The following is a 142,235-nucleotide window of genomic DNA, read 5'->3' on the forward strand; positions in this document are numbered from 1 at the left end:
ATTCTTCGGGACTTGGCTTTCTTTATGGTCCAACTTGCACATCCATACATGACTACTGGAAAAACCATAGCTTTGACTAGACGGACCTTTGTTGGCAAAGTAATATCTCTGCTTTTTTTTTTTCTTCAGTAAAAAACTTAGTCTTTTATTTGCCCAAGGCCAGTTGTTGCAGGCACTGGGGCCCGAAGACTTCCAGGAGGGATGGGGCAGGGGCGAGCCAGCCTGCCTCCCAGGTGCTGCCTGCCCCATCCTGCTTCCTGCAGGAGATGGGAGAGTAGATTAAGTGTACCCTTGCACCATCAAGTATCTCCTCAACTTTGTGTATGTGTCAGCCATTCAGTTGTGTCTGACTCTGTGACCCCATGGACTGTAGCCCACCAGGCTCCTCTGTCCAAGGGATTCTCCAGCCAAGAGTACTGGAGTGGGTTGCCATTTCCTTCTCCAATGTCTCTGCTTTTTAATATGCTATCCAGGTTTGTCATAGCTTTTCTTCCAAGGAGCAAGCGTCTTTTAATTTCACGGCTGTGGTCACCATCTGCAGTGATTTCAGAGCCCAAGAAAATAAAGTCTCTCTCTTCCAGTGTTTCCCTGTCTATTTGCCATGAAGTGATGTGACCTGATGTCATGATCTTAGTTTTTTGAATGTTGAGTTTCAAGCCAGTTTTTTCCACTCTCCTCTTTCACTTTCATCAAGAGATTCTTCAGTTCCTCTTCGCTTTCTGCCATAAGGGTGGTATCATCTGAATATCTGAGGTTATTCATATTTCTCCTGCCAACCCTGATTCAAGCTTGTCCTTCATCCAGCCGGCATTTCGCATGATGTATTCTGCATATAAGTTAAATAATCAGGGTGACAATATACAGCCTTGACTACTCCTCTCCCAATTTGGAAACAGTCTGTGGGAGGGCCTCTTGGAAGAGGGGACATCTGAACTAGTATCTGAAAGAGGATTAGAGTTAGTTATAAAACAAGGATTGTGTCTTGGCTATCATGCCCTCAGTGCCAGCCATCATTCCCTTTGTTCACCATTGGATTCATTCATTTATTCATTAGCAAGTATTTAGTGTGGGTCATTTTTCAGACTGAGGATCTAGCCAGAGTTCCTGGCTTCTAAGGGTTCCCATATAATATGGTGATGCCAATACAGAACTTCAACCCCTGATGGAGTGCTATGAAAAAGAACCAAGTGAAAAAAAAAAAAAAAAGAACCAAGTGTGTGACTATCTGACCCCTGTTGTCTGAGTTTAAATCTCACATTTGCCACTCACTAGCTGTGTAACCTCTCTGTGCCTAAGTTTAGTAGAATAATAACAACCCCAACCTACTTGTAAGGTGTGAGGATTAAGTGAGTTAATATGTTTGAAGTGCTTTAGAATGTTGCCAACATAAAGTGCCCATTTTTATAAAGTATGAGGGGTCAGGTCAAATCTGGGAGGCCACCCAGAGGAAGTGACCTCAAGCGAGACTTGAATAAGGCAAAGTTGATGGGCTCCAAAAGAAGGGGAGAGGAGCATCTGGATCCAGAGTGAGCCCAGGCTTCTCTGTTACCTAGGTGCTGCCAGTTCAAACATTTCCCAATATTCAAAGGACCTAGAACACTGCATTGGAGTTATAAACACATATTAATTTGAGGTAGGGGAATCCAATGTCCCTTCTCCCCAGGTTTTTCTGGTGTTCTCAAGTGATAGATCTCAAAATCTCTTACAAATCAGGGCTTGCAGTAACATGTAAAGACAATCTGGCCCAGACACTGGATTTGTTTTGCCCACAATGCTAAAAAACAAACTTTCAATAATCAGAAAATCTTTATTTAGTGGGATGCTTTAAAATTTGAGCGCATCTAGCACAACACTGTAAATCAACTATACTTCAATTTTTAAAAAGCAGTAAGACCTCCAAAAAAAAAAAAAACCCCACCAAAAAACAAAATTTGAACGCATGTAATTTTATTTATCAGCGTTTATAGAGCAAGGCATGATTTTCAGCGCTTTACAAATAGAATTCATTTAATTCTCCCAACAAATCTTACTAGCAGATAAGATTATCATTCTACTTTTAAGTTGAAGAGACTGAGTAAAGAAACGAAAAATGCAATAAGAAACATAGCTTTTCTTCATGCATTCCTTAAATATTGACTGGGTTCCCAGAACACTCATCTTCCACGATCCGTACTTCCGGAGGGCTCCCAGAGGAACCCCTCTTCAGTTCAGAGGAAGGAACTCAGGGGTTACAGCGGTGCCCCTTCCCATCATTACTATTTCCCCTCTGGGCGCCCAAACTGACATTTGATTTGCAGTCATTGGCACAATGCTGACTTGGAGGCCAGGGCTGTATGCGGGACCAGGCCCTCTCCCGTCTCCCGAGATTTGGCGATCACGGAACCCAAAGCAATTTGTAATAATGCGCGCGTTGCCTGCAGATTTTCTTCGCTGCCAGGGAAAAGAGCACGCGCTTCGCAGCCCCGCCCCTTCTTCCGGAACGACGAATTTCGAGGCTCCTATTGGGCTGAGGCGGGCCACGCCTCCCCGTGTCCCCCAATCAACTCCCCACTGGGTGCGCTCCCTCCTCCTCGGCCCCGCCCTACCGCCCCACCGCCCCACGTTACGTCGCTCCTTCTCTCCTCCTCCGTTATCCCGGGGGCTGCGCTCGCGCGGCAAACCCACCTCCCCTTGCCTCTCATTGGTTGGTCAGGTCCCGCGCGAGCGGGATCGCGCCCTTCGCCCCCGCCCCCAAAGCCCGGCCATGCCTCTCCCCTCCCGCTTTCTCCAAGAGCCGGCGCGAGAAGGGTTTTGGCTGCTTCTCCTGCGCGCAGGGGTGCGCGCGCCTCCTGAGGACCACTCCCTCCGCCTCGCGCGAATAGCCGCAGCGGCTAGCAGCCCCTCCCGCGCACGCGCGCTTGCCCACCCCAGGCCTCTGCCCCGTCGCGGGTCTTCTCGGGCTCTGTCTGGCGCTGCAGCCACCGCATTAGCGGCAATTTTTTTTTTTTTTTTTTGTGGTGGCGGGGTTGGGGGAGAGCGCACGCGCACTGCGCCCTCCGCGCCCGTTCCCTGGACGCGGCCGCTGCGGTGGCAGTGAGTCCCTTGGGCGCGCACGCGCTCTTGCTTCTCTCCGCCACGCGCCGGTTAGATCCTCGCGGCGCGCGTTACAGGGGCCGTTATCCCCCTGCAACGGTCCCCGCGCCACGCACGCGCAGTAGCGAGGGGGAGCGCGCGCGGGAGCGGCGGCCGCAGGAAGGAGGCGCCGCCGCCGCCGCCGCCGCCATTGCGAGGGAGGGAGGGAGCGAGCGAGCGAGCGAGGCTGGTCCGCCCTCCCCCTGGTTCCCGCCCCTCCCCCCTTCCCCTCCCCGCCCCCCCGCCCCGAGGGAGAGCAGCGGAGCGGCGGGAGGAGGAGGTGGAGGAGGCGGAGGAGGGAGCCCGCGAGGGAGGGTCCGCCCGGCCCCCCGCCGCCGGAGCTGCCGCCGCCGCCGCCGCCGCCACCGCCTCAGCCGCCGCCGGACTAGGAGCAGCAGAACATGGCGCCGGGGCCGCCGTCGCCCCTGCCGGGATCCCGAAGGCCAGGGCCGCGCTGAGGGCCCCCGGCTGGTGAGTGCGCGAGCTCGCGGGCCCGGGCGGCGAGGCCGGGCGCCGCCCCGCTGCGGGGTCCAGGGGGAGGCGGAGACGGCGGGGCCCGGAGCCTGCGAACAATGGAGGAGCCGGAGGGGGAGGGGAGGGAGCGGCCCCCCAGCCCCCCGGGCCCCGCCGGCCCCACCGCCTCGCGCTGCGGCCCGGCCCGCCGGGGCCCGCCTGCCCTTCGGACTTGCCCCTGCCCGCCGCAGCCCTGCTGTCGCCGCTTCTGCCGCCACCCTCCAATCCATTGAGATCTCCGTGTCTGCCTCGGCTCCCCCCACCCCCCGACTTCAGCCACTCTGCTCCCACTTCTGCGCCTCCACCTTCTTTCTTCCGCCCCTCAGTAATGCCCTTCGCCCCCCACCCCCACCCCTAGACTCTGCAGTGCTCTTGGGACCCTTTCGCATCCCTGAATTCTGGACCCCCACGTTCAGATTCGTGACCCTTCTGCCTTCTCTCCGCTTTCACCAGCCTGGGTCCGTCCCTTTCTTTGACCATGTCCTGTTTCCCTCCGCTGCTGCACCCCCAGGAGCTGTCCGTCTAGGACCCCCGGTTCCACCTCCTCGGTGATTCATCCGAGACCCTCTTCGTCTTGACACTACTGCTCCTAGGTCTTCTCCTTTTAATTCCACGTCCTTCTTGGGCCCTACTGCCCACTGACAAAACCTGCCGCCTCCCTCCGGCCCCACTCCCCACGGGATACCCCTGGACTCTGACCCCTGCCGATCTCGATGCAGTCCCCTGCCCCCTCTTGGACTCCGACGCGCCATGCTAGCCTCCTCCCCTCCGATCTTGCTTCATTTCTTGCCGTTCAGATCCTTGCCTCTCTTCCAGACCCTTCTGCCTCCCCACACTGCCCCTCGTCTAGTCTCCGATCTTGCGGTGCCCTCCTTGCTTTCTGACTTGGCCTTCCTTGAAGCAGCCTCCACCGTCTTCTCTGACCCTGCAGCTCTCTCGTTCCTGCCGTCAGGTTCTCTGACCTTTCTCCCTCACTCAGCCTTGCCGCAGCCTGGCGCCCTGCAGTCCCCGTTGAGGTTTCTTCTCTCCCCCACCTCCTTATTGGCCCTCTCTTTAGCCTTTGCATTCATTTGTTCACGCTTCCTTTGCCCTGTCTCCCCTTCATTTCTTCTTTGCTGAAGACCTGTTTGCAGCCTGTTTCTCCAAGACCTGTCCTCTCCATTTTGGCCCTTACTGAAAGACTGGGAATTTCTCTTTGATCCATCACCCCCCTTCCCATTCTGCACCCCACACCTGCCCCAGATCCTTTTTGCACCTGCTGTTGGCACTTGTTCAATTCCACCCCATCCTCTCTAATGTTTTCCTCCCAGCTTTGCCCCTTTGGGAGCTGTCCACACTTGTCCACCTATGTTTTGGACCCATTTTAATTTTCCTACTGCTGTCTCCTCTTGGAGTGGTCCTCTTTAACTCTGGTCATCTTGTGACTGCCTCGCCTCTCTGTTGCCTCTCAATTCTAAGTTTTCCCCCGATCTTCTTCCCCCACCCCATTTTGATTCAGCCCTCAATATCCTCTCTCCTTTCTTGAATGGGTCCTCCCCCTTTTGCCTTGCCTCTTACCTCCTTTTTGAGTCTCCTTCCTCCGGGTCTGCTCAGTGTAGAGATGTTTCCCTAAGCCTTCCTACCTGTCACTCCCCGCAGCCCAGCTTCCTCTTGAAGCTTGGCTAGAGTCTCCATCCCTTTTGTGATCCCTCTCGCAGTTCTGGTCTTCATTGCCTGGTTTTCTCCCTCATCTTTTCTTTCCTGTTGTATCTTGCTAGACTGCTGCTCTTCCCTTGTAGTTCCTATCAGATTTGCTTCTCCCAACTCCCCTCTTGACCTGCCTATTCCTCACTGGGTTACTTCACTTCTTCAGGTATGCCTTTCTCTAGTCTCCATCTCACAGCTTTGGGGAGGAAGGGACTGGGTTGGGCCTAGGCTGCTTATGTTCACATTTAGATGACAGATTTGCTCAGCACTCTGACTCTGAGGGTTTTATCTCCAGGGATCCTGTGAGATCTGGGTAAATAGCTGGGGTTGGTTGATTTAACTACTGCTCTCTCAAGTCGGGGAGTGTTGCCTCTATTTCCCCCCCTTTTACCAAGCATAGTGATGGTGGAGGTAGTTCTCTTTCCATTGCCCCACTTTTCTTTCCCCCTCCCATTTTGCTTCCACACCTTTGAGTCCTGAGGCTTTGCAGTTTTGTGTCCTTTGGAAAAGGAGAAGGCAGCTGCTCACAGGTCTGTCTTCTCTTTCTCACTTTCCCTCCCTCCTCTCAGCTGTCATAAAGAGATAGTTGTACCCTCTCCCCCTTTCACCTCCAAGCCAGCATCTTTTGGGAGAACTTAGGAGTGTGTTTGTTTGTTTGTGTTTTCCAGCTGACAAGTCCTATTTTTGTTTCACCTTTAGCTGGGGAAATGCCAGTTCTCAACTTCTCCCCAGCCCCATAGGGGTTATGGCCACACTTGGTGTTTACTGTTCTGGGTCTGCAGAAGCTGCCAGTCTTGCTTGGCTTCATTGATGGCCTCTGGTTTGCTCTGTGACCTTTGGAAAGGGTTGGAGGAAGGTGGGCTTGTTTCTTTTTCACCTCTGCCCCAGGAAGGATTCAGCTTCCTGGTCTTCAAAATGGTGAGGGCCTGGCTTTGGAAAGCTCTTTGCGGTTGTTTGTTGAAACAGAGAGTGCCAAGTGTCACTCAGATTTCTGCCCTCTGGTATTGCAGGCGCTTCCAGCCGCAGAAGCTGAATTCCTCTAGGTAGCTCCATGCTTGGGAGAAGGAGGGAACTCATTGGTGAACCAGGAGTACGTGGGTGGGCCCTGACCCTCCCAGGCCTTTTGACTGCCCTGATTTGGTAGAGAAATGAGTGCCAGGAACGGGCCGATGTGATTGGGTTTTTGGTTTATTACCTGAAAAATGTACCGTTGCTACCTTTCCCTGAGCTGTTCTCGCCAGTGATGATCTGTTGGAGGTGGAATATAGGAAATTCATTCAGAGGAAGCAGTGGTTTTACAGAAAACCGTCCAAGCCTTTTCCTTCCTTAACTTGGGAGAGGGAACCTTTGGCATGTTCTAGGTTTATTTATTTTATTTCTTAAGTAGATCGAAAGCCTGATTTTTTTTCCCCCTGTGGCCTAGGGCAATTGCATATTAAAGCAGCCATCCAGCTGTGAAGGAGCATTTACTGGAAGGACTTTCTTAACTGAGCTATGATCAAGCTTCGTTTACTTCACCACTTAAATTTAGAAATAGTTCTGTATGAATACATGTGAAATAAAAAACATTCGTTGTCATCTACAGAATTAGACCACTGACTCATCAAACGTTAGGGCATTTGTATATGAGACAGTGAGAGGGAATGACTAGTAGATCCTTATGGCTCCTTTAGCGCCTAAGTTCTCAGGACTTTAAATTTTGTGACAAGCAGAATCTGGTAAATTATCCTTGACATTTGTCTTCACCATTATTGAATTCAAGGGTTTTGGTTCATTTTTCTTCATTTCTGTTCATTTGATGAAAAGAATTCTGATGAATTCTCTGAATTTATTTGAGTTTTTATGTTGCCTATGTTGGTATAAATAGTTGTTTTGGTTTTTATTCTTAATGTGCAAGTGACAGCTAATTAAGAACAAAAACAACTGTGTATGCAGTACTGCTTAAATTTGTGTTCCAGGGTTTTCACATCACTGGCAGCATAGGAAGTTTCTGCGTGCCCAAAGCCTAAGTTTACATAATAGGAGGAGAGGAGACAGAAGAACAAAGAGCTGTTTTTCTTCTGAGACTGGTAACTGATGTTCCAGAGATTGTCAGATTTCTTTGACGGTGACAGTGGCTCCAACCCCTGTATCAACATTTGTTTTCATGATGGAATTGGGTGCTGCAGAAATCTGAGGTGGTAGCCTTGGCCTTCTGGAACATTTAATGTGCCAGTTGGGGGTGGGGTGTGGAGTAGGGGAAGGCAGTAGATGACTGTTTTCAACCTAGTAATGTGTCTTCAAGGGCTCTTGCCCTCCTTAGAAAATCTTTGTATTACTGGCCTGATTAGAATTCTATCTTCATTTTTTATACTAGCCTTTACTTTTGGCTACGTCCCCCCTCCCTTATCTATTGCCTCTTTTTTCTTGCCATGAAAGGCCAAAGATTTAGGACAATAAAAGGATCAGAAAATAGTCATTTCTGGGATTCCCTGGCAGTCCAGGGGTTGGGATTCCGCACTTCCACTGCAGAGGGGTGCAGATCCCTGGTTGGGGAAATAAGATTTCATATGCTGTGAGGCATGTGGCCACACACACAAAAAGTCATTCTTCTTGATACTGGACACATAGAAAGAGTTGTCCATGTGCATATCCATGAACCTGATGGTGACTTTCTGACAAAGGACAGTCTTGGGAGAGTGAGGGTTGTATAGGTGACTGTGAACTATAGCCTCATAGGTGTGGTCAGGCTTTATGTAATGAGGAAATGCATTGGGCCAGTACAGTTGGCGATTGAAAGGTGAGCTTGGTTGTTTCCCTCTAGTCTTGTCTGCTTTCCCCTCCTCCATCTGCTGTGGTGTTCTGAGAGGTGTTAGGCCTCTTTCTTATAGGGCCTCTCGGTGGTGATGTGCTCTGACTATTGTCATTCACCCACTGACAGTCTAAACTGTGTTAATATACCGAGTCCCTGTGACAGTTCATTGACCATCTAGTTCAGTCACTTAAAATTTCTCTTTCACACTATGTGAAATAAACTTGGAGAGTCTCCGTTTGAAGAGGGAAAGTGACCAGCAGAAATCCTTTGGCTTTGAAACAGCAGTTTAAAGATCAGTGCCTAGTCTAACCTCCTCAGTTATAGTTGGGGAAATGGAAAGTTTGCAAGGGGCATGATAAGGCTTCCTGTCATAGCTGAAAGAGTATTGGGCATACAGGTAGGAGACCTGGTCTAGGCTCTAACCTAATTAGATGGACTCTTGGACAAAATGCTTCACCTTTCTGGGCTTCTCATTCCCAGCCTGAAGTCTTGTGTGCCATCTGGCTCTAATTGTAGATTCTTGTTCTGATCACAGACGACAGGACACTGGGATTGGCCTCTTGGTACTACTGTTAACCCCCTACCACCACCCACCCCATCCTGCCCCCATCAAATCCTGTAACCCAGAATGGGCCAGGCAGTGGTGGGGCAGGGGGGCTCTTTCCCCGTGGGATGCAGTAAAAAGAATTGGATTATCTCTGTTGTGTGCTTTTTCAGATATAAAATAAACACTTGCATCTTTTTCAGCCATTCACATGAAGATAGTTTATAATTTGGGGAGAAAGGAACATTCAGATTGTATTAACTACATAACTAAAACCATATACCTCCTAAAAAACAGTATGAAATTTTTCAAGCTGAGTCATTGTTGACCTAGGCTCTCAAATAGCAGTGGTTTGAATAGCACTTGGATTGCTGGTATTAAGAAATGTAAACAAATCTTTCATGTTCATCTTCCCCAAAACTTATTTCTATTTAATTTTTGATACAATGCTTTATCAGACTGCATCTATGAAGAGTTCTTGAAAATAGTATTTGGTATCTGTCAGTATCATCTTCATTTCTTTGCTTTGTTGGTGTTAAGAGACGCCATTAATTTGATATACTAGCAGAGAACCAACCATGAAGCATCCTCACAGGAAAGTAATATTTGTTTTAGTCAAAAGTAGCCAGACTTGCTTGTCTGCTTTATCTTCCTTTATTGAAATGGACACATTGTCATTTTATGAAATTTGCAGCAGTTGTGGTGTTTGATCATGCATCTATAGGTACTTCAGACTGTTTCTGCTTTCCTAGTGCCTGCATTCTTTTTTGGAAACTCTTCTCTTGCTAGTCACTATTGTAATATTTGTGCTTGGTAATCAGACTTGAATAATTGAGAGACAGCTTCCTATGGTAAAGAATGTTGAATTGATGATGAAGAAACCTAGGTCCTAGCCCTGGCTCTGCCGCTTACCAGCTGTGTGACTTTGGCCAAGTCATTTCACTTCTGGGCTGCAGTTTCTTCATGAGAAAAATGAAGGGATTATACTAGTTGGTTTCCATTATTTCCCATCATACCTAAATGTCTTGTATGTAGTAGGCCCTCAGTACTGCTGACTGAAACCACGCTGGTGCCAAAGACTTTTTTGCCGGGTGGGGAGGGGCATGCCTGCCACTGAAGAGTTTCAAGCCTAAAAATGGCCATTATGGATAGTGTACACATCTCCCCGACATTTTTGACATGCCTTCCTGGTCAGCATTTAATCTCTATACACACACACATGCACACGTATCATAAATGTCTTGACCAGGGCTACACAACTAATATATGAGCTAATATATGGTAAGGTCATGTTATGAATCCATATCTGTCTGACTCTAAAATCTGTTTTTATTTTATTAGACTGCCTTGCCTCTCTGGTCTATAAGAATAAGCTGTAGTTCAATTCCTTGAGGAATTGTAGTCAGTTATAAACAATTAACTATATATGTAATATGGGGTGGGGTGAGGGAAGTAAATGTTGAATAGACTATTCTTACTAATTTCTAGCTGTTCCGGAGGTGGTCCCATAGTAATCTGAAAGATTCTCATATTCAGAGACTGAGCACACATCAGGTTCCATATCCCAATATTTTAAAAGAAATCCACAGCCACAAGTACCAGCTTGTCTTTGTAGTCAGTGTATTGAAGAAGTTGAGCTTTTTATTTCTGACCTGGATTCACACCTGAGGTAGCAAAACTGTAAGTAAATTTATCTAACAGAAATAAGGTAGAAATGTTTGGTTATGGAGTGGCCTTAAATCTGTCTTTTCTTTGGCAAATAGAAACGTGTCTGAATAGCTCCTAATTGAGAGATTTTATTCTGAGAAAATTCTCTAGGCAGCTAGAAATGTATAGATAAAATATGCTTTGCCCCTTGACCTATTTGTATGGAGCTCCCTATAATATATTATTTTAAAAATTGCAATTCAAAAAGTTCTTAAACAATGTTGGGGTGCAAGAATGTTTCCCAGCTACAGTTAGTAGCCTCCTGAGGTGTAAAATACTTTTGTTGCATGGTACTTCTTCCTATGTCCATTTAGAGATAGAAAGGTCAAAACCAAGCCTTATCTATTTCGGCCTGCACTACTTAAGAATAAGATAAAGGAAAATGATTACTGTTAATTGCCATGGGCAATTAAAAAGGATTCTTTGTTCAGTAACAAATTGATTGTGTACAAATGAAAGTCAGCACTGCATTAATACAAGATTATTAGATTCTTGAAATCAGCATCTTCAGCCAGAGTGGCTTTCACTTCAAGGGAATTGTTTCACTGGGAATAGTGTACCTAAATGCTTGGTGATTGAAAGTATCACTAGAAAAAATAATAATAATAAGAGTATCACTAGGTCTTTATTTTTCAAAAATGCTTATTAAGTTTGTAGGTGGAAGACTGGTGGGTACCTCTTTTGTAATACTATTTTTAATGGACTGATATCATTGAATACTTTAATGCTGCTGACATAAAGGAAATTTATTCCACTGATTGGTCAGTCAGTTGAAGAATGTGGATGAAACCTTTGATAAATGAGGAAAAGGGCCTCTGACTGCTGTGGGAGTGGGCTGTTGGCATATGCCTAGTGTTAGTCAGTAGCCACAAAGGCTTAAAAATGGCCTCTTTAGCTAAAGTAGTTATAATTTGATGTGTATACAAGGAAGATGTATTTTCTCACATACATGTTGTACAGACCGCTTTTTCATATGCTAGGGCATAATTTTCTTTTTCACATATTTTTTTTTCCCTACTCAGTTCTCCTTTTTTAATTTTATTTTCTCCCACACAGTTCTTCATAAATTGAAAACTGTTTGAGAGTCTCTATCTATAAGGTACTTCTCAAGACTTTAATACACAAATGTGAATGTGTGGGATCATATTTTTAACTTTTACAGGTTTGTTCAAAGTCGCATACCTGATGATGAATGGGTTAATAGTGATCTCGTACAAATTACAAGTGTCAGAAGCATCTAGTGCTTACAGATCTTTTCTATTTTCTATTTGTGTTATAATTTCAGATTTTTGGGGTCTCTGTTTACTTGGAATTAAAATAGGTATGGTCACTGCTCTGACTTCACGATGGGACTGTCAGACAGGCAGACTGGGGCAAACTTTCTGGAAAGCAGTTTGGCAAGAGATACAGTCCTTGGTCTGGTTATAGGTATCTATATGGACCAAGAACTGGAGATGAGGACCAAAATTTGATATGAATGTGTTAATTATAGTGATGTGTATTGGGAAAAAAAAGAAACAATCTAAATGTTATAACTTTATGGAAAAGTCTGGAGTCATAAAGATGATTTTGGAGAATTCTTGACATGGGAAAGTACACACAAAATAAAGTTAAGTATGAGAAAAAAGCAGGATATAGAACTATAAACAGTATGATTCCAGTTATTTTAAAATATATATGGGAAAAAGTGGAAGAAATATGCCCACATGCTATTAGTATTTTTCTCTGCTGCAGAAATTTGAGTGATTGATTTTTTTCTGAGTTTTCCCAAGTTTTCCAAAATGATTTGCTATTTTTGATTCAGAGAAAAAAGATTAAAAATATTTCTTTTGCAGTGTGGTTGTATTATGTTTGATTTTTCTTGAAAACATGAAGGAAAAATTGAGCTGAAAAGCAGGAAATTAGTAATCATGAGTTCTGTTGGAGTTCAGTACCTTTGAAGGTGAAGGCAGTTACACTTCTTAGAGCAGTGATTGAATTAATGATAGCAGTATAGCCTTCCTGGGTGGCGCTAGTGTTGAAAGAACCCACCTGCCAATGCAGGAGATGCAGGTTCAATCCCTGGGTCGGGAAGATCCCCTGGGGGAGGAAATGGCAACCCACTCCAGTATTCTTGCCTGGGAAATCCTGTGAACAGAGGAGCCTGGTGGGCTACAGTCCATAGGGTTACAAAGAGCTGGACAGGGCTGCAGCAACTTAGCAGGCGTGCATGCATAGCAGTTATTACCACGTAATAGCAACAGTTGCTTCTTGAGTACCAGGAGATTCCTGTGTGTTCTCTCACATCTTTCTCACCATAATCCTCTGCTCTGAGGTGGGTGGTACAACAGTGTGGGAACTGAGACTCCCTAATGGCACTTACCCAAGGCCACCAGGCTGACAGGTCAGCAGTCTGGATCAGAGCCTTTGCTTGGAGCCCCTACTTTCTAGCACTTTCTCTGGTGTGCCATATACTTCACAGAGCTGATTTCACCCCAGAGATGAGAATAAAAGTCTTACTTCCTTACTGATAGCTATACCCTAGTCACTCAGTCATGTTCACCTCTTTGCAACCCCATGAACCTCCTCTGTCCATGGAATTCCCCAGGTAAGAATACTGGAATGGGTTGCCATTTCCTCCTCCAGGGGATCTTCTCGACCCAAGGATCTAATCCAGGTCTCCTCCATTGCAGGCAGACTCTTAACCATCTGAGCCATCAGGGAAGCTCCATTCTCTTCAGCATGATATCCCCTGCCCTCAACCATGCTTGTTTTAAAGGGGCCATTAGTGTATCACTTTTTTCTTTTCTCAGTCACAATCAGGAATGGACATGGAACTAGTTATGTCCTCCCTTTTATGGGCCAAAAATCTTTAAGAGTTAAATTATTTTACATTTGATTAATTTTACTATTAAAGTAAATTAAGGACTGTAGAGAAGAAGAGGAAAAGAAGAGGGAACACACTAATTCTTTGTAGCTCTAGAGGATAGAGGTGTAGGGAGACAAGTCTTTTTCCCTTTTCTTGTCCGTTCAACCAGCGTTTAGGGGAGGGTCTCTACCATGTAGAGCACCAGTTGTACAGAGGATGCCTTCTCTCTGAGAGTTGACACACCGTTTCTAAAACAAAAGCAGTTCTTCCCTTAGAGGTAACACAAGGAGCACCCTGTTTCTGTACCAGAAAGTAAAAAATTTAGAAGACCAGTGGCCTGATTTTAAGGAATTAAGTGTGACTAAACATTCAAACACAATGCATTGACCAGGGAGGTAGATTTCATTTTGCTATGAGAAGGAACGTGGTCTAAGTTCATATTTTGTTTTGAATAAGGAACAATGTGGAAATTTACATTTTCACCTTCTTTGTATTGTTGTTACCAGCAGGACATTTGCACACATATGTACCTATTCTTTTACTCCTCATTCTTTGTTTCACCAGGGAGAGTACTGAAGACCTGATGTGTGTTTGTAGTGGCGGGGGTTGACAGATATCAGAAAGAAATTGGAAAACAGCTCGGAAGCTCCACAGGACTTTTCGTTTTGTTCTCCCATTTATCCTGTGAACCCATTGCTTTTATCCTAGAACAAACACGTCAATAGGAGCACGGTATTTGTTGAATTAAAGATAGGACTTTTGAGAGAAACCAGGAAAAATAAAGCCTCTGAAGTCTTTCAGTCCTTAGACTCTTGGGTTTCCTCTAGTGACGTAAAGAACCCTTTCTGTTGTTAGTGTTCATTTTGCTTCTTACCAGCTTTTGACCTTGGATGTCATTTATCTCGAGTTCTTAAATGTAAAATGGGCCTCAGTACTATTCTGCCTGCTGCAGAGACTTTTTGTGTCCAGATTTTTTTTTTTTTTTTTGAGAACTAAATGTCAGCAGTGGATGTGGAAATTCTGTCGCATTGGACTGACTTTCAGTTTTCTGGGAGGATGAAAAGGAACAGTTTGATTAATGAAGCTGTTTAGGTAAGCCAGCGTGTTAGAGTACCTCAAGAGGAGCCTGGAGACTTTGAATCAGTGGAGCATCAGTGCTGTTGACTGGTCGCCTTGTAATTACGGCAGCAGCAGCCAGTTTTAGGGTCTTCCCAGGGTCTCACACATATAAATGTTGTAGGTCACAGGCCACAGAGCAGTGTTAGGACTGAGGCCCCAGTTACTCCTTCCCCCATGGTGACACATGACATCAGGTTGCATCCTAGTCCTACTTCCTGGCAACTCTGCACCCTCACATTGGTGCCTTCAAGCCCCTCATCCATAAAAAAGGGGAACAGTGTCCACTCATAGGTTCACTGTGCAAATTAAAACAGTGCATTTAAGAAGCTTAAGATCACGCCTGGGTCACAGTAAGTGCTTTGTAATGTCATTATTTGTGCAGTGGTCTTGACTTTTACAGGTCAGTTGACAATATGGTGGTGGGGCCAAAAAGTATTAATTTACCAATTTTTAGTTTCGCCAAGGAGGACATTAAAAAAATGGGGTGGGGGGAACTACTCACTATATTTTGTTAAAAGAAAAGGATCCACTATCAGAGTAAAAGATTGCCATTTTCCTTTTTTGGCGGGAAGTGGGGGAGGCACACTTGTGGTTTGCAGGCTCTTAGTTCCCCGAACAGGAATCAAAGCCTGGTCCCCCTGCAGTGGAAGCGCGGACCTCTCTCCACTGGACCACCAAGAATTGCCAAAAGGTAGCCTTTTTCAAGGAAGTTGGCAGCTTTACGCAGACATACATAGGTGTATGTTTCTAATTCTCATTTTTACATAGACTGGGGAAAACTGCCACAGACCAGCACCAGTTGTGTGTAGACAGTCATTAAACAGATTCCTGTCCTAGTTCCTCCATTTACTGTCACCTTAAATAAGCTCTTTGACTTCTCTGAGCCTTCTTTTTCTGTGTAAAATAAAGATACTAATTGCTATCTCACAGGGCTGTGAGAAGCCAGGGTGACTTATGAAAAATGTTTGGCCTATGGTAAGTGTTCAGTTGACAGAGATCGTCACTCTCAGATGGTTAGTGAAGTATTAAGCCGGGTAAGCAAAATCCCCCGTGCGTTGTGCGGTTGGGAGTTCCAAGCAGTAGGGCATCGGGCTCGACTGCAGAAACGTCCTGCAGAGGGGTCCTTCTCTCCATTCTTGCCTCTCGTTTGTTCTCAGCAAGCCGCTGGAGGCGCTGAGCAGAACCTGACTGTTGCTCCCCGTCTTTAAAACCTTGACTGCTTTTCTGTGGCTGCAGGGTTAAGTCCAGATCACTAGTGTGGTCTTGTGTATTCCTCTACGGTTTGGCCCATCCTGCCTTCCCAGCCTGGTCACTCCTGGTCTCCAGAACACGCTCTGTTCTTTCTCTGCCTCTGTTTTTGGTGAAGCTGGTTCCTTTTGAGAGTTCCTTTACCTTTCCTCCGATTGGTGAATTTCCTGCTCACCCTTCCACATCCTCTCAAGTGTCCACTATTCTGAGGCCTTTCTTCCAGGGGGTTTTCCTCAAGTCTGTTCCAATAGCACTTTGCTGGTGACGTTAGACACATCCCTTGTTTCATGTAGTGATAATGTTTGTGCAGTTGTGAGTCAGCAGTCACAGAACACCTCTGTTGTTTCCTTATCTCTGCCCCCCGGCCCAGCCATACAGTTGTTCTCTTTGGAGATCAGTTTTCTACCAGGGATTTTTTTTTTTCCTTCCAGGGTTGCTTTTTGCACACATGAACAAGCAAATAGAAATGATATTTGCGTTCCAATAGAAGCATACTGTATGATTACTGTTCTGCGTCTTCCTTTTTCTCACTTAATATTTTGGGATAGTCAGTGTTAACACAAAGGAAGCTTCCTTGTTCTTTTTCAACAGCTTCATGGTATTCTACCATACAGATACACTGGAATTAGCCAATCTCCTAGTGATGGACATTGGATGTGTTTCCAGTTCTTTGCTTTTGCAATCAGTGCCGTAGGGGAAACTTGAAAATAATTTGCACAAGTGAGATTATTCTTGGAGGTGAAATTCCTGGAAGTAGAAAAGTTGTCTTCTTTTTTGGCCGAATGGCTTGTGGGATCTTAGTTCCCTGACCAGTGATTGAACCCGGGCCACCGCAGTGAAAGTGCTGAGTCCTAACCACTAGACCGCCAGGGAATTCCCGTCTCCTACTTCTTCTTTTTTTAAAAAATATCTATTTTTGGCTGTATCGGGTCTTTGTTGCTGCACGGGCTTTTCTCTAATTGCGGTGAGTGGGGGACCTCTCATTACGGTTGCTTCTCTTGTGGAGCACGGTCTCTAGGGCACACAGGCTTCAGTAGTTGATGGTAAGCCAAGATGGATTTTTGAAAAACATTTTGATAGCCTGAGTCCTGATATTGGGGGTCTGCGGCTAGATCCTAAAGCTTGCTGAAGTTCTGGCAGCTGTCCCCCCATGGCTTTGAGTATTCTGATGGCCCATAGGACTTGGTTGGAAGATGTCTGTGTAGCTCATTCAGTTGGGGACAGATTGGACTTTTCAAAAGCCCTCTCCCAACATGACAGTCAATACAACTTCCCTTTCCCCTGTGAGCTCACTCCTGGGGAAATCCTTTTACCCTTCACCAAGTGAAACTAGGTCCTCAGAGACTCACGCAGTAATAATAGCCATTACTTCCTTAGTCTTCTGTATCCTAGGCACTGTCTTATGCATTTTACATGTATTAACTCAGGGAATCCACCTGACAACTCTCAGAAATAGGTGCCGGTACTATCCCTGTGCCCGTTTTACAGATGAGGGAACTGCGGCATCTTGTGTTTAGGTAACGTGGGTAGATTGAGAGAAAAGAGAGTGAAAAAACACCTGTCCTTGAGAAAGTACCCAGTTGTACTTCAGTTTTACCAGACTGGTTTTATGTGTGTGCTGTTTTCTGTGTCTCTGCAGTTTCACCTTAATTGTTGACCTTGATTATTGGGAAATGTTTCTCCCACTGAAGGGTATTTGGATGAGCATAGTGCGTTCTTTTGTTTGTCCCCTTGATCCCTAGTTTAGCTTACCTGTTAAAGATTTCCAGAATGATCTAGCAGTTAATTCCACTTCTGTTTCCCACTCCTTTTTAGTGAGGTTCTAATTGGACTTTATAATCCAGTTTTTTCATCAAAGCTTATCTTAGCAAACTACAGCCAAAGCTTGTTATTACTCAGTTCTTTCTGTAATGCCATCTTGAAACACTTTGTTTTGGTTTTGGGGGAAGAGCCCTGGAAATTCTGATATTGCGTGATACTCAAGGGGAGGGCCAGGGGCGTGTGTTGTGTTATCAGCCTGGAATGCTCACTTCAGTAACCAAGTCAGATGCCTGTCTCCCCAGAAACCTTCCCCCGATCCTTCCTCTGCGTCCAAGATCTGGATTAGCATCACGGCTTCTTTTAGATCAGCCCTGTCTAGTCAGCTCTGTCCTTTACAACAGCTACTAGCCACTTGTTTCTACTTGACATGTAACTAGGGGACCAAGAAACTGAATTTTTAATTTTACTTAATTTTGATTGAACTTTAAATAGACAAAGTATCAGGAGTGCAGATGTAGACAGTATCCTCCACAAGGGAGAGGTTTTTCTTTTTTCTACTTTTAATTCTGACACAGGGCCATGCTTATGTGTTTGACCAACGTTTGATCAATAGCCCTCAGTGGCTGAAATACACAGGGGAAGTTAAAATATTCTTTAAATTCCACTTCCTAGGGATAGCCATTTTTACGAATTATGTTTTAGTTGTATAAAACATTGCCAGTTTTCATTGACATTTCAGTGATTTTTGCACAGGATTCATCCTTGATTTTAGGAATTGACATTAATCAGGGTTGTTGTAGGTTTGGGAATTTTAGGAGATGGAGGCTTAGAATAAATAGAATGGGTCATAAGTTTAATAGAAGTATGACTAATATTGGTCAGATAGCTTTATGAAGATTGTTGTGACATAATGGAATTCTGTCCTCATGATTCAGGTCCTCAGTGAAAGTCTTAAGAGGATAAATCACCATTCATCTTTCCACTTCCACTTTCCACATGATTTTGCTGGCATTTTGTTTTAAGGATAAATTGGGTGTTCAGGTATTTTGGCTTGACTACTTGGTGTGGTTGGACTCTTTAGAGAGAGGTTAAAGGATTCATGACTTGGTAGCAAGACTAAAGAAGCAGAAATGGATCTGCTAGAATTTCTTTTGCCTTTCCTAGTGGAAGCAGCACCGTAGGCCAAGTTCTTTTTGTAAAGGGGAGGATGGGATGTGTGTGTGTGCACGCGCATGCTTATGTACATACGCCTCTTGCCCGTGTAAAGCTGTCACTGATTTATTTTTTATTACATTTCTTTGAATCCCTAATAGTTTTCTCTAAATCATTTGTTTTTGGGAACTTCTGTTCTGAAATGATGTTGTATTTACATTCTAAGTGGGCTGATGATGTTCAGGCATAGCAAGGCATAGATAAAAAAGAGTGATGAAAAATGGCAAACTGTGGTGCTCAGAAGTAAAGGAAGGAATTTTATAAAAGTCTTTGAATTAATGGAATATGGCATTGAATCCTGGAACAGAAAAGAGAATTAATGGAAAACTGAAATCCAAATAAAGTCTGCAGTTTAATTTTTTTGTACCAAAGATAATTTCTTTGTTTTGACACGTGTACCATGGTTATATTAACATGGGGGGAAGCTGGGTAAGGACATATGAGAACTCTCTGTAATATCTACAGCTTTTCTGTAAGTCTAAAATTATTCCAGACTAAGTTTTTTTTTTTTTTTAAAGAAGCCAGGAAGAGCATGAGCATTTAGGGCTGTGACTTCATTAAGGGGGCGGGGTCTTTATAAATTTAGATTATATAAGGGCCCTCTGGGAGCTCTGCTGCTCTCCCCACTTCCCTCCTTAAACTCAATGTTGCAGCCATGTTGGATGACTGCAGCTCTCCCAGAGATCCTTGCTTCTGACTCTTTATGTACTGTTTTCTTTTTTATGGTATGTTTTCCTGCTATCCCCAATCCAACCAAAAATAAAATAATAAAAACAACTCCTAAAAACAACCCCCCTCCCCCAAAACAACCCACTTAACTAATTCCTGTTAATTCTTTAGGTCTGCCTTAGATTTTATTTTCCTCAGAAAGCCACCCCTGACCTGCAGTGTTCAGCCTCTTGCCTGAGTTTATTCCTAATGTGGTATTTACCACTCCGTGTTCTAACTGCCTGTTTCCTTTACTCTTTATCCAGCTACATTTTAAACACCTTAAAAAGACAGGGGCTGTGCTTTCCTTCATTTTATCTCTAAGCATATGACCCAGGAATATAGGCATCATTGATGTTGAGGAAATATTTCTTGAGTAAATATCTTTACGACGAGAAGCAAGACACCTGCTCATACCCCTCAGACCTTCAGTGAGGCAGCCTCCCTCGCTCCCTTAGGGAACGGTGGCTGTAGCTGGCTGTGTGCTGGCGTGTATACCATGGATGGCCAGATCCCTGCCGGAAAATCAGGACTATGGAGATGAGGAAGTCCTTTTTTAACAAACTTAGTCTTTTATTTCAAGCTCCCAGGAGTCCAATTTAGGAAAATATTTTGTTTTAAAATCTGCTAGTTATGTACCAAGTTATCTTTTCCTGTACTACGTTAATTTATATCTCACTTTACAATAAGAAATAATGTTAGGTTATTTTAAATCTGTTCTTTAAGTAAACCATTATCTAGATAATTAAGACTGTCAGATTTGGCCCCTGCTTTTGAATTTCTTACATTCTATTTGGAGGAGAATAAGCGTGCTTCCCTCACAGTTTCTTACTCTGGCGTAATAACATGACTCAGGTAGTGCGGTGAGCAGGGCCCTTCACCATGGTGGCCGTGAGACAGTGCCAGTGTAAGCTGGTGCCTGTGTCTTAATTTCCCTTATGTTGGTATGACCGCTAATGAACAGAAAGGTTGATGAATTTGGGTTGCCTCTAGCAGAGCTTCCCTGGTGGCTTCCTTGGTGGCTCAGATGGTAAAGCATCTGCCTGCAATTCGGAAAACCTGGGATGGATCCCTGGGTTGGGAAGATCCCCTGGAGGAGGAAATGGCAACCCACTCCAGTACTCTTGCCTGGAAAACCCCATGGATGGAGGAGTCTGGTAGGCTACAGTCCATGGGGTCGCAAAGAGTCGGACACAACTGAGCGACTTCACTTTTCTAGCACAACAGGGATTAGACATGCAGATTCTAAGGAAAAGTTATGAATTCAAGGGTCTGTGGACCCTTAAGTGATTGAAATGGGGGAATGTCCATGATACTGTCAAGAGTATGTGCTGAATTTGGTTCTGTTTATTTTCTGTGAAGAGAGGATCTGTAGCTTTCATTTAATTCTCAAAGGAATCCATGACCCAAAAAAGATTGGAACCCTCACTGGTTTAGAGTAACACTGAGACCCATGACCTCATTTTGTCTCCCTTTATTTGACCGTTTTAGATGGAACACTGCATTTTGTTTTTCCCTGATACTTATTTGGAGGAGTCAACTGTTGAACATCTAAGGGAGGCGTGTGTAAATTTTCTTTTCCGAAGCTGAGCTTAGGGCTCTTAAGTCTTCATCTGTTCTCTCATTGTTTAGTAAAAATGGCTTTGTATTTGAAATATGAGCACTACTTTTCCTGGGTCTGAGTAGCTGAGCACTGGTCACATAAAGATGAAAATGACTAGGTTCTGACCTTAACTAGGCTTTCAGTGATGTACAGTGTAAGTGCTCTGAAATGGTAGCTAATAGTCTCACGGGAACAACTATCACGTAGTGTCATGGCTACAATCTTGGAAGATGTACAGGGTAGAATAGGAACATGTGGGAAAGGTTATCTTGACTTTGTTTCATTGAAATTTCACTGTTGATTTATTTCATTACCTCACTGGTATTTTGCAAACCTTTGCATGCGAGGCTGTAACATAGGTGAGGTGCGTAGGGTCATTGACAAGCCAAAGAGGCCCAGTTGGAAATAAAACAGTGACTGAGGTCCCCACTGTAACACATGCATTCATGTGGCACTCAAACTACTGACGCTATTCCCCCTTCTGTGGACAGGTTCTCATTGCCCTGAGTCACTTGGCAGGTGTTTATTGGCCAGCCATAGGGTGTGTAATACTGGACTGGAACCTTGGACCGGACTGTTTACTTACTAGGAGATGGCAGTGTCTTCTGGTTGCTCCCCATAATCAATATGGTGACAAGGTCCTTTTTGCTGGGAGGCAATATAGATGGACTTTGGAAGTCAAAATGCCAGAGTTCTAAACCTGACTTCGCCATTTTCCAGTTAAGTAGCCTTGAATCAGGTCAGTTGACCCCTCTGAGCTTCTGTTTCCTCTTGTGTATACAGAGATATAATTGTTACATAGGACTTTTTATTATATACTGCATATCAACTGTTTTACAGAGGACCTGTCATATAGCTGGGCCCAATAAGTGGAAGATATATTGTTGTTGGCTGATGGGCATTGTAAAACTGGAGAAATTCTCTCATTTTATTTAGTCACTAAGGATAATTACTATGTCATTTGAAAGAAAGATTCCGCATATGTGAATGGGGACAATTGGGTACTCCTGGTTAGAAACAGTGGTGATGTCTTTTTTTATTTTTTTGGTTGGTCTTGTTTATTCCATTATTTTTACTAGGGAAAGGTTTTGGGTTCCTGAATTTTTTTAAGTGTATTTTTCTGAGACAGGGTCCATATTTTCATCAGATTGTCAAAGAGATCCTTAACTGTCAAATGATTAAGAATTAGTTAATTGACCTAAGTCACAGTTAATACCCTTGATCTGAAGTTATCCATTTAAGTAAGAATGAGAGAGAGACCTTTTCCACAGAAGAAGAATGTAATGAGGCTATATAGTGAATATACAGAAGCTTTTATTGCTGCTCTTTTTTGTTTATTTTTTAGCCTGGGAGGAAGTGGGACAGGTAGGGAGGGAAGAGAAGGAGCAGTAAGGAGCCCCCTGAAGAATTCAGTGCCAGCTTCTTGCCCGTGTATTCCACAGACTGATTCTAGGTTATCGCTCAGCCTCCTCTCCTGTCCTCTAACTTCCAGTCACACTGGATCATTTGTTTTCTTCTGAACACGCTTTAAAGTTTAATTATCTCATGCTGGTCCCTCTGTCTAGACTCTCCCTTCTCCTATAATTCGCCGGTCCAGTTCTCGTGTGCTTCAGAGCCTCTTTCTAATGCTGCCTTTCTTAACTGTCACCATTTTATAAATCCCTTAAAAGCACTCACTCATTCATCCTTTGTCCATCAGAGGCACAGTTCTTTGTGTAGAGTATGAGTGAAGTCGCTCAGTCGTGTCCGACTCTTTGCAGCCCCATGGACTGTAGCCTACTAGGCTCCTCCGTTCATGGGATTTTCCAGGCAAGAATACTGGAGTGGGTTGCCATTTCCTTCTCCAGGAGATCTTCTGACCTAGGGACTGAACCCGGGTCTCCCGCAATGCAGGCAGACGCTTTACTGTCTGAGCCACCTGGGGAGTCTTGTGTAGAGTTAGGCACTTAATAAAAAGTTGTGGAACTAAAGTGAAGAATGATGCCCAAGATGGAACCAAGTTTGTGACTCCATGGACTGTAGGCTGATAGGCTCCTCTGTCCATGGGATTCTCCAGGCAAAAATACTGGAGTGGGTTGCCATTTCCTTCTCCAGGGATCTTCCTGACCCAGGGATCAAACCTGGGTCTCCTGCAGATTCTTTACCATCTGAGCCACCAGGGAAGCCCATAGGTTAAAATGATTGAAAACAAACAAAAAAATGATCAGATGCCAGTGTGAGTTCTGAGTTCTGGGAGTGAGTTTGGGGAATCTTTTTATAGCCTCAGTGATGGTCTGGCTACCCTGAATTAGGACGCAGGAGTGTGGGGAACTAGTCAGCATTACAGCCTTGGCCAGGTGGTATTTTTGGACTGGGGTCATCTTCCCTGGAAGGTGGGTTGGACTCTTCGAGTGTGTAACAGTGATGGTATTGCTGAGCATCTGCTGGGTACGAGGTGCTGTGAGCGTATGGTGGGGAACAACCAGGCAGGACCCCTGCTTCTCTTCCAGTGGGGGATGTTGGGTGGGCTCGTCCTTCCTCAGCCTTACAATCCTGTGATCTGGAGAATGGGGCACCAGCCCCTGCTTGGGACTGCTGTGAGGATTAAACGAGAAAGTGCTTTGAAGATTATATAAAGTGCTCTTATTTATTTTGAGTACCCTCCACCCCCCATCTTTGAGCTATAACTTAAACAGATTAAAAATGTTTAAAATGCGTTTGAAGGTCACTGGCAGCATTTTGCATTAGCCAATCCCCAGTGAGGGTTTCATGCCATATTGTAAGCACATTAGCATAGGAAGATTGGTAGAAGCTTTTTGCACCAGTAGGAGTATGAACTAATGATCCCAGGGTTTAAGTAGATTCAGACATTTAATTCTTTCCATTATAAGTGAATCCCTTAACAGGATTGGGACATAGATTTGTAATACCATCTTCCCCCAGTTCTGAGGAGTACATTTATTTATGAATGTTTTTGACTGTCTCTTAAATTCTTAAATGCAATTTCATGCTGGTGACGGCAGCATGTTGGGGAAAATGAAACTTCTTTACTGATTTGGGGCCTTTTTTGACCATAATTGGGGGATACAGTTATTCTGCTTTCATTTTGTGATTAGGATGAAAATTTTAAAACACACCTCACTTGTCCTCAGAACCCTCATAACAAAGAGCAAACGATGCAATTAGGACGCAATCCATTGCCTGTGGATTTCAAGGGAAGTTATTTTCTACACAACTCGGAAGTTCATGGATAAAGTCACGCTTCTTTTAGATCTGGTGAGTTTTGTCATAACTGACCTGATAAGGTGAGATTCCTACCTTGAGGTTAGAGTTTTTGAGTGTTAAGCAGTGCTGTGAAATTTCTAAGGTAGCTTTGATTTATAAATAAAGTGTCACTTCTGATACATTCTTTGAATTATTTTTATTCTTTTTTCCTTGAAACTATAAATGGAATTGACTTTGTTCACACTGTTTTCTGGTGTTTTTCATTTTCGGTAAAAGCGAAGACTTCGCTCCCTTCCCACTGTCTTCCTGTATCAGGCCTACTCTGCTGTTCTGTGAGTTCTTGGGATTGGGATAAAAGATGAGTTTTTACCTACCCACTGATTTTCATTACAGGTATTTTAATTTCTTTAAATTTGAGACTGACTTTCTTTCCATAGAATTTAGTTTGATGATTGTCCCTATTTGGGGCCAAACCCCTCAGGATCCATATGAACACTGCTCTCTGATCAGTAAGAGATACTTTTTCCGGAGTCTTGGAAGAGTATTTCTGTAATAGTGGAGTCACAATATTACTTTTTTTGGTGACTTTTCAGGTTTATTTTCTGTATGAGTAGAATTGAATTTTTGCAATGGTTTGAGGGAAAAAATGAGGTTAAATTTAAGGGCAGAAACTTAAAGCATCTTCTCCCTTCCATTGTTTGAGAACTGAAGAAAGGTACAAGTGGGTTTTTTTCCCACAATTTAATGCTCAGTTGACTGAAGTCATAGTAATTCTTAATTGCAAATTACATAAGTTTTAAAGACAACCATTTTCCATCAAATTTCACTTTGGAAATGGTCTTTGTGGTTAAAACCAAAGGAGATACTGTGTTTCTGCTGTGTCTTGGGTGACATCTGTGTGCCCATTGAGGAGACGGCGTATTGAATCCTGACTTACCTTCACTTCCCAGGTGGGTTTGAGAAGCTTTAAAACAAGATATGTAATAGTACTCTGAGCAGCATAAGGCACACACGCATTTTTATGGGCAGTATATTATTAAAGTTTGCCTCTAGGTAAATAAGGGATTGCCCCCCTTACAATGGAGAGCTCTGCTGAAAGAGGCCATGGATTATAGGGAGAGTCAGTTCTATTTTCTCCAGAAAGCCCATGCTACACCACTGGTTTTGTCCATTCTGTCTTTGCTGAGGGCAGCGTTGGGGTTAAGCCATGGTCTTAGGTTTCAGAAGCAGGCAGCTAGGGCCACATGAAGCTTGGGTGATCTAGAATGAGTCACTTCACCTCTCAGAGCCTGTTTTTTTCTCATCTGTAAAATGAGGATTATAATAATACCTGACTTGGGTTATTGTGAAAATGAAATGAAATCACATATGCATATTGTTTATTCGGTACCGTGCCTGACTCATGAATATTTGCTATTATTACTTATATAAAAGAGATGACTGAATGGGAAAACAGCTAGCGTAGGCGTGATGTGTGTATGTTAAAAGCCAGTTCTAGGGCATCTTCTGTTTGGTCATTTACTTATTGTGCAGTGGGAAAACTTTATGTTGGCATGGAACTCCTGCTCTGACGGTCCTCTCATTTCTCATCTGACCCCAAGAAGGCCTTCAGTAAATGTTAAATAAGGGCTGTACTTGAAGCTCTTCATTGAAAAGTGCTGGCTTATTTATCAGAGAAAGGTGTGGTTTTCTGTGGTAATTGCTAGGTGGAGTTTTGTCTGTCCCAGTTTACTGAGAGTTGGTTACCTGTGAAGCATTCAGCAGGTCCCGTCTTACAGAGCTTTTCATTCTGCAGTTTCTGGATTCATTGTGCCTGACACTTGGAGATGCCTCTCTTGGGTTGTGCAGCATGGTTTCCTGCGGTGAGGTGGTTAGAAGTAGTAATGGACTAGCCAACAGTGTTCAAGCATTTATCTGTGAGGTATGTTGGCAAATGAAGTATGAAAATGACAACAGCTGGATGGCCCAATTTCGTCAGTCAGCCTGGAAATCAGCGAGAATTAAGCTGCTTTGTGCTCTGGTTGGAGGTTATATCTTCTCTAAGGTTTCCATTTCATGGAACTTTTTTGTTGTTGTTAATGGAAATCTGGGTCCCCAGCTGATGTGATGAAGCGCCATAGGTGTGGTTTTCATAATTGTTAATCTCTGGAGTTACTGGGTTTTTCTTTAGCCTTTTAAAAAGTTTATACTCTCCAGCCCTTCTTACCCTTATCTAGGTTTAAAATAATACCGGAATTTGAATTTAAAAGAAGACTTAGAGATGTTTAAGTGATCTCTGAGCAGGTTGGAAACACACACACTTTCAAGAGCCAGAGATTTGCATCTGTTCTAGATTGATTCAGTTCTTCATCTCTCTAAGAAAGGTATTTTCAGGATAGATGTTTAACCAAAAAAAAAAAAAAATAGAGACCCTCATCAGAAATACAGGTTCAAGGGTGGTTTCAGCAAGGAAGAGGCGAAAAATCCTGCCTCACCTGCCAATTGAATTCCTCCACCTCCCCTCCTTAGTGGCTGCATTTCAGGACTTGAAAGAGCTTTGGAATCCTTTGTTGAGTGCTTCAGATGAAATTTGTATTCAAGTTGCTTCTTAGAACTAGGCTGACTGTTTGCTTGGCCTTCATCCCCAATCTCTATGAATTCCAACACTACGTAACAGACATCAGTTTTAGATACCAGATACCTAAGAAGTACCTCCTGTGTGCGAGGTTCTGGGGAAACAGAAGCAAACACATAGAATAATTCTATTCCCTAGAAACTCAATGAGTCAAAGAGAGAAGCAATACTGACTTCCTTTAAAAAACAAAAAAAGCACAGCTAAACTACACTATAAATATACACCTAAATAAACTAGCATTTTAATCTTGAGAACTCAAAAATCACGTTGTGTAATACACCTTAGGACACATTTTCTAGGATTTCATTTTATGAAATTTAAAAAAATGGTGGTCTTCATTCTTTTGCCGTTTTATATTTTCATTTTTGTTTAGTTGCTATTACTATTTTTATTTCCTCATTATCTGCTGTTGTATCAGCTATTGTCCAGTCAAGTGGACAATAATTAGTGGTCCAAGCAGAAACCACTCTAGATGGTTCAAGGAGAGAGGGATTTAAATACAAGAAATTTGTGCAGAAATAGAGACACAGACAAATGTATGGATACCAAGGGGGAAAGGAGGAGTGGAAGGAATTGGAAGATTGGGATTGACATATATACACTATTGATACTATGTATATAAAATAGATAATTAATGAGAGCCTACTGTATAGCACGGGAAATTCTGTGGTTCTCAGTTCTCTGTGGTGACCTAAATAGGAAGGAAATCCAAAAAAGAGGGGATATATGTATATGTATAGCTAATACATATACTTCACTTTGCTGAGCAGTTGAAACTAACACAACATTGTAAAGCAACTATATGCCAATAAAATCTTTTTAAAAAATTAAACAAAGAAATGCAAGGGATATGTTACAGAGGTAGTAGAAGGGCTGAAGGAGTGAAAAGAGGAAAGGAAGTATGTGTGGAGGAGCCCAAGGGAGAAGGGGGTTCCTAGCCAGAGATCAGAAAGCTGCCTGTGGGCTGAAGTCCAGGCGTCTGCAGGCGCAGAGGAGCGGGGAGCCCCGCTGCCGCAGTTCAGCAGGAGCCCGAAGGCTGCGCCCCGCCAGTGCTGCCAGGGCCTGCGGCGTGTGCGGTGCCGGCCGTCCTCCGCAGTTGCTGCCAGCCGCTGCAGATGCTCCAGAAGCAGGGAAAATGGTGCATCCCTCTTCCTGCAGTCCAGCCTCCAGCAGAATCTTCACTGAAAGCTAGCTAGCAAAGGGGTCTGGGAAAGGTAGTTTGCAGGCTTTCAGTTCTGGTGATAACAGAGAACAGTGCAGGAAGTGCCAAGTGTGGCCAGTGAGTAGGGATGCATTCTTAGGGATGATGAATTTGTCATGTGGGCCTGAGCGGAGAAGGCATTATTTTAATAAACTGATAGCATTCAGACAGGTGGAGAAGTGGAATGGCATTCCAGCTAACGGGTATAGCCTGGGTAGAGGTGTGAAAGCAGGAATGCACACGACATGTTCAGGGAACAGTTTCTCTGGAGCTTGAAATTCTTATTGAAGGAGAGTTGGAAATAAGGTTGGAAAGGTAGGTTAGAGTCAAATTGGGGAGAAAGTATTGTGACAGAACTGTTCTAAAATTAACATGGAACAATGATTTGGCCTCGGGGAGACCAGTGAGGAAACCCACGTGATAGTTCCAAGCTTTGTGATGAAAAGGACACAGCTAAGGCCACAGTAGTGGTGTTGGAGAGGAATATGCAGTCCAAGGTAGGTAAACTTTTAACTGGTATATATATCAGGGGGTTGGGGCCAGCCATTGGAGTAAATAATGAATTCTGATTGTCTTTTAGTTTTTCCACATAAATTAACAGTATTAATTACTTCATGATCATTGAAGGTCTCTGTTCTCTACTTCATATGCTTTTCCCTCTCTGGGATGATCCTTTAGTGAGTAAGGTTCTTCATGAGTTGTATGGATCTCTGTCATAGTGGCACTTCATTAATCATGATCAAAAACTGTATTAGTAAATCTGCAACCTGTGTAACCTCTGCAGGGGCCTGGATAACTTGAGGTGACACTTTTATTACTTGGGGACACCTTTTTGGCCTTTAGACAGGAGTTCACTTATCCCATTTAGCGAGTAATTATTGAGCCCTCTACTGTATGTGGTGCTAAAATTGAATGCGGTGTGGAATGGATAGGACACTGGTTCCCCTTTTCTTGGAGTTAACAATTTTAACACACACTTTAAAGGGAAAATATTGCTCAGCCTTAGAGCCTTTGCATTTGCTGTTCACTCTGCCTGGAACGCTCTCGTCTCAGCCTCCCACCTTATTAACTCCCTCACTTTTTTGTTCTGTGATGCTTTTTCCCTTTGTTAGAATATGAACTTCATGAGGGCGAGGGTCTTTGGCTCTTTCGTTCATTGCTATATCCCTAGTGCCTAATGTAGTGCCTGGCACAATAGTAGGTAATTGACAAAGACTCAGTATTTTTTTTTTTTAATTTATTTATTTTAATTGGAGGCTAATTACTTTACAGTATTGTGGTGGTTTTTGCTATACATTCACATGAATCAGCCATGGGTGTACATGTGTTCCTCATCCTGAACCCCCCTCCCACCTCCCTCCCCATCCCATCCCTCAGGGTCATCCCAGTGCACCAGCTCTGAGCGCCCTGAGCGCCTGTCTCATGCATCAAACCTGGACAAGGCTCAGTATTTTTTTGTTGAGTGATTGAAGAAGTGAATAGGGGCATCTCGGGAACTAAATCAAGGCCACAGTAGTTAGAGTCTAGTGAGAAAGAACTAGAATGGCAGGGATGAGATCCCACAGGGATGGGTAAGACTTTGGGGTTTTATTAGAAGGGGGGAGAGACGTGTGAGGGGTTGTAAGCAGGAGGTCAGCAGGGACAGATCCGTACCCTTAAAAAGGTAATCTCCTGCTCTATGGAGTACGGGGTTGCAGAGAGCAGTAGAATGGGAAGGGCACTTGAGGCTGTGGGGATCTAGCTTCCCTGCCGGCGGGTATGTTTTCTTTCTCAGCTGTTGAATTTGAGTGTCTGTTCCAAGGGTAGGGATTGATTGTTATCAGTCTGATTATAATTGCATGCACTCAGGTTATCATTTGCCGCTAGAGACCTACCTGTCTCCTTGAAGAACATCATTGTCCAGTGAGCCTGCTGACGGACGAAAGCTGTCAAGATAGCTTGGTTGTGAGATGCCATTTAACTCGCTCGTATCTGTGTGCGCCTCCCCTCCGTTCTGTGAGATTTAATGACCTAGTTGGGGAGAAAGTCCAGGCTGCGTGGCTACTCTCCAAGTGTTCTACCACTAAAATGTTGATATTACCTTTCTCAGAATTCTTCTGAATCATTTGCAGGCATGGTAGGTGGTTTTCTTTCTCTTTTTTTTTTTTGGTAGGTGGTTTTCTAAACTTTGATTTTACGACTTTAAAGAGTGTGTGTACTAGCACTTGTCGCCGTAGGAATTTGAGCGTCTCTGGTTACTGGCAGAAGGCCTTTCGCTTGCCTCTGCTGTTTCGAATGCAGTTGAGTAGCCCGTGATAGGTAGGAATGTTTCTGCCTCCTGACATGGTAGTTGGCAAAGTAGGAGAGGCAGCTCTTTATAAAGGCCACTTTGGAAGAGTATTATTTAGGTACTTAGCATTCTTGGCATTCTTGTGGAGTGATACAGGTTTATGGCCTTTTTATTAAGTTCTTAAAATTGAATGATCTTTAATTAGAAGCAAGCACATATCAAACTTTGCGACTCCAGACAACATTGGCCTTACTGTATTAGATTATAGAGTAAGGTTTGCGCCTGTAGAAATACGGGCATTGGAGGGGGAATGAGAAAGGGTGTGAGAAGGCTATGTTGAACACATCCTAGCCCTGTCCAGGCCATCAGCTCACTACAGCCTTGACTGTGTGGAATGTGGAACATATACCTTTAAAGCTCAATTGCCTTTTGATTGCTTCTGACTAGACTGTTAGCTCTCATGATTCAGCTGGTTGAGTTGAGCTTTTGTTAATAGTATGGAAAATGGCATTCAGTAGCTTAAAAAAAAATTTTTTTTAACTCATGTTACTATAAGACTTGACAAACCGTGATACATAAATTTGAATCATCATCTTTGAAATGGTCTGCTCTTATGTTTTAAATAAGACAGTGGAGGAATATATGAATTCAAGGACTAAGTTATCACAACCCCCTTCCCACCCCCAGCGCCCCCACCCCCCCAAAAAAGACAACAGCAAGAGAAGTCCCACCATACTCTTGTGTAAGATTCTTCACTGGACAAAAAGGACTCAGAAAAGTGTGTATCATCTCTTCATCCAAGTGTAACTCGGGATGTCCTTGATGAGGAAAGCTGACTGGTTGATGTATTTGACAGAGCATTTTGGCAGAAACAAGTTGTATATAAGTGTACCTACTGATTCCTATGCTGTTAAGGGGAGTTGGTAGCCAGAGGGACCATCCTGTTGTGGACAACAAAATTAAGCCTTTGACAGGCTCTTTTAATGAGGTGGGTTTCTGAGCAGAAAGTTGAAATAACAGTTGAATTTCAGGAGCAAGTGAGCAGTCTGAGGATTTGGGAAGAAAGCCCCGTGAATACTGAAAGTGAAGGAGCTGAGCTAAGTCACATCTAATCACCACACCCTCTCCCTCCTACCAGTCGTAGGAGTCACATAGCCATAGTATAAATGGTTTCGTTTAAACATAGCTGGTGCTGTCGGTAGTTAAAGTCAGTTTACTGATAGATTGTAAAATGTAGCTATATTTTTCTATTCCGTTTTTCCAAGTGTGAGTTAAAAATCAGTAGCTATTTGTTGTACATCGGTTTTAAGACTTGTCCAAAGAGAGTAGCTGTGCTGTGTTCCCAGGGCCACGTGTAACCTGGGGAGTGGGAGGTGAAGTCGGGGAGGGGGCACCCACAGGTTCATGCTGGGATGGAACAGCGGGAGCCTTCTGTGCACAGCTAGCTGAGAAGGGTGTAGCGTCACCTCATGTGAGTATGGTTTTGATAATCTGAACTCAGAGACATGGTTTTCTGAGTAGCAGCCAAATCCATGAGGTCAGGTGACTTCCTCTTGTAGGTAGGACAGCCGTCATGGAAGAGTAGGCTGGACCTGTTTTCCTTCTGAAGTCTGAAGGCTGCAGCGCTGGTTAGAGATGACTCATTGGCTTTCATGAAAGTTACTGGCCACGGGCTTTCAAGGAATGGTGGTTGATAAGGAGGAACTAGGTACTAGTCTGATGTGTTATCTAAGGGAAAATCATGAAGCTAGCATTTTATAGAAAATGCCGTTTATTATATTCCTCATATGACCACAATGTTCTCTTATTTTTGAACTCCCCAGCAGGACATGTTACTTTGAGAGTCTGACGTTTATCTTGAAGTAACAGGTGCTGTGTGGAGCACCCAGCAGAAGCTCCTGAGAGGATAGCTGCGGTGGGGGCAGAGGCTGTAGGCCGCCGTACTGACTGGGGGACGCTCCTTCTTGTCCCCTTTGTGATCCTCTTGATTCTAGGATTTGATTAACCCGCCCATGGCAGAGAGCGGTGTGTAGAAACAGCCCTGGGCTAGGGGTGAGGTCAGGGAGGCCTCGCCTGGAGCTGGGCTGACCGCAGCCCCGGTGACTTCCCTTTTCGTCTTCAGCTTCCGCATCTGTTACCTGAAGGAGTCGGCTGCCAGCTGTCTGCAGCTCTGCACAGATCAGTTCATCTAGATGTCCTCTTAGTTGTTAATCCCGAGAAGAATCTTAGGAATTTTTTTTGGCCAGTTTTCTTCAGATTTTGCTTCTTATTTATCTGCCCTTTCCCCTTGGCCAGCTTCCTTGACAGTGAGACACAGGGTCATCAGCTTAAGTATGGGAAGGAAATTATGGCCTTGAGCACAGTCAGAAAGAATCTGGCTCTCAGGCACTTCCTGTGAGCCACCACTAAATTACAAAGACTGGGCCCTGACAAGGCTTTTCAAAGGGGTGTCTCACACCGCTACTGTGTCAGCAATTCCATCGTAAGGAGTTGTTTTTCATGGTGCTTATTACGACCAGGTTTGAAGTGGCCTTTACACGGAAAGCATTTACCCAGTAGGGTGAGTGAGGGTAAAATAGCAGAGAGAGAGACATGGAGGGAGGCAGCGAGTACAAAGATTGCTTTCAGAATTCCCCCTTTCAGCCTGCACTGGCTGTGCCGTTCTTGCTCAGAATCCGGGGGCTTCCTCAGAGGAGGAAGTCCAGGCTCTCCTTATTGTGACAGGGCCCACCAGACAGGTTTGCCCCCACCTCTCCCACCGTCCCTGCCTTCTGTGCTCTCCGTTCTGGGTCTTTGGCCAGGACAGTGTGGTAGAGTCGGGAGACAGGCCTGGGCGTGGGGATTTGGGGGTGCGGGAGGTGGCAGACCTGGGCCTGTCAGACGAGGCTGCATCCCTTACCAGCCACGTTATTTCCTTTCTCTGTGTGTCAGTAGTCACTCCTCTGCCTGTTTCCTGAGTGAGAGTTTCAAAAAAGGAGCCTGGGGACAGACAGGCAAGAGACTCTTTTTGACCCGTGTTTCTTTGGTAGAATCTTGGGAATTAGACCACCAAATGTCTGATCATTAGATTGACTTTTGAACCATGAAGTTTTTTGAGCTTTTTTTAAAAAAAAAAAAAAAACAATTATAGAATTTGAAAAATTTTTTCCTTTTTATGTGGAATCTAAGCATATAAAGTAGATCAAATTGAGCTGCTCTGCTTAAATGCTGGGAGGTCTGATGTTCCACCTGTTCAGCCTTCTCCATGGCCCTGAAGAACTGCCAGTTGCATCTGGGGCCCTCCAGGGCACTTGCTCCTCAACCCTTCTTCTCATTGATACCCGAGGATTAGAGTCACCTGTTTGACAGGACCCCAGGCAGAGGCCTAGTGTAGAAGGGAGAGAATGCATCCCAGTGGTGGAGAGAGGGCCGGCTTCAGATTCCAGCTCTACTTGCTAGCTCTGTGAGCCTGTGTTTCTTCATTTCTCCGAACTATATCCTTTTGTAAAAAGAAAAAAGACTGTAAAGAAAACTGTATAAAGCATGTGCAGTTTGAACAGTTGTGAAGTGAATGCCTTACCCATGTAACCAACCCAGGTGAGGAAATAGAAGCTCCATTCGTGCCCTTTTTCTATCACACCTCCTTTCCTAGCCTTAAATAGTGAGGTGATAAGTATTCAAGTAAGAAATAATGTTTTTCATAATGCCTGTTTGTTAATTGTGCCTACATGTAACATTTTTTCATTTAAAAAATCATTTTGTGTTATATTAATTCGTAAGTCCATCACCTCTAGACAATTGGGATAAATACCTCAATTTAGAAGATTTTCAAAAATGATGACTTTGAGCCTAAGGCATGATTTTTGTGCTAATTCCAGGCTCCTTCCCATATTCTGTCTTGTTAACTGTTCATTTTCCATTTCTCTCAGACCTCTGCTTTTAACAGTGTTTTGAAACAAGGCAAGTATATAAGTAACCGAAGCTCCTAGAAAATGGGAAGGAGAAATATAAGTATTGGTTTTGTTAGTGTGAGTCCTAAATAAGTTTTTTTAAACTGAATTCTTTGTTCCCTACTAAAGTTTAGTGGATTTAGAAGTTCTTCTTTTCTGTGTCTTTGTGACCATTGTTCTTATCTTCAGTACAGAAGATAAAAATAAATAACAATAATAAAACCAACTGTTCTTATTTTAAAAGTTTATACATGTGCATAACTTATTACTAGCAGTGGTCTATTTTAGGACTGGCAGTTTATAGAGTCATGCAAATAAGTAGCGAGGAATAATTAGAAATAATGGGCTGAAATCCTGTCGTCTAAAACTGCCACCAGGGGTATTGACTACTGACGCTTACTGTTGGACTTGGATAATTCGACCTATTTTCCCCAGTTGAAGAAATGCCTGTTTCTCCCTCAGCAAGACACATTTGGCTGGATGGCGCCTCCACTCTTGTATATTCAGATAAGTTTTTATGGAGAATGTTCCTTGAAAAAACTTTTTTTTTTTCTGCTGAGTTTTATTTTTTAACTGAATAGATCAGAAGTGCTCAGAAGCAATTGTTGAGATAAATTTATAACTTTACTGTTTCAAAATCTAAATGTAAAATTGACATGAATACCAGGGAATTCAAAAGTAAGACATGGCTGTATTTTTGTGTCTTGGTTTGGTAAGAATCTCAGCTCACTTTATTATAATGGTAGATAGGCTGTGATACCAAGGTGGGCTCGAGTGATCTCAGTTTCCATTTGGTCTCGGTGTTACATTTCCTTTGGCATGGAGTAGTTTTGCAGGTTATTAGAAGTTGTTGTTGTTGTTAATGTAGGTAACTGGGAGAAACTGTGCTGCATCAGTGAGAAGAGTTTCTCAGCCTTTGGTTTTGCCTTTGTTTATAGTGGCTTTGATCAGAGCCTGATCAGAACTCCAGAATTACCTGAGAGAAAGCTGCTGAGGATAAAGTTTAAGGAAGTGCTTTTGCTGAAAGCAACTCCCTTCATTCATCAGAGGAATTTGATTTCATCCTGTGAATAACTTGGCTTAGAAATTTTGTTTCTTTGGGGACCAGCTTGTAGAATTCTGCATGAGAACTGTGTCATGGTGGAAAATGGGCTATTTGCTTTATTCTGTGTGGGCCGGCTCTGATGGTAAGATAGCACAGCTATGTTTTTCTACCCTGGAACATGGAGCTATCTTTACCAGGGTTTGTGGGGGGAAATGAGTCAAGAGGATCATTAAGGGATATTGGTAAAAAATTATATATGTAACGTCAGAGAATCTTTCATAGCTGTTCTTCAAAAAATTAACTTTGGGCCAGATTATTTTCAACACAGACATCTGAATCATCAATCCTTGAAAATCGTTTCTGATCCGTTTGTATTTTCTGCATTGCGCTCTCTGGAGAGTGCTGTCCGTGGCGTTTGCATGGGGCATAGGAAGAGCTGAGTGCACATGCATCCCAGTGTCCAAGAGTAGCCCATCTGTTGTATGAGATTACATGTTTCAAGACCAGATTGTTGAAACACTTAACTTAGTCTTTCCAAAGGTGCAGATGACCCATTTCAGAGATCTGTACCCAGAACCCTGGGGCCAGATGGCTTGAGGTGAGGAAATCCTCCCCTTTACTACCCAGGTGTAGTGTCTAGCCAGTGCAGCCAGAGGCCTTGGAGCCTGTAGACAGGGAGCACCACCGCACTGTTCTGGGCTAGTGTGTGCTCTGCTTCCTTTGTAAATCTGTGGCTTTCTGCCCCTTCCCCATCATACTATTTTAATTTGCATTGTCCTGAACGGTAGAAATATAATCGCCTATTTCAAATGATGTTTTCTTTCATGTATTGGTAAGATGATCAGTTCCTTAGACTGTGTTGATTCGTTGGGTGAGGAGTTGAGGTAGCAGTGTTACCAACAATAAATCACACTGGTGGAATAAAAGATTATTTTCATGTTAGATGCTCACAGGTGAAAATACAGTCTGTCCGTTGTCTGAGCCCTGCTGCCCTTTTTCTACCTGCCGTGCTTGGAGGACTCTGTGCAGACAGTATGTCTGTTTTGGTCACCATCGTTCATGCCCTTCACGTCTTTAGAACACCTGGGCTGTCTCTCACAGCCCCGCCAGTCTTTTCTGTCCCAGTTCAGATTTTACTTCTGCTCTGACACCATTCCCAGTCTACCCCAGATCTGAATGATCTCCTCTCCTTTCCCTGGATCCGCGGAAGTGGTCTATGCCATTTATTGTCTGTGGTCTAGTTATTTTTTAAGTTTAAAAATACTGTGTCTCTAATAAATTATTAGATTCCCAACTTCAAGTGCAGTGCCCTTTTTCCATTTTGTTTCATCACATTGTCTTAGATGTAAGTATGTATTTGATTTGGTTGGTAGACAGTTAGGTTCTCAATTCTAAGAACTAGAGACTACAGTAATAAAAAAAAATGGTTAAGGTCTCTGAAATATTATGAAGGAAGAAGAGAATTTAGCTGCTCTGTAACTGGGGCCATCAAATGGCCTACCTTTCTCTTTTATTCAGCCTTAAAGACTATGTTGTGCTTGTTGAGTTTGATGTAGTCATTTCAAGACATTTCTGCAGTAAAGAAAAGGGCATTACTTCAGGTTTTGACAGAAATCACACAGAGGAAATGAAGACTCACTCTGGTGGTCTGTATTTTGTTGTCAGGTTCATAGGATGATAATTCCTATTTATAGTTAAATACTCTGATACATTATTTGTGCACATCACTAGCTTTAAGGTTCTGTAAATTTATCTGGATTTCACAGATGAATGAATTGAATAAACGAGGACCTTTGGACTCTTTTAATTTCTTTTTGTAAAGAAGAACCCAAGTAAAACATTAAGAAATTTTACTTTAGCATTTAATAATATGAAAATAGAAAACACTGGGTTTTTAAAGATTATTTTGTTTCAATTCAGTGGCTCAGTGAGACAGAGAGTAGTGTTTTCTTGTTACTGGAGTTTTTATAGTGCATCCTTTCTGGCCTGATTGGAAAAAAATTCTCCTTGAGGAATTTCTCTTATGGGGAAAATGCTTCCTGGTTAGATCCCCGCGTTTGGTTCTCCCTCTCCCCTCTGTGGAGTGATGAGCCTTACCGTTGAGGATGAACCTCCTTCATGCAGACATTTTAACCAGCTGCTGATGGTAATTCATAGCTTTGAAAATCCATTCAGAAATTTAACGTGGTGAGAAGTATGAGGTATTGAGGACATTTAGAAAATGCTCTGCTTTCTGTTAGATTACAATGTGTATTTCCAATCCTTTCTCCTATTGGAACTAAGAAAACTTGTGGTAACAAAGATTTTGCTTCCTTTGCTAGTGTCGCACTGTGAAATTATTTCCTTATATTATCGTATAACGTATAATTATTATACAGTGTTGTATTATTAGTTTTGGTGGTGTTCGGTATATGGTTGTTTGAAATGAAATGCCTCTCTGTTCTTCTCATAGGTAGAGAGAGTAGTTTTGGTTGTGAATAGTGCTGGTAGATCTGTGTCTTACAGGGCGTTCCAGATTACAGAGCAAGAAACACTTCCTCTTGGGTGGGGGGTCGGGGATGGGAGGGTGAAGCAGACACTGGTCGGCAGAGCTGTTGACAGTATGAACTTCAGCAGCCATGGTAATGCTGGCTCGCTGGCATTTCTGTGTCCTGTGAAATGTGTACTATCTTGGGAATGTTACCACTTCTTGCCCTGGGTGTTCTGTAGCGGTGTTAAAAATGAGAACACCCTCCTCTCACCTTCCAGTTGAGGTGCTCTTTGGGGAGCTAGTGTCTTGGTTGAACAAGTCACATAAACAACGCCGGAAGCTTGGTGACAGGTTCTAAAAGAGTTCTCAGAAGTTGGCATTATGTTTTAGTTCAGCATATATTTGTGACAAAGAATTGGGAATTCTTCTGGAGTGTTTTCCTTTCTGAAGTAGTTGACCTATGTGAAGCTAAATGTTAGGTTCTGTGTTTTTATTTTTCCAATACAAGTAGCTCAGTAAAGCTTAAAGATAAAAGGAGTTACTGTTTAAAGGAATATTTTTTTCCTCCTCTGCTGTTAACTCTTCAGTTTTGAAAGGATTAGTATTGGCAAATTATTAGAATGGGTGTTCAAATTGTGCTGTTTGAGTAGCTTAGTTGCCCACGAAGAACACTGGTTCCCATCAGATTTAAACTCTGAAGACATTGTGAAGTCTTGAACATACCCCGTCTTCTACTTTTTCTTTGTGGTCTTCAGATCATTAAATTTAGTGACTCAGCTAATTCTTTTTACCCACCTCTTAGAAAAGTTGAACGTGTTTGTGACCAGGCACTTAAGGTTATTTCCTTTAAACCAAGTGTTGAGACGTTTTTAGATTTATAACAGTCTTTGTTTACCGTGTAATTCAGTCCAATTGAGGAACTAGTAAAACTGCATTATCCAGACATCAAAGACAGACGTGTAAGAAGAGTATACTTAGACCAGGGAAACTATTAGGTTTCTAACAAGTGGAAAGGTACCAGATGTCCAAAAATTAACCACACCTATGCCAGCTAATTCTCATTTCTTACAGCTTTTTTAGTTTAGCCAGCAGCATTCTGGGTTTAAAATAGCAGTTGCTACATTCTTGAGAGTTGAGAGTGTTTTCTTTAGCATCATTCAGATAACTGAGACTTTGACTTGAATGGACTAAATAGAAATCCTGCCATTAAAAAATTGTTAAGTGACAGGGCGTTGAATGGACTCTACTTTTTAATTTAGTTCAGAATTGAGCCACTGTCTTTATTTCTTGAGGTTTACAAGCAGGTTGTGGTTTCGTTTTCCTGAGATGATTATTCAACCCACTTTCCAGAAGGTAAGTGGGATGATTTGCCAGCTGCATGTAGCATTTGCCTGAAGTAGGACCCGTGTCCCCAAGTTGCATTTCACGATTGGTCAAGTGGGTGACCTTGGGTCCTGCCAGACCCTGAGGTGAGGGATTCTAGAGAAAGGCTCTCGTAGGGGAGCACCCTTGCCTTCTTTAAACTTCCGTCAGCTTTCCTACCTGACTCTCCTCATTATGTGTGCTACTGAGTAATGTGCAAAAAGCAGTTTAATTTTGTACAAATCTTTCCTTTTCAGGTATTTCAGAGATGTATGTAAACATGCGTTAGATATTCATAAGCATCTTATAATTTTACCTATGTAAACAATCACCCAGGGAAGTGGAGGGTGGGGAGACAGGATTTTTCTCTTTCCCAAAGCTACTGTACTTGTTCCTGCTGAAGTCTGGCGCTCAGCTTTTATAGGAGCAGGCCATTAGGTTATCTGGAGGCTGTTGCTTACAGGCTCTGAAATTTCTCTTTTGAAAATGGTCAGTTTTTACATACCATCTAGCAACATTTTGTCTCCAATAGCGGGCTTGACTTTCTGGTTTATCAAAGGAAGCCGTGGATGTTTGGGAAAGGTCTTTGACCTTTCAAAGTTATCATCACAGGGGCCAGCTGCTGTCCCATTTGTTACTCCCTTGTATCAGTCAGAGTAACATGTGGTGGTCTGACTTCCTGTGGCATTTCTTGTGAGACAGGTTCACATTAGTATATTAAGGTTGTAGAAATGCTGGGTTCCTACCAAGCATAAATGAGATTCAAAAGAAGATTGCTCTGTTTATCTTAAGATCTTCTCTTTGGGAATGTCTCAGGAGACTTTCTTTGGCTACAGGTTTGGCAGTTACACAGTCCTATTTACCTGTGTAAGTAGACTGCGGTGCGGTGTAAACTGTAGCAGCCAGAAAACCATTTATGTAGAGGCGGCCAAAGATTACGCATTTTCCTTAGTTCAGCTGGAAGGTTGCTGAAGACTTCATAAGACATTATCATAACTTTTCGTTACTTCAACTCTTCAGCCTTTAGGTCCTTTAAGGTGCCACTTCTCAGCCACACTCTGTGGCTTCCCGTAGCCTTTGGGGAAGAATCGGAGCTCTTTGAAAGTGGCTTCATCTGGTCCCTGCTTACCTACTAATGCATCTCCCCCATCCCCCCCACATGCTCTGTTTCACTTGATTCTCCCGTGGGCTGCGCCCTTTTCTGGGGAGAGAGGAGTCTCTGCACATCTCATCCCCTCCACATCTCTCCTGAGGTGGAACTTCCTACAGCAAGGCTTTCCTAAGTCTAAAAGGCTGAGTTTGGGGGCTCTTTAATATGCTCTAAGAGTCATTCATTAATTCAATTAATTATTTGAATTGAATTATTTGAATTCAGTCAATTCATTAATTCATTCCTTTAGTAAATATTTGTGTCAAACATGACATCATAGCCTGCAGACACAGAAGTGAACAAGGCAGGGTGATGGGTTCTGTCCTCACAGAGTTTATGTTCTTGTCAGGGAAACAAGCCCCATATTCACACACACACACACACACCCCCCGCTTTTTTTTTTTTTTTTTAGCTTTTTATTTAGAAATAATTACAAACTTTAAAAAATGAAAACAATACAAAGAAATATCCTGTGCATTTTACTCAGATTCACCTATTGTTAATATTTTACTTCATTTGCATTATTCTTTCTCAATATATAGATGTAATTTTTTTTGAACCAGTCATGACCATTATGGTCTTTTCCCTCTTAATACTTCAGTGTGCATTTCCTAAGAAAAGGGCTCTTCTCTCATGTGATAGTTATAAACTGCATAAATTTACACTGATAAAATACTTTTTATCTAATTCTAGTCATAGTATAGTGTCATTAATAGATCTAATGATGTGCTGTGTAGCCTTCCTCCTCCAGCCCCTCCACCCCCAACCCATATAGAGTTCAGTTTAGGATTTGATAGTCGCACTTACTTATAATGCCTCTGTAGCCTCCTTTTGTCTGGAATATTTCTTTACAAAGCCATTCTTTGTCTAGTATGACACTGATTTTTTTTTTAAACAGGACCCCCCCACCACCACCATCACCTTAATAGAATCTTGCTCATTTTGTGCTTGTCTGGCGTTTCCTGGTGACAAGGCAGAGGTGCAAGGCACTCAGGCCATCACACTGCGTGGGGATGTTGTGTCCTCCAGGGGTGTCACATCTGGAGGCCCCTGGTGTCCTCCTGGCCTCTTTGATGGTGATCGTTTTCACTACTCTCAGAGTGTTGACCACTATCTCCACCGTATAATTAGCATTTGTTTTTCTTCTTCCCTTTGCATCTTTTAAGTAGTCTGTCAGGAGAATCCTCACTTCTGTACAAAATCCTGCTCCTAATCAAAATTTCCCCCCTAGATTAGTGTTAAGTGATAACTGTCTGATGCAGTAGTATGAACCCAAGTTCCTATTTTTTGCAGTGGATTGTAATTCATTTCTGTACTTAATCATTTTGGTGTCCAGAGTGTCCCAGATTTGACCAGTCGGTGCCCCTTCAGACCGGTTCCTGTGTCCTGGTGAGGTACCCTATCATCCTTTCAAGCACTTCCTTCCCTCCTAGTACAACAGGTTGTTACAGGCTCATATTGTGCACTCCTCCCCTAGCCCTGGAGTCAGCCATCTCTCCGCGGAGCATACAGGCCCTTGTTTTGGTCCTCAGCACATTGCTTCCTGAGGTGTCTCCCTCCAGTCGATGATACCGTACCTCTCTGAAGGCACACAGATGTCAGCCTTAGTTTACTTGCTCTTACAGTTTCACCTAGCTTAAGGCCTGGTATATTTGATATTTACTATATTTATTTGTTGAAGAAGAAAATTGGGTTTTGCTTGTTTGGTGATTAAAATTGGGTTCAAAATTATGATACTGATTGGTTTTCTTTTCTTCTCTCTCTCATCCAGGAAGAAATGTTGGCTATTTGGCGATGAAAAGTGGCAAAAACTGACCTCGTACTGGTATACAGACACTGTGAGATCTGACACTTTTGCTTCGTGGGCAGCCAGCCCCCACTGATAATGTGGGGAAGCCTTTGGGTCCACAGGAAAACACTAATCTGATCTTGGAAGTGGCGGATTGTGGCAGGATGTGTCGACGATGATGATGGCAAGAAAGCAAGATGTCCGCATTCCCACCTACAACATCAGCGTGGTGGGATTGTCTGGGACGGAGAAGGAGAAGGGCCAGTGTGGCATTGGGAAGTCTTGTTTGTGCAACCGCTTCGTGCGCCCGAGTGCGGACGAGTTTCATTTGGACCATACCTCTGTCCTTAGCACCAGTGACTTTGGTGGGCGAGTGGTCAATAATGACCACTTTCTCTACTGGGGAGAAGTTGGCCGTTCCCTGGAGGATTGTGTGGAATGTAAGATGCATGTTGTGGAGCAGACCGAATTCATTGATGATCAGACATTTCAACCTCATCGGAGCACGACCCTGCAGCCGTATATCAAGAGAGCTGCTGCAACCAAGCTTGCATCAGCTGAAAAACTCATGTACTTTTGCACTGACCAGCTGGGGCTGGAGCAGGACTTTGAGCAGAAGCAAATGCCAGATGGAAAGCTGCTGATTGATGGTTTTCTTCTTGGCATTGATGTTAGCAGGGGCATGAATAGGAACTTTGATGACCAGCTCAAGTTCGTCTCTAATCTCTACAATCAGCTCGCAAAAACAAAAAAGCCCATTGTGGTTGTCCTGACGAAGTGTGATGAGGGTGTTGAGCGGTACATTAGAGATGCGCATACTTTTGCCTTAAGCAAAAAGAACCTCCAGGTTGTGGAAACCTCTGCAAGATCCAATGTAAATGTGGACTTAGCTTTCAGCACCTTAGTGCAACTCATTGACAAGAGTCGGGGAAAGACAAAAATCATTCCGTACTTTGAAGCGCTCAAGCAGCAGAGCCAACAGATAGCTACAGCAAAAGACAAATATGAGTGGCTGGTGAGTCGCATTGTGAAAAACCACAACGAGAACTGGTTGAGCGTCAGCCGAAAGATGCAGGCCTCTCCCGAGTACCAGGACTATGTCTACCTGGAAGGGACTCAGAAAGCCAAGAAGCTGTTTCTCCAGCACATCCATCGCCTCAAGCACGAGCACATTGAGCGCAGGAGGAAGCTGTACCTGGCAGCCCTGCCCTTGGCTTTTGAAGCTCTTATCCCCAACCTAGATGAAATAGACCACCTAAGCTGCATAAAAGCCAAAAAACTGCTGGAGACCAAGCCAGAATTCTTGAAGTGGTTTGTTGTGCTTGAGGAGACGCCGTGGGATGCCACCAGCCACATTGACAACATGGAGAATGAGCGGATTCCCTTCGACTTAATGGACACCGTCCCTGCAGAGCAGCTCTACGAGGCCCACTTAGAGAAGCTGCGGAACGAAAGGAAACGAGCCGAGATGAGAAGGGCGTTTAAAGAAAACCTGGAGACCTCTCCTTTCATCACTCCTGGCAAGCCTTGGGAAGAGGCCCGCAGTTTTATTATGAATGAAGATTTCTACCAGTGGCTAGAGGAATCTGTTTACATGGATATTTATGGCAAACACCAAAAGCAGATTATAGACAAAGCGAAGGAAGAGTTTCAGGAGCTGCTGCTGGAATACTCAGAGTTGTTTTATGAGCTGGAGCTGGATGCCAAGCCCAGCAAGGAGAAGATGGGTGTCATCCAGGATGTGCTTGGGGAGGAACAGCGGTTTAAAGCGTTGCAGAAGCTCCAGGCGGAGCGGGATGCCCTAATTCTAAAGCACATTCATTTCGTGTACCACCCAACCAAGGAGACGTGTCCTAGCTGCCCCGCCTGCGTGGACGCTAAGATTGAGCACTTGGTTAGTTCTCGGTTTATCCGACCATCTGACCGGAATCAGAAGAATTCACTCTCCGACTCCAACATTGATAGAATCAACTTGGTGATCTTGGGCAAGGACGGCCTTGCCCGGGAGTTGGCCAATGAGATTCGAGCTCTTTGTACAAATGATGACAAGTATGTAATAGACGGGAAAATGTATGAGCTCTCCCTGAGGCCAATAGAAGGGAACGTCAGGCTTCCCGTGAACTCTTTCCAGACTCCAACGTTTCAGCCCCATGGTTGTCTCTGCCTTTACAATTCAAAGGAGTCTCTGTCATATGTGGTAGAGAGTATAGAGAAGAGCAGAGAGTCCACACTTGGCCGGCGAGATAATCACTTAGCCCATCTCCCCCTGACCTTGATCTTGGTTAACAAAAGAGGGGACACCAGCGGAGAGACGCTGCACAGCCTGATACAGCAAGGCCAGCAGGTGGCCAGCAAGCTCCAGTGCGTCTTCCTCGACCCTGCCTCCGCTGGCATCGGTTACGGGCGCAACATCAACGAGAAGCAGATCAGTCAGGTTTTGAAAGGTCTCCTGGACTCCAAGCGTAACTTAAACCTGGTCAGTTCTACCGCCAGCATCAAAGACCTGGCTGACGTTGACCTGCGAATTGTCATGTGTCTGATGTGTGGGGATCCTTTTAGTGCAGACGACATACTCTTTCCTGTCCTTCAGTCTCAAACCTGTAAGTCTTCCCACTGTGGAAGCAACAACTCTGTTTTACTTGAACTCCCAATCGGACTACACAAGAAGCGCATCGAACTGTCTATTCTTTCATACCATTCCTCATTTAGCATCCGAAAAAGCCGATTGGTCCATGGGTACATTGTTTTTTACTCAGCCAAACGTAAGGCCTCCTTGGCTATGTTACGTGCCTTTCTCTGTGAAGTGCAGGATATTATCCCCATTCAGCTGGTTGCACTCACTGACGGCGCTATTGATGTCCTGGATAATGACTTAAGTCGGGAGCAGCTGACCGAGGGGGAGGAGATTGCTCAAGAAATTGACGGGAGGTTCACGAGTATCCCCTGTAGCCAACCCCAGCATAAACTTGAGATCTTCCACCCCTTTTTTAAAGATGTGGTGGACAAAAAGAACATCATTGAGGCTACGCATATGTACGACAATGCTGCCGAGGCCTGCAGCACCACCGAAGAGGTGTTTAACTCCCCCCGGGCAGGCTCCCCACTCTGCAACTCCAACCTGCAGGACTCCGAGGAGGACATCGAGACCCCGTCATACAGCATGTTTCGAGAAGACGCACCACTGCCCTCTCTGTCCAAAGACCATTCCAAGCTCTCTATGGAACTGGAGGGGAACGATGGGCTGTCCTTCATCATGAGCAACTTTGAGAGTAAACTGAACAACAAGGTACCTCCACCAGTCAAGCCAAAGCCTCCCGTCCATTTTGAAATCACCAAGGGGGACCTGTCTTACGTAGACCAGGCCCACAGGGACGGACAGAGGAAGTCTGTCTCGTCGAGCACCTGGCTACCTCCAGACGGGTTCGATCCTTCCGATTACGCTGAACCCATGGACGCTGTGGTCAAGCCAAGGAACGAGGAAGAGAACATATACTCGGTGCCCCACGACAGCACACAGGGCAAGATCATCACCATCCGGAACATCAACAAAGCCCAGTCCAACGGCAGCGGGAATGGTTCCGACAGCGAAATGGACACCAGCTCCTTGGAGCGGGGCCGCAAGGTTTCCATCGTGAGCAAGCCAGTGCTGTACAGGACGAGATGCAGCCGGCTCGGGAGGTTTGCCAGTTACCGAACCAGCTTCAGCGTGGGCAGCGACGACGAGCTTGGGCCCATCCGAAAGAAAGAGGAGGATCAGGCATCCCAGGGCTATAAAGGAGACAACGCTGTCATTCCATACGAGACCGACGAAGACCCGAGGAGGAGGAATATTCTTCGCAGTCTAAGAAGAAACACTAAGGTAAGACACGACTTTCGAGCTCTAGGAGTGACTTGCACAGCGTCTTGGTGAGAGTTCATTGATGATGACAAAGATTTTCAAGGACAGCTTACCCTGCTTAAAAAATCGCTGTGTGTGTTTCCTCCTTGACTTGCCTTAGAAAGTAAACAGTGTTGAAATGATACAAATAAACTTAGAAAGAGACAGACTTAGGGAAGGAACTTACAGTTGGAGAATAGAAGGGATATTCAGGGAGTTTGGGATCTACACATACACACGGCTATATTTAAAATGGATCACCAACAAGGACTATGGTACAGCACTCTGCTCAAGGTTATGTGGCAGCCTGGGTGGAAGGGGAGTCTGGGGGGAGAATGGACGCATGTAGATGTATGGCTGAGTTTCTTCCTTGTTCACCTGAAACTGTCACAACATTGCTAATTGGCTGTATCCTAATACAAAATAAAAAGTTGGGGAAAAGTAAGTAAACAGTGTCTCAGAAAGCTACTACTGGTAGCTCTCAAGTGGTAAGGATTTTTTGGAGAGAGAACCTGAGAAGTCTTTGTCCAAAACAGTAGGTAGGTAATTACTGAAATGAGCAGATCACTCAATTACTGAAATGAGCTTGTCAGTATCCGGACAAGCAGCTAAACCGGTGATGACGTGCTTGGCCTTTCTTCACTGAAACACAAGAATCCAGTGTCATAGTCCTTAGTCTTTGACTGAGAAAGGAACATTTCATCCATACATCTCTTAAATACTTCTTCTCCCCCTTGATGATCTGTAAAGGTTGCTGCATTTTAGATAGGGAAAAATTGGATGATTGTTTTATTTGCACACGTAAATCATTGAAAGGTCTCCAGGTATATAAATGAAAAGTCATCTTGCCTCTGCAGGTTATAGACCCGTCCCGTGTTTGTAAAATCAGAGCGCCCTGCAGCTCTTTACGTGAGTTGCTGCTACTAGCAGATTTGATTTAGGGACCACAGGTGGGGCAAAAAGGGGAAAAGTCAACTGTGTGTGTGAGGAATGTCGGGCCTGCCGTCAGATCTGGAGGAACAGCCCCCAGTGCAGCGGCAGGGGAAGTCTCTCTACCTTGTGTGGAATTGCAGTGTAAAGGGCAGTGTGCTCTGTCCTCGTGGACTTAGACCTTGAGATCTAAAAGACATTTCCCAACTTTATTTTCCCCCCAGAGTACGGGAAACACCCTTTATTTCTCAGAGGAGGCCGTGTCAGTGAGACGCCACAACAGAACTCTCACACGCAGGCCCTCCCCCAGCATTGTGTATGCAGGGGTCCCCCGCCTCCAGGCTGCCAGCTGGTACCTCCTGTCAGATCTGCGGCGACATTAGATTAGAAATAAAGTGCACCCTAACGTAATGTGCGTGAATCATCCAGAAACCATCCCCACCCCCTTCCTAGTCTGTGGAAAAATTATCTTCCACAAAATCGGTCCCTGGTGCCAAAAAGATTGGGGACCGCTGGTGTACAGGATGGTTTCTCTTCATTGAAAGCTTTTGCCCCTCTCCCTGCTGTGAAATGGCAGAGAACAAAGTCACTTATCTGAAAGTGTTTCAGGGAACTTTGGAAGAAAGGTCGTCCCAAACTTTCATCATTGCAAGATATACCAAACCAGAGGGCCCTTGAGTCCAGGCTGTTTTGAGAGCTGACAGTTCTGATGTGGAACACTCTCTGGAGGCCAGTCCTGCAGCCCACACTGGCTGAGAGGGCCCTTGGAGCTGGAGGCGCTTGGTGCCGTGGCCCTCACAGGGAAAGCCTGTTCACACCCTGCCTGTTCCCGGATGCCATACAGCCTGCTCCTCTGTCACCACTGGCCAGAGCCTCCAGAGTTCTCTGACCTACGGAACATCAGAAAGGGCAGGGCAGTATCTGTGTGTTCTCTTCCCCTCCCAGTCTCAGTTGAATGTTAATAAACAGCGTGGACATTCTTCTGTTTGCTCTCCCCACGGTTTGGTTTTACGTTTGCCAACCTTCATCTGCCATCAGTATTTTGTTCTCTAAAAGCTAATTGTGGGCAGGCCAGTGGAAAGCAGTTCTTATTTCAGAAGCCAGAAAGTAGCCTGACCAGCCTGCCAGTGTTTCCCCGGAGCTCTCCTGTTTGATAATCCTGGAATCCAAACATTTTGAACGCTGTGACTTTCCTCTCCTCCTCCACCACTCCCAGTGAAGACTGTTGCCAACACAGCTTATCGAAATGCTGACAGTCTTCTAATCGTGGGGGTGTTTGCACACCTGGGAATTAGGAAGGTGGCATAATATCACACTGTGAATCAGAACTGTTTTTCTGACTTCTAGCTACATTTATAATGCTGTTGAAAATAATGCTTGTAAAACGCATCCCCAGACAAGCTGTGCACTGAAGAGTAGGCTCTGCAGGGAACAGCTGGCTCCAGGGACCTCTGAGATAGCCGCCTCCATGCCGGTCACGCGCATCTACTCACCTAGAACTGCCTCATGGGGCTGCTGGGTCAGCGTGCAAGGAGTGACCAGCTTCCCGTCCCTCCTGGTTATCTGGGCCCCACCTCTTCAAGTCATACAGAAACGATTACCTCTGGCCCCAGAGCAATAGCGTGCCAGAAGTCATTTAGGAGTATCCTTTGGAAAGAGTGAGTAAAAGGTGAAAATGTCTTTTCCTGCCTTGGAAAATGGTGCCTTAAAAGGAGCCTTGCTACTTTGTCATCCTAATGCAGAGAGAAGCGGAGTCTTGATTCTGTTCCTGATTGGCGCAAACCTTCTATTAAAATCTGCTGCTGTTAAGGAATCAGACTGACACTTGTTCTACTGGAAAAGCAAGATCCCATGGGGCAGAGAGTGCCAAATCCCCCTACATGGGGGAATCTGGTCTCTGACTTTTATTGGCATGACAAAGCAGTACAGTATTTATTTGAAGTGAGGGGAGAGCCAGGTGGTAATGGGAAACAACACACTTAGTCCCTCCCGCACGCCAGACCCCACTGGGGAGATGGCACAGATTGCTCTCACCCACGCCACAGCACCCAGGTGAGGCAGCGAGACGTGCACAGCTTCTGAAAGTAGCTGGTCTGCCTTGGAGGGCGAGGGGAGCGGGTCTGTGTTTGGGCAGAGCAGGCATCCTGTGCTGGGGCTGGTTAGGGTCGTGCAGTGTGGGGTGATGGGGAGCTCGGGCTCTGGGAACTGGGGGCCTTACACCAAATGCCAGTTCCTCCAATCCCTCCTCGTCCTGGCTGGGCCTTTGGGCACGTGATTCACCTTCCACGTCCCTTCAGCAAGAGGAGCCAGTGCAGTAGCACTTGTCTCATAGGGTGTGAGAAGTGGAATAAGACTGTGCGTATAAAACACAGCGTGCTGCATGCTGGATGAGCATTCGTTGTTGTCATTATTTAACTGGACCTTGAAGAATGAGTAGAATTGAAGAAGTGCTGTGAGGAAAGAAAGACTTAACGGTGAAAGTACGCATGTTGAATTCAAGGACAGGAGAACACTGGTCTGGTCTAGCTGAGAGCTTTAGGGACCCAACACTGTCCCTCCCTTTTCTGTAAGTTTTAACCCTGTATGTCACTTAGCTGCTTTCTCAGCCCTTACCTTAGCAACAAGCCTAACAACAGCCAAAAAAGCTATGCTCCGGGTACCTGTGTCATGTGGAGAAAGAAAAATTGCTCAGTGCCCTTGGCTGATATACTGGATTAGCTCTTTACTGTAGAACTGGAGTTGGAGTTCAGGGAATGGCTTTCGTTTCTAATAATGAAAGTGCAGACTGTGAAGCTCACTCTCATTCCGGGTCCTTTTCCCAGCTGAACCATTTAGCAACCCACCCTCATAGTGGGAGCCTTCCGCACTCAGCTGAATGAAATTGAAAATCTACGATTGCACTTCAGTGGGGTCCATGAATAGATGCTTTGTCTGTAGAGAGTTGTCGTTGCACATGGTCTCTGTCTCCCAGCACCGTGCGTTTGCAAAGATGAGATCAGGAGCAGCAGGATCTTATTTTAAAGCCAAAAAACAGGCTGGGGTGCCTTGGTCCACAAAATGTACTGTTTGGGCAAGCTCAAATTGCTGAATTCAGTGAGCTTGACCACGGATTTAAAGAGAAGACATCATTGGCTATTTACCCTTCTATCTGGTGTGCTCTTATTTTGTGTTTTAAAAAAGAAAATAGACAAAACAGAATCATAAAGAAAATCTTTCAGTCACTCTAGCTACCACATGACAAGACAACCTATTGAAAAGCAAGCCAATTCAATCACGCATTGTTTGGTCTATAAGGCACCAAGTAACCAGTTTGACAGTTTGTGTCCCCCCCGGTGAATTGGCTTATTTCATCGGATTCAGTGAATTGGCTGGTTGTTGTGGCTTTGTGTGGACACAGCTCTCATTTTGTGAGGCCTAGAACGGAGTTAAAGTTTCTAGTGTGAATAAAAACCAGCTGGGGAATTGGACTGCTCACCCGACCGGGAGGGCTGTTGCATTTTGACAGGCTGAATGGTGTGAGATATGAGCTCTTTGTAACCTACCCGGGAAAGACTCCAGTGTGTGCTGCAGAGGGGCCTGGCCCGACTCTGAGCCCTCGAAGGCCAGGTGAATACCTTGATCTTAAAAATGGTATTGGGATGCCGACTGGACCTTGGATGTTCTGATTCCTGAAAGAATTTTTTCTTTGAAAAGAAATACTCTTGCTCCATGGGCTTCCCGGATGCCGCTCGTGGTAAAAAACCTGCTGCCAGTGCATGAGACAGAAGCGATGCGGATTTGATCCCTGGGTCAGGAAGATGCCCTGGAGGAGGGCATGGCAACCCACTCCAGTATTCTTGCCTGGAGAATCCCATGGACAGAGGGGCCTGGCGGGCTCTAGTCCACAGGGTCGCAAAGAGTTGGACACGACAGAAGCGACTTAGCACGCATGCACTCTTGCTCCAAAGCGCATGTCCGTCCGTTCTTTGAGGAAAGACACATTCAGCTCCACGCGTGGGCATTCCCTGAGCGCCTGTGTGCCTGGCGTTGTGCTGAGTGTCATGCGTGTGGCAGTTGTGTTCGTCTAGTTTACCACAACAGAATGATAGACCTTTACCCATGTATTTACATGCATTTTGAACATGGCCAGAGTGAAGGTACAGGGTGCTAAGGAATTGTATGGCAAGGAGTTTTACCCGCAACTGGGGTAGGCTGTCCGGTAAAGCTCCCTGAGGAAATGATATATGAAGCTGAGACTTTTTTTTTTTTAATAATTTATTTTTGGCTGTACTGGGTCTTGGTTGGCACATGCAGGGCTTTTTCTAGTTGCAGCAAGAGGGGGCTACTCTTCATTGCAGTGTGCGGGCTTCTCGTTGTGGTGGCTTCTCGTTGCGGAGCACGGGCTCTAGGTGCGTGGGCTCAGTAGCTGTGTTGCACAGGCTTGGCTCCGAGACATGTGGAATCTTCCCGGACCGGGGATCAAACCTGTGTCCCCTGCACTGGCAGGCAGATTTTTAACCACTGCAGCACAAGGGAAGTCCTAAAACTGAGATTTAAGGGGTAAAGCAGGCAAAAGTCAGTGAACATGGAGGCTTCTTGGGGTAAAGTTTTGAGGAAAAGGTGTGGAACTTGAAACTGAGAAAACGTGGCATGTGCAGAGAGTGAGGGAGACCCAGGCAGAATAACAGAAGGCCACGGATCCCTGTGAAAGGCTCTGCATATACTTTCCTACATTCGTTGGATGCCTCCTGTGTGCCAGGTCCAGTGCCAGGCATTCGCACATCCATTTTTTTCATCATCTGTTTCTCTTACCAGTCTTAAGGAAGTGATGTTTTAAAAAATCCCGGTGTTAGAGATGAGGACACTGAGACTCATTTAGTGCTCCTAAGTTAGTGTGGTTACTAAGCGGAGGAGTTGAGATTTGGGAACCCCAGTCTTCTGACTTCCATTTTCTGTGGGTTTTTAGAGTCCAGTCTCTGAGAAGGATGGTAATATTCAATAGCCAGGCACACACTTGGAGCACTCAGTCAACCAAGTCAACTTGTTCATTGCAGACAAAGGACTCTGGTTATTATCTAGAAACATCTATTTCCCCACACTGCCCCCTAAGAACAGCGTGGTGGTTTGTTTCTAGCTTCAGTGTCTGCTTGAATAGAGGACAAAAAAGGCATGGAGGCGCTGAAATAGCAACTGGGACTTGGAGAAATTGTTTTGAACTGGTGTCACTCGGTTCTCAGTTTATTTTAAGCCCAAAGAACTGCTGTAGTTTGTTTTTGGTGACAAAAATAGGCTATCTCTAACTATCTGCTTTAGCTTAGCACACCTGTTCTTTTTTTTAAAAAAATGACAATAGGCAACCTAAATCTATTTTTCAAAGAACAGAAAATTGCTCTGATCTTCACTGAGCCAACTTGTTCTCCTCTACCGCCTAGTGATACTGACATATCTTTGTAGAAACTCAAGTTTTTTCAGCTCGAGTCAGGGAATCACCTCTACTTCCACAGAGAAAGGCCTTCTGAATACTTTTTATCCAGTATTTGGGAGGAGGCTAGCAGGTAAAAGCTGAGCCCCACAGCTCTGAGAAGTCCAGATTCAGTGAGTGGCGAATCGGTCATGAATGTTTGTGAACATTTCCTAAAACTAGTGGACCCTCCTCTCTGCTTAGCCTCCTGTTGCACTGGCCATTTAGCAGGGATTGACCCAGATTCGTGCCCATGTACCATAAGCAAAAAGCTAGGTCTCAGTTTGTCCTGGGGCCCTTGAGGGGATGGCATGCCTTTCTTGCCTTTCCCATCTTGCGAGAGGGAGGGTTCGGGCTGCTGGGAGACTTCGTGCTGCTCTGTGGCCCATCCCTAAAGGAAGATGCTCCAAGTGTGAAAGAGACGAGGCTAAGCATTTGTGCTTTCATGATAGAGTTTGCCGGCAAGATCAATTCCATCCTTGGGTTTTCTGTTAAACTTGGGCTTAGATTTTTTTCAGAGCCAGAAGCAGGAGCAGCAGTCAGCCAAGAACACAGTTTGGGGCATGAGCGAGTAACTTACTAATTGAAGAGGTCCTTTGAAAGCTGTGTTGGAAATATGCGAGAATCACCACCAATCAGAAAGCTGTGATGTTGGATACGGAATGCAAGAGACCACTTTGGGAAAAACCTGGAGTAATGTAGTTGACGGAACCTCTGGGTTTTCTAAGATTTCACCCACTTTGCAGTCACTTCAGGGTGGGCCACCTTGCAGCTTGACAGACCGTATGGGTGATCCTCTCGGGCTTTGCTTGTTGCATCGCTTTCACTCTCAAGAGGGAGAATGCTCCATTCAGAGGACACTGTCCCGGTTCCAGACTGTGCTCTGTATGACAGTCCTCCTCAAAAATAAAAAACACAGGCTGAGTTCTGTTTTTTATTTACTTTTTTAGGTAGGTTATCAAGCATTTAGAAGGCTGTGCTAGGTGATACAACTCCAGTGACCATATATTCTGACCTTAAAATCTGGATAAATCATTTGATGTGGATAAGGGTATCTATGGAGACCGGGAGAAAATATTTGAAGTTGACAGTTTTGGATCATTACATATTGTTCCTGCTGTTCCCATAGAAGATAGAATATTCTTTATCCAGAAGGGGTGGTTGAGCTCCCCATTGAAGCTATGGGAGACTGTTTTTCCTTTGTAATTCAGTTGGTATTTATCTGGTGTCTAGATCCCCTTTGCTTGCTGTAGATACATATCTTCTCTGATACCAATTAGATTATAAATGCATCGAGGGTGAGAGAGGACTTTGGTCTTAGTGTTAGCTCTGCTGCCAGTCTGTTATGTGACGTTGGGTGTAATTCATTAAAAAGGAAAAACAGGGGCTTCCCTGGTGGCACAGTGGATAAGAATCTGCCTGCCAACACAGGGGACATGGGTGTGATACCTCGTCTGGGAGGATTCCACTTGCCTCGGAGCAACTAAAGCCGTGTGCCGCAGCTGCAGAGCCTGAGCTCTGGAGCCGGCGCTTTGCCGCGCGAGGAGCCGCTGCGGTGAGACGCTCGTGCTCTGCAGCGGGGTAACCCCTGCGCCCCGCAGCCGGAGAAGCCGCGTGCAGCAACGAAGACCAGCGCGGCCGAAAAGGAAATAAATAAGTTTTGTTGAAAACAAGGAAAATTGCCTAGATTCCTGCGTACTAGGAACTTAGCCCGTTGGGAAGCCGGTCCCGTGTGTATGTAGGCGCCTGTTCCTTGTCCAGTCTCGCAGTGACACAGGGGATTGATTACCTCACGTGTTTCTTGAGATGGAGCCTGTGATACAGAACTGCCAGTGTGAGCCTCAGCTCCTCACGTCCTAGGGAGAGCAGCACAGTGTCAGAGGAAGAAGAAAGACGCTCTCCCCACAGAGATGGTCCTCATCTCAGCTAAACGTGAAAAACTGTGAAGAAACACGGGCCTTGTATTTCATTGGAAACGGTTTTGTTCAAGTGTCAGCTGCGCATGCGGCTCTGGAACCCAGTCATCTTACAGACGGGTAGAAGGGCATCTCCTCTTGGCTTTTCCTTGCTGTTTGGCTGGCATTCTAATCCTTTTCTTGCCCTGTGAACTTGGAGGAGCTGTGGGGTGGGCTTACTGTCCCATAAGCAGGAGTTTCCCCTTTATGCTCTTGTTTCTGAAAGGCCAAAAGGCCAGTCTGCCTTGGGGCAGATTCCAATCACTATTTCTCCCCACTGCAACACTGGCATAAACTGTTGGTTTATTTCTTTCTACTTGATTAGTATCAGGCATTAAGGGAACTTTGAAGGAAAAAAAGTTTTTTGCTTAAAAAAAATTCATAGGTTTTTAAGGAAACTGTGAAGTAAAGAACAATGGACTGTGTTATTTATTCAAAAAATACCTATCCATAGGACAAAGTGAGGAGGTTTTGAGCTGACCCAGTCCCTTGTTTGTGTCAGTGGTGTTTCATCATGGAGATAGGTCACGAAGGAGAGAGAACATGAGGCTTTGACACTCGTAGGTCACTGGCCTCTGAACCCTGGCTCTCTCAGTGCTGGGTGTGAATCTCTGTGAGCCTCTGATTTCACATCTGTAGAAAGGGGTTAATAACCCTCACCTTGAAGGGTGGTTGTGAGTTTTCAGATAAGTGCAGAGCACCTAGCACAGAGTGTCTAGCACACGGCCACTCCTGATAAATTCCTCTTATTTTTCCATTTTGCACCTAGTCAGACTCTAAACTTAGACATGCAGATGTGTAGCTTATTCTCAGGACTTGGTTTCCTCTAGCTGGCTGCTTTTTTTCAGTCCAGCCCACTAATGAGCGAGCCCAGAGGAAGATAGCTGTTGGGATGGCGTTATTTTCTTCTCTCCAAGGACCTGCTGCTGAGAGCACTCCGCCGACGCCCTAATGAGTGACACATGTCTGACCTGGGACTGAGACATCTGGCAGACCACTCAGAAGAATGGCATTTCCATCTCGACATGTGCCCAGTAACCCTTCAGATGCCTGCGGTGTTGCCTGTCATGGCAACAGTCCTGCCCGACTCTTGGCCTGTACCGCAGTCTTGATTTCCTTCCTCAGAAGGTTTGGAATTAGTTGCGCAAGAATCCCTGCCTGATTTTGTGACACCCTAGAGAGCCTTCAGTTATTTCAAGGGAATATTTTGGCGTTCTGTAAAGCTGAGTTTGTTTAAATCTTAGAGAGAATGAGACTGAACATCCGTGTCATTCAACAAGGGGAGCTGATGCTGTTGCCGGAGCTCACGTTCCATTTGTAAGTTGGAGTGCTGAGCTTGATTAGATCTTATTAGACTCTGAGGTGAAAGGGTAAGAGCAGCTCTCTAATTTAGCCTTCCATCTGACGGCAGGGTCTCCTTGACAATGAATGTTGCCCGTCGGCTGCAGCCTCTGCTTTGAACACTGACAGAGCAGTCCTTTCCTTTTTAAACAGCTGGGGGAGGGGGGATGTTTGTTTTTTAAATTTCTCTGGCCAAAATTGCCTCTTCGTCTTCATCTCGTCTCTCCCAACATGACTGTACAAGATAATCTGCTCTCTTTCCATGAAATAGTCCTGGTAGCTGATTGAAATAGCTGTCATCATGCCCCATTCTTTCTTTGACCAGCTTAAACATCCCTGGTGTATTTTATGTGAGACCTTATTGCCTTTAGAAGTTCAGGTTGTCGGTGTACCCTCAGTTATTTATTTAGTCATCTGTTTGTCCTCCATATCCCAGGGACTTCAGGTGAAGGTAATGAATCATAGTGGCTAAGGCCGCAGGTTTTGTAGTCAGAACTGACGGGCAAATAACTGAATTTTTCTGGGATTCAGCTTCTTCATCTGTGAAGTGGAGTTTTAAACACCCATACCCACAGATCTATTGTGAATCTGGAATGAAATATACATATAAAGAATTTTAAGCCAGAATCTGGTACTTAGTAAGTGTGCAGGTGATGGAAGCTAAATTTTCTAGCTAACTTAAACTGTTAGGACACACTTCATCAGCTCACGTATTGAGAGGGTGGAGGAAGTATGACATTAACATTTACTGTCTGTTTACTAGAACTATGGTCAGAGGCGTTATAGTGATTAGAAATGGCTTCCTGGCAGCTCTCGTAAAGGTTTTTTTTTTTTCCATTCCATAACAACAGTTTATTAGGAAGCCTCAAGGTTTTACTGAAGAACAATGGTATTGTTATGGTAGTTTTGACTGGCAGATTCTGCCTGATTGGGGTTGGCCAAAAGAAGGCCGCTTAAATCCAGATGGTCTTCATTGTATGTTCAGACTCTGCAGCTTATAGTTTAAGTGCTGCAGCCTTAAGAGAGAGTGGACTGTCAGTTGACTCATTGCTGCCCGGTTGCTGCTGTGTGTGATGGAAAACACTCAGTCCTTCTCCTTCTTTTAGTAACAGCTTACACTCTTGGGCGACTGTGTTGCCTGGGCACCAAGCCCCTTCCAGTACATCATATCATTTCACCCTCAGGACCGCCTTGTGAGGAGGGTACCGTCCCCGGGGTGCTAAGCAACTTGACCACAGTCATAGAACCTGTCCCTTGGGATTCAAACCCAAATTCTGTTAGATTTGGAAGCTTAAATCCTTTATGTTGTACTTCATCTAAGTAAAAGATTCTGGAGAGAGGCTAGGTTGGTTAAATTATTTCATGTGAAGATAAATTGTAAGTCACTTTCTTTTCCATACTTCTTTGATAAAAAGTGTGAAGTCAGGGCCTGTTTGCCTCAGGCAGTCTATACAGGGAGATAGCAGCAGCCACGCCCCACAACCTGAGAGACCATGGCAGTGGTTTTACCAGGAATGGGCATGTTGCAACGACAGGGATGGGTAGGCTGTGTGGAGCGCAGGTTCTTCTCTGGGACCCTTGGATCCATTCATGCGGCATTACAGTTCTCCAAATCAGTTAGCTGGATGTATGAGGGTTGGACCATTTTTGCCTTTGGTCTGTCATGTCAGATAGTATCCACCAACAGCCCAGGATAGCCTTGTTCTTTCGTGTGCGTTTTATTCTCACCTGTTCTTTTTTTTTTTGCCACATGTTTGCAGAGAAAGTCCTCAGCGAATCTCAGACTAAATAGGAAGTGATTTGTTCCCATGTAAAGGGGGTATGAGAAGGAATGAGGATGAGCAGGATGAGGAAAGGGAACGATCGATACTGACCTATTTAAGCTAGTTAGCTGTCCCCTTTAGTGGACTTTATCCAAAAGCATTTACCTTGATCCTATTTGGTTGTTCTCCTCTTCAGTAGATACTTTAATAACAGGCCAGAATTTGAGGTATATTTCTGTAGCTTTAGAAAACTTATCATTGGTCTAGAGCATTTTTTTTTTCCTTGTGTGATCTTCAAAATAAAAGGTTTGAATAATTTTGGAGCAAAATATCTCAGTAATGTTTATGAGCATGGACTTTGGAGACAGACCCTCCTGAATTTGAATCCTCACACTGTCACTTACGCACTGTGCCCTGTGAGACATTTTCCTTGGTAAAATGGAATGCTATAAGGTTGAATAGAAATGGTATCTGGGACTTCCTTGGTACATAGTAAGCTCCCCAGTAGTTGTTGCTGCTTCTGCTACTCCTACTACTTGAGGGAGGTGACTTCTAGGAAGGAGCAAAGAATTATCTTACTTGTCATGTCTGATTAGTTGGTTTTACCCTCTCCCAATGCAGCCCATTGGGAGTTAACCCCAGACTGATACATCAGAGCGAGTTCTTCTGGGAACTTTCAGCAGACTGTGATCTTTTGTCTGGAAGGAGGAAATTACTAGTTCTCAATTCCACTTTTTAATCTTTTAAAAAAGATTTTAGCCATCTTTTGAGTGTATAGTATCTATTATCTGTGTGGAATGTTTGGAATATTTCCTGTTTACTCCATCGCACACCTGATAAAGGATGTTGGCCGGTCCTCTCATTGTTATTAAATAAACATGGCCTGCTTCTTATAAACACCTTTGTTCTGATAATGCAGTTTCACACTCAAGGTGTGACTATCTGGCAACTTGCCAGCATCTTGTGTGATACTTGGAGAAATGAGATGAGTAGGTGAGTCTCTTTATCCTGCTTGAAGTCTTTTTTCCTAACAGTTTCCGTACCACCGTGAGTTCCCCTCTGGAAGCCTTACTGATGTTTGAGTTGTGTGTTGAGACTGATTTTGTTTTTGTGCTTTTTTCCCCCTCTCTCCTGGACAGAAACCAAAGCCCAAACCCCGGCCATCCATCACAAAGGCGACCTGGGAGAGTAACTACTTTGGGGTGCCCTTGACAACTGTGGTGACTCCGGAGAAGCCAATTCCTGTGTTTATCGAGCGATGTATCGAGTACATTGAAGCCACAGGTAAGTGTCACCTCAGAGAAGTTAGTTTTCACTGTCTGCAGGCTGCTTTCTAGAGGGTAAGCCATCTGGAGATTCTGGAATCATGTCTGGTTTCTGTGAGATGCTTTCTGAGAAGGAGCTGTCGGACTTGTGGCTCCTCCGTCTTCATGTAGTCGTGAGGCCTCTGGGCGCGTGGGAGGAGGGCAGCCGTGGCGTCAGGACGGCAGGTGGAACTGGTTAGAATACCTCTCTGTGCGCCCCCAGCCCCCTGTCATGGCGTGCGGCCTGTCTCCCTCTTCGTCTCTCAGCAGGGATAGGGGCTTATTTATCAGGGACCTCGACACTGTTCTGGACACAATAACACATTTTGGGTGAACAAAAGGAATGTGTAGTTGGCCATCAGTCAGGTGCCTGAAATTCATATATTGATAGGTTTTTTTTCCTGCAGTAAAAAATGAATCCTTAGATACCATCTTATCAAGCAGCTACATTTCCAATTCCATTGACACCTTGGTGTTATCACAAATACTGACTGTCTTAAAATTTTCTGTGTTGCTCTTAAAGTGATAAAATTTTACCTGTGTTGAAAAACATTTATTTTGTTTATTTAGAGCTCCTCTAACGTAACATGTCTCCTTGGTGTTTCTCCCTTCCTCCCCACACACACACTTTTTTTTCTTTTTGGCCATGTCGCATGACATGAGATCTTAGTTCCCCGACCAGGGATTGAACTCAGTCCCCGGCAGTGAAAGCACAGGATCCTAACCATTGGACCTCCAGGAAGCTCCCACCCTTGGCATTTCTTTTGTAACCCCTGGAGCTTCCTTGTTTCCCTTGGTTTTCTCCTGGATGCTGTGAAAGCTGATGAGCTTAGAGGAGGTATGGTGGGCACATGGTTATGTGGATTCTTGAGCTTTAGGAGTTAAGCTCAAGAATATTACAGGCTTGTACTAATTTGAAACCAAGGTAGGGATCATAATCTCCCTATGTGTTCTTTCTAATTCCGGTATTACCTGTAATGATATTAACTATTGTGTGGTATGGACAGCCTACTGATAATTTCAGTAGCATTTTAAGCTGAGTGATGGTGTTAATATTTACTCAGGTTGTGTCAAATCAGGGGAACTGGATTTCAAATTAAGTGCTCTGTAGACTTTGAGTTGTTACCAGGGTTTCCTCAGTCACCCCAGGATTGACTTTGCATAATCATGACAGATCTGCAGTTTCGTCCTTCTGTACCCAGAGCCTTTTGTCAGCATCCATCTTCTTGACCTTGGTTTTATATCAGCTTCTTCCTGAACCTCTGCCTTGGGCAAGGAGGAAGTGTGCAGGAAGCAAGTTAGGTATTTCAAGCCTCTGCTTGTTGACCCAACACTTCAGAGAGATAGTTTGTAACATTTAGAGGGGTTGTTCCCTAACTTTAAAAAAAAGTTACCAAAATTTTAAGTTGTAAGAAATTTAAAAGTTACAATTTCAGGTTCCTTAAATGTTAACATTTTACTGCATTGCCTGTGTCATAGGTCCCTACCCTACATGTCTGTGTATCTTTTTTCTGAAATGGTTGAAAGCTACAGACATGATACACCTTTATTGCTAAACACTTCAGTGGATGTTTCCTAAAAGCATTCTCTTTATGTAACCACCGTGCAGTTATCAAAATTATGACATTAATACCCAGTACTAACCTATCTAATCTATAAATGTTTCATTTCATTAGTTGCCAGATTAACATCCTTTAAAAGCAGAAGGACCTTTTTTGGTCCAGGAGCTAATCTCAGACCACATGGTACATTTAATTATGGAGTCTTTTTAGTCTCCTTTAATCTGAAACAGTTCAGTTGATCTGTTTTTCATGATCTTGATAATTTTAAAAAATACAGATCAGTCATTTGGAGGAGCTTCCTCAACTTGGGGTTGTTTCTGTTTTTTTGATGTTTCCTTATGACTAGGTTCATGTTTGCCCTTTTGGAAGAAACATCAGGGAAATGAGGCTGTGTCCTCGGAGCATCATACCAAGTGGCGTGTGTGGTCAATGTGTCCCATCACTGGAGATCTTCTCCTTGATCCCTTGATTAAGGTGGTGGTGTCTGCTGAGATTCTCCACTATAACGCTACTCTTTCTCCTGTTATCTCAATAAGTACTTTGTAGGGCGATGCTTTGAGACTGTGTAAATACCTGTTTTCTCCTACTGTTTTCACCTTGCTTGGTGGCTCTGATGGTAAAGAATCCGCCTGCCAGTGCAGGAGACCCAGGTTCAATCCCTGGGTCAGGAAGATCCCCTGGAGGAGGGCATGGCAACCCACTCCAGTATTCTTGCCTGGAGAATCCCATGGACAGAGGAGCCTGGGGTCCTCTACAGTCCACGGAGTCACAGAGAGTCAGACACGACTGAGCGACTAACACATGCACATAGTTTTAGTATCCACTGATGCTTCTTCCTTGAGACAATGATCGCTCTAATTCCTTCTTCATTTATCGGTTAGGATTCTCCTGTCAGGGTGAGCTTCCCTTTTCAGGGGGAGCCTCTTAGGAGTGGGCTCCTTGACTGGCTTGCCTGTGGTAGCAACAAATGCTTGAAGTCATCCTCTAGGGTAGCACCCCCTAGCTTACCACCTCAGTGGGCTTGATCTATCATTCCCATCTTGCTTCTCCCGACTCTTAGCCTGAGCTTAGCTTTTTTCCCATCCACCGCTTCTCAGTACTCTTTCTTACCTGAGAGTCCTTTCAGGTGTGACTTCTTCAGCCCTGCCCCCAAGTCACCAGCAGCCCCCACTGAGTCTCTGCTTCTCTTAAAGTTCCATTGGATGCCCCATTGCTCACCCTGACACCCCAGAGCTTGGAACTTCAGCGTCCTCTCTGACTCATCGCATCAGTTCCCACGTATGTCACTCCCCCTCCGCCATCTCTTGGCTCTGTCTTCTCCACTTCACTTCTCCTGCCCCGCCATCACCGTCCTCCTCAGTCCATCCCAAGTCTGTGACAGCCCCTCTCCTGTAAACCTCTTCTCGCTTCCTCGTCGCCTTCCAGATGCCGACCCCTCCCTCCTGCACACAGTCCTGCCGTGGTGTCTGCCTGCCTTCTTCCCTCAGTCCTTTCCTCCCTCCCTCCCTCCCTCCCCTTCTTTGTTTTATACCACCGCAGGCATTAATTTTAAAATTGTTTTACAGGAATACACACAGTGTATCAGAAGGGTATGGCCAGAGCAGAACTTCTTTGCGTTTCTCTGCTTTGCGTATGTCCTTTGTGAGGTTTGAAATGTGTCCCACATTCCTCCTTGCCTCTGGAACTTGTCCTCATTCTTCAAGACTCTTCCACCCCCAGTAGCCCTTGGAGTGTAACCTCCCTGGTAGCTTTTCTCAGCATGTTTCAGTCCCGAGAACAGGATTCTCTGTTCCTCCAGACTCCGAGAGCCCGGCACACAGTGTCCATTGGTTGTTGATGGAGTGATTGGTTTTCAACCTAGAATACCGTAATTCCATTGTTTTCTTCTTTCTTCTTTCTTCTTTCTCCCCTTAAATTCTAATCACAAATTCTAGTCACATGCTTCCCTTCATTGGCATTAATTTCTATTTTTATAGAATTTCAAGAAAAAATTTAGATGTGGTATCTGTGAGCTTAATGTGTGTTGGAAGCAGATGTCTTTTGAGTACTCAGTTTCCTAATAGAACTTGTTTTCAGCTTCCTAAAATTTAAGCATGTTTGTTGTAATAATTCAACAGAAGGCAAAAGCTGTGAAAAGGAATTTAAAGATTCATTGATCTTCCATTTAATGAAACCACTGTAGGTATTTTGATGTATTACCTTATAGTCTTATTCCTCTGCATGTATGTGTGCTTAGTCGCTCAGTTGTCTCTGACTCTGTGACCCGTGGACTGTAGCTCTCCAGACTCTTCTGTCCATGGGGATTCTCCAGGCAAGAATGTTGGAGTGGGTTGCCATGCCCCTCTCCAGGGGATCTCTCTCAACCCAGGGATCAAACCCAGGTCTCCCACATTGCAGGTGGATTCTTTACTGTCTCAGCTATCAGAGAAGCCCAAGAATACTAGAGTGGGTAGCCTATCCCTTCTCCAGGGGATCTTCCTGACCCAGGAATCGAACCGGGGTCTCCCGCGTTGCAGGCGGATTCTTTACCAGCTGAGCTAGCAGGGAATCACCTGTGCATGTGTATAGGTTTTTGATTTTACATAATTCAGATTATGTGGTATTACAGTTCTCAAAAATTGTGTAGCATAACTCAGACGATGCTAAAGAGCCCTGAGTTTACCAGCTTACCTATTCCTGTTTTCCTACAGAAAAAAGAACTCAGTAACCGAGAGTTATATCAGAGAACCATTATTTGAGATCCACTGTTTTTTAAACCAGACATTGTTTTGTGAGCATTTTCCCCTGTCATTAAATACTCTGTGAAAATACGGCTTTTAATTGCTGTACAGTGTTCCATTAAATGGCTGTATTACCGATAATTCAACTATTCCTCTGTTGTCTGGCCCCTGTAGCATTTTTTCCTGATGTACTTAAAACAGATTCGCTAGGAGAGGCATTTGGGAAGAGTGATACATCGCTTCAGATCTGCAGTTAGACCGCATTTAGAATCTTTGTTCTGCCATTTGCTCATCTGTAAACTGAAGGTGATGACAGGGCGGCCTCCTCGGGCTGCCAGGTTCAGGGGGCCTTGCCCGTCGGGCAGCGGGTGTGGCGCCCGGCCGGCGGAAGCGCTCTGTGCTTGCTGCTTGTCGTGGTTAACTGCACCTGTAGGGCGTTTGGTCTTCCTGTTGCTGGTCAGCTTTACCGAGTTATGACTCTTCTCTTTTCTCCCTAACTTTTAAATTTGAAAATGGTAAAATCCATGGAAAGAACAACACCGTAATCTCCCCATACTCACCACTGGTTACCATTTTGCCACTTTTACCCTTTCCCCCCACAATTTGTATTGTTGTTAAGCCATTTGAAGGTGAGCTGCAGACACCATGTCACTTTGCTCCCAGAACATCTCGGGATATATCTCTAAGCTTAAGAACTTTTTCCTCCATAACTGCAATAACATTATCAATTTTAAGAATTGTTCAGTCACTCAGTCGTGTCCGACTCTGTGATCCCATGGACTGCAGCACACCAGGCCTCCCTGTCCATCACCAACTCCCAGAGCTTGCTCAAACTCATGTCCATCGAGTCGGTGATGCCATCCAACCATCTTGTCCTCTGTCGTCCCCTTCTCTTCCTGCCTTCAGTCTTTCCCGGCATCAGGGTCTTTTCCAATGAATCGGCCCTTCGCATCAGGTGGCTAAAGTATTGGAACTTCAGCTTCAGCGTTAGTCCTTCCAATGAATATTCAGGATTGATTTTCTTTAAGATTGACTGGTTTGATCTCCTTGTAGTCTAAGGGACTCAAGAGTCTTCTCCAACACCACAGTTCAAAAGCATCAATTCTTTGGTGCTCAGACTTCTTTAAGAATATTAGCATTAATTCAGGAGCATTTCTTATGCTGCCTGTGTTGACTCAGATTTACTCAGTTGACTTACAACTGCCTCTTATAGCTGAATTTTTTGTGCTAGAATCCTATCAATATTCACAATGCATTTAGCGATTGCCTCCTTAGTCCCTTCCAGTTGAGAACAGTTCTCTCTGCCTTTCTCTCTTTTTTTTTTTTAATGATGACTCTTTTTGAAGAGTCTAGACAGTTGTCATGTAGACTGTCCCCTTCTGTGGTGTGCTGTCTGTGCCTCCCCAGTGTCCTCAGCCCCCTTCTGACACCTCATCATCACGTGGCTCCTGTCTGAGCCGAGGGCCGGACCACAGACATGGCGGGCGGGCCGCATCACTGCCCCCTCCCTCCCTGGACAGAGCACAGCTGTAAAGTGGGCTTAGGGACTCTCTTACATTTTGGTGAATGAATAAATTACGGATCAGGTTTTTTCCCCAGCTTGGACTGATTTATACTGAACTTATACTTTTTCTTTAAACTTTTTGTTTTATATTAGAATAGAGCTAATTACCAATGTTGTAATAGTTTTAGCCGGACATAACACATGTATCCATTCTCCCACAAACTCGCCTCCCATCCAGGCTGCCATGTGACATTGAGCAGAGTTCCCTGTGCTGTACAGAAGGCCTTTATTGGTCATCCATTTTAGATGCAGCACTGTGTAAATGTCCATCCCACGCTCCCTGACTAACCCTTCCTCCATCCTTCGCCCTGGCAGCCAGAAGCCTGTAAGTCTTGAACCTGCACTTTTCTTAGGGGAAGTCTGTGCTGCCACCTGACCATGCCCCCTGCCCTTACTCACGGTAGACATTATTACCACACGAGCCCGTTTCCACATGGTAGTCCAGGCAGTCACTTCCAGTCGATTCCAATGATATTCCAGATGAAACGTGTTTGTCAGGACTGGCCCGTGCAGTTCAGGGTCAAAAGTCGTTGTGTCCTGTTTCTGGGTCCATCTCCTGCATCTTGGCACTGTGCTCATCCAGGCAAACAAAATCCTGCATCGTGACTTTCAAGGGCAGTGCCTGGGAGTTGGTGTCCGCCAGCCACGGGGAGGCCTCTGTTGCCAGTCGCTTGCCGCTTCACAGCCAGAGTCACAGCGGGAACCCAGACAGAGCCTCGCAGTGAGGGAACTGGTGTGAACGTTAGGAGTTGGGACGACTTCAGCCATCCCATCACCTTAACAGTATTTTTTTGGGGTCTTCCTGGCAGTTCAATGGTTAAGGTTCTACATTTCCAAGGCAGGCAGCTTGGGTTCATTCCCTGGTCGGGGAACTAAGATCCTACAAACCGTACAGCACAGCCAACAATTTAAAAAAAAAAAAAAAAAAGTATTATGAGAGCAATACACTTGCTCACTGTAAAAAAGTTAATTATTATAAACATAGACATTGTGTAGGTGTATAACAGAAAGTCCCTTATAATCCCAGCTCTCCAGAAGTAATCTGCATTAACAGTTGAATTATATTTTCTGCTAATACTGTCCCCCAAAATGTTTAAAAACATGGGGTCACATTGCAGTTCCACAGCTTTTGTTTTAACACTGTATTTCTTGTGCATCATCTTTTACGATTTCATCTCCAAGCCAACTATGTTTTAACCTCTGACCTGAGAAAGGGTGGCAAGAGTTGGGCTCGTGGGGGGTCCCTGGGAATATGGGGAGAGATTTGTTTGCAGCTAGTTCCATCTTCCTGGGACTGCTGGACCGCGATCCCACATTGCGTGAGAAAATTGCCTGCTCTTCCTAAATACAAACCAGGAAGAAAGGATCGCTGCCTTCTCGCCTCAAAGTGCATCGCGCCTGCGTTCCCAGGGTTCTGTTGGAGCTCCTCCTCTGTGTCTTTAGGTTAGCTCGTAACGTTGTGGGTGGAGATTGGTCCTGCTTTGCACCTGTTTTTTTCCTGAGCTTTCTGACCAGTTCATTTATCCTTGTTCCATATTTCCTAAAATTGGAACGTGTTCAAGAAAGGGCCAGTGGGTAGAAGAGCATTCAGATTGACCTGCAGATGCCTTTAGCCCAGCCCAGGCCCAGGGCCAGCCCCCACGCTCACCGTGCTGGTAAGATGTTAGGTTCTCCCTCTCCTGGCTCTGGTCACACAGAGGGCTGGGAAAGGCACCTACTCCTGCAGCCTTTCTGGGGTCCGCCCAGCAGTGTGTGGGTTGGACTGACTTTATGTTTCTGGCTTGGTTTTTTTTTTTTGGAGGGAACTTTTTCTTCCAGTTTTCACCCATGTGAGAAATTGGTCGGGGCTGTGGGGTCCCTGCTTTCCTTCCATTGCAGTGTGACTTCTTGGTGCAGGGGCGCATCGGCCCCGCTGACTTCAGGTCTCTGTGCTGGGCAGGGAGTGGGAATATTCACTTCTGGACAGTTTATCTCCCTAGAGTTGGAGTGAAGACTCACTTGGAGAGCCTGCTCACCATCCTGAGACTAGTTTCTGAGCATAAGGATGCTGTCTTTACACCTCACGATGGTCACAAAACTGAGGTTTTAAATCCCGAGTCTCTGGGCTAGTTTTGAGTCAAGGCTCCCTTCCCCAAGTTGGGGGAAACGGCCCCGTCGCACAGCACAGATACTCCCCGGGGGAGCTTCCAGGGGTCACCCCTCTCCGTCCCGGAAGGGCTAGTGCGCTGTAGACTGAGAGCCCGCTGCCTGCTCATCCGTGCTCTGCGGCATGGACTCCCCGGGCCCTCAGCCTCGTGTGTCGGCCATTTCACTAAAATAGCATTCTCTAGGAATGAGTTCTTTGACTAATGTGTAAGATCAAGCCACCTTGCCCTGCCTGTGACTTTTAATCTTTTCCTTTTGGCAGTGGGCGAGGGGGACAGGGTGGCAGTGGCAGAATTACTTGGCGTCCAGCAGGCCTTCTCTGCATCGCTTCGCTCACTGAGAGCTGAGCAGCCGCAGCACCTGGAGCAAGGGCCCCGGGCACGGGGAAGAAGTGCTCTGAGGGAGCAGCGGTTTCATTCGGACAGAAGGCCCCTCCCTCTTTTGCATCTTGAATTATAATGTATTCAGACTGTACCGTGCAAATAATTGGTAGGCCCTGGTATGGTGACTGCATCTTAATTTCTGTTGGTCTCTGTGGAGTGAGAAGCTCCCTGTAGTCAAGGGAGCCTGCAGCTGTATAAAATAATAATGCCAGTGATGGTCTGCCATCGTGTTAACTCCCGATCTTCTATTCCTGCGCACTTGCCATGATCCAGGTGCTGTACTGGGCACTTGGCGTCTGTGATCTCATCTTCCTCGAGATTGTTTTCTTGCTGTAAGAACCCAGATGAGGGAAGGTGACTCTTGGGAGGCGCAGTCAGAGGCCATCATGGTCTTTTATCATTGCAAGGAGGCCCTCTGTGTCAATAAAGTGCACGGTTAGCTTGGCTGGAGAGAAGGCAGCAGCATTTATATTCTCTTCCCCTGCTCCCTGGGAGGAGTCCTACCCCCAGATCTGGTAAGAGCACCAGGACTCTGCCTTTCAAGGCAGCACCTGCCTGGGCACAACATTGCCCCTGAAATTCACATTTATTTTCAAAAGCTCTTTGTGGGAGGGTCTGGCATTGAGCCACAGTACCCTGCATTGGGGTTTCAGTTCCTACACGGAGCAGGCTGTGTGATGCAAGAGGGTTTTTTCCTGTCTGACTTCCAGGGCCACTCCTTGATAGTCAAGCTTGACATTTCTGATGGAGTGGAAAAATCCAGATACAGTCCCAAGTAGTTGTAGAAAGACAGAAATGTCTTGATAATTCATTAATAGGTTTAAAAATATTTAGTTTACCATCTTTTGATGGTGGTGGTGTTGGTGGTGGTGGAGGATGGCAGATTCCATTCCATCAGCAGATATTTATTGGATTAATCCATTACTATATTAATTAATGCTAGGCACTGTGTTGAACTAAAGTTGCCCTCATGATATCCAGGGGTGGAGGAGATGGGCATAATTACACAAATGAATAATTAATTCAAGCAAGGAACATGATTGGGTTTTAAAGTCACTGGAGAACAACACAAGTGACAGGACCAAGTGATGATAGGGAGCAGTTAGAACCCTCACCGCTGCTGTTGAGGGGAATAAACAAACCGGTTCATCCACCCTTGGAATACTACTCGGGGGCCAAGAGGGATGACTTACTGCCACACCCGGCTACACTGCCAGGCCTCGGATCATTATATGCTGAGAGGGATGGAAGCCAGACACACAAGATTACAAATTATGGTTCCATTTCTATATGGCTCTGGAAAATGCACACTAATCTATAGTGACAGAAATGCACACTAATCTATAGGCAGATCATGGTCTCCTGGGAGCTGGGGGTGACAAGAACAATTGATTGCAAAGGGCCATGGGAAACCTTCTGGGGGTGATGGAAACGTTGCATATTTCGATTGTGGTGATGAAACTGTATGCTTTTGGCTGCATCGGGCCCTGGTTGTGGCGCCTCATTGCAGTACATGGGCTCTCCAGTTGTGGTGTGGGTCCCGCTGCCCTACCACATGTCGAATTTTAGTTCCCCAACCAGGGATCGAACCTGTGTCCCTGCATCAGAAGGCAGATTTTTAGCCACTGTACCACCAGGTAAATCCCTTAAGCTGTACACTTTTAATGTATGCAGTTTATTATATATAAATTATGCCTCAATGGTTAATCACTGAGAAAAAGTACAGAGGGAACTTGATGTTTGCATGATCTCAAAATACCACCCAATGCATTACTAATTGTAAAGGGAAAATATACCTTTATAATGGAGAGATGTGGGGGGTTACCACTTAATCAAAGGTAATCAGGACTGTCACCCCCAGTAGTAGTTCATCCTAACATTGTGTGCCTCCTTGCCAAAAACACTTCGTCTGAATCTTAACATGAGGGAATAATCGGACAAAATCTGAGTGTGATACATTTTACAAGACAGTTGGCCTGGATTCAATGAAAAGGTTAGTGACATGAAAAAGAAAAACAGGGGCATAGTGCGGTTTCTGTGTTTATAATGTGAACCCCTTTCCCATTCAGGTAGCCAAGTGTTAAGTCCATGAGCTTTTGAGTCACCTCTGGTGTCCTGACTTTCCCAAGCAGTAGCTGACCTTAAACTGCCTAAGCCTCATTCCTGTTCCTTCAAATTGGAAATAAAAATAATAGCTCTTTGAAAGGGAATTTTTTAGAATGAAGTGAACTTCTGTTTGTAATGTTCTTAGCGCAGTGCCTGGTACGCGGCACTCAGTCCGTGCTGGCCATCATTTTGTGGCTCCTGTTACTGGGTTACTGTGGCTGTGGAAAGCCCAATAGTACACTTCCCCAAAGCAGTAATGGATGAGGTTAGACAGTGGCTATATGCAGCTGTGGTTTTTTTATTTCTTGTTTTTAATTTGTAGTTTTTTTTTTTTAATGGGAAGGGAGGAAGTGGCAGAATCAAGTGTTTTTATTTAGTTGTTTATTTATTTACTAGCCACGTAGACTTGCGGGATCTTAGTTCCCAAACCAGAGATTGAACCCATGCCTGCTGCAGTAGCAGCATGGAGTCCTAATCACTGGACCACCAGGGAATTCCCCGTAAGCAGTTTTTTAAAAACTTTTCATTAAAGTATATATCACTGACTCAGTGGACATGAGTTTGAGCAAACTCAAGAAGGACAGGGAAGCCTGGCATGCCGCAGTCCATGGGGTTGCAAAGAGTCGGATACAACTTAGCAACTGAACAACAACGAACAGCACAGTATAGTATCCATTAAGAAAAGGGCGCTCATGGTAAGTACAGCTCAATGAATAACCACTAACTGCATACACATGTATAACCAGTACCCAGCACTGAAGATGACCTGCTCCCTCCAAAACTTACAGGGTCACCACTACCCTGGCTCCTGACAGTTACAGAATACTTCTGCCTGCTTTTATACTTTATGATGGTCTCATCCCAAATGCATCGCTGTGGTGTAGCTTCTTTGACTCAGCATTACGTCTGCGATTTATCTGTGGGTGGATCTGTAAACTCACTCATGACTGCATGACTCACTCATTCTCATTGCTGTATACTGTTCCATCATGTGACTAGTCCACTATTCATTCATTCATTCTGTTCTTCATGGATGTTTGGGCACTCGCCAGTTTGGGGCTGTTAAGAATAGTGCTGCTGTGAACATTCTTGTCTGTGAAATTTGGTGCATGTGTGTACACTCATGTACTGAGAGTATATACCGAGGGGTGAGGCTGTTTTTAATCATTACTTTTAGCATGTTGAACACGTTGGTTTAAAAGCTGTCTTGAAGCACATATCAGTTCTTGAAGAGGCAATAAGTCAGTGAGGCCGAGAGCTAAAGCAGTAAGGGGATCTCTGCACCTACTTACGGCTTTGTGTTTCCCATCTTTTAAGGGGTGAGGGGTAGTTCTGGCAGGGGTGGGTGTGGGTACACAAAGCCGTGTCATACGTTGTTTTAGCAGCTAGATCATTCCTGTTGCAGAGTGTACACCTTGGGGTGTAGCTCTTTGCTGGGGCTTTCCTTGTGGTTCTGAGCTGAGACTGTGGTTAGCAGAGATCCTGATAACCCCGTGGGTTTTACTTGACGGGCCATCACGGGGCATTGCTCAGATTCAGTTTTAGCCATTTGTGGCACAGATAAGTCGGTGTTCTTGTTGACACCTTCCAGTGAGACTGAGATGAAAGGTTCAACCCCAAGGGCAGTATGTGAGGGGAGGAAGGGTGAGGCAGAGTCTGAAAGCGAGGCTCTTCCCCCAGGGTCTCTGGGGGTGAGCGTGGAGCCCAGCAGCCGGGGCTGGAGATCAGCTTGTCTGCTTTGTTCGCAGGTCAGAGGTGGTCCATGGCTCCTCTGTGCAAATGGAAGCCCTCTGTAAAATGCTCTTTGACAAATACTTAGAGCTGTGACCTTCCTCCTTATTGAGCTCGTTTGCCTGGGTAAATGAGCAGAGTGCTGTCTGCATGGCAGATTTAAATTTCACCACTAATTGAGGGGAGCATCTTTGGGGAGAAACGCTTGCCATTAGATCAGAGGCCTTTGGGAGACAGCCTGGCAACAAGCGCATCAGGGCAGATTAAGGCAGGGGGTGGAGACAGGGAGAGGACAGATTGCAACTGTTATTAGTAACTGGAGGACGGGCCATGGAGAAGCCATGGGAGAACTTCGCCATGTGCCTGTGGGGACTGTGGGCATGTGCACATGCATGGTGCATATGCCTTGATGACCTTTTCCCCCTTTTTTTCTTGCTACTGACTAATCTGTACAGTATGAACCTGGAGCCAGACTGCCTGGATCCAAATCTCTTGTTTGCTGCTTGTGAACTAGTGTTTAACCTCTCTGTGACTCAGTTTCCTTGACTGTAAGATGAGGATAATGATATTACTTTGAATCACTGAGGGCATTCAGTATGTTAAAAAACCTTACAACAGTACCTGGCAGGTTGTAAGTGGTCAGATAGCTTTTGTCGCTGCTGCTCTTAGTTCTGACGCTGCAGTGTGTCTTCACTCCCACTGGGCCTCTCAGCTTGCCAAACCCTCTCCTTCACCGGGCTTTGTTCCCCTTCCCGTTTGCAGAGGTACCTCACTTCCGGGTCCAGTCCAGGCCTCTCCCTCCAGGAAGACCAGCCCCTTGACTCACTCCCCTTTCTGAGTTTCAAAGGGCTTAGAAGCCATGTGGGTCCAGCATGGACTTTGGAACTGGTCACACCTGGTTCGCAAGCCCAGCTCAGCTGCATTTCTTAGTTAAGCCGCTTCACATCTCTGAGCTCTGTGCTTCCTCTGTCAAATGCAGCTAATGATAATACCCACCTTATTAGGGTTATAAGGACTGAATGAGATCATGTGTGTAAGACACTTGGCCTGGCACATCCTAAACACTCAGAAGAGGGGAGACCTTGTCATTTTGTGGGGAGGTTTTCAGTAGTGACTTCTTGCTTGTCCCTCGATCAGTTCTTGGATTGGGTTTTAATCCCTCTGTAGGTGTTCACCCCTACAGTCAGTATGTTTGCTACGTGTACTTGGGGATCTTTTTTCCTGCAGAGCCGTCTTCAGCTCTGCATTACCTCACTCAGTTAGATGCTCACTCACTCATTACCTCACTCACTCAGTTAGATAACTGTACATTTATTGTCTGCCTGGTTCCAGAGGACCGGAGTGCGTGAGGACCCTGTCCTTCCTGACTCCTTGAGCGCACTGATGCCGAGCACCGTCTGTACTGTGTGCCGTGTGCTGTGGAAGGTGCTGATGATACAGTATTGGACAAAAGGGATGAGAGATCCTTGCCCTCGTGCAGCGTGCAGTGCATTCTGGTGGGGGAGACAATGACAAACAGATTATAAAGAATCTTCATGATTAGTGCTTGAGAGGAAAAAAATGAAGCAGGAGAGTGGTATGTGAAATGTCTGGGATGAGTGTTAGAATTTTAGATGGGGGGCTGGGTGAGAGTGCCTTTTGATGAGACCCTGAAGTCAGTGAGGAAAGGAGACGTGCAGTTACCCAGGGAAGAACCTTCCAGACAGAACATCAAGTATAGAATTCCTGAGACTGAAGCATTCCTGGTTAAGGACCTTTGCTTTTATTCTGAGTGAGGTAAGAAGCTATTGGAGGGTTTTAAGTGAAGGGACAGTAATTGGCCTTTGTTTAATAAAACAACCTTGGGTACTGTGTGGAGAACAGTTCTGACCCTTGAAGACTTAAATGCACTTGATCTTTAAAAGTTGCAGTTGATCCAGCTGCCTTTCTACAAATCTTCCTCCATTCTGCGCTTCCTTTCTCTGCATATGTGCCCAGTCTCTCATAATGCTAATGGGTCCACCTAAACCTTTAGACCTAAAAGGGTGGAGGTGTGTATGTAATTCAGCATGTGGGGGTCTGGGGAGGGGGGAGCCTAGATCAAGGCCATAACTGGAAGAATGCCAGAAATGGTAAGCAGATGGGTCACTTCCTGATCCTGGAAGGCCACTCCAGCCTCATCTTTCTTCCTACTTTGCAATTTCATGCCTCCAGGTCTTCCCTCATCACTGTTCCTGCTGCCTCATATGTTGTTTCCTCTCCCACATGACAGATCCCCACTATTTCTTAACCTTCCTTCTCTCGACATGCCTCTATTACAGCTGGTTTTCCCTGTATTAAGGTTAATTGAAGTCATATGGGTGGGGCCCTGGTCTAATAGGATTAGTGTCCTTACAAGAGGAGACTTGAGAGATCTCGAACCAGAAACCAGAATGGCCAGCACCTTGGTCTTGGACTGCCCAGGCCGTCATGTTTTGTCATGGTAGCCTAAGCAGAAGACTAGAGATGACAGGAAGATTGATGCAGATATCACAACCCCTGAGGTCCTTAAGGGCTGGCTTTCTTCATTTATGCCTCCCCTTGGGGCCTAGCTCTCCAGAGACCACAGTCAGGGATCTTTGTGTTCACTTGACCAGAACAGAGCAATTGGGTCAGTAGGAGTGGGAACTGAGGCAACAGAAAGTCAGGAGGACTGAAGCTGGTGGAAGAAGACATGGAAGAGTATCACTTGAGAATCCTGGTCTAAAAAGATCTGCTCACTCTTTTGTGTTGAATCAGGTGCTCAGGTGGTTTATTTGTTTGAAATGTAAGATTACTTGGGTATCATACAATTGAATCCACTTTTTCAAACAGAGATGGTACAAGGCCTTGTGATTTCATCCCAGTTTGCATTCTTTCCCTCTTGGCTGGACTCCTTTGTCTATTTAAATTCGGTGGCCTCCCAGAAGTTTAAAAACAAACTCACACAATTTATCTTTTCAGGTGAGCTGCAGTTTGTTTGAAACAAGACATTTCTAGTGTGTAGCTTCTGATAACTGCACCTACAATCAGTGTTTCTGTTTTGTGTTTCAAAAGCCACAACAAAAAACTCTTTCTTCTTTTGCGGTTGTCAGGAGCCGGCATTTGGGTTGTGGCAGCCAGAGAGTGTCTTTGTGGAAACTTAATCTGTAATGAGGTTATTTCACTTCCTAGCCTGGGCTTTCTGTGAAAAGCGTGTGTTCCTTCATCACCCATGAAGGGGGTGAAGGACCCCCAAGTCTGAGTAAATTCAGAATTCTTCTGAGCTTTGAAAAATGTAGGTTATGTAGTTGTTGTGGTAGTTTTAATGTCTGAGACTCCGTGAAGAAAAACAAGGTGAAAACAGCCAATCTGAATTGAGTTGAATCTAAGGATTTGGGATTCTAAGAAGGCTCTCAGTTCTAAGCTACCCCCATCCTGGGGGAAGGATTGTGGGGCAGTACAGAACGTGTGGGTGTTAGTGGTAAATTGGCCTCATGTGGCAGACATGAAAATGGGCCGAGCGAAGGAATGTGGTAGTGGCTGTTGTAACAGCAGTTCTGATGAGGGTAATTAACATTAAGGAAGCCTAATCCTGAGCTCTTTGTCAGCGTCATTTCACTCCATCCTCACTGTGAAGAGTTGTCCTTTGCCCGCACACAGCTAGCCTTTCAACAGCCTTCTTGGCGGCAGTAATGTAAGGCTGACGATATCTTCCTAATCTGAACATCACTATTTCATATTTCCTGTGTTTGGGGTAAGGAAGCCGTATCTTTAGAGTGATCTTTGAAGGGAAGGACTGACACAGCATTTAAATAATATAAGCAAGATTATTGGGGAACCCCTTAAACTGTTTAGGAAAAAAACAGTTGTCTTTTTTACAAAATGGAAATTGCTTTATTACTGTCATAATTTTCTCCTCGAAGGATCTAAAGAGGAAAGTAAAAATGAGCCTTGATGCTGCCACCAGTTATAATCCTTGTTTAACAGGAGAGAGAACACAGCAGAGTGGTTAGGAACAACCCCCTGGAGTCTGCCTGCTTGGGTGCCAGGCTTAGTCCTGCCACCTCACTGGATCTGTGATTTGGGGCAGGTTACTTCCCCAGGCTCATCCATAGTTGCCTCATCTCTTAAATGCAGGCACTGATAAAAACACTTATTTTGATATATTCAAATATTATCTTAGATTTAACCAAGTATATCTGAGCATTTGAGAAGTACTTTCTTATAGCTTTCAACATACTGATCACAGGTGACTTTTGGTTATTCTGGAAACAGGCCTTCTAACACTGCTGTCAGATGGTACCATCCTTCATCTTCCCCCCCACCCCACCCCAAAGTCTGATTTAAACTATTAAATTTGTTAACTTAGGTGTTTTATTAATCCAAGTAGGCTTTCTCAATTAACTTCAGATTTGTGAAGTTGGGCGTGGTGACCATTATGGTATGATGACAGATGGCAGGCATCAGAACATCTGACTCGAGTCCTGGATCTGTTGCTCACTCATTCAGGCCAGGAGGGTGTTTGGTGAGCCTCTTCAGGAATCCAGAAGACAGTGAACAGAACATGAGTTAGGAAATGAGAAGGGGGGAGGGGTACGCCCATGTTCAAGACCTTGAACCCCCAGAGCCGGGGCTGGAGTCCTGTCGTCTCTCTAATCCTTCATTTCTCCGGTGCAGAATGGAGGTAGTATCTGCGTTACCTGTGCTGCATGGTGTGGGGGAAGATCAAAGAAGAGACACACAGAAATGTTTTTAAATGATGAAACTTTGCAACTGTCCTTGCCTTGAGGCATGTTGGTCTCAGTTTGAAAGGTAGCCGTAAGACCTTCTGTTGCTCTTGAGTAGGCACGTGCTAGGCGCCGTATCTCATCTCATCTTTACAGCAGCCCTCTGAGGTGGACCATCAGATCATGCCACAAAAGTTAGAGATGACTGGCAACTGTGCCTTCCCGAAAGGTAGGGAGCAGACTCACCACAGCTTTGGTCTGACAGCTTGTATCAGCTCATTCAGTTCAGTCCAGTCGCTCAGTCGTGTCTGTTAAGAGGTTGTCAGTTTAATCATGGCTGCTCCTACAGCCGCGCCCAGACTCTGGTTTGGTGGACTAGTGCTGTTGACCTCGGCATTTTGGGGATGACAGAGGGCTGCCAACCAGCTTTTTTATTGTTCCTTTTGGCTTCAGTCTACCATAGCTTTTCCCTACTGTTCTATGGTTTTATCTGAAATGTGTTTTGTGGAGGATGCAGCCTTATTGCAGATGTGACAGCATTATATTGCATCTTCTGTCTTCTACTGATCTGAAAGCCACTTGTATATATACATACCGAATTCTAGTATTGGAGTATCTTTTTGAACCCTCTCATCTCGCTGATCTAGCTAGCTAGCTACACATCCATTTTGTCCCAGAGCTATACTGTTTTAGTGTCTTGAGTTTTCTAGGTAGCCACTTTGGAATTATCTTGGCTTTTTTTGCTTGTTTAATTTTCTGTATGAACTTTAGAATCTGTTTAATTTTTAAAATAAGCCTTTTGTAATCCTGCTGGGATCATATTAAATCATACATTAACTGTTGACATCTTTATGATGTTATGGGGGTTATTTTGTCTCTCACTAGTATCTTAAACTTCGTGTAGCTCTTGGCTTTTTTGGGGGGGGGAAGCACACGTATAAAAAGGGACTAATGTGTGTTTATATAGATAAAGACTTTTGATTTCTGCATATTAACTTTATATTCAGACTCCTTACCGAATATTTTATTGCTCTTAATAGTGTTTCAAATGATTCATTTGGGTTTATTGAGATATAATTTACATATAATAAAACTCACCAATTTTAAGTTTACACCCAATGAATTTTGACAAATGTGTATAGTTTTGTAATGCTCACCACAGTCAAGATATAGAACTTCTTGGGGTTTTTTTTTAGGTGAATAAGTAATAGCACTTATAAATAATTATCATTTGACTTCTTTTCCTCATGTTTATTCCTCTGATTTTATCCCCCTTTGAACTACTTATATTGGCCAATAGTACCTCCAGGACAGTATCACATAATGCTAGTTAGTAATAGTGGATATTCTTGCCTTGTTCCTTGTTGCCTTTGGGATGAAATAATCTTTTCTTTTTCTTCCATTTTTAAGAACTTACCATCCATCCTTTTTCACTAAAAGTTTTTGTTTATTTTTAGTTTTTATAAAGATGCAGTCATAATTTTTCACTTTTGTTCTATTTGGGAATATATTAATAATTTTCTACTGTTGACCCACTCCAACAGTCCTAGAATGAATCATACTTGGTGTGATATACTGGGAAATAGATGATTTGGTCTTTGTTTTCAGGTTCTTATTCACAGGATCTCTGGACAGGTGAGTGTCTTTTATCGGCTAATGAAATGACTGGTGACTTAGGGCCCCTAGAGAGCTTCAGGATGGGACTGACTGGTCACCAGAAAGACCAAGTCATGATTAGAAGGTTGGAAGTTTTAGCCCCACCACCCCCACCAGCCTCTGGGGAGAGGCAAGTGGCTGGAGACTGAGTTCACTCACCAGTGGCCAGTGCTTTAAGCAGTCATACCTATGTGATGAAGCCTCTGTAAAAACCCCTAAATGATGGAGTGCAAAGAGCTTTCTGGTTGAGGTGTTGGGAGGGTGCTCAGAGAAGACATAGAAGCTCCATGCCTCTTTCCCCACACCTTGCCTTGTGCATCTTTTCCACTTGCCTGTTCTGAGTTGTTTCCTTCATGTCCTTACATGCTGTCATTGCAGTGGTGTCCAACTCTTTGCCACCCAGACTGTAGCCCACCAGGTTCCTCTGACCATGGGATTCTCTAAGTAAGAATACTGGAGTGGGTTGCCATGTCCTACTCCAGGGACCTTCCTGACCCAGGGATCAAACTGACATCTCTTAGGTCTCCCGCATTGGCAGGCGAGTTCTTTACCATTGGTGCCACCCGGGACACCTTGTATCCTTCATAATAATCCAGCAATATTATTAAACAAAAGTGTGTTCTTGAGTTTGCCAGCTGTTTTGGCAAGCTATCAGACCTGAAAAGGGGATCATGGGGACTTGTGAACTGGTGTCCAAAGTGGGGACCAGTCTTGTGGGACTGAACCCTTAACCTGGGGATCTGCCCTGACTCCAGGTGTAGTTAGTGTCAGAACTGAATTGTTTTGGACATCCAGCTGGTCTCTGGAGAGCTGGAGAATCAGTCGGTGTGAGAAAAAACCCACACACATTTGGTGTCAGAAGTGTGAGTAAAAACAGATGCCTTGGTTATAGAGTATTATTTTTAAATTTGCTGCTGATTGCTAGTTTTTACATCAAGGTACATAAATGCGGTTATTCTGTAGAGATTTGTTTTTCCTCTTGAACATTGAGAGATGTTTATTGTCTTTATATATATATTTTTTTCTTTAGTCTTTTTTTTTTTTTGTCTTTATATTTAAATGGCAGTCTTGCTGTGTATAAAATTGGGTTAGCCTTTCTTTCCTCGAGGCCTTTCTAGGCATGCCTTGCTATCTTCTAGTGTGGGCTCTGCCGCAGAGCAGTCTGAAGCCAGCCTGTGTTTCGCCTCAGTGCCTTGAAGATTCCCTTTCTTCACTCTCTCTTTTTAAAGTTTAATAAGTTTACCAGGACATATCTTCTTGATTGAATTAAGTCAGTTTTTCCTGGAACAGAGTGAGCCACTTTAATCTGTAGATTGAAGTCATCCTGACTTCTGTTCTACACATCCCTTTCAGGTTTTTCAGCAGTGTCGTTTTTTTCCCATGTGTTTTTGGTTTCTGTAATGGAAAAAGATTTATTTTTCTCTCCTACTTCCCTAGCTCTGTCCTTAAATGTTTCATCTACTTTCTGTCGTCTCGTCTCTTTCCTGAGCATATCTCTGCCTCACACACTGTCTCGCAGGGGCGGTTGCGTTGTCCTTGTCTTTTACTTCAGGGGATGTGTTCAGTTTACTGATGGCAGCATTTTAGGATGAGTGTTCTTTGCAGTTGGTTTTTCTTGTTTTGTTTGATTTTCACTAGTAGTCTTGTGCTGGTTGCTTTTTTTTAAATTGTGATAAAATATGCATAACAAAGTTTACCATCAACCATTTTTGAAATGTACAGTTCAGTACGCGCTAGATCCTTTTATAAAATTGTCATCCATCCTTGAATGGGGTGATTCCTTCCAGTCTAGCAATCTGTAGAAAATTCTTTTGGGGAGGGGCTAGCCTAGCAGGGGGTTTTCTTGACTATCCCGCTAGCCTTTCTTGCCCTCAGACATCTGGAAATGGCAGTTGTAATGCCCCGGGCAGTCTCACTCTTGTCCCCCTACCCCCTTGACAGACTGCTTCCTGTAGGTTTGACTTGTGTGTGATTCTTCATGCTGGACTGGGTCTGAGGAGGCCTCAATCACCAATCCCTGAGCCAGTTCCCACTGTTAGAAACAGGGGCTTGCTGGTCTTGCCCCCGTTAGAATGAAGCATTTACTTTTTAGAAAAGGACTTGCCCGCTTTGTCCAACATCTGTAACAACAGGCGTCCTCTGATCGCTTTCCCACACCCTTATTTGACCTTTACAGCATTTGATGGTTCTCACTCGTGTTGGGGGTTTGGGGTCACCGGAGTCTCTAGTTTTGTCAAAGACGTGCTATTTCTGTTTCTAATTCTTCTGGTTGCTTTTGTGTGGTTCTTTAGTGGAGAAAGGGGTCAAGTCTATCCTGCCATTTGAAAACCAAGTACAGTCTTCAAACTTTAGTAAATTTAGCATTCTGAAAAACTCATTTTTTTTATAGTCCTTAGTTTTTGCTTACTGATGAGAACTTCCACTAGCATTGGTGGGGATGTGGCTGCTTCTGTGTCACTTAAAGGTAACCTGAACTTGTCCAGGGAGCCGCTTGAAGGTTTAGAGAGAGGGATGTGTTTAGACCCTTTCCTGCCTTCTCTCCATTGCCCGTTTCTGTCTCCCTCTGATTTTATTAGCATTTCAGTTAGGTCTCTGGCCTCAGTTACCCATGTGTGTATGTGTTTATCACTCTGCGAGAAACTTAAGAAGGCTATGTCTCCTGTATGATCCGACAGTGTGTGGGGCGGGAGTAAATACAGACCAGTCCAATCACCGGAACAGGAAGCTCTTTGTGAGTCTGTGGATAAGAACTGCACAGACCCTGTGGCTTCCTTAGGTCAATGGAGAATTTCACAGGTTTTCATTCTTTAGTCTACACAAAGAAAGATCCTTTTTAGGGAATAGATTTTATTTTTCACCCCAATCATAATTATTACTGTCATTTCTTTAGCTAGTTTTTTCTTTTCCACTGGCCATAGTATATCATTCAGATGAGGCCAGATTAAAATTTCAGTGCCTTTAAAAAGCAAAGATTTTTTTCCCCCCTCTCATTCATAATTTTTTTCTGGCTCCTGTGCTTTGCATTGTCCTCACTCAAGGCCCCAGCCGATGGAGCAGGCACCCTCTTGAATGATGTAGGTGCAAAGGGAAAGAAACTTCTGGAGAAATTCATTCTAGCAATTAAATGTTTCAGCCTCACCTCACTTCTACTCAGAAGTCATTGGTCAGAACTGGTCACATGGCTTTATCCAACCACAGTGGAGCAAAGGAGCTTATTCTTCCTTGTTCCCAGGAAGAGAGTGGGACAGTGGAGAAGCACTAAGGACCACCATGGCTACCTGTCAGTTGTTTGAGCAGAGTTGGCAAGTGTGTGTGCGTTTTTCTTTTAGCATCCCAGTGGATCGGAATGTCTGTGCCCAGGTCTGAGAGAACTTCCTGAGTGGTTTTGCAGAGGAAAAAGGTTCTGAGCTCTTTTCTCTTCTGCATGATCTTACTTAATCCCCATGCACTCTTATGAGGCAGCGGCTATTAGTTTCCTATTGCAATGATGAGCTAGTATTGAGAAAAATTAAGTCATTTGCCCAAAAGTAGCTTCAACTTATAAGTAGCAGATTCAGCTCAAATGTAGATCTGTCTAATTCCAGAACTCAAGCTCTTAATCTTCATTGAGTATCCACAACTTTCAAATGGAAGGCTTGTTAGACTAGCCTGTGTGTGATGATGGCCTTGCTGACTTAAAACTCTGCCGACCTTCCTGTAACTAGCATAACAGCCCTGGTTGTCTGTGCTTTGAAATGCTAGCCCTTAACAACATTTGGCATTTCCTAGAAGCCGGGAGCCAAAACCCAAATCATTTTAAAAGGAAGTCTTGACAGGGCAGAGAAACACAATTCATGGCAACACAAACTGTACTTCTCTTGTCTGATTGTCGCATGGACCTCGGCAGCCAGCAAGTGTGGTGGCCTGATGGCTTCTGATCATAATGTCCAGGGCCAGCGTTCTTTGTGGGTGGGGATATATGTGTAGCAGTAAGTCAGGTGCTTGCTTTGGCCTTCTAAGTAAATCTAGCAGGTGGGAGACCAGCTTTTAAAACAGGTTAAACTTAAGGCTTTTTTTCTCTTTTTTTCTTTTCTTTTTTTTTTTCTAGATCCTAAACCTTAAGGTTTCTATTCATTCCTTTTTATTATGGCACTTGTTGTTCTTGATGTAAGATAGGTACTCCTTGTTAAAAATATAATCAAAGGCAGAATGTTTAGAATTTGGTGTACTTGTGTACTGTTGATGGGAATATAAATAGTCATAACCTTTTAAAAAGATAATTTGGCACCATCTGTTAAAAATTTAGAACTATTACTTTCTCAATCCCAGTCATGGGCCCTTCTGGGAATTTGTCCTATGAAAATGGTTGCATGTGTCCTCAAAGATGTGTACAAGGATGTCTATTAATAGAATAGCACATCTGTACAGGGGAGCTCTAGGCAGACGTTAAAAAGATACGGTTTATCTAACTAGTATGGGATTGTATGTCCAAGATTGATTGTAAGGTGGGAAGAGCAAGTTGCAAAATAGCGTGTGTAGTATGATCTCATGATTAGGTAGAGTGAACCTATGTGTATATGCTTGTGACTTGATGTGAAACTGTTTGAAAATAGCAAAGGTTTCAGGAGTGCCTCCTAGACAGCTCTTGGTGAGGAGGGAGACTTTCAGTAGGGGTAGTGCTGAAAAATAGGGCTTTTATCTATTTACTTCTGTATATAATTGCTATATTGTATGAAAAGAAGTTAAACAACACATGTATATTACTTAAACTAAACTATATAGAAACTGTTTGAAGTGGAAAAGTAGAGTTGCTTCTCACTTCTCATAGTTACCTACTGTTAGAAGTTTGAGAGGTCCTCTTGCAGAGAGTTATTTTCTATGCACATACACACACACACACATGTAACAAAATCACATGCACAGTGTGTTTATACAGAGCTGTGGCAGCATGAAACGTACTGTTGTGTAACTTATTTTTTTCCCCCTGAAAAGTATATTGGGCACATTTTCCCACATTGCTGAGTGTAAACTACTCCTGTGACTTCTTCTTCCTCTCCTACTTCTGCTTCCTCCGCCTCCTCCCTTTCACTGCAGAGGATGTCTTGGCCTGAATGTATCATAATTTATTTGCTGTTGAGGGACATTGTTTCTAGTCTTTTATTATAAACAGTACTGCAGTGGATGTCTGTCTATAGGCAGGTGTATTCAGACACATACAGGTGTACAAATATATCTGAAGGAGAAATACACTTAATAAAACGTCCTCTAAGTGGACGTTTTATGTTTCGATGGGTGTTGCCAAAACACTGTTCAGTGTGTAAGGGCAGCACGGTGTCTTTATGTCTTTAAAATGGCAATACACTAGAATTGCAAGATGCCTTAAAAATCATCTTATTCAACTCTCCTCAATATTGGTGAATTTCATGAACATATGGAACAGAAGCCAGAGACAAAAGAATACATACTGTATGATTCTGTTTCTACAAAGAAGAAAAACAGGAGACACTTACCTATGCCATTATAAGTCAGCACAGTGGTTATCCTTGGTGAGGAACAAGAGATGCTGAGGGGGCTTCTGGAAGGCTGGAAATGCTCTGTGTCTTGGTTTGGGTGCTGTTCCACACGTTCATGAAATTCATCAATATTGTAGAGAGTTGAACAAGATGGTTTTTTTTAATCATTTTATCATTTACATTTATCATTGTACACGTCTCTATAAGTTTACAAATGTGTATTATGAGAGTTTTAATGTATAAATGAGAGTTTTTTGGTTTTTTAGGCATCTGGCCCAACTCTTTGGTTTTATAGTCTTAAGACTAAGACCCCAAGAGTTGAAGAGTTTCCTGCCCCTCCTGCCAGACACAACTGAGGCTTCCTGAGAGCTTCTCCCTGGAAGCTAGAGCCCCAGCCTGTCTTGGCCAAGAATGGACTAATGATGCTGTTGGCACTCAGGAAGGCTGGGAATGTGTGACAGCGTCTCTCGCCTTCAGGCCCTTGAAGAGTAATGGTGTATCTGAGAGCCAGCTGAGGTGTCAAATGGGAGTTTCTGGTCTTATAGCTTACAGCGCTTTGTTTGGGAAAACCCTAGCACAGGCCTCACACACCCAGTCGATAAGACAAGCTCAGAAGGTCTGTAGTTCTCTGTCATTCTCACCAGCCTCTCATTTCTTTTTCTTGAGACTTTTTCTCATTGCATCCTAATCTGTCCTTTCCACTGCTTATTTCTGGTTGTTTTCAGGCCAGTCCCTATTTCAGATAGTTATATCTTTTTCAGTAAAATTGTTTGTTCCGAGTAAAAAGGAAACAGATTTCTGTATTATCCTTCCTGGCCTGCTTTAGGAGAGTGGTGGATTCCAAGGAGTTGTTTGCATGCTGTGTGACTCCCAAGATGGGTGATTTTCAGCATCCAGGAGTCCTTTATTTTGCTATGGAGATTGTATCTGGAAACCTTCCGTGAGTCAAAGCATAGCTGGTTATTCGAGCATTTCCTGTGGTCAGAAATTCTCCTTGTGGTCAAGAAATTGATCGGAGATTAAGATGCATTCTGAGAGTTTTCTGGCATGAACACACCTACTGACTTTGCTAGTGCTCGCAGCACATCTGTGTCGGATGTCCCGTTCGATCACGAGTTAGAAATAGTGGCTAAGTTACACAGCCCTCTTAGTATAAGACAGCTTTATCATGGTCTAATCCATGTCCTGACAATACCTAGAGATTTGTGCAAACTTTAGCTAAGTCCAGACTGGCCGCCTCTTAAATCTTAAACATCCCTGACACATGGAGGAAGTGTTAAAGACAGTTCCTGATCTATTCTAAAGAGGCACTGGTAAATACAGAGCTGGGCGAAGACATTCTGGGTATGAAACTGAAGAGACACCAAATTGAAAAGTCCTGATTTTGATCCAAAGGAGGCCTTCTGTAAGTGGGCACTTTCAGTAGAAAATTCCCATGTGGGACTTCACTCCAGGCCCCTAGCCCACCTTTTTTTTGTTTCCCTTCACTCTCTGCCCTCCTTCACTGTGGCCTCAGCAAATCAATTTGTTACCAGAGATCAACTTTGAATCATGCCTTCTCAGTGACTGGTCATCCTTACTCCTGTTGACCTCCCTCTCCCTCTTCTGGACTTCTCTGCCGATATTGTCTGTGTGCTCTGCTTAGCAGGCACCATGTTGCACCTTATTTGTTGTTACTCACTCGCTCAATCGTGTCCGACTCTTTGTGGCCCCATGGACTGCAGCACGCCAGGCTTCCCTGTGCTTCACTATCTCCCGAAATTTGCTCAAACTCATGTCCATTCAGTTGGTGATGCCATCCAACCATCTCATCCTCTGTCATCCCCTTCTCCTGCGTTCAATCTTTCTCAGCGTCAGGGTCTTTTCCAGTGAGTTGACTCTTCGCATCAGGTGGCCAAAGGATTGGAGCTTCAGTGTCAGTCCTTCCAGTGAATATTCAGGGTTGATCTCCTTTAGGGTTGGCTGGTTTGCTCTCCTTGCATTCCAAGGGACTCTTGAGAGTCTTCTCCCACACCACAGTTCAAAAGCATCGATTCTTTGGCGCTCAGCCTTCTTTGTGGTCCAACTCACATCCATGCATGACTACGAAAAAAACCATAGCTTTGACTATATGGACCCTTGGCAGCAAAGTAATGTCTCTGCTTTTTAATATGCTGTCTAGGTTTGTCATAGCTTTTCTTCCAAGGAGCAGGGATCTTTTAATTTCATAGCTGTAGTCGCTGTCTGCAGTTCTGCCTTATAACTTACCTTGTGTTGTCTTTAATTTGATTACACTCTTCACGTCTTTGCCTTGTCTTCCTAGTGTTGCCTTCTGAAAGGAGGTGACGGTGCTGGTGATTCCTCTGTCCCACTGTCCGTGGAATCCAGTGTTCTGTCACCCAGGCAGTGTGCTTTCGGTCGTGAGATGTTGCTCTGACACCCTGTTGCCCAGATCCTGCCGCGTGTCATATCATCAGAGATGAGATTTCTATAAAGAGAAGATTCAACTGCTAATTGATTTTGCAGACTTGCGTGGGTGGCATCTTTCTTTGTCTTCCTTTGCACCGTCCATCAATCTCTGTTGAAAAACTGCCAAAATTATTTTCAAGTTCTGTCTGACTTAACTGACCCTCTGGATTTAGGGTAATATATGACTGTCAGGGCAGTTTCCATTCAGCACAAGAGTTGACGTGGCTTGTTGGAGCTTAGTGGAAGAAGATTTTACCCATATTTGTTCAATATGTGAATTCTTTGAAAGGAATGAATAGGCAGGCATAAGCAACACGAGCCCAAGGTGAGACTTTAAAAGACTCACAAACTTTTTGCAGAAATGCATAGTCCTGGTAAGTCTTTGGTAGCCTGTTCAAATCTGAAGCATTGATCTAAATTTTTATTCAGTTATCATAGTACTGCCTTTTAATCCTTCCCCTGTATCTTGTCACAATTACTTTATCAACTGTGAAATCCTAAAAATTGGTTCTTTTCTAAGTTTTTTTTTTCAGATTTCACTTTCTTGTTTTTATACCAGAATCGTGTGTCCTAAATTCTTATCTTATTATGCATTCTAATAACTGGTAGAATTCATCATTTTCAACCCTTTACCAGAATATTCTGTAGCCTCACACTGTCCTAAAACAGGTCCTAAAGACCTGTTATGTACCAGTTCCCTCTTAGTTGCTGCAGGTTCAGAGATTATAAGACAGTTGATGTTGCCCTCACAGGGCTCTCAGGAAAGGAAGTAGTTGGCGGCAAAGCTTCCATTTTTTTCCAGCCCCAGTGCCTGGCTTCTTCTACACACCTAACAGCCACCAGGGTCTACAGGGCAACTTTCCAACCAGCCTCTATGTGGTATTTTTCTATTGGATCTTTTAAAGTTAGTTTTGCTATTTTTTTTCTTTTGGCAAAGTATTTTAAGTGACTTTATAAATTATTTTTCTTTAGTCTATTTAACTTTTCCTTTGAGATTTTAATTTGGTTTATGTTTGATATGCAGTTGAACATCTTTGTCTAGTATATGCTCTTTGAATCCAAGATTATGATATCTCTGCATTTTTTCTTTTCATTTTTCTCATAGTTAGTCTTTGCATTTGTTTGTCTTTACTTTCTAAGGTTGATGAGGTGGTTTGAGTGTAATAAATTAGTTTGTCAGCCTGTAAGTATCTGGGCCTAGTGAGTAATTTCAGTGCTGAGGAGATCCTGAGCCTGAGGTCAAGTCCCAATGAAAATAGCTACATGGAAGAGGAAATTAATAGTTTAAGGCATGAAAGAAAAGAAAGTGAAAGTGAAGTCTCTCAGTCATGTCCGACTCTTTGCAAAACCATGGACTATAGTCAACTAGGCTCCTCAGTCCATGGAATTTTCCAGGCAGGAGTACCGGAGTGGGTTGCCATTTCCTTCTCCAGGAAATCTTCCCAACCCAGGGATCGAACTCATGTTCAAGGCATGAGTTTGCCTCAAGTCTGTGAGCTTAAGCTTTAGGTGGAGTCAGGGATGGAAGGAAATCCCCTGAGCTGACCTGTTAGTGTCAGGGCTGGGGGCTTGGCCTGAAAGAGAAGTTGGATTCTATAACAAAGAAAGGATGGGAAAGAACCTTCTGGGTAGGGAAGGTGGCCTGAAGGAGATTCAGGTGTAGAGGGGAAAGGTGCTGTTGACCACATAGCTGTGTTGCGTAGAATCTTTGAACATCAGGCTCAGCATTCAGGCTTGGCCAGGGGTTTTCAGACGCACTGTCCTAGTTCCCTAGGATTCTAAGGATGTGCTTCTGTGTGGAAAACAGAAGGCAGGCCACTGGGACTTCTGGGTCCTTCACCCATAAGGTTCAGTTTAAGATTTTATTGGGAAAAAAGATTTTGATGCCCCTGAGAAGGTTTATCAGCCCTTGTTCTCATCAGTGGGAAGGCAGGGTTCAAAGGTTTTATCTGAGAGAATTTGCGGGAACTCGCAGAGGTCGCCCCCTTTTAACCTCCCCACATCACTCAGCCTAATCAGTAGGTCCTGTTGTTGTTCCCACTTAAGCGGCCTTGAATCCGGCCTCTGCTACTGCTGTTAGTCTCGTTCTCCCTCTGGTTTATGCTCATAGCCTCTTGGTGATTGGGCTTTTTCCTTCTGGTCTCGTCTGCTCAGCCCTTTATCCACACTGCTGCGGATATCTTCCTAAAGTGAACGAGATCACGCCACCTCCCTTGTCTAAAGTTCTTCAGTGGCTCTCCATTACCTTCAGGGTAGAATTGAATACCATTGCCAGCAGAATCTGGTATCTAGCCTCACCTCTCGCCATTTTCACCCGCAGTGATAAACTTCAGCCACACAGGTTGGAACAGCCTGCAGCTGGTGTGCTGTTTCTCACCCGCGTTGTCTTTACTTGCGGATCCCTTCCCAGAGTCCCCTCTGAAGGCCTTCTCTGGCCTGTCTGAGCCACTGCCCACCACCCGTGTTCTGCAGTGCTCTGTGAGCACGTCCACACTGGACCCTGATTGTCCTCCTTCCTCAATAGATCCTAAGTTCCTTGAGGCAATGGACTGGGTCTTCATCATTGTATCCTCCAAACCAAGGACACAGGGCTCTCATAAATGATTCTGAATGCATGAATGGTGTCGAGACATTCAGAAGAGCTCTTTCCTCAAAAGTGCCATTCAGTGGAAACGTGGGATTGTGTCTAAAGGAAGGGAGAAGTAAAAAGATACGTAAAATACCAAGGTCTTGAACACAGTTGCAGCCTTTCAGTGGGAACTAGTTTCCCTGCATCCTTAGTGTGAAGGGTAGAGGGTGTATTGCTAACAGTCCAGGGAACCTGTGAAACTTTTCAGGTGGGATGTGTAAATACAGGGGCTCCGAAGGAAGGGAGGTGTGCGCCGGCAGAGCAGGGAAAGGAGAGGCAGCAGCCGGGGCTCGTGGGAGACGTGGTGTCCCAAGGGTGCAGCTCGCCTTGAAGATTCAGGGGCACCTTTCCTGAGCTTGGGCACATGGTGTAAATGACTTAGAATCTAGAGTTCAAAAATAAGGGACTTGCCTAGCAGGCCAGCAGTTAGGACTCCACGCTCCCAACGCAGGAGGCATGGGTTCAGTCCCTGGTCTGGGAATTGGGATCCTGCATGCTGCACAAGTGTGGCCAGAATAGTAATAACAGCAGCAAGTAATAATAGTCATAATGACAGGGAGACACGGCTCTATTTGTTATAGGCAAAGAGAGAGGTAACAGCCCAAATGTCCCGCAGGTGAGCGGGTAAACAAACTATGGTCTGTCTGTACAGTAGAATGTTATTCCACCATAAAAAAGAAGGATGTACCTGTGCGCATTACAACATGGATGACCTTTGAAAACAGTATACTGAGTGAAAGAAGCCAGTCCAGATATTTTAGGGTCCCATTTATATGAAATGTCCAGAGTAGGCAGATGTACAGAGACAGAAAGTAGAACCACTAACCACTAAGACAGAAAGTAGATTAGTGGTTGTCAGGGGTTTATAGGTTGGAGAATCTGAAGTTTCTTTTGGGGTTGATGAAAATGTTCTAAAAGTGATTGTGGATAATGGTTACACAGCTCTGTAAAATTTACAAAAAATCATTGAATTGTTTACTTTCAGTGGGCGAATTGTGTGGTATGTGAGTTGTATTTCTGTAAAGCTTGTTATAGGAAATTCCTTGGTGGTCCAGTGCTTAGGGCTCAGTGCTTCCACTGCCGTGACCAAATGCAGTCCCTGGTCAGGGAACCTAAGATCCTGCAAGCTATGTGGCATGATCCTCCCACCCCCGCCCCCAGAGATAAAGCTGTTAGAATAATAATGCTGATGATAATAAGTGGAGGCTAGGGGATAGATGTTTTACCCCAGGGGATTTGGCGCTTAAAATTTTTCAGCCCCCTGCAGCTTGTCTGAATTCAGAGGTCCTTAGAGAAGAGACCTGCTCTGACCAAGACGCCTCATTCCCTGGTGACACGTCTTCTCCCGATGCACTCTGGGAGGTGGTGTTCAACCACCTGGAGCAAGGGTGGGGAGGCTGGGCGGAGACAGCTCCGTGACTAAGTGAACATTTACATCCAGGCTAATCTGAGCAGCTACGGGCAGATGGTTAGAGAAGACTCTCCCTTCAAGGGTGTAAAGACGGGACAGAGAGCTTGACCATCCTGTCCTAACTAACAGCTGAACGTATTGTCTGTGGGGTGTTGTCAGCCTCAAAAAAGCAATCCATTTTCTCTCCTTGCCCTCTGAAAAAGATCTGCTCATGCCATTGTTAGATCTCTTTGCTACAAGTCCTCTTGGGTTGGGTTAGTTTAGGCTTCTGAGTTTATCTCCGTTTTCAGGAATCCTTCCCTGAATCCCTGCCCTCCCGCTGCCCCGGGTGGGGAAGGTGTGGCTGCTGGAAGAGCCAGGAGGCGCTCCACTGTTGTCGCCACTCTGCTTCCTCCTGGTCACTTTGCTTCTTTGTTTCCTGCGATCAGAGGGCGGGGAAGTAGACTTGTTAGGACTTAAAGGATGAGTAGCACTGAAGTGATCAAGACCAGATCACAGCCCTCCACTGAGGACCTCAAGAGTAGAGCCTGCCTCTTCTTTGACGTCACCTGGCATAGCACCTGACATACTGTAGGCACTATGTTTATTGAAGGAATAAGTGATATCTTTTGCCCTGTGTACTAAATTAGTTAGATTAGGGGAGATAACGAAATAATCACTAGATACAAGATGAATTCTTGAGGATTAATCCTTAAAGATTTCTCACTGGTGAGTCTGTCTACACTTCTGCTTTTTTTGCTGCTCTCTTTCTTTGCCCAGGTGAAACAGAACGCATGAGGTTTTGTTTCACCCTTGCAGCAGCTGTAGAGTGCCGCTGCCGCAGGAGCCGTCTCTGGAGTTTGCTTAAGTATTTGTTGTCCAAGGGACAGTTGGAGCAGGGAGCTTGGGGGAGAGCAGATTCTCAAAGCCCTGGAATCTATGGCCTGAAGGACTGTGCAAGTTTATTTTTACTTAGAGGTGCATAACCTGGAGACTATGGATAGGCTTCTTGGAGGTCTGTGAACCCCTGAAATTCAGTGTAGGGATTGTACGTGTGTGCATACACGTGCAATGGGGCTGAACCATAAGCTACAGTCTTCATCAAGCAATCAAAGTGAGAGGAGTCTCCTCCTCCCCAAGGGTTAAGGGCTCTGTGCAGCCCAGTGGAATACCTCCTGTCGCAGCTGTAGTACATTCACTTCAGTTCAGTCGCTCAGTCCTGTCCCACTCTTTGCGACCCATGGACTGCAGCACGCCAGGCCTCCCTGTCCATCACCAACTCCCAGAGCTTGCCCAAACTCATGTCCATTGAGTCCATGTTGCCATCCAACCATCTCATCCTATGTCTTCCCCTTCTCCTGCCTTCAGGCTTTCCCTGCATCCGGGTCTTTTCAGATGAATCAGTTGTTCGCATCAGGTGGCCAAAGTACTGGCGTTTCAGCTTCAGCGTCAGTTCTTCCACTGAATATTCAGGACTGATTTCCTTTAGGATGGACTGGTTGGATCTCCTCGATGTCCAAGGGACTCTCAAGAGTCTTCTCCAACACCACAGTTCAAGAGCATCAATTCTTCAGCACTCAGCTTTCTCTGTAGTCCAACTCTCACATCCATAAATGACTACTGGAACACCCATAGCTTTGACTAGACGGACCTTTGTTGGCAAAGTAATGTCTCTGCTTTTTATTTATTTATTTATTTGTCTCTGCTTTTTAATATGCTGTCTAGATTGATCATAGCTTTTCTTCCAAGGAGCAAGTGTCTTTTAATTTCATGGCTGCAGTCACCATCTGCAGTGATTTTGGAGCCCAGAAAATAAAACTCTGTCACTGTTTCCACTGTTTCCCCATCTATTTGTCATGAAGTGATGGGACCAGATGTCATGATGTTAGTTTTCTGAATGCTGAGTTTTAACCCAACTTTTTCACTCTCCTCTTTCACTTTCATCAAGAGGCCTTTAGTTCTCCTTTGCTTTCTGCCATAAGCGGTATCATCTGCATGTATGAGGTTATTGATATTTATCCCGGCAATTTTGATTCCAGCTTGTGCTTCATCCAGTCCAGCATTTCTCATGATGAACTCTGTATATAAGTTAAATAAGCAGGGTGACAGTATATAGCTTCGACGTACTCTTTTCCTGATTTGGAACCAGTCTGTTGTTCCATGTCCAGTTCTAACTGTTGCTTCTTGACCTGCATACAGATTTCTCAAGAGGTAGGTAAGGTGGTCTGGTGTTCCCATCTGTTTAAGAATTTTCCACAGTTTGTTGTGATCCACACAGTCAAAGGCTTTGGCGTAGTCAGTGAAGCAGAAGTAGATGTTTTTCTGGAATTCTCTTGCTTTTTTGATGATCCAGTGGATGTTGGCAATTTGATCTTTGGTTCCTCTGCCTTTTTGAAGTCCAGCTTGAACATCTGGAAGTTCACGGTTCGTGTACTGTTGAAGCCTGGCTTGGAGAATTTTGAGCATCACTTTGCTAGTGTGTGAGATGAGTGCAGTTGTGAGGTAGCTTAAACAGTCTTTGGCATTGCCTTTCTTTGGGATTGGAGTTATCACTGACCTTTTCCAGTCCTGTGGCCACTGCTGAGTTTTCCAAGTTCGCTGGCATATTGAGTGCAGCACTTTCACAGCATCATCTTTTAGAGTTTGAAATAGCTCAGTTGGAATTCCATCACCTCCACTAGTTTGTTCATAGTGATGCTTCCTAAGGCCCACTTGACTTCACATTCCAGGATGTCTGGCTCTAGGTGAGTGATCACGTTTTCGGCGTCTCACCTCCATATTACAGATTGAAGATAGATAACCCTCCTGGGTGCTGGAGCTTACTGACTCCCCCAGGTTTACCTCTCCCCTCAGGGAGATGGCGTAGCCCTCATCTGTCCCACCCTGTGCCCGCTAGGCCCAGACGCCCGTGGCAGGGCGCACTTGCCCGGGGGTGGTACACAGTCCCTCAGAAGACACCACCTGGGCTTTCCTGGAGCTGCCTCCAAAACCCCACCAAACTGTAAACAGAAAATGGCTGCTAAGTGTTCAAGATAAGTACTGTACGTACATCTTCAGCTTTATAGCTAACTCAGAGCAACTTGCAGTGTTGCCCTGATGGGAGACTGCAGGACAAAAGGCCAAGCTCTTACTGGAGCTGATTTCCTACAGCTGTTGGGGAACTCCCAGGTTGCTTAATCTAACTGGGAAATGGTCTTTATTTAGCCCTGGCCTTCAGCACGGAGCCTTGCACAGAGGGGGGCCAGAGCGGCACCTGTGGGCCGCGGGCAGGTGTGGCCCTGAGCGCCTTCCTTCACTTCTCGGAGTCTCCGTTTCCGCGGCTGTGAGACGAAGCTGCAGATTGCTTCCTTGCAGAGTTGTTGTGTGTGGGCATGCCACCCCCCCCCCCCCCAGCACCTCGATGTATTCACAGGCCTGGAAGCTCTCCAAACCCTGCTTAGGGTTTATGTAGAAGTTCCATTACATAGGCATAATTGATTCCTTATTGACCTTTGGTGATTGAGTTCAATCTCCAGCCCCTGTACCCTGCTGGATGTTGGGGGTGGGGCCGAAAGTTCTAACTCTTATAATCAAGGTTTGGTCTTTCTGGTGACTAGCCCCCATCCTGAAGCCATATAGGTTCCCCCTCTCAAAAGTCACCTCATTATCATAAACTCAGGTTTCAGACAACAAGGGGCTTGTTATGGATAGCAGAAGACACTCCTGTCAGGAAATTCCAAGGGTTTTAGGAGCTCTGTATCGGGAACTGGGGACAAAGACCAAACAGGTACTTCTGGGTTTTCTTTGGCTGGGCTTGGGTCTTTGTTGCGTTTTGCTCCAGCTTGTCTCGTTGCGCGAGCAAGGCGCTGCTCTTTGTGGCGGTGCTCAGGTGTGGCGCACAGGCTCTGGGCACTCGGGCTCCGTTGCTCCACGGCGTGTGGGGTCTTCCGAGACCAGGAACTGAACTGTGTTCCCTGCACTGGCAGATTGTTACCCACTGTACCACCAGGGAAGTTGTATTTCGTTTTATACCACATTGCCCCTGCCCTCACCTCCCCACAGGGTTCCTGCGTTTAAGACCTTGCCGGTGGGTTTCCTCTGCCCCCTGTGGACACTGAGGGCTGACCTGACCAGTGACTTCAGGCTGGGAAGGAGCAGGAGGAGGAGCCCAGCCCTGGGCCTGCGCCTCGTCAGGGTGGGGAGGACTCTGCTCTTTGTCTCCCTGGGGCACCTTACTCTTAGCTTTTCTCCCATAACTTAGAGGACAGTGTTCATCTCACAGTAGCACTGATCCCTTTTATAAAGAGAGGAAACAGAAACCTTCCTCTGTACTCAGGCGGGTAAAGCTGTGAGCTTTATAGCATCAGACTGAACAGATTCACGTTTTACCAAGTTCCTTCCCTCTTGGGAAACAGCTGCCCTAAAAAAGCCTCCATATTTCCCTCCATATTTATCATAGACACTTTCTCCAGCTCTCGTGGAAGAGAATTGGCGGGTCTAGAGCTGTTAAATCTAGTTATTTCCCTGCAGTCAGCCTGGATCTCTGTAATTCTGTCTTGCAGAAAAGGCGGCTAATTTCAGTAGAGATCCTCCCATCTATCACTGTAACAGTTTAATAGGTGCAGTTACAGCTTGAACACACCAACAGGCTTTATGTGAGTAATTGCCATATTTATGCTGCTTTGAATTGATGATAAAGTGCTAAAATATGAGGTATGTGGTTTCATATGCTGTGGTTTTATGGGGGTTCTGTGTTACTTAATCCCTTCCCTCCTCTGATAATTCCAGGTTTGTTAGCTAGTTGCTTTCTCATTATCCAGATAGTTTTAAAACAAAGCTTTCTCCACCTTTTTTGACTATTTCCCATGTGCTCGCATCTCACCACTCTCCTGTTTTCTCCTTGCTTATAAGTTAAACACAAGTTATTTGCATTCCAGAAGTGCCTCCTTGCCATAAAGGCAGGCAGCTCCACTTTGGGCTCTTCCAGATAAGCAGAGTTCACAGATTTCCTCAGGACCCAGTGCCCTGATCGGAACATCATGCCCTGGCAAGCTGCCTGGGGAGCCCAGCAGCCAAAGAGAAGCAAAGCCTGTTTCACATAGTAGTCCTGCCCTTCCATCCAAGACAGAAATGATCTGGGTGGAAGCCCAGGTCTCTCCGAGACAGTTCCAGCAGGCCTGCCTTGCCTGGCTGTTCCCACCACCCTTTCCCTCCATTCAGCGGTGCGCCTCGGTGGAAAGGCCCCTCTGCCCTCCGCTGAGAGGCGACGGGACGAGTCAAGGCCATGTGCCCGACAGGTCGTGCAGCAGGCCATTTTTGAGGCGGCCCTGGGAGCAGCACCTGCTCTCACTCCCCTTCTCCCCCTGGTGGTGTGTGTGTGTGTGTGTTGGGGGGGGGGCGGTGTTTCTGTCTAGCTTCCCGGAAGGGGCGCAGCCCTCTTGGGGGGTTCCCAGCCAAAGCCATGCCACTGGCCTGACCTGTAGAAGCGAGCAGCCCAGATGGGGACCACACCTGGGACAGCCAGTGGCTTACCCCGAGAGCGCGGGGATTTGCTCAGTCGGTCCCCTCAACTTCTCCAGGCAGTGGTAGAGGCAGGAGAACCAGTCCACAGAGGAAGGTGGGACCTGGGCGCCCTGGGTCATGACGCACCTTCTCCGCACCGACCAGACCTCAGACTGTCTCCTGTATTCCATGAGCAAGGAGGGCCTGCCAGGATGCCTTGAAGCGCGAGGCTGGTCGAGAACAAACAACTTGAGTCCACTTGCTCCCTCTCTTCAGCCAGAGAAACTGCGCTTTCATTACCAGGCATGCATCCCTCCTTCCGTCCTTTCTTTGGATAGTTACCGAATGCCTTCTCCAGGCACGAGTTACTGTGCCAAGTCCAGGTGCATAGAAGGGTAACTGAGAAACATGCCCCTTCTCTCCTGGGGGGCCAGCATTCAGCAATCACACAGCTGTCTGGTGACTTTCAAGTTGCACCCAGCGCTGTATAGAGAGAGTACGCAGGTAGTGGGCGCAGTGGTTGAACCCAGGCTCTGAAGCCCGGGAGTAGTCAGAATAGGAGGATACAGCTCACAGGGCCGCCGTGAGGGTTGTGGAGATTCTGTGTGTAAAATGCTAATCACTGGGCCTGGCCCAGCATGTGTGTTGCATAAATATAAGCAGTTTTATTCTCCTAACTGACTTATTCTGGGGGTCAGGGGAGAGGGAGCAGGGTTTAGCCAGTCAAAAAAGTGAAGGCAGAAGATGAAGGAGGAAGTCTCCGAGGCAGTGGGGGCTGGGGGTCACACTAGGAGGCCTTGACAGGCCAGCATGATTGGAGTTGGGTGGGAGGGGCAGCAGGGCCAGGTGTGGTGCAGGCCCCCAGGCCACCTGTGGACAGCTTTCTACTGTATCCTGGACGCAGAGTGCAAGGATTGTAGGCTTGCGGAGACCATGATCAGATTTTCTGCCAGTGTTACAGGCTTCTAGTCTATGAAGTGTCTTTTCTTAGTGAGGAAAGAGGCCAGGAAAGGAGGGCCACTGGGCTCTGATGGGTGCCATCTTTGAACCTTTCATGGTTTGTTGAGAATCAGGAACCCGAAAGAAGTTCACCTGTGCCCTCGTTAATGCTTACGAGGAATCTGCCTGTGACCTCAGGGGCTTTTCTGCTGGGGGTCCTGCTGTGGACTGGAAGTTGGCATTGTTCCCACGGAGGTGGTGGTGGTGTGTTGGATGTACCTGTGTGTTCGTGCAACTGTTTCTTTGCTGGTAGCTCAGTGTTGAGTCAGTGAGGACCCCCCACCCCACCCTCAGCGCCAGCTCCGCGCTGTGGTGGCACTAGCTCGCCTCCGAGTCACACTGCCGTCCCCCACGCCACTGGGCTTGCATGTGCTGGCAGAGTCACACTTGGAGCCTGAAGGAGGCTCATGTTCCTAGTTGGGGCTCCCAGCTGCTCTTGCCTTTGAATATCGGTGGCTGCCTTGCAGAGTACGCTCCGCTCCCCTCAATTCTAGGTCACACTCCTCTCCCCCTCCATCCTAGGCTGCCCAGAACCAGCAGTATGCACTCTGGGCTGGCCCAAGGTTGACTTTGTCATGGTGGTTTTCTGCAGCACATCTACTGGGGTATGCATCTTCTTGAAAGTCAGGGACAGAGCCCCTTGCCAGGTCGGAGCAGGGCCCAGATGCCCTCTTTCACAGTGACTGACAGTAAGCACACGGGTAGCTTACAAAGGATCAGCCAGATGCTAGAGCCATATGATGCCCCAGACCTGGTGTGATATTTTCATCTTTTCCCCTCCAGGTCTCTTCTCTCCCTTCTTCCTCAGCCTCGAGATTTATGACACGGCTGTGTGTACATACAATGACGTTGGAAATTTATAACGCCACAGTGCCCGGTTGTGGGGCTGACACCCGATCAAGCTGTCATAATAGACTGCCGGTGGCATTCTGTCAGGGGGAGAAAGGAGGGGTGGCCTTGCCAGAAACAGATCTTGACTGACTGGGAATTACCCAGGAAAGACCGCTAACAAAGGGGCGCTGGCGGGGCCAGAGCGACCTTAGTGTTCAAGGAATAGAAGAGCCAGAAAATCATTCCAGGCACATCCAGAGCAGGAAGGCAACAGGGGACCTCGTGGGGCTGCTTTACTGTGCCCGGTAGTGGAACTTCATCGGAGGAAGAAAGCGCGGACACTGTCCGTTGGCTGCTGTCGGTCAGAGAGGAGGCGGCATTTCTTCTCTGGCTCTCCCTGCGTCTCCTCCAACTGACAGATGAGAGCGCTGAGCGGGTGTGAGTGAGGAGATGACTGCGCGTGAGTGAACAGGGGAGGAACAGAGAAACCTAGCCCCAGTGAATCCAGCATTTATAGGGTAAAGCCTACAAGTGATACTTAAAGGATAAGGGAATAGGGAGTTAACATGAGAGGGAGGAGCCCAGCATTTAAATGCACAGTCAGCCAAGACGAGTGAGCCAGCTCCCCCACCACACACCCAGCTCTCTGGCCCTGGGCTTAGCCTCTCTGAGCTGCTATCTGCTCTCTGTAAAATGGGGATAAAAATAGTACTATTTACCTCAAAGAATTACTGGGTGGATTCACCATGATGATTCTAGTGAAGAGCTGAGGAAAGTGCCTGGCATATAGTAAGCCCTCAGCAAAAGTTAACTGTTATTTTTATTGTTTTATTTATTTATATTAGTTGGAGGCTAATTGCTTCACAACATTTCAGTGGGTTTTGTCATACATTGACATGAATCAGCCTTGGAGTTACACGTATTCCCCATCCCGATCCCCCCTCCCACCTCCCTAAAAATATGGAACACTTCACGAATTTGCGTGTCATCCTTGCGCAGGGGCCATGATAATCTTCTCTGTATCGTTCCAATTTTAGTATATGTGCTGCCGAAGCGAGCACTATTTTTATTGTTTTATTATCATCGTCATTATTTCAGTGTGCCGGCCATTTGTGTTACTTGCTCTTCATACCTGTAATCTGAGTATGCATAACATCTCAATAGTCATTCGTAAACAGCCCCATTTTTGATGAGGAACCCGAGGCTTAGAGAGGTTGAATGGTTTTCCCCAGTCACCCAGCAGCTATGAGAGAGCCAGGATCAAAACTGAGATCACATGCGTAGAGACTGTTACACAGAATGAAGTAAATCAGAAAGACAAAAACAAATACCGTGTATTAATGCATATATGTTGAATCTAGAAAAATGGTACGGATGAACCTATTTGCAAAGTAGAAACAGAGGCACCGATGTAAAGAACAAATGTATGGATACCAAGGGGGAAGAGGGCCTGGGATGAACTGGGAGATTGGGACTGACATGTATACAACTATGTATAAAATAGATGATTAATAAAAAATACTAGATGTTGAAACTTCAACTAAAATCTTAATTTCTCTACTAAAAAAAATTGTAATATATGGTGAAACTAGTGTAACTTTGTGCTATTAAAAAAATTCTATTTAAATATTTAAAGGAAAAATATTTGAAGTAAAAAAGAAGCTAATGCATGTTTTTAATATCTGTCTGCCAACTGGCCTGTTTCGGCTGAGTCCTCAGAGCAGGCCATGTCTGCAGACAGGTGCTGCTGTTGCAGCTTCTTAAAACGTAAAGAAAAAAAAAGACAGGCGTTATACAGTGGGCTTTACGTAAGTTATCTCATTTATTCCTTACAGTTGTCTCCGAAGGTGAGGTTAATCCATCATAGACTCAGAGGAGCAGAAGTTAAGAGTCAGCATCCGGGATCTCCCCGATGGCACACCTCAGGTGTCGTCCACCACTTAGATCATTAGGACCTTAGCTCCTGCCTTAGCCCTGTGCCAAGACTTCATTACACTCACCTGTACAGTGCAAAAAAGACGAAGGAAACACAGTCACCCAGGGTCTCACCGCTAGTTAGTGGCTTCCAACCGAGATGCTCAGCCGCACCCTCCATCGTGGGGGGTGCTGCAGTGGGAGCCTCAAAAGGAGATAGGCTGTAGAGATGCTGTTGGCATTTGACCCAGAGTGGGGGCTTCTTACTCTGTTAGAGAGGTCAGCCCTCTTCAAGACAATTTGGACTTGATGCTCGAGGGGGTTCCCTGAGTTCTCAGCAGCCCTCTGGCCTTGAAACTTAGCCTGCCCTAGGCTTACCTCTTGGACAAGTGAAAGAAAAGGAGAATGGTCTATTAGCCGCATTTCCTTTAACTACTAGACTTGTCGTCTAGTAGTTAAAGCCTGTCTGCTGTGGGGTATTTTAGAGCATTGGCAACACCGATTAATTTTTTTTTTTAAGGACTAAAGTGCTGAGTTTTATATCTAAATATAGAAAGTGAAAAATAAACAAGTCAGAGCTTGTCTTGGAGGAAGTATTGATTTGTTGCTAGAAAGGAAACTCAGGAGGAACTGAGTCCTAGGGTGTGTGAGCAGGGCTGAAAGCCTAGCCGGGGGGGAGTACAGCAAGACTTGAGGCCCAGAGCGCCGGTGCTGAGCAGAGGTACTTGGGATCCAGGAGTGGAGAGTTGTCTCAGGAGATGGGACACATACCGGGACAGAGGGTGGAGTCTCCCCCTCCGTTTCCAAGCTCTTGCGAGTCCCTTGTCCATTTTCCTGGTGCTCCTAGCGTGCCAAGTGCCACAGGCACCTCAGCCGCCGGGACAGGGAGGTCAGAAGTAAAAGGCCAGTTCTTAGCCCCGGGGGGAACGCCTCACGGCTGCCATTGGTGGGTCCTCTAAAAGGTTGTGTGCCATCACCGACTCAGACATGAGTTTGAGTAGGCTCCAGGAGTTGGTGATGGACAGGGAAGCCTAGTGAGCAGGAGTCCATGGAGTCACAAAGAGTTGGACACGACTGAGCGACTGAACTGAACTGAACTAGCCTCTGGTCAGGGAAGTACTTTTGAGGAGGACCACGGCTTGCAGCTCTGTGAGTGAGCTCATCCGCCAGATTGAGTGCTCAGTAAATATTGAAAGAAAAAGGCCTCTTTGCTTTTTTTGTCTCTGATTTTTTAATATTCCTTTGAAAAATCATATGTGGCCGTGGTTTAATAATGTATAAAAACCTTGGTTATGAATAAAAGGCGCCAATTATACTTTTTGGAAATGCTTCATTCCTAAAGTCTCTGGTATTTATTTTTCCTTGTGTATGCTGCCCCCCCTCCCCAAATATTATTGAATCATAGATTTTTTTAAGAGTCGGGAGGACTTGGAGGCCTGTCCCATCTGGTAGAGCGACAGGGGTCCTCAGAGCACGATTCCCTGACCAGCAGCAGCACCTGGGGACGTGTCTGCAGTGCAGGTTCTGGGTCCTGCCCCCAGCCAGCAGAATCTGAAATCCTACAGGTGCAGCAGCCTTGTAATCTAGATGATAACGAGCCCTGATTCTGCTGCATGCTCAAGTTTGAAAGTGCGTGATTTAAAACACCGCAGTAAAAAAACTCAGGCTCCGGAAGCAGGTGGTCTTCAGATTGCAGTTCACTAGCTCTCTGACCTTGCGAGTATTACTTTACCTCTTAGCCTCTGCATTCTCATCTGTAAAATGAGATTAGTAATAATCTCTCTGAAGGGGTATTGTGAGAACTGGTGTAGAAGGGCATGGTAGGACTCAGCATTGCGTGCCTCACATACAGTACGCATTGAGTAAATGGTTGGTCGTTATTAACTGTCTTCTCAGACCAGGTAGTAACCTTTCTAAAAAAAAGCAGCATCCCAAACAGATGGCTGTCCAGTGAGAAGGGAGTTCAAAAGCTCTGGCCCTTCATAATGAGTGACAGCTGTAGCTAAGATTATGTGTTGAGAGACTATTTGCTTTCCTGTCATTCCCATTCTAGTCGTAGCTCTGTTCTCTAGAATCATTAGAACAAGACTGTTCTTCATGGAAATTGTTAGATTTTTGAAGACAGCAACCTTGGTGGTTCTGAGTTTTATCTTCTTTTATTCACACAAGATTAAAAGATTCCTAAAGAAACCAGTGGAACTCAGTAAAAAAAGAAGAAGAAGAAAGAAGCAGGGCCTGTTCCTGAGATATTGGGTCTTTGGAGATGTCTGGTATATAGAGATGCTTCAGAGCTTACGGCTGAAGCTTTCTCAGTTGGACCTCTGGCCATGGAACAGACCTATGGCAATGCCAGGAGGTACTGCTCTCTGCCGGCAGGTGTGAGCCAGAGTCAGCCCCGGAGCATTTATGGGCGGGTCTCTGGGTCCCGGGATGCACGCCGCTTGGGACCCAGCATCTCTGTGTGGGGGTCTGCTCCAGGCCCTGGCCCTTCTCCTGCTCTGGTCTCGGGCTCCTTGGCGAGCTGCCCTCCTCACTCTGCCCGGCCTCCAGGTTCTCAGCTGTGTCACTAGCCCTCTGTCTCACTAGCATTCTGTGGTTAGCCGTCTGCTCTAAGCTTTCTGTTTTTATTTTATTGATGTCTAATGAATAGCTGCGAAAAGTTGTTCTGGCCAAGCAAATGATACCTTTCCTCAATTATGCCACGTTGTTGTGTAGGTCAGTGGCAGAATTGCTGTTTTAAAGTGGGATTTCGTAATAGAAGCATGCGTCCAGATTACAGGAGATACTAAGGTGGTAATTAGCTGGTGCTGAGGAGCTGGCCCTGCGTTTTCAGGTGCTTCCATTTTTCTCATCATCCATCCAGTGATGTTTCAGCAGGCCCGCACCTCTAATGGTTTCCAGATAGCTAATTTGCAGTGTGTTTTCAGCCCTATGATACCGGGCAAGTGGCCATTAGGAGACAATGCCGAGGATTCCTGTGCACAGGTTGCCAGAAGATTGTAAATGGACTGAGGCTGTCAGGATCTTATCTCTGCCATTCAGAGAGCTCCTCTCCATGCTGGGGCTCGGGCACTGTGGACATGTCCGTCAGGACTTTTGAAGCTCCCATGTCTGTACCGTTTTCTTTGTATTCAAGAGGGGCTGATATTCAGATAAAGAGAGAAGTGTAGTGATTTCTTTTCAACCTAGAAGATGAAGATTTGAATCTGTTGACATATATCCAGGGCTTGTCAAAATGTGGATGATTTCATGTTGAAGCATGTGACGTGTGTTACCTGAGATTTGCAATAGGTAGAAAGTTTTAAGTGTCTGAGAATAGTGTAGAAAAGTCACTGAGGAAAGAGAATTAGTGTAGAATTACTAACGGTGGATGGTGAGCAGGGGCCATGCTGACCTCTGACTTCTAGAGGGGATGGACCATCTCAAAAGCTGCCCAGAATCCTGAGGGCCTGTGGGCTTCATGGAGATGTGGTGTTTCTCTGGGGGTGGGGGCAGAGGGGCCTGTGGCCTGGGTGCCAGCCTGATGGTGGATAAACAGCACGCCCCTTCTGAGTAGTGTGGGGGCCCCGAACTGAGACCACGCTGCCACCTCTTACCAGCTGTGCAGTTTAGGGCAAGGGCTCCCCCTTTCCGAATCCCACTTCTCTCATCTGTGTTCTCTCTTCATCCAGTAGCTCCCGCGATCAAGGGTTCAGGATTCGATGGCATCATCATTAAATGAGTGGTGGATGCGGGGAGCGTGTAGCCCAGCGCACAGCATGGCAGCCACGCTGGAAATGTTAACTCCCAGCGGGAGGCGTGCAGTGATGGGGCTTCTTGGTAGCCAGTCGTTGCCCGGTAGGGTGTCCTTGAGGCCGGTCCGTTAATGCCCTTGTCTCTGGGGTGAAAGGGCCCATGTGCAGTTAACTGCTTTTAGGCCAAGGAATGATGACTTTTGTTTTGATGATCTACAGAGTTCACCTGCTACCAATCTAGGACCCCAGAAACTGACTGCTTTTATCTCGCCCAACGCGTGCCTATCTAGAGGTGTCAGTTACAGTGATAACCGGGGCCTGGTCCGCTCTGCCCTGCCCGCACTGCCTCCTGGCTGCGGCCCTGGCTCCGGATGCTTCCGCAGTGCTCCGCCAGCTCGTCAGGGTCGCTCAAAACCATGATCTCCAGAAAGGACCCCAGGCTGGTTTGACCACTGTCCTTTAGACTTCATTGTCCTTTAGACCATAGTCTCAGGGGTGCAGAGTGGACTTTCCTTCCTGGAGAGAGGGAGAGCCAAGTTGACCGACAGCGCCTGGAGTCACTGCAAGCCGCACAGTTCTTCCTGTGCCGAGGGGTCGGGGGAATCCACTCTGCCTTGAAACTTTATCTCCTCCCACATTGTTATTTAGTTGAATTTTACTGTTTTTGTTGTTTTTTTTTCTTACTTAACTCTGCACACCAAGTAAGTTCCAGAAGGAACAGGAAAACCCACTCTAACCATAACAACAAATGAAGACATCATAAAGAAGGTCTTATTAGGTCTTGAAAACCTAACATTTCTTAATTATGTACGTCAAAAAAAAATTCAATACACAAAATTTGAAGACAGGTAATGAAAGGGGGAAAAATGTAAAGATAAAGAACAGTAACGTAATTCCTTAATATTAAGTACAAAATGAGGAGAACCACTCCGTTTGAAAATGAACAAAAACATGAATAGAAAATTCACAAAGTAAGAAATACACACTGGACTTCTGGAAAAACCTAAAGGATTAACAGTAGATGATTTTTAAATTATTGTATACTGTGTTATCTTTAAAATTATGTTATAAAAGAATATTTAATGGTCAGGTTCACAAAATAGTTTGTAAGTGAAAAGGGTGGGTTAATATTATTAATATTATCTCTATTAAAATTCCAAGGTAAATATCAAAATGTGGACAGAAGTTACCTTTGTCTGATGTGTTTCGTATTATTTTAGTTTTTACAAAACAAATATTTGTAAACTTTAAAGTGAGAAAGGAAAAGGGCAGGAGTGGGCCGAGGCAAGATGAGTGCCCACACCCCGTTCCTCGCCCCAGGGGGGCCTCGTGGACCCCCTGCTTCTCCCCTCAAGCCCATCCCCCTCCTGCTCTGCTTTCCACTTGTGCTTCTAAGGCTCCTGCCTGTTTCTCCGCAGGGCTGAGCACTGAAGGTATCTACCGGGTCAGCGGTAACAAGTCAGAGATGGAGAGTCTGCAGAGACAGTTTGATCAAGGTAAGGCCACAGCCAGTCAAGGCAGACCCACTGCCGGTGGAGCCCCCCGGGGTGCTCATGCCACACAGCCCCAAAGCCAAGGTGCTGGCTGGGTGGCTGAAGAGGAGAGAGTGTTTGGCCCCTGTCAGCAAACAGAAGCATCCGCCCCGCAAACCTGCTTCAGCCAGGCTGCTCCCCTCTCCACCATCCACAGGCACTGTTGCAGCCCCCGGCACGGGCCTCATTCACCGAGACCCAGGCCTCGCTTCCCTCGGGCTGGGCCATGCAGAGGTCACGGCGGGCACATGACTCAAGGTTGGGCTGAGATGACAGTCCTGTGGTGTTGGCAGGGCCTCTCAGCCGTAACTGCCCTCCCCACAGAGTCCTGCAGGAGAGAGGCAAAGCAAGGGGAGCATCTTGTGATGCGCTGAACCTTGGGCCCGGGGCTCCCAAAGCTGAACGCTCTGCCTCCTAAGCTAGGTCAGATCAGAGAGGCTGAGGGCCACATGGCCACATCCTTTCCACCCTAACCCAGTTCAGTTAGGGCTGAACACACTGGGAGGAGAGGTCACACCCACCAGTGTCAGACACAAAGGAGCCAAAGAGTAAAACTTGACAGATGCCACTGGCTAGAAAGGAAGGTAAGCAGATCAAAGTGGGGTCCAACTTAGCATGTGACCGGGCCTCGGGAGACCCAGCCAGGCGGCCTGTGCAAGCCTGCATGCCCAAGCCACTACCCAGTGCGTGGTGGGAGCAGGCATCGCCCCCCACCCCCAGCACACAGCTCCACAGTCTCCACTAGCCAGAGGTGGGAATGGAAACGTGTGAGTCTTGAAGGATCGGAAGCACAAGGTCAGGATGAGGGCAGAGCCACACTAGATTAGACACTTGTGTATATGCCAGGATCTGCAACCCAGGATATACTCCCAAGCGGAAACAGTCGAGATCTATCAGTAGATGATTTGTTATAAATCAGAAATGCAGTAAAGTATGGAAAGAAAAATTAGAGACGAGTTGGTGGTATCATAAGCTGGAAGGAACCAGCAGGAGGAAAGTAAGTCTGGTTGCCTGACCACCACAAGGAGCAGGGTGGAGATAGCAGCCAGGGTTGCTGGTAGCATTTCTGTAACCTTCCAGGAAAAGTGATTCGGCTTAGGGGGAAGCCTGCTCCTGTCTCCCCAGGTGGAAGGTAGCAGCATGTCCAGGGCAGACAAGAGGGGATCCGTGCCACAGAACGGGGGTATAGCTTCTCTGCCCAGAGGCTGATCTGGGCAGGTTGGGTGTCAGCATGTCTGTGAGTCTCAGAACTTTTTTTTTTTTTAGCAGCACCCAGGGGTGCCACCTTCTGTCCAGTCTGTGATGACCCTGAGTCCCTGCCCAGGCTCCAGGCTGGCCCCCGGCAGCACCCCTGGTTCTCCAAGTTTCTCTTGCTTGTTCCCAGAGCCAAGTGTTCCTTGCTTTGGCACAGCCTCGATTGTCCTGGCCTCACTCTCCCAACTTCCTTTCAGATCACAACCTGGATTTGGCAGAGAAGGACTTCACAGTGAATACCGTGGCGGGGGCCATGAAGAGCTTTTTCTCAGAACTGCCAGACCCCCTGGTCCCGTACAACATGCAGATCGACCTGGTGGAGGCCCACAGTGAGTACCCTCTGCCCGCCGCAGGTGGGCCCCTGGCGGCACCCCAGGCCCACTCTGTTGGGCAAGTGGGGGGGGGTGGGGGGGCGGTGCAGCAACACAAGAACAGGTCCCGCCCTCAGAGAGCTGACACTCTGACTCCTGGAACTGAGGCTGAAGGACATAGATAGGAAAGAGAACCAGCAAGATGGCGCCAGAGGGGCTCAAATCAGACCCCAGCCTTGACAGAGGTGCTTCGTCCTGTCAAGAAAGCTGCAAGCTGCCTGGAAGCTCCGTAGTTGAGAGCCTGGTTTTGATGACAGACTTGGGGAAAAACCTCGCTCCTTTGCTTGTTCACAGTGGAACCTTCCTGGCCCTGAGTGTCCTAGGTTGCCATCCCTGCTTGCGTTTATGAAATGAGACTTGGAGAGGCCTGGAGGCATGGCTGAGTCACGGACCTCTTTGGTGGAAGGCTGTACTGGCCTCTCCCCTCCTCACTCCGTCTCCTCCCAGCTCTCCTGAAGGGAAATGCACACGTGGTCTGGGCCAGAGAGCCTCTGGAGGGACGGGGACAGCTGCAGTGGCCGCTCCGGGCTGCAGAGGAGCACCTCTGCTTTCAGTGGTCGTGGCACACCAGCCTGCCGGCTCCAAGGACTCTTTCTGCCCTAGCCGGCCTCTCTCTGGGGGCCTCTCCCACTGTGGGAACCCTGCCCATGGGCATCCTTCCCTGGACTTGATGTAGTGCTGCAGGGGGCCTGACGTCTCAGAGCTTTTTCATGGACTGACAATTCCAGACTTTTTTAGCCAGAGGCAGCTGCTGCTGTGCAGCCCAGGAGGGGGCTGTGTTGCTCAGACCCCAGGACCTTAGTCTCACCCTGCTGCTGCCCAGGTCCAGAGACGGAGCTCTGAGCACACACGGTCTACTCACAAAGCTGATGGTGTGGACAAAACCTGGGGGGAGGCCACAGATTTGCAGGTCTTCAAGTCATGGGTCGTAGACTCTTGGCGGTGCTGATGGAAGCCCAGCCCTGAACTGTGGGAGGGGTCCCCGTCAGAATCTGACTGTTGGCAGGGCTGCGGGCCCCAGCGTCACTGTGCTGTGATCTGCCTCTCCCATGATGTTTGTTTCCAGTGTCTTCATAGTTTATGCACGCCATTCTCAGCTGCTTCAAGTCCTTCACAGCCACTTATGCAGGTCCACAGGGATGGGCAGAAGCCCTGGCAGAACAGTCACGATGTCCCTTGGCCTGCTCAGGACGGGAGGCTGGGTCTCTCAGATGAGTTACGGCGTGGGGACAAGTGCTAGCTTCTGCTCTGGTCTTGCCTTCCAGAGATGAAGGTCCTCCCAGCACTCACTCACTCTAGCAGGCTCCGGGCTGGCTCGGATGTGAGACGCATGGGAGGCCTCGGTCCGGAGCCAGCTCTCTCTGCCCCTCGGCCAAGCCTCTCTGGGCTGCAGGTAGGAAGAGAAGGTATTAGCTGACACCCAGCTTCCCGGGAGCCTGGAGGTTGCCAGTAGGGTTTGTCTTGACTTGGCGCCATCTAGAGGCCCGTGGCATCCTAGCACCCCGCAGAAAGAATTCCATTGTTTGTGCGGGAATTGCTGACATGGCATCTTTTTGTTTTTGGAGGGTCACAGGGGGCAGGAGAGGAAGGTGTCACTGATGGGGAATCAGCTGCCTTCCTCCAGCAGCTTCCGCCGGCATCCACTCTGAGGAAGCGAGCTGCTTGCTGCTCATGCAGCCTGGAAGAGGGTGGAGATTTTCCGCTTCCTCTTCCCATTGTGTGTTTCCTGTGCCCCACGCTAGTCAGCTGGAGCTCGGTTATCTTGAGCCTGGTAGAGAGGAGCGTCTCTCACTAACATGGCACCTCACAGCCAGAGTTGAGTGAGCAGTGGGGCTGTGTGTGTCAGAGCTTAACCCCGACCGGGCCGTGCTGGAGTTTGTGGTGAGGGACACAAGGGAACAAAGATTCTCAGGCCCCAGAGTAGCTCAGCTCAGCCTGGCTGGGTTTCCATGGCAACATCAACTTGACCAGGCCTTTCCACTTCCTACCTCAGCGCTGTCGCGTCCGTGTGTGTTCAGGGCTTGGAGACGGTTTCAGATCCTATCACGGCAAATATCAAGGTCACTATCAGATTGTTTTGTACACTCCAGAATTTCACAGCAGCGTGAACATCGCTGAAATTGTGGCTACAAATACGAGACTTCTGTAATTATTCACCAGTTATCTTCTTGCCACATACAAGATGCCATGTGGGAGATTGAGAAGTGAATAGCAGCCACAGCTTGCACTGCCAGGGAGTGGCAAGCCGGGCGTGACCTTCTGTGCCAAGACATTTTTCCTGCCTCCCCAGTGCTCATTTAAGTTCTCTGCCAGATGGCGAGAAGCAAGCCAAGCTGGAAGGGCAGAAAGTGCAAAGAGGGAGGGAGAAAGGGATTGGGCCATAGTGGAAGAAATAGCCGCTGAGCTTGACTTCAGAGAGGACCAAGATTTCAGGAGACAGTAAGAGGGGCCTTGAATTCTCCATTCTATCTTGTCCTCACAGTTCAGCCCAGCCTTCAAGAAACAGTATCACTTATTCCTGCCCCACAGTCTCGCCTTTTCGTCTCTTGACCACCCCACACTCCTGTCCCGTGTCTGGAATCCCTCCAGTCCTGCCAGTCCCCACACCCCCTGTCCTCTGTCTTCTGTGCTGGCAGAGACCCTCGTGCTGACTCTGTCTCAGGCCAAAAGGCTCTGAGCTTAAGGATCCTTGCCCTCCGGGCCTCATTATCCCGCATAACTGCTTGTGAGTTCTGTGTGCACATTATAACCTGTGGAGACCAGTATTCTTCATTGGATTGTCCAAGGGATGGGGGCTCTCTAGCGGTCCAATGGTTAGGACTCCACGCCTCTGCCAAGGGCCCGGGTGTGATCCCAGCTCAGGGAACTTAGAGTCCACCAAGGGAAAAAAAAAAAGAGATGGTCAAAATATATGACTCCAGAGGGTTCCAGATGCCGGCGTATCGTCTTGCCCTTTCCAGCTGCAGACGAACAGCTGAGGGCTGGAGTTTCATAAACGCCTGACTTGCACGGTCGCTGGTTGGATCAGCCTGGCTGCTCGTCGGGCCGGTGTTCTTGTGCTGCCTTGGAGGGCCCTGCTTCCGCTTGTCTGTCCAGATAGCGGCTTAAGAGCTTGGGGCGCTCTTGCCCCTAGCGTGTGCCAGGCCTTGTGTGGGGCAGGGCCAGGTGGCAGTGGGCAGACACATGTGCAGACCCTGCCCTCATCTGATGGGTCAGATACCGTTGGGCAGGCAAGGTCACACCTCCAGGAGAAAGGCAGCCTGACGCTTCCATTCTGGGCCTCGCAGAGTGAGAATTCAGCCTCAGAGTGGTTTGGTGCCATGGGTGCCAGCGTGTGTCACGGAAGGGGGACCCGAGCCGCTGGTTTGCCTTCTTGATGGTGTGGATGTGCCAGGTGGTCAGACTCCATCAGGGGTTTTCCTCGAGGACTGAGCTGAGATTCCAGCCTGGAGCCTGGCTGAGAGCCAGAGGTGGCGGTGGGGTGACACGGCCAGGGCGCCAACAGTGTCCGGGATTGGGCCCCTGACGCCAGTTCGTGTGACCTTGGACCTACTACTCTGATTTCTTGGAGCCTGGGTTTTTCTGTACACCGCGAAGGGTGTGGCCCCTGGCTCTGTCCTCCTCTTCCTCCTGAGTTATTGGGGCCTGAGTTCCACGTTGCCTGGTCTCTGTCCAGACTTCGTCTTGATTCAGCTGACCTCAGAACGCCTCTCCTGATGCCATCTCAGTTGATAGACACCTACTTTCAAAACTACAGTATGTGAGCTGAGGAGGCCTGAGCCCTGCAGAGCGCCTCACCCCTTTCGAAGAGGATTGTTGAAGTTGGCAGGGGCTCAGAGCCTGGCGGCAGGCAGGTGATCAGAGCAGGGGTGCTGAACTTGGAGATGGAACTGGGTGCCCCCCTTCCCCCTCACCAGCCCCGTGGCCTGGCTGTTACCTCTTGGGTGGGCTTTCTCAGGCGGCGTGTGGGACACACCGGCGCCACCTCCCCTTGGGTGGGGGTTTCCCAGAGAGCACCCATGGAACATTGCCCCACCGACATTCCAGCCCTTGGGCGGCACACCACTGGTGTTGGGACTGCCGTGAAAAGACTGCCCGGTGGAGCCCACAGCGGGTCCCCAGCACTGCGGGGCTTTGCTTGCACGCCGGAAGTCAAGTCAGGACAGGGCAGAAGGCTGTCCTCGAGGTGGCCGTGTTCCGCGGGGCAGACACGGGGTCCGGCCCTGCGCTGGGAGGCCTCCCGTTGCTCCCCTTGCTGTCCTGCCTGCCTCCTGCCAGGGTCTCGGTGCTCCCCGGCTCTCAGAGCACCTGCCCGCGCGGCCAGCAGGGAGAGTGAGACGGTTTGTCTCCACACTCCCAGGGCGCGCGGCCATCTGGGTCCTGCTCAGGCACCTTGCTGAGGCACTGCGCCAGGAGGCGAAGGGAGGCTGGCATGCCTGAGGGTGGTCCTCGAATTTCCATTCAAGCAGGCGCTGTAATCTCCACTTCCCCCACCCCTTCGAGGAAGAGAGAGAAGGGGCAGCCGTCCTGTTGCCCAGTGGATAGGAAGGAGAGGGACATCCCGGGCAGGCAGTGACATTATTGGCCCCGTTTCCTGCTTCCAGCAGGAAGGACGGGTGAGGCCGGGCTCTTACATGAAGGTGCTGCTGCTCAAGTGCTTGATTAAAACAAACACAGCTGTGTTTTTGTCATGCAGGCACCTAGGAGAGGCCCATGCCAAGCTCGCATCTGGAAGAGGGCACAGTTGGTTTATTAAGTGAGACTCCGCGCCATGCGCATGCTTCTCATGTTCTCCGGGACAGTTGTTATCCTCCCAGCCCCGCTCTCACCCTGAGCAGTTCACTGCTTTGCTTTTTATTGAAACTTAACAGTGAAGGATTTTGAAACTCAAGGCCAGACAAAAAAAAGTGTGCCCTTGACGTTGAGCCCTTAAAATAAATTTGGGTTCAGAGAAACGAAGCTGATAATGGCAGCACATAATTAGTTCCTGTGGGTTTTAGGTTACTAAAACACTGTTTTTATCAAGCCACGCTCTCAAGTCTAAACATTTGCCGGTTTCCTGCTCTCAGTAGCTCCGTCCTGGCCGTCTTTGCAGCCTCCTCTTCACTGGTTCCGAGTCTCAGCCTTGCTCCCAGGTGCTGAGTGTGTGTCTGGCTGTGAGCACTGCATGTCAGACTGTGGTGTCGCCAAGTGAAGGAGGCGCTGTCCTGAGCCTCTTACAGACGAGAAGACGGCTGCTCAGAGTCACGTCCCCGACATCTCACAGCTGGTGGTGTTACAGACAGGATCCAGACCGCATGACCCTTCCTCCCACTGCTCCCGCCACCGTTGATGTTCCGTCTGTCTTTCCTAGTCTAGCTGGAGGCTCCTCATACCCACCTGCCTAGACAGTGAGCCTCTGGGGCATGTCATTTTGTACAGGAGTCCTTAACTAGGAGGCCACAGGTTTCCTAAAGAACACATGGGTTTGGAGAGTCTGGGAAGCTCCAGGGATGTAGGCAGACCTGTACATGGTTTATCTGTGGTAGAGGATCCGGAGCGTTCATCCACCCACAGGAGCCTGTGCCGCAAAGCAGTTAGGCACCACTGTATTTTTAATGAACGCCTTGTCCCCCCACCCACCTGCTCTGTCTCTTCACGGGGTCCTCCTGTGAGCTTCACGAGCCCTGGGGGCCTAGAGATGGGCCTCAGCTCTGACAAGTGGCCGCACTCAGATCGCAACCAGGTCAGCCCCAGACCATTCTCGTCTTGCTAGCCCAGACCGACTCTCGCCTCCAGGGCAGGCCAGGTCCACTCAGGAAGGGGGTGCCAGGACCCTGGGAAGCACGGTAGTCCCCACCCAGACTCTGCAGCCATTTGGGCAGGGTCTGATTCCCAGACCAAAAGGCTGATTGCTGCCACCTCTCTGAGCGTCAGATTCCTTATCCCGGAACTGAGGTGGTAAGAGCCTCAGCCTCCTAGGATCGTGAGGACTCGCTGAAGCAGGCCTGGCTTGAATGAAGCGTTTCATTTGGGCTAACTTTTCCGTCTCAGGACACTAGGATTCCACGATGGGCAAGCTATGAGCGGCAGTGGGGGAAAGGGACACGTAGTCCTTTTGATGAACTCTGTAAGAATTCCTCACCGTTTCCATCAGCTCTTCCAAAGGGCAGATGCGTGGAGGGTCTCTGACTCTAGGGAAAGGACAGAGCCCCGGTCTCGGGACTCCCTCCCTCCCAAGACTGTTGGCGCGGATAGGCGGCGGTGCTCACCCGTCTGCTCAGGAAGCAGCAGGCGCTCTGCATTGGGATGCCCGTCTCCAGGGGCAACCGGATGAGCAAAGAATGGTGCCCTTCATGGAAAAGTCTCTGGATCATGGGGGCCAGGAAGCCCTGGGCATACAGTGCCCCCCTTCAGGAGCAGGGGCCGGGGATGCGGAGGTGGGCCCGGCCCTGGGCGTACAGTGCCCACCTTCAGGAGCAGGGGCCGGGGATGTGGAGGTGGGCCCGGGCCTGGCCCCACGCCACTGCCAGGTGGGCCCGCCCTGGGCACAGCTTGTGGGGAGAGGATGGGGTTGGGCTGCCCTCAGAGCAGGCACAGTGCATGGCCTCTTCCCCGCTGCCCAGGACCAGTAGCTAATCTGAGCCCCAGGCCCACCAGCCGTGGTCTTGGTTTTCTCTTTCCTCAGAAATCAATGACCGGGAGCAGAAGTTACACGCCCTGAAGGAGGTACTCAAGAAGTTTCCAAAAGAGAACCATGAAGTCTTCAAATATGTCATCTCTCACCTGAACAAGTACGTTGCAGGGCTTGCTGTTTGTCTTCCCCTCCTTGGAAACCCTCCAGTCAGGGCCAGTGGCTGCAGGAGGAAGCGGAGCGGGGCTCTGTCCTCCGCTTGTCGGGTGCTGGCCCCTCCTCCTCCTCAGGCTCTGTCCTGCTTCTGTCTGAGAGACCCGCACAGCCCGCAGCGCGCTCTCCAGGACCCGTGCCCCTTGACGGGCATGACCACACGCTGGGCCCAGACAGGTGTCCTGTGGGAAACAGCGAACAGGAGCCAGGGAAGCACGTGCAGGGAGCCGCGGTCCGTTCCTGCCTTTTCTCCCAGAGTAGGGTTGTTTTCCAGCCAGACCTGTTCCTCTCTCGTCAGAGTGGTGATATGTGAACCCTGGTGTAGGACAGACACGCTGCCTTTCTGCTCAGCCAGGGCAGTGTCCCCCACTTCGGGGGCCTCAGAGGACGGGGCCAGGGGAGCTCGGGCCTTGACTCCCAGACCTGGGGCCTCTGCAATTCTCAGCTTGCGGGACGGGGTGGGGGCAGGAGAGCAGCTGGGGAGGTGGTGACCGTGAGCACAGGTGGCCAGAGCTCTGACCTCGAGTCTGGTGTCGCCCACAGAGTCAGCCACAACAACAAGGTGAACCTCATGACCAGTGAGAACCTGTCCATCTGCTTCTGGCCCACCTTGATGAGGCCGGACTTCAGCACCATGGACGCCCTCACAGCCACGCGCACCTACCAGACAATCATCGAGCTCTTCATCCAGCAGTGCCCCTTCTTCTTCCACAACCGGCCCATCAGCGAGCCCCCTGGTGCCGCGCCCAGCTCCCCCTCTGCCCTGGCCTCCACCGTGCCCTTCCTCACCTCCACGCCCGTCACAAGTCAGCCGTCGCCGCCCCAGTCACCTCCGCCCACCCCCCAGTCCCCAATGCAGCCGCTGCTCCCCTCCCAACTTCAAGCCGAACACACGCTGTGAGCCCCCGAGGCCTCGGGCTGAAGGAGACAAGGTCATCTCTCTTGACGGGGTGGCACTGGGCCTTGAACAGAACCAGGCCTGCTGGGGCAGGGCAGGGAGGGTCCCCTCTCCTCATGCCTTCCCCAGCCCGCAGCGCTAGCAGCTGCCAACAGAAGGCGCAGGCTGGGCCGGCTGGTGCCCTGAGCCCAGTGCTGCAGACCTGGGGTTGGCCGCAGGCCATGGCGGGAGCCCTGCCCTGTAACGTGGACCCTTTTCAGGACTGAACGAGGCAGGCGGGCCCTCCACACCCTCACTGCTCCCTGGACCCCTCCCCGCCATCTGTGCACACCAGCCTTGGGGCCTCCGCCTGCTGGGCAGAGCCTGGCACTGGCCGGGAAGAGGAGATCCTGAAGTCCAGCTGCCCCAGGGCAGGGCCAGCAGCCCCTCACGAGGACACGTCCCTCTGCTGCGCCCAGCGCTCCCCACCTGCGGTCTGCACCCCACCCTTGGGGGGTGCGGCCTGTCCCGCAGCCTCCTTGGGAACATGTAGGCCGGCTCTGCCACTCTGAGGTACAGTCCCATCTGAGGGTGTTGGCCCAGCAGGTCAGGACAGGGGGAGGGCAGCTCTGCCTGGACCAAGGGAGCGTGGGCAGCGTCCGCCCCCATGCACCCTGCCCCACTTCACAGGCTTTGGGGATCCATCCCTTTAAAACAAAAGAACACTGGAAGAAAAATGGAAAGGCATCCCTCCACCAATAATTTTTGAAAAGGAAGAAAAACTACAGGAAGAAAACTACAGACCTCAACATGAAGCTCTCCCCACCTCTGCCAAGAGGCACATAAGTGGAGGGCGACCCTTGTCTTTGCGACCGACAGCAAGACGGGTGCTCAGGGGTGGCAGCCTGAGAGCCTGTTGGGGTCCCACTTACGTCCTGTCACTAGATCCTCCACCCCTGCCCCAAGTGTATGGTTCGAGCCCTCGGCAGGAAGAGCTGGGGGCCGCCGGCCCCTCTGCCTTGGAGCGCGCTGCGGCGCTGTGGGCGCACCCCGCCCTGTGCGCGCGGGGAGGGGGCGGGGCGGCGGGAGCTGCCCGCAGGCACGTGGGGGTTGGTTCCGTGTGTTTGGTGTTGAAGTAGAATCATTTTCCTCCTGGGCCAGCGGGGCTGTCCGTGGGAAGTTTTGCCGTGTCAGGGGACTCCCAGGGTGTGATGGTTGCCGGTGCCGTGCAGGGCCGGCCTTCCTGCTCCCGGGCCGTCAGCGCCCAGAGGAGCTGCCGGTACAGAGGCGGTCAGTCAGGACGAGGCGGTGGGCCTGCCCGTCACCATCCTCCATGGCCTCCCCCGGCCTTCCTGGCCTTTCCACTGGCCCCTGGAAGAACCCTCTTTATCATGCACCCTCTGCCCCGCCCCACCCCCAACAGCGACCCTGCTAAGGCTGCTACAGATACGGCTGCCCCCATCCCGTGGCTGGGCCGTGGCCTCCTCAGCGGAGAAGCCTGGCCAAGGTACCCTGGGCGTGGGGGCGTGGGGTGGAGGCCCGCCCGCCGCACAGTCCTCCGGGTCTCTTTGCACTTTAAGAAGCAGCACCTGTGGTATGTTCGAGGCCGCTCTGGGTTGCCTCCGCCAAGGCAGCATGACAAAGTAAGAGATGCCTCAGAACAGTCTCGCCCACCCCTGGCCCCAGACGCTTCCCGCTGGCTGTTGGAGGGCGGGCCAGGCCCTGTGCTCACCGACTCTTCCTCTGGATAAGCTGGATGTCGCACTGTCTCTTCTAGTTCTTGTACAGCAAAATAAGGTGCTTGGAAAAAATACATGTTCCCTGCGCGTTTTACCGCCTCCTTAAGGACACAAGTCAGAAAACCTAAGGTACATGCACGTCTGACGTCGATGTCGGAGGCCAGACCCCTTCTCTTCTGGCGGATCTGTGTCTGATGCTTTCTCAGTCAGGGCTTGGCTGGAGGGGGGTGTTGCTTAGTTTTGACTTGAGGTCGGCAGACTCCTGCTTCTCTAGCCCCGTAGCTGCCCCCATGCTGAGTCCCAGGCAGGTGCACAAATTACTCCATTGACTAATCTCAGCCTTTTCCTAGGTCATGCTCGCTTATTCCCAGGCAGCCCGTCAAGGTATTGGGTGGGGGTGGAAGGGAAGCTGTAAGAGTGGCCTGGGCCACCGTCCCATGTGTCAGCTAAAGCAGAAGAGGCCTGCTTCCCTCCCACTGCCCAGCCTGCGCTGCCCCCTCTGTGTTGGCGCCCTGGGCCACACCGCCACCTGCAGCCTTGGCCCGGCACCAGGAGCTTCACAAGCCCCTGGCTGTCCTGCCTCCCCATGCCACCCCCTCCCTGAGGCTGCAGTTCTGTACGTGGTAGGTGACTTTTCTGGAAGAAGAAAGGGCGCAGTAAGGGGTGGACACCTGTGCTGTGCACCCTTAACCCTTGTGGGAGTAGCGGAGACCAGGCTTCCCCGTCTCCATGGGTCACCTCCAGTCCCACGGCCCGGGCGGCTGCAGGGGCCCCTCAGGCCTGCCCCCCCGGAATCCTGCCAGGGCTTTAACCGGAGGTAGGGGACTGGCTCATTCCCCAAAGAGCCACAGGTGGACAGAAGTTCCAGGGGTTCCTGTCTGTTTCCTCTGCTAACCCTTAACTTCTCGTTTTCTGCTTCTCAGGCTGGCTTGGGCTTGGAGGACATTCTCGGTCGTTCCGAGTTGGCATTCCCACTGGCAGCAGTGCTAGTTGGGCGGGGAGTGGTCGGTATTTGGACCAAATGGGCACTTGGAGGGGGACCCATGAAGGAGAGTGGGTGTGTGCGGGGGCAGGCTGACCTTAACTGGAATTCTGCCCACCCCACCCATTCATCTAGTGTGGTAAGCTCTACAAAGTTCCTTCACAGGTCGTTCTCTTGTGAGCGGCGCCACAACTCTAGGAATTGAGGGAGGGGCAGGTGTGTTAATTAGCCTCGGCCAAAATGGGAAAGCCTGTCGGTGGGGGTACGGGATTTGTTCCCTGCCCCGCAGTGAAATAAGGGCGCCTGGAAGCTCTTCCCCGTCCAGTGTTCTTTAGATCCCCGAAGGTGCAGACCCCGAGGCCAGAAGTAAACAGCCCTGACTACGTGTTAGGCTGGCTCTGGAGGGAGGCTTCACGAAAGGAAGTGGTCCAAGGTTAGGGCCGTGGCTTGTGAGTTTGCCCTCAGTTCTTGGCTGTGTTGCATGTGGGTATCACAGTGCATTTGTCCCTGCATTCTGTTGAGTTCTTCCCAACACTTGACCTTTCGAGGAGGAATGCTAAAATGCTGTTTCCCATGTTTTCCTTCAGCCTGAATGTGTGCTGTAGGTGAGGTTCTCCTAGCAGGCTGTGTCTTGGCCAGGGTGGGCAGAGGGTGACCTCGGAGCAGCACACTGGCCAGAAGGGGCTGGAGAGCACGCCTCCTCTCATCCCTTCACCTCGGTTTTTCCTGTGGAGGCGGCGGCCCTGGTGGGCTGCCTGCCCCCAGGCCGGGAGGTCAAACCAGTTCGCTGCAGCACTTGTGATCCGAGCCCCTCTCCACCCGTGCCCTCCCCTGTCCCCTCCTGCAAGGAGATCCACACTGCTTGGGGGCTCTCAGGTGTCAGTGGCTGCCTTCCCAGGAGGAGGAGGCTCCAGGGACTTGGGCTGGCCACTGGGGACAGCCACGGCGCTTGCCCCCAGGGCCTCCAGTTCCCACAGATGGTGGATGGAGGTCTTGCCCTCCTGTTGCTTGGCAGGTTCAAGCCGCGCATTCATGCTTAGGTGAAAGGACGACTGAGTCGTGTGTGCCGGAAACCTAGGTCAGATCTGCTGGTGATCCCACGGCAGATGGTGATCCCACGGCAGATGGTGATCCCACGGCAGAAGGCCTGGGGAGGGGAGGGGCCTGCAACACTGTCCTGTCTTTCCACCGGCTGCTGGCTGCAGACTCCTCGAGGCTCCGAGGTGACTGCCTGCGCCTCCTGCCCAAGGGCCCGCCTCGGCCAGCTCCAACAGCAGTGATGTTACACCTCAGTGTAGTCAAGACAGGGCGTAAATTATTGTTTGCATTAAGAAGAATCATGTTCCCTGTGTACATTAAAAAAAAAAAAGTCTGAATTGTATGGGAATAAAACTTGTTTGAAAATTTGGAATAGTGCTGCTGCCAGCTTATTTTTCTGGTACTTGTATTTTCACATGTTAAATGATCTTTATATATGTTGGATTAACAAATATTTTGAGTTTCCTGAGGGTGGGGGGTGGGGACATTAATGGTATTGAAATGTGTTAGTAGTCTGGCTGTGTGCCCAAAATTCTGTTTCGCAGCAAAAGTGGAGAACTGTATGTAAAGAAAGTATAACAATTATTTCTTTGTGTTTTAGGGGCTTTAACCAGGACATCCTCTAGTCGGTGTTAGGAATGTTTGCTTAATTTCCAGACTTTTTTTTTTTTTAAACACATCGTGGGTTTTTTGAGGCTCCATCCTGATTAGTGCATGGTCAGCCATCAACAGAGGCTGAGCATCTCTGGCTGAGGTGTTCTCCATCTGGTTCTGTTTTTTAAAATCATGTATTTGCTACAAAGTATTGTACTTGTCTCAATGGGAATGGTGTACAAAACTGAAAAGGCCTTACGTGATATGTATCATAGTTAATAAATCAATCTTGTAAAAAACCAAACCGGAGAGAGAGATGAAGGCGGCCCCTCCCCGGCCCCTGGGCACACGCCCCACGGGCAGGCCCCGTAGGGACACTGGCTGCAGCCTCGGCCCATCAGGAGGAGCGCGGGGGGGCCTCTGACCACGGGGCGAGAGGGTTCCTCCAGCGCCCCGGGGAGAAGGCATCTCCAGCAGAGCCAGGGCCCAGGTGAACTGCAGGCACCTGCTCCCTCCATCCCCAGGACTGCTGCTGGGAGCCCCCCCAGCCCTTGCCTTTCCTTTCCAGCAGAGTGATCCGGGCTTCCCTCGTGGCACATTGGTAAAGAAGTTGCCTTCCCTGAGTCGTGAAGATTCCCTGGAGAAGGGAATGGCAGCGTACTCTAGTATTCTTGCCTGGAGAATCCATGAACGGAGGAGCCTGGTGGGCCCCAGTCCGTGGGATCATAAAGAGCCGGACATGACTTGAGCGCAAGCTGAGGGGTCTGCCTTCCCCAGGTCCTCTTGCCCCAGGTTGCTCCCGCAGTTTTTTCTAGGTCGTCACCACCCACAGAGCCCTGTGGCCACCGGGGCGCCCAGCAGGCCGGACAGCAGCGTCTGCAGCTGAAGCCCTTCCCTGCCGTCTGCGCCAAGGCCACGCTGGTGGCTCTGGGGTGGGATCCAGGGTTTACTGCCAGGTGACCCAGGGGAGTTAACCTCTCAGGACAGCACCTCAGAGATGCCTCAGCCACTTGGGCTTGCTCTGCCCCATGCTGTCCCCTCCTCACCCCTTCTTATTCCACGGCCCTCTCGGTCACCTCCCAGATGCCACCTTCAGCCACCACCTCCATTCTGGCCCAGGTCCTAATTCTGGCTCCCCTGACCTCCGATGGACACTCCCACACCTTAAATGGCCTCCCAGCCCTCAGTCTTTGAACCAAGAAGTTATCCCAGAAGACCTGGCTTTGCGTTATCTACGGCAGTAGTGGGGACTAGTCACCCTGTGAGATGCCTCGCCCCCTCCCCTTCCTGAGACAGGCACGGTCCTGGATCACAACTGCCCCTGCACTCCGGCCCCACGCTGCCAGTCAGCAGGAGCCAGCAGACACCTGAGCGCGGGCCAGCCAGGGGCCCCTCCTGCTGGTCCCAGCCCACCCTCCTCTCCCTGTCCTCCAGTCAGACTCCAGCTTCTGTCTGAGTCATTCCCATTCTCCCAATGCACTTGGTTGCTTCCGACTTCCAAGGCTCTGTTTGCACTGTTTCCTCTGCCTGAAATGCCTTCTATTCCTCACGCCCCCAAATCTCAGCACTGCCCATCACATCCTCACCTGTCCTTCAAAGCCAGTCCTCCTCTAGAAATTCTTCCCAGGCCCTTTTACCCATTGATTCACCCAACAACTACTGACCTGCAATGGGGATTTATATGACTCCCAGAAAGTCTTCAACGTTTGTTCTTTATTTTTTTGGCCACACCAGACAGCAAGTGAGATTTTGGCTCCCCCACTGGGGTTTGAACCTGTATCCCCTGCAGTGGAAGCGTGGTCCCAGCATTTGCTTTTTTAAAACAAGTTTCCACTGTATACAGTTGGCACTCAATATGTGCACTGACATCATAAGCCTGTCTTTGTGTCTAGTTTTTCATGTTCAAGTGCCATGGATTTGCATATTTAACACCTCTCAGCCACCATCCACCCAAAGTGGAGAGCTTTGGGGGGCAGGGACTGTGGCTTCCCCGTATGTCTCTCAGCATCAAGCAGGTGCCTTAGATATAGCAGGACTTCAGCTGCAGGACTCAACGGTCAGTTTCAACCCTGCCTTGCTTAGGCTTGTGTGTACTCATTCGTGTCTGACTCTGTGACCCCGTGGGACTGTATGTAGCCCGCCAGCCTCTGTCCATGGGATTTTTCAGGCAAGAGTACTGGAATGGGTTGCCATTTCCTCCTCTGCAATATCTTCCAAACCAAGGGATAGAACCCAGGTCTCCTGCGTTGGCAGGCAGATTCTTTACCACTGGTGCCACCTGGGAAGCCTTGCCCTTGGTCTCTGTTGATAAGCCAGCCTCTCCCACGTGGTGGTGGTGGTGTTCAGTCGTTCAGTCGTGTCCAACTCTGCGACCCCAGGGACTGCAACACACCAGGCCTCCCTGTCCTTCACCATCTTCCAGAGCTTGCTCAAACGCATGTCCATCGAGTCGGTGATGCCGTCCAACCATCTCATCCTCTGTCATCCCCTTCTCCTGCCTTCAATCTTTCCCAGCATCAAAGTCTTTTCCTATGAGTCAGCTCTTCGCATCAGGTGGCCAAAGTATTGTAGCTTCAGCTTCGGCATCAGTCCTTCCAATGAATATTCAGGACTGATCTCTTTTAGGATGGACCAGTTTGATCTCCTTGCAGTCCAAGGGACTCTCGAGTCTTCTCCAACACCACAGTTCTAAAGCAGCGATTCTTCAGCATCAGCCAACTCCAATGCAAACAAACCTCTGCTCTGAGGACCACATTCCTGCCCACTTCCTGTGACGCTCTGCTTGCTGACTCTGGTGTGACGTAACCACAGCCAGACTCCCAATCCCTTTCTCCAAACCTGTTCATCCCCGCTCCCTCTCCCCCACAAGCCAGAGACCCTGGAGACCTCCACAGGGTATTACTTTCTCCCATCAAGCTGCCCCATCTCCAAGTTCTGTTTCACCTTCCACGTGGCTCTCGTCCTACCACCTGCCTCCTCATTTCCTGCCACCACCCTGATTGAATTTCACCAGCCCCCTCCTTGACCTCCTCCCTGGTCTCCTAGCCTCCAGCCTCACCCCCTCCCTTCCATCTCTCTGTGGCAGCCAAGAGCTTTTCAAAACAGATCTGTCCCTGTCACCCCTCTCTTGACACCTTCTGGGGCTCCCCATCACCGTCAGAAGCCAACTCTTCAGCAGGTCCTGGGAGGGCCCTCCCTCGCCTCCCAGGGAGGCTCACCTTGCACCCTGCAGTCCAGCCTTCTGACTCCTCAAGGGCCTGCCTACCGCAGGCCTTTTGCATGTGCTCTTCCCTCTAGACACTCTGTCCACCCTTCCTTGCTAACTCCCTCCTTAATCTTTAGATTTCAGTTCCCTGGACTCTTCCTTGGGAAAGTCACCCCTCCCCCCTAGACCAAGATGAACTCCTTTGCTTTCAAAGAAAAAAGCGTTCTCTTCAACAGCATTTTTCTGTCTGTTACTCCTTTAAGTTGTATTCACCCATTTAACACACGTTTCCTGAGTATTTCCTCTGTGCCAGTCCCCCAGGGACAAAGCTGGGAGATCCCAGATCAGATACCCCTAGTAGAACAGACACAGAAAACAGCCCAAGAAATGAATGTATGCCTTAATGTCCGGCACGGATAAGATATCAAGGAGGATGTCAATGTGGGGGAGCAGAGCTGTTATTTGGGATGGTCAGGAAGACCTCCCTGGGGACGTGACCAGGATGAGCTGTCAGGCATTTGCCTCAGATACAAAACCTAAAGGGACAAGGGATCAGAGATCAAGCTAAAAAATTATTTCAATTCATGTTTTAAAAAATCAAAGTAAAAAAAATAAATAAGAAATAAAAAGTCAAAGTCAGTCTCCCAAAATCCATGATGATCAAAATTTTAAGTAAAAAAAAAAAAAAAAGCAAAAAACAGGACTTCCCTGGTAGTCCAGTGGTTAAGATTCTGCCCTTCTAATGCAGGAGGCATAGGTTCAATCCCTGGTTGGGAAAGTGCCACAGGCAGTGCGGCAAAAAAAAAAAAAAAAAACACCTTTCTTAAGGCAAAAAGAAACAGATTCAGTAACAGTGCTGTGAAGCTTGAGTCAAGAGGAGAAATCGATAAGACAGCCTGGAGTGCAGAGAAAAGTGATGTGGATGAGAACAAAGCTAGGACAGTGAAAGTGGAAAGAAGAGATCCGAGTATCTTGAAAGTCAGAGCGACAAGATGGCACAGTCTGCTCAAGATTGCCCCAGGAGGTGAGAGGACCCCAGGGCTGACACAAAGTCTATTAATCAGTGTCTGTTTCAGAAGCTGCAGCCAGCACGGAGCATGCACTACGCTCTCGCCAGCTCCAAGCAACTGCCCAGAAGTGGGAAGGCGGCGTGTTACTCCATGCGGCCACCAGGGGTCAGCAGAGCGCCGCCCTGCCCAGCCATGGTCTGGCCTGGGAAGTGTTGGAAGTCCAGGGGGTGACGTTATTCAAAGGAGGGTGAGACACGACCGACTGAACTGAACTGAGAACGGGGCTGGAAGTGTCCCGGGAGCAGGCTGAGAAGCAGGGGATGAGCTACTCTTCCTGGCATTTCACGCAACCATCCCTCCATCCATTTATTCAGTTACTCAGAGGGCCAGGCCACACAGTCTCATGGGGTGAGATAAGCTCCAAGTTTGTCCTGAGGTCACTGGGGGAGCCACTGGGTCCGATTTGCAGGAGCTGAGGAAGAGGGAGAAGCAATTGGGGATTCCAGAGATACTGCTCACAGGAACTCTGCCTCCAAGGTGGGGATTAAACAGCACACAGTTGCCATAAATGTCAGGAAGACAAAGCAATTCATAAAGGCTCACGGGGTCTTCCCTGATGGTCCAGTGATTAGGACTCCATGCTTTCACTTCAGGGGACCAGAGTTCAATCCCTGATCAGGGAACTAAGATCCTGCAAGCCCTGCAGTGTAAAAAAAAAAAAAGCTAACCATTTTTGGATACTTACAAAGTATCATGCCCTTTTTTAATCCTCTTTCATGTACCAACTCAATTTTCACACATATTCTATGAAGCAGGTATTATCATCGTCCCCACGTTCCAGATGAGGAAACTGAGGCATGAAAGGGATGTCCAACAGCGCAAGCTAGTAAGTGGGAGCCAGGATCTGAACCCCAAAGCCCATGGCTCTTTTTGTGCTGCTGTAACAAATGGCCACAGATGGACTGGCAGCAGAAATTTATTCTTTCACGCCCCAAATCAGGGTGTCAGCAGGGCCCTGCTCCTCTGAAGGCTCTAGAGAAGAGCTGTTCCTCTCGTCTCCCAGCGTCTGGTGGCTCCACATGTTCTTTGGCATCCCTCCAGTCTCGGCCTCTGTCTTCACAGGGCCTCCTCTTCTTTCTCCCTGTGTACTTGTATTTTTCCTGTGCATCGCCTCTTCTTTTTTTTTTTTTTTTTTGCCGCGTCGTGGCTTGCGGGATCTTAGTTCCTGAACCAGGAATCGAACCCAAGCCAGCCCTCGGCAACGAAAAGCAAGGGAGTCCCAACCACTGGACCACCAGGGAATTCCCTCCTCTTCTGTCTCTTATAAAGACACTTGTCGCTAGAGTTAGGGCCTGTCCAAATAATCCAGGATGATCTCATCTCGAGAGCCCTTAATTACACCTGCAAAGACTCTTTTGCATTCACAAGTCCCAGGGTTAGGACACGGACATATATCTCTTGGGGTCGGAGAAGAGGCAATATTCAACCCCCTACAACTCTTCCCCATGATCCTATTATTATCATTGCGGTCATCAGCATTATGCTATGAACTTGAAGGGCAGCTTGGGGCTGGAATAAAGTCAGAGATGCCCAAGTGGGTGATTGGGAAGTAAGGCAGGACAAGGAGCAAGCATATTAAATAATCGCAGGGACTTCCCTGACAGTTCAGTGGTTAAGACTCCACATTTCTACTGTGGGGCGGGGGTTCGATCCCTAGCCAGGGAACTAAGGTCCCACATGTTGCCTGGGGCAGCCAAAACTAATAACAATGATTGCAGCCGTGTCCTGTCATTGCCCCACCTTCACCCTGCTGTCTCCACAGCCAATGCTCAGCTTCTTGCCCCTCCTCCAGGGGGACTCTGCAGGGTCAGTCGTGGGGAGAGAGTCCCTTTGTCTCTGGCAGGAGCAGCCCCTGGGCAGGAAGAGCAGTCAGCCCACCTCCGTGAGCGTCCCCACACCTCCCTCCCTGGTGGCAGGACCACAGGCCCACCATCCCCAGCTCTGCCCGCCCCCCAGGGAGCACACTGCCTCGTTTGCTCCTTGCCACTCATTTAGTTCTGTAGCCTCCACCTGGGCCCGGGGTCTCGCCCAGTGTCACTTGTGGGGGTGGGCAGGGGACCAGCCCAGCGGTGCTGACCCTCCCGCTGTGAACTGTGCTGTAAGGAACATCTCTCTCTGTTCCTGGAGACTTTTGGCACCGGGACAGGTGACAGGCAGGCCTGGATGTCCTCTGTGACGCTAGAGTCTTTTCCCGACATCTTGGGTGGCCCGAAGGGGACAAGATGGGACTGGAGGATGGGAGGCAACCAGGAGAACACCCAAGTGTCAGACCGGGTGATACTTAATGTGGGGTCATTTATCCAATTGGTGGGTGGTGTTTTCACTCCCCACTTTATTTAATTTTTTCCCCAATTATTTTTATTAGTTGGTTATTAGTGGTTCTCCCCACTTTAAAAAAAATTTTTTTTTCATTTATCTGACGACGGCGGGTCTTAACTGTGGTGCTCAGGACCTTCGATCTTTTTTGTGGCATGTGGGACCTTTCATTGCAACATGCGGGATCTAATTCCCTGACCAGGGATCGAACCCCAGCCCCCTGCACTGGGAGCCCAGAGTCAGCCAGTGGACCACCAGGGAAGTCCTCTCCACTTCCTTTGTTCTTCCCATTAATTGTCAGTAGTCTACTAGGCTATCTGGGGCTTCCCTGGTAGCTCAGAGGGTAAAGAATCTGCCTGCAGTGCAGGATGAACCAGGTTCGATTCTTGAGTCAGGAAGATTCCCCTGGAGAAGGGAATGGCTACCCACTTCAATATTCTTGCCTGGAGGATTCTATGGACAAAGGAACCTGGCAGGCTACAGTCCATGGAATTGAAAAGAATCGGACATGACTGAGTAGCTAACACACGCTAGGCTATCTAAAACTACTCGTGTGCACATACATAGCACATACCCTTCCTTTATTTTTCTCTGGCATTTAGCTCCATCTGATGTGTATATTTTCTTGTTTTATCTATTGTGACATCCTACCTGGATGTGAGCTCCAGTGACAAGAATCTCTGCCTGTTTCTTCTCTGCTAGATCCTTGGAGTTTCTGGCACACAGGAGGTGCTCAAAACCAAAAACAGGACAACTCTGGGGCCAGGTTGGGCTGCCCAGGTCTCAAATGACCCTTCATCGTTCACTGAATGTGCTTTAAATGAAAAGAGTTTTACTCTCAGAACTGAGTACAAAATTGTCTGCTTAAGGAATACATTCTTTGGGGGTGCGGTACCCCACTAGCACCCCCTGGTGGTCAGAGTAATCAGCTCCTCGAGAACCTGACTATTGGAACCCTGGCCTTGAACAAGGCCTAGTCCAGGGACTCCTATTTGTGAAGTGCAGAAGTGAAAACAGAAAAGATGAAGATTAGACATGTGGAAGGACTTCCCAGGAAGTGAACACCTGGGGTATGTTAGCGACTCCAAGAGTCACAGGTCTGTCCCAGGAGGTCTCAAGGACAGGGTTGCACCCACCTCTTGGACAAATGCCCCCCGCTCCGGGAGTTTAGACCCAGCACCTGCTCCCCCAGCCATTTCTGCCTCATCTGGTTCAAGGGAAGCTCCATCCTTCAGAAGCCAAAACCTCTGTATTTTCGGACTCCTCTTCCCTTTCTGTCACCCTCGGCGGCCATCCAGTCCCTCAGCCCCGCCTTTGAAATATCTCCAGAATCCCACCACTTCTCCCCACCCCATCTGCCTCCTGGTTGGACCACCATCACCTCATCTCTGACTTTTCCAGTCGCCTCCTCAACTGGGCTCCAGGCTTCTGCTTTCACACCTTCCAATTCCTTCTCCACCCAGCAGTCCAAATTTCAAAAATAGGAATTAGAGGGACTTCCTTGGTGGCTCAGATGGTAAAGAATCTCTCTGCAATGCAGGAGACCTGGGTTTGATCCCCGGGTCGGGAAGATCCCCTGGAGACAGAAATGGCAACCCACTCCAGTATCCCTGCCTGGAGAATCCCATGGAGGAGCCTGGCGAGCTTCAGTCCGTGGGCTCACAAAGAGTGGGACACGACTGACTGGCTAACACTTTCACTTTCAACACTTTCCTTGGTGGTCCAGTGGTTGGGACTCCCCAACGCTTCCACTGCAGGGAGCGTGGTTTCGATTCCTGGGCAGGGGGGCGGGGCGGGGGGGCGGGTACTAATATCCAGCATGCTCTGTGGTGCGGCCAAAAACAAAAATATACGAATCAGATCAGGCCCCTCCCCAACCTTCAGTTCAGTTCAGTTCAGTCGCTCACTCGTGTCCGACTCTTTGCGACCCCATGAATCGCAGCACGCCAGGCCTGCTTCCCCAACCTTAACACACCCTCTAAGCCCCGGGGAAGCCAAGCTCCTCCCCTCAAGGCCCCGCCCACTGCAGCTGGCCCCGCCCACCCCCTGCCAGACACACTCAGGCTATTTTTTTCCTCCCTAGTTCCTCCATCCCACTTCAGGGCCTTTGCATTTGCCTTTCTTCCTGCCCGGAGCACTTCTCCTGTAGATTCATCTCATACTTCAGGTTTCCCAGCAAATGTCACTTCCCTTGAGAGGGCTTCCTGCCACCATAACCACTCTCCGGTAGTTTTATTTCTCTTGCCTCACTCCGTTTTATTTCTTTCACAGCTCTCAGTATGAGCAGAAATCATCTTTTTTATGTACTTGTTTACTTGCTTGCCCCCCATACACACATAAGGACCTTGTCTGCTTTGTTCACTGATGTCTCCCAGCCCCTGGCACACAGTGGGTATTCATAAAATGTTTAGGATTGAAGAATTGCATCATGTTTATTTATATAATATTCTCATTGAATGCAAATATGGTTTAAAATTAAATAAAAGAATTCTTAAACCTATAAGATGCAAACTAAATCTCCCTTTACCAAGTTGCCATTTTTTATAAAAGGAGCCATTTCCTCACATTTCCACTAAATCTGGAGACCTACAGTAGTTTTATTTGTTTTGTTTTGTTTTGCTTTTTAATATTCTGGCTGTGTGGTACAGGGCGTGTGGGATCATAGTACCCTTACTATTGAACCAGGCCCCTACATTTGAAGGGCTGAGTCCTAACCATTGGATGATCAGGGAAGTCCCACTACCACTATTTTGTTTTTTCAAGTCTGTCGACATGCAAAGGACAGCTTGTTGCCTTTTTTTATTTAAATGTCTTGATTATCATTACAGTTGAGCATTTTCCCATATGTTTATGTGTCAGACACATTTCTGTTGTGATTTGCCTTTGTGCATCTTGACCATTTTCCCCACTGAGTTCTCTGTATTGGGTCATCTGCCTTTTTCTTATTGATTGGTAGGAGCTCTTTATTTATGATGTATGTCAATCCATTGTCTCTTAACTTTTTGTCCATCCTGGTACTAATCTTTTAACATTGTTTACAATATCTTTACTACTCCAGAGTCATTTGCCTTTGTCGGGGGGGGGGGTGGGGATTGGGGAGCACAATTCAACCACATAACACCTCCCTTCCCCATTTCCTATCATTTTTTATTATGAACTAGATCATACAAACAAAAGACTACACAAAGCAACCTGCCAAGTTTATACAACGACAGTAATTAAGTGGTCACCTGGGTACCCACCAGCCACAGTAAGACTTCTGTTGATGCCCCTTGGCCCCCTGCCCCTCGGGCCCACAGCATCTTCCTCCTCCACCCCCAGACTCAACCTCTCTTCTAAATCTCAGGTTAACCATTCTCTTGATTTATTATCTATGATTCATCATTCTTGCATCACCCAGGCTCACATCCCTAAGTAACAGATTGTTTATTGTGCCTGTGTTCGGAATTTTAAAAAATGGGTTCTTTCTGTATTCCCTCTAGTACTTATTTCTTTCACAAAGGTGAAATGGGGGATGCCTGCGGATGTGGGGGAGCAGTTCATTTATTTGGGGAGTCTTGTTATACTATCCCCATCTTACAGATGAGGAGAGTGAGACAGAGAGGTGAAGGAAACTGCCCAAAGTCACACAAGTTGCGTAAGAATTACAACGAGCCCATTGAGTCCCCTTCCTAAAACTCTGCTATCTTAGTAGAGAAGAGTGAGATTGTCTAAGGAGAAGTCACTGGAACCCTCCAAACACACACACACATAAACACGCACACACCCATGCTCTTATGGCCTTCCAAAATCCTTGTGCCTCCCCCTTTTTTTTTTTAAGATTTATTTATTTATTATTAGTTTTTTGGCTGCACTGGGTCTTCGTCGCTGCATGTGAACTTTCTCTAATTGTGGTGAGCGGGGGCTACTCTTCATTGTGGTGCGTGGGTTTCTCACTGCAATGGGTTCTCTTGTTGAGGAGCACCGGCTCTAGGCGCACGGGCTTCAGTAGTTGTGGCACATGGGCCCTCCCCCTCTCCTTGATTTCCCCTGGTTACAGGGACCTCACCACCTCTCAAGGACACACTATTCTTTCCCATCTCTCCCATCCTGGAAGAGGTCTCCATGTTTGGGCGAGAAACATCTCCAAAGTTGAGGAAGGCCGAGGAGAGGCGAATGTGACTGAGAGGCTGAGAAGCTAGGGCAGGATGTGTCAGGGATGAGACCAAGAGGGTCTCAACTGCCAGTCTCTAGATTCTCTAACAGGCCCCAGGTGGTAATGGCTCACTGCTTCGCCTGTCCTGGGGGTGGCACAGCTGTCCTAGATTTTCCCCAAACCTTTGTCAAGAGTCCTTTCAGGGACTTTCCTGGTGGCACAGTGGTTAAGATTTCGCCTTGCAATGCAGGGGACACGGGTTTGATCCCTGGTCAGGGAACTAAGATCCCACATGCCTGCACTCCATGCCCACACATGGCCATGAAGATCCTGCTTGCAGCAACTAGGACTATATTCAGTCAAATAAATAAATATAAATTTTTTTAAATGAAATAAAATAAACCCTGGGAGATTCACAGAAAAGCCTCTGACCCCTGACTGCTTCAAAAAAAAGTCTTTTATGAAAGCTGTCTCAGTTCCCAGTTAGAGGGTCCCAGCTGTCTCCCCCCAGGGTCCCGCCTGATGCATACTCTGCCCCAGAAGTGATCCTGTGTCCTCCCAGCTCTATGACCAGAGCTGCCGAAGGGCATAGACATCACAGAACAGCCCACCCATTTCACAGATGGGAAAACTGAGACCCCAAATGGTGTTTGTGTTTATCAGTCGCTCTGTGAGTGGAGTCAAGGGCACATGAGGGTGAATGTGTCTTTGGATGGGCATGTCATATCTAGCAGATTTAATACCTGGCTCTATTCTCAGTTTTGGGGCTTCCCAGGTGATGCTAGTGGTAAAGAACCAGCCTGCCAATAGAGGAGACATGAGAGATGAGGGTTCAGTCCCTGGGTTGGGAAGATCCTCTGGAGGAGGGCATGGCAACCCAGTCCAGTATTCTTGCCTGGAGGATCCCATGGACAGAGGAACCTGGTAGGCTACAGTCCACAGCATCGCAAAGAGTCGGAAAGGACTGAAGCGACTCAGTAACACTTTCTCAGCTTTAAGTGGCTTAACTCAGCAGTTTCCAGACTTTTTGGTCTCTTTACATTCTTAGGGAAGACCAAAGAGCTTTTATTTCTGTTTCATAAGTCATATCAGAAGAAAACTGGAAATTCTTGAAAAGGATTCAAAAGGCATTTTTAAATAGCAGTAATAAATGCATTACAGGCTAACATAAATAACCTATTTTAAGAAAAATTTTAGTGAAAGGAGTGTCATTATTTTACACATTTGTAAAGCTCCTTAAAGTCCAGCCTCACAGAAGACAGCTGGACACTCCTGGCTGCTTATGCCTGTGGTCTGCTGTGATATCATAGGCCAGGGAGCCTCTGGAAACCTCCCCCACCACCAGACACTCATGGGAGAAGGAAGTGGAAAGGCAGAAAATGTCTCGCTATGAAAATTTGACCTCATAGACTCCCTGAGATGGTCTCAGGAGCCAAGGCCCACGTCACACATAAAAGATTAGCTCTCAAATTGTTCAGTGTGGTTATCCTGATTGAACATCCAGACCTTCCAAGGACTGGGATACAGGTATCCAAGGAACTTCAGTGACCAGGATCCTGGCGTCTTAGCTCCACCACTGCTCCCACGGGAACCTCGACATCAGAGTTTCCCGTTAGCCCATAAATGAGAACTATGGGGTTAAAGCGCCTCCCACATATCTTGGAGCAAATAAGCCTGTGCCCCACAACTACTGAGGCTGTGCTCCAGAGCCTGTGCTCCACAACAAGGGAAGCCACCCACCGCAAGAAGCCCGTGCACCGCCACTAGAGAGCGAGTAGCCCCTGCTCAGCACAGCTAGAGAAAGCCTGTGTGCAGCAATGAAGACCCAGCACAGACAAAAATAAAATAAATAAATAAATTTTGTATTCTTGTTCAATTGTTATCCAGTTACTCAGTCGTGTCTGACTCTTTGCAACCCCAAGGACTGCAGCATGCCAGGCTTCCCGGTCCTTCACCATCTCCCGGAGTTTGTCCAGATTGATGTCCCTTGAGCTGATGATGCCATCCAACCATCTTATTCTCTGTCGTCCCCTTCTCCTGCTTTCAATCTCTCCCAGCATCAGGGTCTTTTCCAATAAGTCGGCTCTTTGCATCAGGTGGCCAAAGTATTGGAGCTTCAGCATCGGTTCTTGCAATGCATATTCAGGACTGATCTCCTTTAGGATGGACTGGTTGGATCCCCTTGCTGTCCAAGGGACTCTCAAGAGGCTTCTCTAGCACCACAGTTTGAAAGCATAAACTCTTCGGTTCTCAGGCTTCTTTAAATGAATATTAAAATTTTTTTTTTTTTAAAAGAGTGTTCCTATCAGCCCGTGCACATGAGGGTGCAGAGGTGTGTGCCTTGGTTCCTCTGTCCAACCTCAGGAAGACCCTAGCTGTCTGCCAGCCCTGCCCACCCCCCTCTCCTAAGACTCCTGGCCCACCTTCATTAGTTGCCTTGTGGTCTCCTAGGAGCACGTCATGCTCACATGTTCAGTTGTTTCCCACTCTTCTCGACCTCATGGACTGTAGCCCGCCAGGCTCCTCTGTCCATGGGATCCTCCAGGCCAGAATATTGGAGTGGGTTGTCATGCCCTCCTCCAGAGGATCTTCCCGACCCCGGGATGGAACCCAAGTCTCTCAAGTCTCCTGTATTGGCAGGTGGGTTCTTTACCACTGAGTCACCTGGGAAGCCCCTTCAAGCAGTTAAATGCCTAGAAACCCCCATGCCAGGCTGCTGAAGTGGCTTGGGAGGGAGAGGTTTTGTATCTTCTACCAGAGTGGAAAAGAGCTGGCTCAGTCACCTGGGTCTCCAGTTCTCTGAGGGAGGCGCTTATAATCCCTTAGTTCCCATGTATGGTCTAACGGGAAGCTCTGATGTTGGGGTTCCCATGGGAGCAGTGGTGGAACTAAGAACCCAGGGTCCTGGTCTCTGAAGTTCCTCGGACCCCTGTGTCCAGTCCCTGGGAGGTCCAGATGTCAAATCCTGGTCTTATAAGGCAGAGGCGGGGTGGGGTGGTTGTTGAGCACAAGGTCCCCTTCTTGTCCGGATGGCCTCGCTGACATTCTTAAGTTCTCTCCTGGAAAAGGGTCTCTAACGCCTGGATTTGAGTCCCTGGAGGGGACATTGACGTCTGGGTCTCCACCCCTACAGGGGACTCCAGTGCAGGATGCCCTCCTTGTCCCGGGGGGGCTCCTAGGTGTCGTGTTGAGTACTCTTGGGGAAAACAGGGTGATAGTTCCTTCCAGTGGGGTATATAGAGATAGAGCCTGGACTCTGGTGTTCCCCTTTCAGGGTGGGGAAGCTGACTTTGAGGTTCTGCTTCTGGTGGGCTAAGAGGGCTCAGATATCTGAGCAGCCCAGGACTCCCTTGCTTGGAACCCCCTACCTGAATTTCATTCATTGGAGGGACTGAGGCTGAGGCTGAAGCTCCAATACTTTGGCCACCTGATTCGAAGAGCCGACTCATTGGAAAAGACCCTGATGCTGGGAAAGATTGAAGGCAGAAGGGGAAGACAGACCAGATGGTTGGATGGCATCATCGACTCAATGGACATGAGTTTGAGCAAACTCCGGGAGATGGTGAAGGACAGGGAGGCCTGGCGTGCTGCGGTCCATGGGGTCGCAAACAGTCGGATACGACGGAGCGACTGAACAACAACCGCGGAAAAGATCCGAGTGGCTGACGCGGGGCAGGACCGAAGGGCGGAGACTCCGTGGGCGGGGCTCCAGCAGGCCCCGCCCCCGCCCGCCGGCGCTGTCCCCACGCATCCAAGTCTGCGAGGCCTCGGCGGGCGCGGAGAGCCTAGCGCCACAGCCCGCGCGCCCCGCCGAGCCCGACCCGCCCCGGGGTCTATGGGGCCGCTCCTCTGCGCCGCCCGGCCGGCCCCACGCCGCGCCCGGAGCCTGCCCTCGCGGCCAGGTAACGAGGCGGTGGGTCTTGCAGGTAGGGGACGCCAGGGGGCAGGTATGAGAGGACAGGGAACTCCTGAGTCCTGGAGGTGAAGGGGACCGGGACTCCAGTGTCCTGGGGGCTAGGGCATCGGAACGCCTGTCTCCCGGGGCTGAGGGTAGGGGCGCACGGAGGTTGGGTCCTAGAGAAATAGGGGGCTGGGGAATCTGAACGCCAAGGTCTAGGGCATCGGGGGACCTGGCTGGGGAGGCTTGGGGGCGGTGTGGATGTGGGGAACGGGGCTGGACCCTGAATGCCTAGCCCTGGAGGAATGAAGACCTAATTGAACATGTTTCCGGTTCTGGGGAATCTGAATACCAGGACACCTGGGCTCAGAATTCTGGATCCATCCTGAGGGCTACCTCGGGCTGAGGAGCTGGCCGCTGCATCGGGGGTCTTCAGGGAGGAAGTTGTGGTTGCGGAGATTTGGCGGCCCAGACACGTGGCATCACCCCCAGGGGGTGAGGGGTGGTCCGTGGGGAGAGCATCGGGTGGGGTCTCTAGTTTCTGTCCCCTCCGCCCCTATCTCTTTAACCGAGCCCGGGAAATAGGCGCACCGCAGATGCGAAAACCAGACTCCTGGGATGGGCTTGTGGTGGGAGCAGGTCCCCGGGTTAGAGGGCTCTGGGGACTGGAGCCGGTCTCGCCTGGGCCCCGGCGAGGCGCGAGGCGCCCGCCCCCCGCCCGGCTTGGGCATGCTTGGCACGCAGCGCGCGGGCCGGTCCGATCCGTATGCGCGCCGCGTGCGCCTATTGGTATGCGGGAGCCGGCCCGGCGCGGGCGTGAGGCGGGCGCGCTGGCGGGCGGCGCGGGGGAGGCGGCGGCGGGGCACGTCCTCACCCTGAGTGAGCTTCGCCCGAGCCCGGCACGGTGAGAGCTGCGGGCTGTGTAGCCTGGCCTCCGGGGAGGGGAAACTGAGGCCGCCTACCGCGGCAGCTCCTCGCCGGGACCCTGCGCCCCACCCCGCGGACCTTGGTTTGCCTACCAGGTGTCCCACGTGCCCCCTCGGGCACTGAGCGCTGCCTCCCGCTCCTTCCTGCTGCAGGAGACGCGGCTCTCGAGTCCCGCAGGCCGCTCTGAGCCCGCCTGAACGGGTCCTCGCGGAGATGGCGACCCCCTACCCCAGCGGTGGAGGGGGAGGTCGAGGCGGCAGCGTCCCTTGGGACTTTCTGCCGGGGTTCGTGGTCAAGGCCCCGCCTGGACCCTGGTGAGCAAAGCCCCGCCCCTCGGGCTGTGGCCCCGCCCCAAGGCGGGATCCGACGAGGATTCACATTCACCTTCGCCCCGCCCCTCGGGCTGTGGCCCCGCCCCAAGGCGGGATCCGACGAGGATTCACATTCACCTTCGCCCCGCCCCTCGGACTGTGGCCCCGCCCCTAAGGCGGGGTCCGGGAAGAATTCACACTCACCTTCCGCCCCGCCCCCTCGGGCTAGACTCTCTCACCCGGAGTTGCTCTACCGAGGTTCTGCAACTCACTGCACACTGGGCGTTCGGTTCCTAGCCCCCTTTTTCGGGACTCCTACTCAACATTCTTACCGCTCCCCTCTCCTTCCTCCTTCCCCCGAGCATTTACACCCCCAAGTCCTGCCCCACGGCTGGGCGGAGAAGTCACTCTCAGGCTCTGTCCCGACCTCCAGAGTGTTGAACCCACTTCCAACGTCCCGTTCCCCCCGTTCCCGAGGCCCCAGGAGGCGGAGCTCGCCTCCGCCGCTCCTGATCCCAGAGTCCCCGGGCCCCGCTGACGCTCCCTCCGCGCCGCCCGCCCAGCCTGCAGGCGCAGCGCAAGGAAAAGTCCCGTAACGCTGCGCGCTCGCGGCGCGGAAAGGAGAACCTGGAGTTCTTCGAGCTGGCCAAGCTACTGCCTTTGCCCGGAGCCATCTCCAGCCAGCTGGACAAGGCGTCCATCGTGCGTCTCAGCGTCACCTACCTCCGCCTGCGCCGCTTTGCTGCCCTCGGGGCGCCGCCCTGGGGGCTGAGGTCTTCGGGGCCGCCGGCGGGCCTAGGTGAGTGCGCATGCGCGGGGGCGGGGTCCTGGCGCGCTCCCCCAGGGCAGGGGACCCCGGGTCTGAGCTGCGCTCTAGCTGTGGCCAAGCTCCTCCACCCGAAAGGAAGGGAGTACAAAATTTGGAGTCAGACCTTTTGTGCGTTCTTATCAGACAGCTTCTGCTGTCCACGCCTCAGTTCATTCATCTGTAAAATGGGCTCACCAGGTCAGTTCAGTTCAGTCGCTCAGTCGTGTCCGACTCTTTGCGACCCCATGAATCGCAGCACTCCAGGCCTCCCTGTCGATCACCAACTTCCGGAGTTTAGTCAAACTCATGTCCATCGAGTCGGTAACGCCATCCAGCCATCTCATCCTCTGCCGTCCCCTTCTCCTCCTGCCCCCAAACCCTCTGGCCAGGTAGTGTCGGTTTAATGAATTCTGGCCTGGCCGTACCAGGGGTCATGCCACTAGAAAGGGCTGTTATTTTTATTAGAGGAAATGATTCATGATTCTCACAAAGGAGACCCGCAGCTCCATGAGCGGGACAGAGAGGACCCAGCCTGGGCCTCCCATCTGCTAATGAGCAAGAAACACCCCGCACTGAGACCGGAGGGACCCCCAGAGGGAACACAAGGACTCTGGCGTCTGAATTCCCAGTCTGGGATGCGGGAGGGGGACGGGATAACATGGCAGGTAAGATGGCGAGCTTCAGTAAGACAGAGGTCCATGTCCCCGCTTGGCCATTCCCCAGCATTGTGCCCCCCGGGGCAGTTGCCTCACCTCTCTGTGCCTCATTTGTGAAATGGAAATCATGATGAAGCCCCTCCCCTCCCCAAGGCTGAGAAGAGAAAAAGGTCTACCAGGTAATAAAGACCCTAAACACATCTGGTTCAGAGTACACAGCCATTGTGTAGCAATTACTGTTATCAGTGGTTGTTGTTTAGTCCCTCCGTTGCTCAGTCTGACTCTTTGCGACCCCATGGACTGTAGCCCACCAGGCTCCCTCTGTCCATAGAATTCTCCAGGCAAGAATAGTGGAGTGGGTTGCCATTTCCTTCTCCAGGGGATATTCCCGACCCAGAGATCGAACCGCGTCTCCTGCATTGGCAGGCGGATTTTTTTGTTTTGTTTTAACCGCTGAGCCACCAGGGAAGCCTGTATCAGTGGGTACCTGCAGGTTTATTGAGCGTCTCCTGTGTGCCTGCTACTGTTCTGAGCCCTCTGGACCCAGCCGGAAACAAACTGGATAAAAGTCCCTGCCCTAAAAAAAAAAAAAAAAGTCCCTGCCCTGGACAGGCTGCCATGCTACTCGCCAGGACATGATAGCAATCGATAATATGTTAAAATATAGAACATGTAAAACACAGATATATATAGATAGATATCTACTTTTTTTTTTAGATATCTTTCATTATTATTCAGACTTCATTACACAGAAGTGTTACGTTATTGTTATTACTTCTATTTTATGTTTTATTGCTTTACTCTTATTACTGGAAGTGAGCGAATCGTGTTCTTCAGAGGTCTCAGGTAACAGGGACAGGACACCCTAGGCAACTGGGGCACCCCCCACCCCAAGATGGATTGTCCTTAGGCTGGGGTTGGAGGGGCTCCAATTCCCCTCCTGCCCTGGTCTCGGGGGGAGGGGGGAGAGAAAATAGCATTGATTAAGTTCGCAATAAATCACCATTTAAATTTAAATAATCCGGCTTCCCAGGCGGTAATTAGGCGAATTGACTGGCGCGGAGAGAATGCGGCATTAGCGCCGCTGATTACTGTCATTACCGCGAACAACATGTGCGCCGGCGGGGGATAAACATCTTGTCTATTGTCCCCAAGCCCCGGGGAGAGAAAGGGAGAGGGGGACAGCCCCGCCGGCGTCCGGACTCCCCCCTCCCCGCTTGCCAGGATGGGTCATTCGAGGGGGCAGACCACCGACCTCAGCAACCCCCTTGCCTTTAGGTGGGAAGGCGGGGCAGGGCAGTGTGCCGGGCAGGAACTGCGTGGACTCCCCCCAAAATTAAGAAATGGGGGCATCTGTTCTCCTGGGGTCTTCAGCAAGAGGCCAAGAACCTGCTTCAGCAGTTCAGATGGGGAAACTGAGGCCAGTGACTTAGTTGCCGTCAGAGAAAAGCACAATGTAGGCTCTCTAAAGGAGGGGGGACTCCCCCGTTCTCCTAAAAAATACTGGTAATAATATACGCGGCAGACACTAAGTTGAGCACTGAATTCAAATTCACTTGCTTAATCTTCTCAGAAATCATCAGAGGGAGGCAGTGTTTTGATCCCTATTTTACAGAACTGGAAAACAGACCCAGAGAGGTGATGCTCTTTGCCCAAGGTCACACAGCCAACAAGGGACCCAGATGAGATTCAAACTCAAGTGGTCTGGCTCTGATGCTCACCTTCTCTATCACCATACTTGGCATATGTGTGGGTCTCCAGGGATGGGTTCTGGGTTGCTGGGCTTGGCCTCTCTCTGGCCTCATGCTACCATCTGTAAAATGGGATCACGAATGTTGAAGTCTAGCCCAGGGGCTTTGAGTCTGAAGAGAAGACAGCTTTGATCTCCTATCATTCATTCATTGTCATTGATTCAGCTGTGCCAGGCAGTGTTCTAGGGACTGGGGACACTGCGGGGAACAGGACAAAGCTCCTGCCCTGGGAGGTTGGCTACAAACCTGGTCCCCTGCCCTCTACCTCCCTAACGTCCCCTTTCTACCTCTCTAATGACTTAAAGCCCTTGCCCCACATGGGTCACCTTGCTGTTCAGAAAAGCCTGTTCCCACCCCAGGGCCTTTGCACCTGCTATACTTCTACCAGGAACCCCCTCCTTCTCCTAGAATGTGGGCTTTTCAGTCAGGCTTTCCCCAACCGCACTATTAAAAATAAAAGGACTTCCTTAGTGGTCCAGTGGATGACTGCACTTCCATTACAGGCAGCCCGGGTTCAATCCCTGGTCAGGGAACTAGATCCCACATACTGCAACAAAAAGTTCACATGCCACAACTAAGACCCAGTGAAGCCAAATAAAAAATAACAACCCCCTGCTCCCGGCACGTCCTGTCTCCCTTTCTTGCCTTATTTCTTTCCATAGTACTTATTGCCATCTGATATATATTTCTTATTTCTCTTGTTTGTTTAATTTAAAAAAATTTATTAATTTATTTGGCTGCGCCAGGTTTTAGTTGCAGCATGCAGGGTCTTTTTTTTTTCCTTAGTTGCAGCATGTGGAATCTAGTTCCCTGACCAGGAATCCAACCCAGGCCCCCTGCACCAGGAGCTTGGAATCTTAGTTACTGGGCCACCAGGGAAGTCCCTTCTCTTGTTTATCGTGTTTCTCCCCTACAGCACCTTATTTGCTGAGCCTAGAACAGTACCTGCACACAGGGAGGGATCACTAAATATTTGCTGGGCAACTATGGAACTGGGGGGTGGGCGGGGAAGCTTCCCAGGTGGCGCAGTGGTGAAAAATCCACCTGCCAATACAGGAAACACAAGAGACGACGTGGGTTCAATCCCTGGGTTGGGAAGATCCCCTGGAGGAGAAAATGGCAACCCACTCCAGTGTTCTTGCCTGGGGAATCCCAAGGACGGAGGAAACTGGTGGGCTACAGTCCATGATGTCACAAAGAGTCAGATACAACTCAGTGACAGAGCACTGTTAGAACTAGGTGGTGGGGGGACATCTCAATTCACATGTCAGGCGTGACCCCTCTAAGTGACCTTTGAGCTGAGACTGGGAGGAGGTGAGGGAGCAAGCTCTCAGGAAAGCCGGAAGAAGAGGGTTTCAGGCAGACAGAACAGCAAGTGCAAAGGCCCTGAGGCAGGCGACAATCAGTTTGGTGGGTACAGGCCACAGCGGTGAGGTCAGGGGCTACAGAGAGGAAGGGAGGAGTAAGTGGAGGGGGAGTGGTCAGCGGGTCAGGGGCCAGCTCCTGCAGGGCCTCTCAGGCCATGGCGAGGACTTTGGCTGCTACTCCGAGTGAGATGGGAGCCACAGAGGTGATGGACGTGAGGGAAGAAGCAGGGAGCCCAGTGAGCAGGCAAGCGAGGTGATCCAGGTTGGACATGAGGCAGCTAGGCCAGGGTAGGGGTGGTGGGATGAGAGGTGGTGGGATCCAGGAGATCCAGTGACAGTCCAGCGTCGGGACTTACCAAACAGGGGTGTGGGTGTGAGGAAAGAGAGGGTCAAGGTGGACAGCAAGGTAACCCCCAGAAGGTGCCTGTAGTGGAATTTATCCATAGAAATGCCTCGAAGAATAACACAGACTCGCCTACTGTATGGGCTTCCGCAGTGCCTGCCAATGCAGGAGACACAGGAGACACGGGTTCGATCCCTGGATTGGGAAGATCCCTTGAAGAAGCAAATGGCAACAGACTCCAGTATTCTTTCTGGGAAAATCCCATGGACAGAGGAGCCTGGTGGACTACAGTCCATGAGGTCAAGAAGAGTGGGACACGGCGGAGTGAGCAGCAGCAGCGCCTGGCTCTGCCATCTGCATGCATGAGCCCACCCAGCTCCAGCCCTAGACCCATTTCACAGATGCAGCTGAGGAAAGTACAGGCAGAATTCCCCCGGCTCCAGGCCTCAGGCTTGCTTCCAGGGAGCAAGGCACTCTGATGAAGGCAGGGGGTCTCCCTCTCCCAGACTTCCACAGGTTTCTAAAGTCCCAGCCCTTCATCCCCACCAGTCTGGGACAGCAGAGCCCCCAGGGCGGCGGAGGGTGGGCGGTGGGGCCGGGACCCCTGGGTGAGGCCTTAGCTTCTCCCCTTGGCCCCTCAGCGCCCCCTCTGGTTTGGAGGGAAGATGACAACTGGGGCAGTTTTATTCCAGGGGAGGCTGACTTGATAGGAAACGCAGCAAATGTTTGTTGAAAGAGGGAATGATGGCTGGGGTTTGGACGTGAACAAGGAGCAGATCTGGGAGTGACAGTTGTTGAGGTATTTGTGGGAGAGACGGGGGAAGAAGGAGGAAGCGGGGAGTCGGTGGACTTGGGGCAGGGGAGGGCTAGGAGTCCTAAGACCCCTCAAAGACCCCTCAGTCAGGGATGGGCAGAGACCCAGGGGACAGGATAAGGGAAGAGCGAGTGGCTGAGCCCTCCCCGCTACACGCACCCCCATCCCGACGTGCCCATTAACGCTGTTAATTGCAGCCGTTCAGTCTGACCTGGGCTGATCCTGTGAGAGGGAAAATGAAGGAATTAGCAAAAATGACAGGGGAAAATTGCGACAATTAGCAGCCGGCATTGTTCCCGCCTGTCACCCGGCTGGTTCCTGCTGCATCTCGGGGGAGGGGTCCCCATCACCACCACCACCCCCCTCAGTTATTGTCCCTGGAACTCCAGGTTGGGGGGGTGGGAAAAGGGTGTGAACAGCCGTGAGGATATGGGGGGTCGCTCCTGGAGGGAGGAGGCGTGGCCAAGCTGGGGTGGAGCTTGGGGGCTGTGTCCTGATTGGGGGGGGGAGGGGGGCGGCGTTCCGCCGCCTGGTGTTTTGATGGTCTGGAAATCACAATAGTAATCAGGCTATTAATACTGATCCCAGGTTCTGTTTCGGGAGCACCTGCTGCATGCCCGCCCCTGGTAGGCCCTCTCTGTTCCCTAGGCGGGATGAATACTCAACATCCCCTAACGGATCAGCCAGTCCTCTTAGCAAACCCATTTGACAGAGGAAGAAACTGAGGCACAGAGAAGTGAAGCACTGGCCCCAGGGCACACAGCCAGGGAGGGACAGTGACAGACACCAGACCTGGACCCTCAGGCCGGCAGGAGCCGGGTGCTTGGGGACCCTCAGGGTCACTGACTCCCCAGTCTGAGCACAGACTGCTTGGGGAGTCGTTCTCTGCAACGCCCAGCCTGGATGTCTGGACCCCTCTGCTCTTGACTGTGGAGGGGATGGACGGCCTATGTCTCTGCCTCCGTCTCCTTCACTATCTGTCTCTTCCTGCCACTTTCCCTGTATCTCTCTTCATGCATTTCTTTCCCTCCATCCCTCCATCTCTTTATTTATTTTTTTAAAATGTTCTGTGCTGGTGGTGGCCTGCAGGATCCTAGCTCCCCAACCAAGGATCGAACCCGTGCTGTCTGCATTGAACATGGGAAGTCTTATCCACCGGACCTGGGGGGAAGTCCCTGTCCTTCTATCATCGTGTCTCTCTGTCTTTGTCTATCTCTATCTCAATTTCTGTGTCTATATATCGCTCTATCTCTCTTTTTAAAAATTGTATTGGGCTAAAATGTATGTAACATGACATTCACCATTTTACAGTGTGCAGCCAGCGCGTCTGTCTGGTTCATGTTCATCACCCTCCAAAAGCCCTGTGTGGGTCACAGTCTCTCCCAGCTTCTCCTGCCCCTCCCTGGCGACCACTAATCTGCTTCTTGTCCCTGGATTTGCCTGTTCTGGGTGTTTCATGTAAATGGAATCCTACACTATGTAGCCTCATGTGTTCGGTTGCTTTCACTTAGCATAATGGTTCTCAAAGTTCCTTTATGTCACAGCGTGGATCTGTACTCCGTTTGTTTTTATGGCCGAATGACATTCCACTGTATGAATTTAGCACATTTTACTTATTCATTCAGCAGTTAGTAGACATTTGCGTTGTTTCCACATTTTCGCTATTAGGAATAATGCTGCTATGAACATTCACGTCCAAGTATTTGTTAAAGCACCTGTTTTCTGTTCTTTGGGATATATACCTAGGAGTGGAATCGCTGGGTTATATGGTCGTTCTTTGGGAAAGGAAAGGGCAACCCACTCCAGTACTCTTTCCTGGGAAATCCCATTGACAGAGGAGCCTGGAGGGCTACAGTCCAGGGTCGCAAAAGACTGACACGACTGAGCATCTAAACAACAAATAGTAATTCTATATTTAACTTATTGAGGAATCGCCAAACTATTTTTGCAGACTGGCTGTATCGTTTCCCATTCCCACCAGCAACACACAGGGCTTCTGATTTCTCCACATCCTCACCAACACTTCTTTTCTTTTTCTTTTTTTAAATTCTAGCCATCCTAGTGGGTGTGAAATAATCTCTCATTGTGGTTTTCATTTGCATTTTGCTAATGACTAATGATGTTGAACATCTTTTCATGTACTTATCGGCCGTTTGTGTGTCTTCTTTGGATGACTGTCTGTTCAAACCCTTTGCCCGACTTTGATTCTGTTTTTGGCTGTGCTGTGCAGCTTGCAGGATCTTAGTTCCCTGACCAGACATCAAACCCGGACCCTCAGCAGTGAAAGCGCTGAGTCCAAACCACTGGACTATCAGGGAATTCCTCTTTGGCCCATTTTTTAAAATTTAGTATTTTTATTAAAGGATAATTGCTTTACAGAATTCTGTTTTCTGTCAAACCTCAGCATGAATCAGCCACAGGTGTACATATACCCCCTCCCTTTTGACCCTCCCTCCCATCTCCCTCCCCATCGCACCCCTCTAGGTTGATCCAGAGCCCCTGTTTGAGTTTCCTGATTTGGCCCGTTTTTTTAACTGGACTCCTCATCCTTTTGTTGTTGAGTTGTAATGTCCTTATCTCTTTCTCTATTCCTTTGTATCTCTGTCCATCTATTTGTATCTTTGTCTCTCAATGTCTCTCTATGTCCCTAGCTCTCTGTCTCTTTCTTTTTTTCTGGCTCCTTTCTGCCTCTTTCTCATCCTTCAGGTCTGAGCCCAGAAGCCCCTCCTTCAACAGGCCCTACCCCATTTTTCTTTATTCCATGCCACCTATTCGATTCTCCCTAGCAATGGCCACAGATGGTAGTTCTGTATTTGTCAGTTTCTGGCTCGTTTATATCTGCCCTGACTTGGGTACCCTGTGAGGGCAAGGGTGGGTGTCCTGGTCCTCACCCACTCTGTCTCTAGCACTGCCCAGTGAAGGCCAGATGCCCAGGGCGTTTGCTGGAGGACTGAATGGGCGAATGAATGAATGAACCCCTTTCTCTATCTCCTGGTGTCTGTCTGTCTCTGCGTGTCTGTCTGCCCCTCCTCACACCCTGGGTCTCTCCCTGACAAGGCCCCCCAGTGCCTCAAGACTGGGGACAAGAGAGGGCGATATGTAGCCTGCTTCCCTGGGGGTCTTCCCAGAGGTCAGGGGTCAAACCAGCAGGCTCTGGCCTTACTCCTCACTCTGCCCCCAGCCCCAGGCCGCAGGGGTCCCGTGGCGCTGGTCTCCGAGGTCTTTGAGCAGCACCTGGGCGGACACATCCTACAGGTGAGGCCCCTTCCCCGCCTGCTGCTCCTTGCTGCCACCTGGTGGCTGACTTGGGAGAAAGGCACTCTTCTCTCCAGCCTCAGCCTGGGGGGAGCCCCAGAACTGGGAGGCAGGCTGCTGGGGCTCCCCTTTCTTCCTCCTCCTCCCCAGGGCCACTGAAGCCCTTTACCCCGGATTA

General features: G+C 47.8%; 2 protein-coding genes and 1 non-coding gene across 4 annotated transcripts in view; 2 read left to right on the plus strand and 1 right to left on the minus strand.

Moving 5' to 3' along the window:
• Window positions 1–2,782: 2,782 nt before the first annotated feature.
• ARHGAP35 (Rho GTPase activating protein 35) lies at window positions 2,783–116,980 on the plus strand. Of its 2 annotated transcripts, XM_043437944.1 has the most exons (8): window positions 2,783–3,582; window positions 23,986–24,109; window positions 41,870–45,746; window positions 58,333–58,477; window positions 103,407–103,484; window positions 104,972–105,103; window positions 111,813–111,918; window positions 112,515–116,980. In XM_043437944.1, the coding sequence occupies exons 3-8, from the start codon at window positions 42,063–42,065 to the stop codon at window positions 112,870–112,872; spliced, it is 4,503 nt and encodes a 1,500-aa protein (XP_043293879.1). In that variant the 5' UTR covers window positions 2,783–3,582; window positions 23,986–24,109; window positions 41,870–42,062; the 3' UTR covers window positions 112,873–116,980. The 2 variants fall into 2 exon arrangements, with proteins under 2 accessions (XP_043293879.1, XP_043293878.1); XM_043437943.1 differs by lacking the exon at window positions 23,986–24,109.
• Window positions 97,295–97,401, minus strand: LOC122421886. Its single transcript, XR_006263687.1, has one exon. It is a non-coding gene; the product is annotated as a U6 spliceosomal RNA (small nuclear RNA).
• Window positions 116,981–131,498: 14,518 nt separating the features above from the next.
• Window positions 131,499–142,235, plus strand: part of NPAS1 (neuronal PAS domain protein 1) — a 16,945-nt gene continuing 6,208 nt past the window's right edge. The window contains exons 1-4 of the mRNA XM_043437128.1: window positions 131,499–131,829; window positions 132,905–133,066; window positions 133,627–133,862; window positions 141,984–142,057. Of these exons, the coding sequence (XP_043293063.1) occupies window positions 132,966–133,066; window positions 133,627–133,862; window positions 141,984–142,057 (411 nt within the window). The 5' untranslated portion in view covers window positions 131,499–131,829; window positions 132,905–132,965. The remainder of the gene's footprint in view (window positions 131,830–132,904; window positions 133,067–133,626; window positions 133,863–141,983; window positions 142,058–142,235) is intronic.

The sequence above is a fragment of the Cervus canadensis genome, chromosome 18 (assembly GCF_019320065.1).
Source record: "Cervus canadensis isolate Bull #8, Minnesota chromosome 18, ASM1932006v1, whole genome shotgun sequence".
In the NCBI taxonomy this organism is placed as follows: domain Eukaryota; kingdom Metazoa; phylum Chordata; class Mammalia; order Artiodactyla; family Cervidae; genus Cervus; species Cervus canadensis.

What these genes read in the sequence shown, in the direction of transcription:
- ARHGAP35 (XM_043437944.1), top strand. Translation starts at nt 42,063, where the DNA reads ATGATGATGGCAAGAAAGCAAGATGTCCGCATTCCCACCTACAACATC. An exon ending in GCAGAGACAGTTTGATCAAG is followed by an intron (nt 103,485 to 104,971) that starts GTAAGGCCACAG and finishes ACTTCCTTTCAG; the next exon opens with ATCACAACCTGGATTTGGCA. An exon ending in GTCATCTCTCACCTGAACAA is followed by an intron (nt 111,919 to 112,514) that starts GTACGTTGCAGG and finishes TGTCGCCCACAG; the next exon opens with AGTCAGCCACAACAACAAGG.